We start from the raw sequence: 144179 nt of genomic DNA, 5'->3' as shown, positions 1-144179 counted from the left end.
GCCTCACTGTGTAGCTCTCATTATGGAAACCAAGCTGACCTTCAACTCACAGAGATCCACTTGCCTCTGCCTTTATTGCTTTTTGCTTATGCTGTCTGGTTGCTGATACTGCTGCTGCAATTAGCAATTGCACTTAATGTTACCTGGATCACTCAAGCCATGCTCTTTTGTTTTTTTTAAATGTTGCTTTTTTTTGTTTGTTTTAAATTCTGTGTATATGTATGTCTGAGTATGAGCTTGTGCATATAAGCACACAGCCTACAGAACGTCTTTGGATCCTCTGGAGGAGGAGTTACAGCTGTGAGCTGCCTAACACAGGTTTTGGGAACTGAACCCGGATTCTCTCAGAAAACGTAATAAATGCTCTTAGCCCTGATCCATCTACCCAACTCCCTTTCTTTCGTTTTAAGAGGGTGGTTCTTGAATTTATACAGGAAAGCAAATGTGGCCCCTTGTTTAAGTTGCAGCATGCTGAAATGGTGAGATTTGGGTAAGGAGTATACACAAGTTGTCTTAATTACTCACACAGCTTTTCTCTAAGTTTTGAACTTTCATAATTGAAAAAAAAGGTAGATGGAAAAATGACAGGTTTCTGTATTCAGAACTACTGCTGTTAACTTGGGAAAATGCATCGAGTAACTTCTATGTATGTCATAAATGGATCTCGTTTTGAAAAGCTGGCAGAAGACTCCAAACCCATTGTTATACAAGTGAATCTGGGATACAGAAATGTATGGCAAGGAGTGGGTACTGCAGATGCTAATTTGCATATTTAGGAGGGCCTGGTTCACAACCATCTAAAGTGGATAGTATGACAGGTGAGTATCACTCTACTCAAACGTCTAAATTAACCACCCCTCAGTGTGGCTTTTTCTGTGGACTTGGAAAGACCAACAGTATCCTGAAATATGTAAATGTTGAGCCGTCAAGGTGGAAATCTGAGTGTTCCTCATTCAGTGATTCTCATTCATACAGATAACCTTAACTGTTGATGTCTTTGCCATTGTGCTAGCTTATGCCACCTGTTCCTGCAATCAAGAAACTATTCACAGATAACCAATTTCACGAAATTATCAGAACAGGGAAAGCAACTGTCATCAGCAGCCCATGTTCCTCCGTGTGGACAATTACTGAGGACTTCCTCTTCTCAGAATGTCAATGGCATCAGAAGATTCTCACTAGGAAAAGGGAACAGGAACAATAAGGATGATGAACACGGAAACTTAACGGAGAAGGAAATCTCATAGACCTCAAGAGTTAGCTGCAGAAGGCCTGTGTACCAGTGACTGGCATAGCACACAGACGGAAGCTTACTGGCAGCACAGTGCCATTTACTCCTGAACTGAGATATTTTTCTGCAGATGGGTGTGTCTCCATGTTGTCAAGTGAGCAGCAGAAAAGGAAAAACATTAAGCAAACCATGCTCATTCTGCTTGTATCTTTCTTCAGTTCTTTAGATGTTTTATTTTTCTCTATCATACACTACTACACTACATGTATACCTTTTCGCCATATTCCACAGGGGCTAGCTCTCAAAGTAAAAAACTTAAAATAGTGTGTGTGTGTGTGTGTGTGTGTGTGTGTGATGACTATTCAAGATTGGTGTGTATGTGGTGCTGGGAATAGAATGTAGGGTTCACTTTCATATATTCAGGCCTTGAGCAGTTTCTTTCCATACAAGTATGAATGAGCTAATGAAGGGTTAGCAAGCATGACTAGTGGAGAGACTTGCTATCTGCTCAGTGGGCTTATCTTTTGGAAATTTTGCTTTGGAAGTCAATGACCATATTATGAAGAACCACACAATGCGAGCTGGAATAATGGGAGGACAGGTAGAGAATGACCTTTGGGGCCCGTTTTGGATGCCCTGCCCTTGATGAGTTCCTAGTAGACTACAGCCAGTTCATGTCCTCAGAAGGGTATGCTCAGAAAAGCCAGTAATTCCCCTTCAAGAACACAAACACATAACTACACAAAATAACTAATTGTTGATGTTTTAATCCGCTGCGTTATGGGGTATATTTCATTTAGCAGGAAGCTAGTGTTTAATATAGCAACTGGTACCTATAAATTGAATGTTGCTAGGACACAAATGTTGCCAGTATACTACATGTCATTAGATTAGGACACAAGAGATGTTTAAAGATAGTTTTCTACTCAAGGTTCTTTGTATATGTGGTGCTGGCAATGGAATCTAAGGTCCTGGGCACATTAGGTAGGAGCTGTGCCACTGAAGTGCATCTCCAAGCTTTTAAGTGCAGGTGGGCAGGTGGAAATGCCTTACTGTTCAAGAACACCTGGGAAGGCACACAGGTTTATTAGGCCACATGGGGTTTTCAGGGATTAGAACAAGTTTTCAAGGGCTAACTAGGTCAATTTCATTGAGGGCTGTCTGGTATCAGTAGGTTCCAGGAAGAGAAAGTGCTTCAAAGTATTTAATATTGGCCCCAGTGTGATAAGTCTCACCAGGTAAGAACTGTTGGGGAAAGGAAGTGGTTGGAGGATATTGGTCATAGATTGGTGGATTTGAGGGATGCTGCATCCCCTACTGCACCCTAATTCTTATTCAGACCTAATCTCTAAAGAGACAGAGTTTGAACATTAAGAATATAATTTGTTTGTCATTTTAGACTTAAATAAGGTGATGATGATTGACTATCAAGATGGGACTGACACACATATAGGAAAAAAACATAGCTTGTTCTTTGTCTGTCCTGTAGATAGCCATACACAACTCAAGAAAATGTCTCTCAGCAACTACTAGCCCAAGTGACACCAGAATTTGGACTCCTCAACCTCCAGAAATAGGAAAGATGTTTGTTATTTAAGCCCTTCAGTCTATATTAGTTTTAATCGGTAGGCTGAGACAGGGGCTTTTTATTTGTGAAATGTGATCCACATGGAAATTTCTCGTTGTCTTAAGGATTTGGCCAGATCCTTTTAGGTCAGAAAAACCCCAAAATGTCACAACATTATTAACAAATAGAATGTGAGATACATGACTGTTGGGGGATTGGGAACTCAAAGGAAGAAGCCTGTAGAATTTAGAGACTGCTGAACTTCTAGAACAATAAGAGACATGTATTGAAAGCTGGAAAAAGAACCAGGCCACAGACTATAGAAAAATGAAATTATTGTCACTGTTGGTAACCTAGAAAGTAGACATTATAACCGTGAGGTTGAAAACATCTCTAAAGAGACTCTCAGGCAGAATACTTAGTGTCAACCTGTGTCAGAGATTCTATTGCTGTGATAAAACATCACTACTCAAACTACCTTGGGTAGGAACAGAATTCTTTGGCTTATGCTTCTACAACACAGCCCATCAAAAAGAACTCTGGGTGGAAACTCAAGGCAGGAACTTGAATGTAAAAACTGAAGCAGAAGCTATGGAAGAAGGTGACTTACTGGCTTGCTTCTCTTGGTTGGCTAAACTTTCCTTCTTATGAAGCCCAGAACCAGCTGCTCAGGGGGTGGTATCGCCTACAGTAGACTGGATCTTCTCACATGCATCATTAATCAAGAAAATACCTCCGTAGACTTGACCACAAGGCAATCTTATAAGTAGTGTTTTCTCAATTAATTAAAATTCCCACTTCCAAGATATGTCTAGGTTTGTGTCAAGTTGACCAAGACAACACACCACAACTGGTGTGCTCTGACAAGATTTGAAGAGATATATAGAGAGAAGCTGAAGAGATTGCTGTTCAGTTTTCAAGCTCATTTTGGGGGAGATCTCTCTCGCTTAAGACGTTCCGGTTTATACAATATGACAATTTCTCATTTCCAGTGTCTCCAGCTGGTAGGCATTTTAAAGAAAGACACAATCTTATTTATACTATACAGGGAAAATGAAGTTACCTCTGATTCATCCTCATGGGTTCTCAGAAATGCTACATTAATGTTGTCTAAAGTTGGAGGTTTGCAAACTATAGGCATGTTTAGCCTGCCACTTGTTTTTGAGTAAAGTTTTATTGAAACATTGCCATACACATTTGTTTACATTACATCTATGGCTGTTTTTGCAGTATAATCACAGAGGCCATATGAATCACAGTCATATGTTGCTTGCGCTGTATTCACAGAAAACAGTTGGTGGTCCCATGTTAAAAGCAGGCAACACTAGCTATAGTTTGTTACGAAGAAGATAGGTGAGACCGATATTTAGAGAGGAGTCTAACATTTTACCAGGACTGAGTGAGTGTTACAACAAGAGAGAAATATGGGAAGAGCAAAGTAGGGATAGAAAAGCAGGAAAATGGCTAGAGAGTGGAATGAGGTATCAGAAAGAGATTTGATAGGAAGAACAGAACGAAAAGGAGAAAAGCAACTACCTGATCTTCTGTGGCGTGTGTATGTGGTCATAGTATTTGAACTGTGCAATTTCTGGTTAGAAGTTATAACCTCTTTTTGTCTTGCATATGATCACTGTTAATATGCTACACTTGATGAAAGCATCCATGTCGCTTCATAGAACATTCTCTTTTCCCATATCCAGCCCTCAGAATTCTGCTACTGCTGGTGTTTTTTAAATGTGTAGTGTGCTTCCTGAAAATGTTAATGATCTTAAACTATCTTTGGGCAGTAACAGTCATAGGACATTTCTGGCCAGAGATGCAAGCAGAAATCACTGGTGGGAATTTTCCAGGAAGTCTTTTTAAAAGAGGACAGGCAGGTGGCTCTTTATTTTCTTTTGTCATTTCCCTTGTTCTGTTGGGAACATGAATGCAATTTGCATAATTACTATGGTTATCGGGTTATCATGTAACAGTGAAGATGGACGCAGTGTGTTGAGGATGAGGCAGAAAGTCAAGGTGAATGTAGGTCCATTTGAGAGCTCTTGGATGTTCATGTCAACCTTGGGTGGTCACGCTGTAAATATCCTATGGGCAAACCAAATCGTTTCTGTATGTATACTATAATTTTGTGGGTATATTACACCTAAATGAATCATAATTATTATTACATATCTTGTCTTTGTTTTTTCTATGTACTCTCAGAAGTCAAGGAGGCAGGAACTTAAAACAGCTAGTCACATCAGATCTACACTTAAATCCAGGAAGAGCACGAATGCTTGCATGCCTACTCAGGCTCAACACACTTTCTCCACACTTATCCAAGATCCCCTGCTAAGGCAACGATGACACCCCACGGTAGGAAGACCTTTTACCTCAGTTCATGAAATCAAGGCAAACCCCTGCAGACATGCCCACAGGCCAACCTGATTTAGACAACTCTTCCCTGAAGACTCCCTTGCTAGGTGATTCTAGATTATGCCAAGTTGACAGTAAAGCTAAGTATCACCCCTGCATTCATAAGTAATAAAGAACAAATGCATTCTTCTGATATTTTGACTTTCATGGAGTAAGCTATATAAATTAAATTTAATTACTGGAAAATTATATCAGATTGCTTAAGCTAATGCATCCTAAATTGCCCCTAAATTACACATTCCTTGTAATCTACTACTGGGATAGCTTGAACATTTTTCATATTGGAGTATAGGAAGAAGTATGGTACAATGCAATCAAGAATCCTGCACTTATTTTACATTTATGAAAAATATAAATTGACCAAATGCTATAAGTGCTTACAAACTAATCTTTCCCTCTAGGCCAGTGTTTTTCAACCTTCCTAATGCTGTGACCCTTTAATACAGTTCCTCATGTTGTAATGACCTCCAACCACAAAATTATTTTTATTGCTACTTCATAACTGTAATTTTGCCACTGTTATAAATTATAATGGAAATTTCTGATATGCAAGCTACCTGATATGTGACCCCAAGTGGACGGCAACCCACAGCTTGTGAACCACTGCTCTAGGATGTTTTTTCTACAGCCAGGCAACCTCTAATTCTCTATGGACAGTTCAAGTCAATTGCAATATCCACTATCTACCTCTAGCCTCAAACTCACAGGCTAAGGGCTCAGCTCTACGAACCTTTGTCCTACGTCCGATTCCAGTCACAAGGCTCCGGGGCCACCTGTTAAACTGACTCAGCATCATTTGGAAGTTCCCACAGCTCCCTCATACAGCTTGATAATTTGCTAGAATGAATCAGAGAATGCAAGAAAAATACTTAGCTGTGTTCACTACATTATTAGAAAAGATAAGGAATAGCCAGATAAAGATATGGGGACATAGAAAGTTGGAGTAGATGTACCCTCTTTGACCTTGCTAAAACAAGTGGAAGTGTTTAGCAACCTACATGCTCTCCATGTCTCCTCATTCATGAGCTATTGCAACCACCCTCCACTCTCCCTTTCAGAGTTTAGGAGGTTGTGTGGAGAGTTCTCTACCTGTGAGTGATGAAGAACCCTCCTTAGACAGCCTACCATCTCCAGCCTTTGCTGTCTCACTTAATCTGCCCTGCTCAAAGAAGCCCCTTCTGCATCACAGAAGTCATTCCCAGGACACAAAGAATGTCAAGGGCTTTAGGGATTTTGTGCTAGAAACAAGGGATAAAGCCAAAATATAGTTGTAAAAAATAATTTCTATTTATTCTTGACATATACAGACATATGAAGTCTTTGTATGCACTTCTTCTTGACACCTCTTCTTATATCTGGTGCATAAATATGGCCAAAGTCCTGTGACTATGAAACTCAGAAGCCATGGAGTGAACCTACTGCCAATACTTTGCTTAAAGACATTTATCAACCTGCTTTCTTCTTCTTTTTTTTTTTTTAAACTTTGTGTTTACTTAACTAATGTGATTGACCAAAGGCCAGAAGATGTCATTGGATCCCCTGGGACTAGAGTTAACACTGGTTGTGAGCTGCCATGTGGTTGCTGGGAATTGAACTCAAGACCCCTGGAAGAGCAGCCAGTGCTCTTAACTGCTGAACCATCTCTCCAGCCCAACTTGCTTTCTAACTATGTATCTCTCTTCCCACAGATTAATGGCACTCTCAGAGTTCATCAGAGAAGCATCTTTTGGCATGGGTGGTGGTTAATATAATGTCTCAAAAATGGTCAAAGTGCAAAGAATAGGAGTAGTCAGGAAAGACGGCAAGGCCAGAGAACAGGGGGCACTTGGGCAAACAGTGTTCTTATGATACCTGATTTTCCAACTTTCTTCTTTCCCTTTAGAGACCATAAACATAATAACAGATACACAAAGTTCATATTTCCCCAGCAGTGAGTAACAAGGTTATTAACTTCATAAAATTATGAGCTCAAAAACCTGGAAAAGAACACAGTTTGAAAGCATGGGCATAAGCATTGAGTATAGGTGTTGGAAGTCATGTCTTGTATGCTAAGTGGCATTTCCATCACGTTGTCTACAAAATTCAAGATTTTCGGAGGCAGATGCAAAGATTTCTTTTCTTTAATTTAATTTAATTTTTAAATACATTTTGGATTTTATCCCCTCACCCCATTCCCTCCACCACCCAGGAACCCCCTATCCCATTCCCCCCTCCTGCCTCCACAAGGGTGTGCCCCCACCTACCCCCCACTTCCCCCTCCCCACCTTCAAATTCCTTCCTGCTTGGTGTTCAGCCTTCATGGGACCAAGGATCTCCTCTCCCACCCATGCCTAACAAGGCCATCCTCCCTTAAGTATACAGCTGAAGTAATGGGTACCTTCCTTTGTGCTCTCAGGCTGGTGGTTTAGACCCTGGGGAGCTCTGGTTGGCTGGCACTGTTGCTCTCCTCTTGGGGCCACCAACCCTTTCAGCTCCTTCAGTCCTCTAACTTCTCCATTGGGAACCCTTGATCAGATCAATGGGTAGCTGTGAGCATCCGCCTCTGGATATGTCAGACTCTGGCAGACCTTCGAGGAGACAGGTACATCAGGCTCCTGTCAGCATGCACTTCCTGACATCCATATCAGCATCTATCTTTGATGACTGCACATGGGATGGATTTCAAGGTAGAGTGGTCCAATGGCCCCTCCTTGAATTTCTGTCCCACACTTTGTCACCTTTTTTGCTCCCTTGAGCATTCTGTCACTCCTTCCAAGAAGGACCGAGGCATCCACACTTGGTCTTCCTTCTTCATGAGCTTCATGTGGTCTGTGAGTTGAATCTTGGCTATTTCAAGCTTTTGGGCTAATATCCACATATTAGTGAGTAAATACCATGTGTGTTCTTTTGTGATTGGGTTACCTCACTCAGGATGATATTTTCTAGTTCCATCCATTTACCTAAGAATGTCTCGATTATATTACTTTTAATAGCTAAGTAGTACTCCATTGTGTAAATGTACCACATTTTTTGTATCCATTCCTCTGTTGAGGGACATCTTGGTTCTTTCCAGCTTCTGGCTATTATAAATAAGGCTGCTATGAACATAGTGGAGCATATGTCCTTGTTATATGTTGGAGTATCTTCTGGGTATATGCCCAGGAATGGTCTAGCTGGGTCCACAGATAGTGCTATGTCCAATTTTCTGAGGAACTGCCAGACTGATTTACAGAGTGGTTGTACCAGCTTGTATTCCCACCAACAATGGAGGAGTGTTCCTCTTTCTCCACATCCTCGCCAGCATCTACCATCCACTTGAAATTTTTATCTTAGCCATTCTGACTGGTGTGAGGTGGTATCTCAGGGTTGTTTGATTTGCATTTCCCTGATGACTAAGGATGTTGAGCATTTCTTAAGGTGCTTCTCAACCATTCGAATTTCCTCAGTTGAGAATTCTTTGTTTAGCTCTGTACCCCATTTTTTAATAGGGTTGTTTGGTTGTCTGGAGTCTAATTTCCTGAGTTCTTTGTATATATTGGATATTATCCCTCTATCGGATCTAGGATTGGTAATGATCTTTTCCCAATCTGTTGGTTGCTGTTTTGTCTTATTGACAGTGTCTTTTGCCTTACAGAAGCTTAGATGCAAAGATTTCATATGAAGGAAACCACAAAGACATTTTAACCTGGGTGGGCCCCTCCCCTTTGGAAAAGTGGATTTGTTCAGAAATAGATTCATTAAAATTAGACAATCTCTTTATAAGTACTTCACATCATGGGAGAATGTGCCGCTTTCTGCCTCTTCTGTCTGAAAAGGACATTGGTAGTCTTTGATCATGAGTATTGACAGATTATGGAGATGAGGCTTTCAGTTAAAAAGCAGAGGAAATTTTTCCCTGAAGCAAAAGTCTGAGTCAACTAAGCTAAGGAGTTCTACTTTCTAGAAAAGGCAACCCAGAATTTGGTCAGGCCTTTGACAATGAAAGGTTTTCAGAGAATGACATTATTAAAGCTTCTCCCATAGGGCTGTCCTGATCAGGGCTTGGTTCTGAAATGCTAATATGCACTGACCTACCCACCACTTGGATGTTTTGCCTGGAAATTCAACTCTCTTACTTTGAGCACCTACATAGCAGCTGTTTGGCATAACCTCTAACATGTACTAACCCTTGTAATCAGTTCCCTGATTCATTTGGTGACCCATGACCTCATATAACCTTATCTAACACCCAGGTCATGTAGTCCAGCATAGGGCAACTGCATACTATATTCGTAGCCCAATTATTTCAGGGAGGGACCTAATAGTCCTCTGCAAAATGCTGCCCCCCAAAATCCCAAAAAAACAAAAAACAAAAAACAAAAAACAAAAAACAAAAAACAAAAACAAAACAAAACAAAAAAGAAATGCACTCAGGCACAATGATGTGCAGACAGAGAAGCAAGGCAACACTCAAATTTTAGTGGCTCTTAAAAAGGTTTAATTATGAAAAAAACACATGATTCTGACCCATTTTCTTTTTTAAAGAAAGATACGTTTTTAATACAAAACATTCTTTTCTATCTAAAGTTTTTTTGTTTGTTTGTTTGGGTTTGTTTTTTTGGCAACAGACATTTTAAAACTTATTTCTCAGTGCCTGCATGTACCAAAACTCTTAATCTGTTCTGATCATTTCATTAAAGACATCAGCAAGAAAAATTATCCCCACCCCCAAATACAGACACAAAGCCAGACTATTCATTTATGAAATCACTAACTTTACCTACAAACTGTTGTGCAGACCTAGCCCAGAAAGCAATGCAAAGCACTGGCCAGACACGGGGATGAAACTATTCAAAAAAGACAAAGTTAAGCAGAATTTCAGTGAGAAAAAAATAGACAGATCCATCTGTAAGATGTGAGTATGACATGTCCAGAATAAATGGTCTTAATATTTGCATATGGATTCTAGTCAATCCAAAAAAGAAAGGCAGATGCATGCCTATGTTAAGCATATACTTACATAAATGTGAGAAACGCCATCTGAATTTTTCTTTGCTTCTGTGTAAAATAATTTACACTAGCATTTGCTCTTGAGGAAAAGTAAGGCAAACCGCAAGGCTCACGTAAAAGTGACAGAGACAACTAAAACACAGAAGAAAATGTGCTTTCTAACTTTGCAGCATACTTGCGTAGGTCTCTAAAATGAAGAATGCGTCCAAAATGAAGACTACTGGCTTTGCTAATAATGTCAGTTAAGGAAAGTGAAGTAGTGAGAAGCTAGCAGACATGAGTAAACCTAGAGATAACAACAGGAAAACTGAGTATTTCTCGACAGTCCAAAGGGGCAGAGGAATCATGAAATGCATAGAAAGTAGAACCAGTGTGCACTTGGCTGTTGGGTAGGTTGGTGCTTCCCTGGGCTGATCAAAACACTGCCAATTTGTTTTGGTTTGTTTCCTGCCATCTTAATGGATGGATACCGAGCTGTTGATTGTATCATTGCTCAGTCGGCTGGATTTGGTCATTAAGATGGATGAAACGTTTGGACCAAGTGTTTCATGGTCTGATGATCTTGGTCACCTAAATAACATTAATATCGATTATGGAGAGATCTGAACACCATGCACTCTCTTCTTCTTCAGTACATGTTATTCTAGTGACTATTTTTATGCTATGCCTGTTTTCAAAAGTCTCAGAGAAATAAGCTGCAGCTAAAGAAAGTCTAAAATTAACACAGACTGACAACATAACTATATTAATACACAAATCTGTAAACATATTATAAGTAATAAATTCATGAACACCACCTACCACTGAGATGCTGTTTTTAGAGGTTTGTGGTCCTGACAGATTTTCTCCCATAATCCATGCCTCAAGTATAATTTTGTGTTGAATTTTAAGTGTAAATTGGATTCTAACAACTGTAGAGTACCTGTCTCCATACTGCATCCAGAGTGCTACAAACCCTGTCTTAGCCCTGTCTCATGCCCAGAAGAATGTTCAATAAAGCTGGGAAATAAATCTGGAGCCCTGGACCTGAGGCTTCAAAATTTAACTGCAACTGAGCCACTTTCTTCATGTTTTGTGGCTATTCTTTGCCATCTTTCAGAACCAAACACTGAAATTCCAGGGTAAACCCTGGATTCCTGAGGAGCCCACATCACAGTTCTGCCCTGATGTTGGCCCTGCCTGTGTTTGCATTTGCCCAACTTCTTCTGTCATGATTGTAGCCAATCATCCAGAGACACGCCTCTCTCTATGCCCAGAATGCCAACTTCTACTGCAGTGCATTTGGCTAGCCCCTGGGCCCCACCTGGCACCTGTCACTCCACCCCAGGAACCAGAACCTTGCCCAAACTCGGCCTTCTGTCGGGGATTCTGCAGCATATGGGCACATCCCCTAGAATCATGACTGCCACCTGCCTGGCCCCCAAGGGTTCAGCCACTGCTGTGCCCTGTCCTTCCACATTGGACCTAATGCTCAAGATTGCTTGCACCATGCTTGCACTTTCTCTGTGTCCTTGCCCTTTCCCGAACTATCTCTCCATTTCTACCTCCATGGCTCTTGTCCCACTAGTCCAATATTTCCAATAATAATGTTTCTCATCACTTAGGCCTTGATCTAGCAGAGGAAATATATCAGTAGGGTCAAGAAAACTAGAAATTTTAGCATTGTCTCAATGGTAAATTCAATACTGCTGTGACCCTAAAGGCTTAGCCCTGTAATCCTAAGTAGTCATTTTGACTTTCCATATCTGTCATCTGAACTGTAAGATGAAGGGCGTTAGAGCATGATGTGCCAAACTCCCTTTAGTTATAATCCCTCTTTCACTCTACAAAAAGCCTGAGGCCTTGGCTTAGAAATGTAAAGACATTATAAAGTAAGTATGCATGTAGTTGCTTAAAAATCTACACCACAGTGACTCAAAAGTCAACATCCTCCCTGTTGATTTGATACTACATACTATTCCATTCATGACCTGGGAAGGGAAGTAGGCAGCATGCTGGTGATATGCATCTGAATTCAACTTTATACTCACAGCTATATTAAACTCTAGTTATTTAAAATGCAATTACCCACACAGAGTTACAAAATCAGAAAGATAAATAGAAAAAAAAATTAGAACTTTGATAACAAAAATATCAGTGAATGCATCACAGAAGAAAAATTATTCAAAACAGGTGTTTCCTGGGCCTGGAAAGACTGTAAAAAACATGTCCAAACTATCCAGGGACAACTTTGGTAAAATTCTCTATGGGGTAGGATAAGGTAACTGTCAACACTATGTAGAGATGGTAATCAGAAGAACTGATCGAGTTCTACAGGATGATGGGAGCTGCTTTTGAAATCTTCACTTCTTACACACACACACACACACACACACACACACACACTGAGAGGGGGGACAGAGAGGAAAACATTTAAAAAACATTATTTAGATATGAAGTATACGAGGCTGAGGGTCATCCATTTGATGAGGGTTTATTAACTTCCATGATTATGTCTCAGAGTTACTACATGAATATGTCCCAGGCCTTTTCTTGGTGGTGTCTCAGTTTCTCTATCTAATGGTGAAAACATATGGGCAAATAAACACTATCAATAGCATGCAGTGAGTGCCTATGTGAGAAAGAATAGCAACACAGAAGACCAGGCGACCTGAGGCGAGTGCTCTCCTTACATAGCAGAGTCTGTTCCAGCTGTCATTTGGAAGAACGAGAATTCAACCACTAAACAATGGAGGAACCATTTGGTGAACTCAAGTCAGTGTACATACACAAAGTCACAGAGATAATGAAAGTATAGACATCTTGGAAGAATGCAGAAAATTGGATGTGTAGGGCTGGTATTAGAGAGAGAGAGGTGGGCAAGCTACATTCAGGATGATGTACTTGGGTATTTTTCTGCATTAAAAGAACTTGAAGTAGAGAGCAGGTCTGCTCAAAGGATGATTCTGTCTCTAAGTAGAAGATTGACATGAGAGCCCGCACCAGGCAAAGTAATTAGAAAAGTATTCTTTAAAACATGTTTTACTGCCTTTACTCCCAGTACTTGGGAGGCAGAGGCAGGCGGATTTCTGAGTTTGTGGCCAGCCTGGTCTACAGAGTGAGTTCCAGGACAGCCAGGACTACACAGAGAAACCCTGTCTCAAAAAAACCAATATATATATATATATATATATATATATATATATATATATATATATATATATAAACAAACAAATAAAAACATGTTTTACAATAAGAACTATACGTATTGTCATCTAGAGGATTTCATGACTTACTGAATGGAGGTAGAGAAAAACTAAGAGACTTTTGGGATGTTTCATGCCTGGACAAGTGGGCAGGTGGTGGCCCTATGTAGCAGAACAGGAATTACCGGAAGAGGTGCATATTGTGAGGAGAAGATTCAGGGGGAAGAGAAGATGCTCATTTTGGGAGAATGAATCATAAATATGGAGAACTGCATTTGAAGTAGGATTCCAATAATGTCTGGGCTGAAAATAGAGGCTTGGGAGTCACACACTAAACCGTGGTAGCGGCGGGATCTGTGGGCAATGCTGAGTGTCCAAGCAAGTGGTGGCAGAAAGCGAAACCCGGCAAGAAGGAGAAGGCAGGCAGAGCCGAAAAGCAATTAGAAGCTAGATGTCACCGAGACAGAGATAAAAGGAAACTAAGGAAAATTGAAATAAAGCAAAACTAGTGAGTTTAAAAGCAGCAGAGAACCCTTGAAAGGTAAGAAATGGAAAGGTTCGTGTGTGTGTGTGTGTGTGTGTGTGTGTGTGTGTGTGTGTGTGAGAGAGAGAGAGAGAGAGAGAGAGAGAGAGAGAGAGAGAGAGAGAGAGACTATGAACTTCCCACTGACTTAATTACATTTACTAATATAATGAATGAAAACAGCACAATGAGGTAGAGAACCGGAGTTGAAGGAGAACATTTCATTAGTACAGAGATGGAAGAGGCAACAGCATCGTTCTTAGATGATGAGGCAGAAAAATTCAGTCGAAAGGAAGAAGGTGTTGATGTGAGAGGGAAGAGAAGAGCAAGGGCCCTATGGGATAAAAGGATGCTTTTCCAATTATGGGGAAGAAACTTCTGCCTCCAGTTGGCCAGGTCCTGTGGCTGCTAAACAGGAAGGTGACAAATGAGCAAATGGCTGGAGTCTTTGACTTAATCCATTCACTTCACTTCGCCAGTGGGAACAAGGTCATGGTGTTAGTCGTCTTGTGGAGAAATAAACGAGGGTAGTTTTCTCTCTAGTAAGGTCAAGGATCAGAAAAAAATTGAAATGTGAACTGTTTCGCATAGAAGAAGAAAGCAGACTAGAAAAGCAGAGGCTCCCAGGCACTGCTTTGATGCTGTTTCTAAGGAAAGCTGGGGTAAACAGACAAAGAGGTTAATACGAGAGACAAGAGAGACAGTTGGCGATCCTGGGGAAAGGGGCTGGCTTTGCAGAGGGGCAGGATAATCCTCTTCTCTGGCAAGAAGAGGTAGTGACCATTTCTAGACTTAGTCTCACACTTCATTAATGAAATCTCTAGAGTATCAATGACAAGGTAGAGAAATTTGGACTGGATATTGAGTTAATTGAGCAGACAGATATTTTGTTGGTAATGAGTGGTTTGGCCCTTGTATGGAGAGAATAATCTATTTTTATGGCTATAGATACTGTCCTAACAGATTTTTTTTTAGAATAAAAATTCAACAAACAAACAAACAAGGAAACAAACTAACAAATCCATGTTTTTTTCATCAGATGGGATAACAGTAAGCTAGAAAGGACAGAGATGACAGAGATGTGTGGTGACAGAAGTGGAATCTAAGGAGTTATTGACAAGGTGAACTACTCAGTTGAATTTACAAGATGAAAATAAAAACATGCATATATAGTATTTTACTCGAGTGAAAAAAATCAAACAGATCTTAATAATAGGACTTGAAAAATTTAGGGTTATAGAAAGGACACTTAGGTTTTCAATGTGTCATGTTAAAATATAGAAAGGAGGATGCTGTCCTAGGCATGGTTGTATGAACTTCTGTGAACCAACTGTTTTCAGTAATCTGAAAGCCAGTGTTAAATGCAGTCAATATTAAAATTATAGAAACTTAAAATTAACGGTATATTAAAGTGAGTACTAAATACATTCACTCCTAATTATTTATCTGTGCCCTTTTTGTTAGAAGGTTCTCATTGGACTTTTGAAATGGAGAAATGCTACAAATTGCATCTTATCTCATCCCAGAGAGCCAGTTGTTAGCTATTTATCAGTATATTACTAAATCATTTCACTATTAATCTTGTTGAGGGAACACATGCAGATAGCTGCCTGCTACACCCAGACATACCCAAACACCTACACATATATACATAAACACACCAAGTTTTTCAGTTCTCAGATATATGCGTTGAAATGCAATAAGAAAATTATGATGATGGTTTGTGTACCCTTCCAATCAAATGTTTCTCACTTCAAATATTAATTATGGACACCACATTTTAAAAGTCATAAATTTGGACCAGAGGGGTGTCTCTGTGGTTAAGAGCACTTACTGTTCTTTCAGAGGTTCCAGTTTTGTTTCCTAGCACCCTTGTCAGGCAGTCTAAAACAGCCTGGGGCTCCAGCTTCAGGGTTATCTGGTGCCTCTGTCTTCTGTCTTCTGAGGGCACTTGCACTCATGTGTACATTCCATACTCAGCAACACAAATATACACAATTAGCAATAAAGAAGAGTAGTCAATAAGTTGAATAGTATTGTGGAAAGCAACAGAAAAGGAGCTAAGAGTCACATCCAGTGAGTTCTAAATGTGGTTGGCATAAAGAAGACTCAAGAAGGATACCTTAACTCTATCAAAACATGTGCTGAAGTCATAGATGGAATAGATTTATTCTTGGTCATAGGTCATGCAAACAAGAATCACAGCATAATCACATGGATAGACAAGTATCTCAACAATAACCCAAAGTTAAAGATGAAAGCATCTGGAAGTAACACGTTTTCTTTAGTACAAGACATTTTAACTTTTAATAGCATCAAGTAAGGAGATGTGCCCAGATCCTATAGGTGCTGTCTAACCTGAAATCTTTGAAGTTCAGCAACGTGCAAGTTATACCTATAGGCATGCAGTAGAGACCAATTTCTGTGAAGCTAATTATTTCATGGCTGATTAAGAGGGAGCCCACGTCCTCATTGTCATTCAGGCCATTAAACACATCCACTTTGATGGAAGCCTAGATGATGACAATTTACTAACATTAGGCAGATTCCTCTTATGACCAATGCCAGGAATGAGATAGATAAAACCTAATGAAAGTGTCCTAGATTAAAAAAAAATTGACAGTAAAACATTGGAGAGATTAGCTGGCCGTAGGGAGATAAACAAGGTGACATTTGTGAACTCTAGTTAGAAAATGCTAGTCTCCTAGTGCTTCAAGCAAGCTAAAGAAATTGGATTTGGATTGAAAAGCATAAGCCAAAGCCAATACACCACTTTCTATAACTTGTCATTTCCATGTGCCCTTGAATGATGATGTGGTGGATGGATACGTAGAGGAGCTGCAGACAGCTTTTAGGAATTAATACTTGGTAATTTTGTCTTGGAGATACAGTGGGGTATCTTTGTCAACAAATAATTTTATGAAGCCTGAATGGTTGACATATTTCGATGGAACTCTGAGGACATTTGGGCTTATGACATGAAGGGAAGGGTAAAGACATGTCTCTAAAGACCTTAGATGAACAGAATAGAAAACCAGCAGAACTGTGCAAGAACAGACAGGTAGATACTAGAGTCAGTTTAAAGGAAAGTCAAGTGACCAGTAATAGGAACATTTGCCCCAGTGTCTTAAAATATATGGATGGAGAAGGTCTGTCTGTCTGTCTGTCTGTCTGTCTGTTTTATGAAATCCTATAATCAGAGGAGTGCTTCATATGCTTTCTAGGGAAAGGATTTTATTGTAAGAGAGAAGGGGAGGCTTAGCTTTCAAGTATGAAAGGGTGGAGTCTGCTAAGACCAGATAAGGCAATGTTAAGTTGCAGCGAGGGCAGACATAGAAGAATAAAAAAAATGAAAAAGACTAGGTTACAGAACATAATCCATTCTGGATGAGGTTGGAATCTCATCCAGATGCTTTAAGTCAAGAGAAGCAAAGAATGCAATTATGTAAGTGAAAGTCTTTGTATTGTACAACTACAAATTGTATACTATGTATACTATCCCCCCCCCCCAAACCACTTCAACAATAGAATATTTTACAAAGAGGTGTCAAAATGAATGAGGTATCATTGGGCTGGGTATCATGAGGTCTAGAAAGCAGATAAAGTTGATGAGTTTAGGGATGTGATCTCTAAGCAAGGGTGCCCCTTCCCATTGGAATGGCAGCTGACATTTAATGGAACCCAAATGAGGAGTTGTATTTTTGGAGCCTGATAAGAAGACTGTTGGTGATTATTTCTCCAACATGTGTACATTTGAGAAAGAAGTATAGAATGGGACAAGTTTGGAAAGGGTGAGAGAGATGACCACAACTGTGTAGGAAAAAGGTGTCACTATTAAGACATCTGGGTGTCCTAAAAAAAATCATCACTTGATATTTAGGCCAACCTTTCTGTATCTCCTTTCTGTTTTATTCCTTTTCTCCATTCTCCTCCTCCTCCTCCTCCCCCTCTCCCTCTCACTCCCCCTTCCCCTCTTTCTCCTCCTCCTCCCCCTCCCCCTCTCATTCCCCCTCCCCCTCCCCTCTCCCTCCCCCGTCCTCCTTCTCCTCCTCCCCCTCCTCCTCCTCCCCTCCTCCTCCTCCCCACCTCCTCCTCCTTCTCCTCCTCCTTCTCCTCCTCCTCCTTCTCCTCCTCTTTCCTCTTCTTCTTCTTCTTCTTCTTCTTCTTCTTCTTCTTCTTCTTCTTCCTCTTCCTCTTCCTCTTCCTCTTCCTCTTCCTCTTCCTCTTCCCCTTCCCCTTCCAGACCTGCCTAATGCAATATAAGCTTTACTATGCAAACCTGAGGTGTAAAGTTTGGATCCCCAGAACCCATTCACAAATCTAGAGGGATCAACAGGTATACAAGGTAGAGCAGGTAGCCTACTGTAATCCCAGAGACAAGCACTTCAGGCAACTAGCTAGCTCAAGGTTCAGCAAGAAATCCTACAGATAAATAAATAGAAAGTGATAAATAAAGACACCCCTGAGGTCAACATTGGGCCTCCACGCACATGTCCACACATGTGTACTTATACATGTGCTAACATACAGAGATACTTGCATGCATAAAACACACACACACACACACACACACACACACACACACACACACACACACACTTTATTAATGATTTAATGGCTTTACACCTTATCCAGAAGACAAAAACAGATCAACTGGTAAACTCACACAGTCTGGGCTTTAGAGCTCCTCAGTTGTATGGGACAAGATTCACATTGCTGTGTGTTTGTATAGAACTTGCAATAGTGAAATTTTTAATAGCAATTCACTAAAATTTCTCTCTTCCACTACTCAGTTTTACCCTTTGCAATGTTTTTCCTTATGTCAGTTTTGCACTGAATGATTGCAGACAATTTTGGGAACCAGAAAATTAGGTATTGTCACAGGGTTGCTTGTAGGTTGGGCTTAGTGGGATTGACTAATGTTGCTTCTGGGCACTCCTGTGCACCATCAAGTCATTGCCAGTGTTACTGAAGTAGGAGTAGCTTGAAAGAACACAGAGTGCCAACTCACTGGACATTACAGACAGAAGCAGAGGACCAAATGCTGAGTGATACGTTACAGATACATACATTTTACATCACCTGACACACACGCCTTGGTTGCGATGATAAGCAAAGCTTAGAATGTCTGACTCCTGAGGCTGTTCTTTTGGGAATTAAGCCTACTTCCAGCTGTGTAAAATGTTAAATGGAAGATTCCATTTTCACTAAGATAGATCAAAATGAAAGTTCCTTCTGTTAAGAATTACTCAGATAATGCCATATATACAAACACAATCTGTCATACATATTTTTTCTCATCTAATAGCAATCATTTAAAACAGCATTTCTCAGGATCCATGTGCTTTTGTGTAACTGATAGTGCCCTATACAACAAAGTACATCTGCATGGGCCAGTGAGATGGCTCAGTGGGTAAACGCGTTTGCTGCCAAGCCTGACAATCTGGTTTTGATTCCTTGGATTGACATGGTAGAAGAAAGGAACCAGACTCTCAGAAGTTATCCTCTAACCATGAGCACAGTAGCATGAGCACACACATATAAACACACACACACACACACACACACACACACACACATGCATACACACACATGCACACACACATGTATGCACAAGTAAATTAGTAAATGTGATAAAATATGAAAAGGTTTCTACCTGGAGTAGTCTCATGTATTAAGTCTTTCTGACCCCAATAATAAAAAATTAATAGACTCCGTGGGAGAAAATAAAATAATGTCTTTGTATTCTCTTAAAAATTTTGTTTGGGTTGGGTATAGTGGTACAACAGCTTTAATCCCAGAATTTGAGAGGCAGAGGCAGAAGCAGGTGGATCTCTATGAGTTGAGGGCCAGCCTGGTCTACATAGTGAGTTTCAGGACAGCCAAAGCTCCATAGTGAGACTCTGTCTTGAAAACAATTTTTTTCTTTTATACAGTGAATACCATACAAAAAAGCCATCAGATGATGATTCTTAAAATCTGAAAAACAATACAGAAGTGTATCAGAGAGTTATAAACTATTAAATTTTCATGATTGTCATTATTAACCATTAACCCTCCCCAACAAGCAAAGCTGACTTTTTTTTTTCTAGTTATAAATAATCATTTTATACTTGGCTTTTGCTATTGTGGATTTGGTTTTGTTTTCTTCTGTTTTTGATATAGAGTCTCATGTGTCCCAGGCTGGCCTCAAACTTGCTATGTGGCTGAGAATAACATCTACCTTCACAATAGACTGCAGGTATGTGACACTATGTCCAGCTTATATTGTGGTTTGCATAAAACCCAAGTTTTCATGTATGCTAGGTAATGAACTGAGCTATCTTTCCAGTCCTTTATTTAATTTGTGCTTGTGCATGTACACATGAACATACACCTGCACAGCCAAGCTAGCCAGAGGACAGCATGGAATGCTTATCCTCAGGAGCCATGCACCTTTTTTTGAGACAGATCTTGGGTCTCTCATCTTCCTACAACTCACAGAGATTCAGCTAGAGTGGCTTAAAAACTCCAGGGACTCCCCTCTTTCCACTTCCCCAGAACTGGAATTATACTTACATAAGTCTACAGCACACTTTTTATGTGAGTTCTGGGGATCAAACGCAAATCTTCCTGCTTGTGTGACAAGCACGTTAGTTACTAACTGGCCTATCTATCTAGCCCCCTGTATTTTTATTGTTATCATGTTTAAAAGGCAGGATAAAGTACAGAAGCTTGAGGTCCTATGAATCCCATGTATGTTTTCACTGGAAATACCAAGAACAAATCTTAAAAGCCAAGAGATTGTGCTTGATATTGGTAATGTGCATTTTAGGGAAAGCACAAAGAGGTAAACAGATTCTTACATTACAAATAAATAATGGAAATGAGGCCAGGACAAAGTTCAGTGGTTAGCTCAGTGATGAGACAAAGGGAAGCTGATTTCAGCCTCTAGGGGGGGTGCTGATGATGCAGGCTGAAGTCATCTCCTGGAACCTTTCCACTTAGGCTGCTTGATGCACTCATAGACCACTGAGTTACATCTACTCACCCAGGCAATCATCAGAGTGGCGAGTTCAACCCTAGCTTATGGTCAATGTGCCTTTCCTCTTTTCTTCCCCTGCTACATGGCTCGCTGTCTGAGATTAATTTTGTGGGATATTGGCTGCTCAGTAATTTAGATGTCTTCCAAGATGCACTGGAACAGAACAGGGAATGGAGGGTGTGTTCTGGTAGGATGTAAGGCACATCTGGAAGGGTGGGCAAGCATTCGAAGGTCTTTAAAAAAATCGTACAATTTCTGGCTTCAGAAATCTCATCTGACTGCAACAAGCACAATGAATCCTGGCAGCGAGGCCATACTGTGATGCTATCAGCCTAATTAATATGGTGACATCATATCACAGAGGCAAGCCTCCCTCTGGAACAGATGTAGCCATGTCTTCCTGGAAGACTTTGGCAGGTTCTGTCTGGCAGCAGTATCCTGGGACAGTGATCCAGGTCTAGCTGTTATGTGCCAGCCACTGGGTCAAATCCTAGAAATACATAGATGAATAAGGGCAAGTCCTTGTAAACAAAAGAGATTTATATTTGAATGTGGAGAGCAAAAAGTAAAGCTTGAAATGGTAAAAGAATCAAATGTTCTGCTCTGCTTGGCTGCCATGGGACCTGGAGTAGGCAGAAGGAGCATCTGCAGAGAGTTCAATGAAAGCTCATTGGAGAGGTTTACTACATATCTGATTAATAATCATTCAATTTTTAAGGCTCATATAAGGTGAGCATTTTTTTCCAGAATGGCGTAAGAAATTTAAACAATATCACATGTTTAATAAATGTGTATTTTCTTTGTATTTTAAAGTCTGAGTGAAATAGAAGATGAGGCTGGAACAGGGAAAGAAACTTGGGAATTTGGGTTTGCCTTTTGTTCTTCAGACTATTCTTCAAGAGTGACCTGAAGAGGACTGTGTCAAAATTCTTCAAGTGTACTGAAACACTGTAGATTTGAAAGTTTAGCATATGTGCATGAAGGTCAACTATTTGTTAAAGACATCCAAATAATTCATATTTTAGCAAATTCTTCAGGAGAATCTTATGTGCACTGTAGTGTTGACAGTAACTGACATGACATTCCCAAAGGGTCTTTGAGAAGAAGAATATCACATGACAATTACTTTAAAAATTAATTTCTTTTTAGTATTTAGTTTTTAAAAATAATAATCAATAATATTTATTAATCATTATTAGTAATAAATACAACTATTTATTAATTATATTTTATTAATTAAATGGATAATAATAACTATTATGATTATTTATGTGTGTTTGAATGTATGTCACATGTGTGCATCTAGAAGAAAATGTTAGACCCCAGGAGCCTAGGTTAGACCCAGGGCATAGGTTCTGGGAACCAATTTTGAGTCCTCTGGAGGAGCATGAAGCACTTGTAACAGCTGTGCCATTTCTTTAGCCTCCGTGATTATCATTTTAGATAGAAACATGGAGGTACGATATGAATGGTGGGGATCAGCGGTGGGTAAATATAAAAGTAGCAATGCTAGTTCGAATGTTACTGTAACCATTTTCCTAAGAGATAATGGTTGACTAAGTCAGAGGAATTGAATAAGGGAAAGAAGGGATATTTGTGAAAGAACTTTCAGAGATAAGGAAGAAGACCAGCAGCTTGTGGATACACCATCTCACATAGCAGCCAGAATGAAGAATCTTGTTCCCAGGAACGGTTTCTTCAGGGGTAAGGGTAGGGGGTCTGATTCTTGCAGCTGAAGAATATGATCCTGTTTCTGATGATTACGAGAAAATAGTGAAGGCTCAAGGAGCAGAGCAACAGAGGCAGTGGGACCTCAAAAGACAAAGACATAGGAGAAAGAAGAAAGAGGCTTGAAGCTAGAAGATGCTCAAAGCAACCAAATCCAGATTTTGTTCAAGACTGGAGTTGAGAAAAGAGGAAATGAAGTTTGGGAGTAGCTGCCGTTGTCTTACCTACTCTTACAGAGAAGTACAAAGTTACCTCAAGGGTTTCCTTAGGAAGAGGACTCAAGACATTGACAGCAATCTTTCAAAGTTTTTATTCCTCCAGGGTATATGAGGAGCTAGACAGAACAAATCAACAACCTGAAGCAGCAACTTCTCCCTTGACAACACAGTGACACAGTAGTGCGTGAGAACATGCAAAAGTCTAGCTGTCGGGAAGGGCAGGAGCAGAGTAAGCACCAGTAGTCACGAGACCCTGCACAGTAAGTGAAGAAGATCAGCAAGGTTTTTGTGGACGATGGGAGAGAGGAGTCTCAGGATGCAATTGGAGAAATCATACTTGTTGGGGCTTGAATATGCTTGGCCCAGGGAGTATCACTATTAGGAGATGTGGCCTTGTTGGAGTGGGCGTGGCCTTGTTGAAGGGAGTGAATCACTGTGGGGGTGGGCTTTTAGCTGCTTGAGGAGTCAGTCTTCTCTTCTTTGCCTTCAGAACAAGATGTAGAACTCTCAGCTTGTCCAGTGCCATGCCTGCCTGGACACTGCCATGCTTGATAATAATGGAACCTCTGAGCCTGTAGCCCAGCCCCAATTAAATGTTGTCCCTTATAAGAGTTGCCTTGACCATGGTGTCTCTTCACAGCAATAAAACCTTAACTAAAACAATATTCAAATCATTAACCGAAATATGTAGGTAGGCAGTGTCCTACTAGTGTGGCCCTGCTGAGCAATAGCAGGTGCTGTAAAGATGATAAAGGCTTGAAAAACTAAACCAAGGAGAATATGAAAGCTATGGCAAGGTGGGGAAATTTGTGGTGTTTGAGGTTCCTGGAGCCCTGGATGATGAAATGGTATATATACTTTTAGATCTTAAGAGGGTTGCATTGGTAATTAAAGTTGCTGTTGATCTAAATGGAAGGTATTTTGGTGGCTGAGTGGTCAAAACATATTTCTACAATTTGCATAAATTTGGGGTCTTGGATCTGGAAGAACAAGCTTGATTTTAAGAGCTAGAGTCATCTACATGATTCTTACATGAGAAGTAGACACGCAATTAAATACATCAGCCTCAATAGCTCTTGGACATTAAGATTCTTGGATGGATTCCTATAATATATGTTGATGGATCCCTTTTGGATTGTGTGGATTTTTAATATTATATAAAAATCCCCATTTTACAAAAGAGGCTTTATATTCCCTAGTTTAGCTATAGATATTCACTTATAAAATCTCATTTAAGTATATTTAGCTAGTCAAGTATTTAAATAATGATAAAACCATTGGACTTCTTAATAAAATTTTAAGAATATAAACTCAAGAAAACTTTCTCAAGCATTTAGGAGGGTATTGTTAGCTTCTAGTTTGCCACTCCCCTCTTCATCCCATTACCTCTTTTCTGGATTCTGTCTTTAAGTTCTTGACCTCTGAACAGCTTTCAAGGTTTACTCTTTGACCCTCTACTTTCTACCGCACATTGTAGTTCAGAATTTGATCCAGTAATCATTCATAGCATTCATAGAAGACAGTTCTGAGTCAGGTTTGTTAAAATCTGATTCCATGTGGCATGTGACCATTTCAATACCTCTATAAGATGCATCCAACTCTCTCCATCATCTTGTTTACCCAGTTACCTCCCGTCCCCATTCACATCTGATTGTTTGAATTGTGTTCTCTAGACTCCCTAGGCTCAATCTCCAGGCAATTTTTGTTTCTTTTACTTTCTTCTTCCCCTTGGATATTCTCCTGTGTGGACAGAAAGATACAGAATGGGAAGAATGGGAAGTTGTTCCTCTGCATGGATCTGGGAGGAATGATGGAAAAAAGAAAGAAAAAAATGATGGAAAAAAGAAAAGGAAATAGAAAAAGAAAAAAAAAAAGAAAAAGAAAAAACCTGTCTCTTGTTAAGTGCCTAGTGCGTTCCAGCTGTTACAAACTTTTTCTCTCCATTCCAAATTACACAATATCACTGCAGTCATCCCCCAAAATGCTACCATTTGTGTAGCTCTAATTCTTTGTAGTAAGAGTTGATTGTCTCTCAAAAATCCATGTCTAACTTCTAATTTCTATGACCAGTGATTGTGGCTTTTTTGGAAGGATACCTTTGTCAATATGATTTGAGGATCTCAAGGGAAGATCATTCCAGATTTAGGATGGACCCTAAGTTCTGAACTAACCAAAATGTAAGAGAAAACTGAGTCCTACAGAAAGAAAGGCCATGTGAGGATGGAGGCAGGTAAAGAGGATGCAGCTTCAGACTAAGCGATGGCAAAGGTTGACCCAGCCACCAGAAGCTCAAAAGAGGGTCTAGAATGGATTATTTTTCAATGCCTCCAAAATGAGCCTGCCCTCTGGTACTTTGTTTTAGCTTTTTTGGGCTACAGAAATGTGAGGGGATAAATTTGTGGAAATTTGTTATGGTAGGCTCAGGAAGCCAATGTATCCTCATTGATATTTTAAAAAAAAAATCTATCTTTTAAATGATATAAAAATTTGTATGGGAAACTATGAGATTTTAATAGATGTATACATTGTCTTCTTTGAAGACTTAACCATTCCTTCATTGTGAAAATGGTTATAATTCTTTCCTCTGGCCTTTGAAATGTACAGTAAAGGTTTGTTATCTCGAGTCACTGTACTGTAAGTATATTGCTCCAGCATCACACACACATACATACATACACACACACACACACACACACACACACACACACACACACACCAACCTCTGGTAATCCCCATTGTCCTCTCAGTTTCTATGTGACCAGTATCTATCAGATCCTACATATGAACCAGCATATGTACGGTTGTCTTTCTGTGTCTGGCTTATTTTTAATGATCTCTAGTTTCATCTAGATTGTTGCAAATGGCAGTCTCTCATTCTTTTAAGTCAAATCTTTAAAACATTGTTCAATAGTATCTTTCTCTATTTCTGTTTCTCTCTTCTCTTTCTCTGTTTACACTAATGCTAAGGAACTACTTGGTTTATTATGAACAGAATAATGTTAAGGCAAAGATTAAAGAAATGTGAGTGTGGAACTGGAGTCTACTTTTTCAAACCCCCTCTTCTTCCAGACTCAGGAAATTGACTGATAATTTTATTAACTTGGTAGTCTAAAACTTATAGTTTTCCCATGAAATCTGAAGCTACACAATAGGCTCAGACTGGTGATATGGGAATAAAAAATAGAGTAGTTACCTAGAAAGAGGTATGTAGCTTGGTTGTTGGAAAGGCTTCAGAGTCTTCGGTTTATCTCCTACTGGTTGGATGAACTAGTCAAAAAACCCCTCAATTTCTCTCAGTCTTTGAATCTCATCAAAATGAGTTCCATGCTGTAACCTTGCCACTGAAACCAGACAAAGTGAAAACTCACCGAAGCTGATGAGGAAGCCAGCGCTACAACTGTGGTGTAGCATTCGGTTATGCAGTTCATCCATGCCCATGTCTGATTGATTCCCCCCTTTTTGTGGCTGTAGTCTGCCACATTGTTTTTCAAGTTTCCTCCCATCAACAAAACAGGAAGGAAAACATAACTGGGACGGCTGAGATGGTGGTGTAGAGAAAAGGGAAAGACAATGATCTTATCGCTTGAGCGATAAAACCATTTTAATGGTAAAAGAGATGATTTCTTCTGCCATGCTCCCAGTCTCCTTGGCTGAGCTTTCCTTTCCAGCACCAGAGACGAGAGAGACAGATCCTCATCCTTCACTTCAGTGTCCCCATGAGCAGTCACTTCTCATCCATTCTCTGCCCGCTTCTATCACTTACATCCTTGAAAGCTGCGTTTTTTTTTTTTTTTTTTTTAAAGACTAGCTCTGACAGGGATTACGGCGATGTTAAAAGAATATTAAACCCTGAATGTAAATTTTTTTTAAAAGAAGAAAATCATAAAATATGAAAATTGAGGAACAAACAGGGGTGGGGGACCCAATGGTTTGGTTGTAAATTGGGTCATTCTCAGAGATGCCTATGGATCATTTCTAATCAGCATCCCTGGTGTCACCATCACGGACTCTGGTCATCTTTCTGAGATGGTCCATTTTAGGAGGTATGCACCTCGATCTGTTAAGTACCCATGGCTCTCAGTAGTCCTGAAATAAACATGATAACAAGCTGTCTGCTTGCTGTCAAACAAGCTCATGTCTAGGACGGATAAAGAACAACATGAGCTATTTAATTAGAGACACTTGTCACCACTAACGAACAATAAGGAGTCATCTGGAAAGTTCTTTGAAGTAGTCTCTTAGAGATGTTATCAACATTTCAGAAAAGTTGTTGCCTGTAAAACTATGCCGAGAGTTGCTCCAGTGTGTCCTGTACACACTGCATTCCATCCTAAAACATGTTGGCAGGACTGACATTATTATACCCACTTTACAGATGTAAAGGGCTCTCCAAGTCCACCCAATACCAAATGTCTAAACTTTGTGCAATACAAATTTACAAGTCACATATTTTCCCCCAGATTAAGGAAGGCACTAGAACAAACTGAGGTGGACTTCATGGACTCAAGACAGTTTACTTGTATGAATTGTGCTCAAATTGTAAGACATCACTGTCAGTGTTACAGAAATCTGTCATTCACAGATACTAAGCTTGTTTTTTTTTTTTTTTCAGTAAAATCAGAAGGAACCACAATTGTTAAATACAGTGTGTGCATAAGCAAAAGACCCACTATGTGGTCTTAGATACAGATGTTAATTCCTAGACAATAGTTTATTCCACATTCAAATGCTCAGAATGCTTAAGTGCTATAAGCATGTGTGTGTGAGTGTGTGTGTGTGTGTGTGTGTGTGTGTGCCTGCATGCACACGTGTGTATAGCTAGTGTACTGAAGCATAGATGACATGTTTGGGCATAGCTAAGCGTATCATAGGTGTGTATTTAGGTTATATAAGTAAAATCAGTTAGTTTTGAGAAAACGGAACCTCCAGAATTATCAACTGCACATAAAATCTAATGGCAGCTGTAACTTATGTGCACCTCTAGTCTTCGCATTTTCCTTCTTGTGGTCCTGGGAAAGAGGAGAGTTAGGAAAGAAACAGGAGCATTCCTCAGGCCCCACTTCCCTAAAACACGTTCCATCCAATCTCTCCAACTGTCTGGAATATCCTTCTCTACCCCCACCCCATATCCCTCCCAATGCAGTGCAAAAGTCGGTGGGTAATTGGGTCCAGATTGGAAGTGTTTAAATATTCATGAGGCTGGCAGGGGACTGGGAGGGGGCGACTGTCTAGAAATGGGGGTAGGGGCTACGGGAAGGGAAGTGATTAGTCACTGGAAGCTAGTGAACAATTCTAAGAAAGGGACCCAGGGAGAAGGGAGAGAAAGATTGGGTGGGGAGTGGAGGAAAGAGAGGAGAAGGAGAAGGAAAAGGAGAGAGGAGAGAGGAGAGAGGAGAGAGGAGAGAGGAGAGAGGAGAGAGAGAGAGAGAGAGAGAGAGAGAGAGAGAGAGAGAGAGAGAGAGAGAGAGAGAGAGAGAGAGAGAGAGAGAGATGTGCGTGTGCGGTGAGCAATAGCTGTGGACCTTACAGTTGCTGCTAACTGCCCTGGTGTGTGTGAGGGAGAGCGAGGGAGAGAGAGGGAGAGGGAGGGAGGGAGGGAGGACGAGCGCGCTAGCGCGAGAGAGCGAGTGAGCAAGCGAGCAGAAAAGAGGTGGAGAGGGGGGGAATAGGAAGAGAGGAGGAAAGGAGAGAAGGCAGGAAGAAGGCAGGGGAAGATACCACCATGCTGTGCTGTATGAGAAGAACCAAACAGGTAGAGTTAAAGATTTTTTTTTTTACTTCTTTGCTGTTGTGAGATTACCAGAGTACAGTATTTCCCCGTGAAAGGCAGAAAAAAAAAATTTTTTTTTTTTTAAATACTGCTTCTGCCCTGGCATGGTGTTCTGGTTTCCTTAGCATATGGTAACTGATGGTTGCATCTCAGCTTTATTCTTTTCTGCCTTTCATGTTCTGGTTTTTGGAATGCTGCTACTAATTAGAGTGAGGGTAGAGAAATATGCCGTCTTGGCTAGAAATGTGATTCCCCTCGCCTATTACTAAGTGCTCTCAGCGGCTGGGTCTCTGGTTTTGAGGGTGTGGATGCAGAAAGGGGTGTGGGGACGATGCGGGCTACATCTCCGAGATCAGAAAGCTAGTCTTTATATTATTTGTGAAAAACGTGGTCTGGGGGAATTATGTTCACATTTCAACATCGCTTGTTCTTGTGATTGAAATTTTCTCACATGTGCTGCGGAAGATACCTGATTTCGTGCTCGCATGAGCTTCAAAGGGGCGCAGGTGTATGTGGGAAAACATGTGAAGGTTTTATTTCTTTCTTTAATGAATGAATGAAACTGATTTAGGAGATATTTTTTTATTTTTATTTTTAAAAAGAGCCGAAAGACAACAGGGGTTGGGGGAGAACCGGCTATGCTGAGGGGGAAAATCCCCTTCCTGAGATCAGGAGCGTTGTGCGCCAGCTGGTCCGGGAAGAGGGTGGACCACGCCCCTAGGAGCTTTGAGCTTAGATGGGATGGTAAAGGGGAGCCGAGCCGGTATTACCTGTTGGAAACAGGGGCTTTTCTCTTTCCCCTCTTTCTGTGAGTCTTTCTGGCATTAACAGTGACCAGAGGTGTGTTAATATCCTAGAGGCGAGTGACTCGTGTTCATCAGGATGAGGGACGCTTCCAAGGATGAGGGAGCTAGAATCCCAATCCTCCATCTCCCCTCCCCCACCGCCTAGATTTTTTTTTTTCTGTTTCATTTCAAATTGCTCGCTTATTTTTTGAAAGACGTTTTAGAAACTTAATTGAGGTGAGGGTGGCGAGATGTGAGAAGCTTGGGATCCTGCAGTCATCCACAGTGCAGTAACGTTCCCCAAACGCAGCCTTCAAACATCCCTGGGAGCATGTTGGAGTGGTTTTTAGAGAAGGTTAAGAAAAAAGAATGGGTGTGGGGTTTGAGTGAGTGTGTGTGCCTGTGTGCTAGTGTGCCTATGGTGGGGTGGGGTGGGGTGGGGTGGGGTGGGGTGGGATGGCAGTCATGGTTGTAGGATATTTCTGCAAACTGATTGCCTTAAGGGCGGGGTGCAAGAGAAGGGTATTTGGCATTATTCTTTGCAGGTATTGGAAATTGGACAATTAGTTATACACTTTCTGAATCCAAAGTGGATGGAGGAGGGTACAGAGGAAACAGCCCTTCAGCCTGGCCACATGTAGCCAGCGCCCTGGAAGGAGGGGTGGGGAGCGGGGTGGGGGCTGGAGGAAGGAAGAGAAAAAGAGGTAAAAGCCAAATGTCAAAGTAGTTAGAGGAGAAGCAAGCCCACAATTAACAAACAAACAAATAAATAAATGCAGATCCTTGGTTGTGAAGGGTGAATGGAGAAAAGTCTGTCTAGGCGGGGCAGGGGGTGGGTGTTGCTGGCTGTATTTCTCTAACTGCTCTTGGTTCCAGAAACTGATACTTCCATTGGAACATTTGTAAAACATTTATTCCCATGTCTTCCTTCATTTTAATATATGAATGTAACAGATACAGGTGCCCGGGGGTTAAGCACACCCTCAGAAAGAGGCTGCAGAATGACTGCACTGGCCAGCTGGTAAAATACAATTTAGGAAGGTGGAGCCTTAAGGAAACCAATGCTATTCATTTTAAAGACTTGAATTTTGGGGGAAAAAAAAGTGTGGCTGGCTGACAGCTTGTTTCCACCCTATTTCTGTGCATGGGAGTATCCACACATCTCGTTCAGTGCAGGGAACCAAGCATGCTTTTCAGACAGGGAATTGGGGCTAAAGGAATTCCCTCCCAAAAGAATGAGGACAGCTGCTTCCACTGGCTTCATCTCACTGGCAGCCCTGGAGCACTCACTCTGATGTGCAAAGTGATGAAGATGAAATTATGTGTTTAGGGACTTGTAGGAATTTGCATGTAAATGTGTATGGCACGGACATACTTCCCATGCAACCATTACGCATGTACTCTGTATGGATTTCACATGCCTCCCTGTGGTTTGGCCTCACTGATGCAAAGGAGGAGATGTAACGTATAGAAACGGTCCTTTCTACCCACATATTTTATGAATAGGTTCTTAGGTATGAAACGGTTATGTGCCCCCGTGTAGCAACATTATGTGTCATTTGCATATGTCAGTATTTAAGGTATCATTAAACCAGACAGAAGGAAATGGTGTCTTCAGGGCGTGGGCTCATATTACATTGACTGCCATTCATATAGGTACTTAAGTCTCATGCAGGTTTCCTTCTTGTGAAATGACCCTCTATCATTCCAGTCAGAATCTAGGGGTTTCATTCCTTCTTCTGGGAGGTGTTTATCACTCCAGTTTTTTAACAGGGACTAAAATGAGGGCACAAACCTGCAAAGGTCTAACTCTGCCACACCCATGAAATCCAGCAGCAATGTGGGAGGGGGGACTGGAGGGCCTGCACTTCCTTCCTCTTCCACTTGAGCAGCAGAAGCAGGCAGTCTCAGAAATTTCTAAGTTGTAATACATTGTCAGTGGGTGTGAGGAACACTTAAATGATCTCTAGTAGCCATTACTTAATACTGTACATTACTAAAGCAGGGGAGAGAGAGAGAGAGAGAGAGAGAGAGAGAGAGAGAGAGAGAGAGAGGAGTAGGTAAAGGAGGGTTAAAATAAAAGAATCCTGGAGATTTTTATTGGCTCATGATTTTCAAATATCTTGAGGCTTACTTTAAATAGCTCAATTACCATGCATATTGCAGACGATTAAAAACTTACAAGGTGTGATAGTCTACAGAGAGAAAAAATGTGAGATGTTTCCTTTGTTTAAAAATAATGACTTTAGTTTGTAGCTTCTGTGTTAAAAAATTACCCTGCAAGCAAGCAGACCTGTCCCCACCTCTCCCTCTGCTGGTGTCTACCCCTCCCCATATAAAAAATAATTTTTATCTTTGAGAAACTAGTCATTGGTTTAGAACCCCAGCCTTGCTGATCCCTCCCCCTAACAGCATCTGGAGGTGTGGAAAGGTCCAGCTCTGCTGCTGGGTGGGGACCATTCTTTCTAGTAAGAAATTGGATTCCTGCTCAGTCTCTCTGAGCCACACCCAGTGTCATCCAGGGACGTAGTGAATTGATTCAATAGAGGCCTTCTAGTTAATATAATTGAAGCTGTCCGTTATTTTTTTTTTTTTTAACAATTATGGCATCTGCCATATGTTTCCAAAACATTGAACGGAAAAACTTATTTAAAAGGTTTTTTTCCCCCTTCCCAAATCATCTGGACTTCAGAGAACCTTTCACAGTTTGTGGTGAATTTATAGCAATGTGTTCGTTTCTGATTATTTAAGTTGTACTATGGCACATACACAATGACCCCTGAGCCTTCTTGCTAAGAGAGTCCTCTGCGTGTCACCATGTTCCCTGCCCACTCTGCAAGCCATGCTGAGGCAACTGGAGGAAGAAAACACAGGGTTAATTTTCCTTCTTGCTGAGCTGGTGAAAACTGCAGAAACCTCCTTTGATGTTACAAGTAAAGGGCAAAGTTCCTGCTCACCAACAGGGAGGGTGGCCCAGGGTCTTCTTCTGTCATAGCGAAATTACTAGTGACATGCCTGGGGCAGAATGAATCCACAGATTTCAGAGTTTTACTTGGTCCCATAGGGAAGGATCGAGGGCTTTCAGGCAATCACAGAGCTCTGTATTAACTCATTGTACTCCGCACCCCTCCCCTTCCCAGCACGGGTCCTATTGACTTTAAGATACATCTAAAATCTTCCTCTATGAAACCTCTCTCCGAGTTCATCAAGAGCAGGTACAGCCTTTAACACTTTCATTTCTTGGTTAATTCTGAGAGAGGAAGTGTCACTTGCAAACCAAAGAGGGTAAATTGGGCCAGCATCCTGCCTCTTGGATTTTGAAGTGTAGACAGGTTGTCTCCAGGCAGTTGAAATGAAATCTTTATTAAAAAGTCTCCGAGGAGCACTGTACTGCGAGACCCTAGTTTGTGCCACTTACAGACTCAACCACATTGAATGGTTCACATCACGGAAGAGTTTTAGTTACTTCTTGTCAGAGGACTGAACACCTGAAGGACTGAAGCTGTCCAACCAAAAAACTAAGTAAACTGCCCCACCCCACTTACCTTAAAGGGTGTTATAAGGTTTTCTAACAATCTGGACAGGGCAGCCATTTTTTTTCCCACAACTGCGAGGACAGACTTGGACTGTTTCTATTAGAGATGTTAACTCCTGCTCACACTGAGCGCTCCATCAGCTGGATTCCTGTTCTCTCTTCTGTGTTTCCTCACTGACTCCTGTTCCATTCCCTTGAGAACTTCCAGTTTTAGCTGGTTTCCCTGTGGTCCATGAGTGCATCTCCTCTGTTCTAGAGTCTTCCAACTGCATCCCATCTCTACAGGTTCCATCTCACTTTCCTTTTAGAACAACGTTTCTAAAAGCATCCCATGCCAATGTCTCACTCATCATTCCCCGTTCATCCCAGGCCCATGTCTCACTCATCATTCCCCATTCTACCTCCTTTAAAGAGGCCTCAGTTCTCATGATCCTACGGACACAGGGTACCATTTCAGGTGAACCATTAGCTCTCGTCTTACTTGAAAGCTGTGGCATACTTTCTGTTGCTCTGCCATCTAACTGTCCTTCCTGGATAATTCCCCCAACATCTCTTCTCCTCAGACAGGACCTTTCAAAAACTCTTTTGATGTCTATTGTCACTCCCCTGTCTGAGGACAGTGGCTTTTCATCTGTAATCTTTTTTTTTTTTTTTTTTTTTTTTTTTTTTTGTCACTCCACTCATTGATCCCAGTTCAACACATCCACATTGAGAGCTTCAGTCCTGTCCTGCAATTTCCAGAGGTTCATCTTGACCTCCTGACCTATATAGAAGCTTTTCAGAAAAACTCAAGTGTCTCCTGTGCGTGCTGGATCAGGTGTCTTCTGGTTTGGACCACTCTTGGACTTCCTGCTTAGTTGCTCTGGCAATGCCCATCCAGCCTCGGAGCACTAGAAACCTAGGATGTGTCCCAAACGTGGTCCTTCTTTCCAACTCCCATATTAGGGTACAAATCTTTTGACTCTAGCTAAAAAATTTGAATATATTCTCTGCTTTTCCACACTTACCTACTTATATAAGTAACCTGGCTCAGACTTTTCATTAGCTTTCATCAGGCCAAAAGCAACATATACCTCTATGGACCCCAGTTCCACATTTTCTCTTTTCAGTCTTGGTGCAAACAACAGACAAAGTGTCTTTACCTCATGTAAATCTGGTCACACTAATTTCCTCATTAAAATTCTATAATGTCTCCCTGTTGGTTACAAACTATTAAATAACCCTTCAGCATGCCTGGCATGATCTAGTCTTGGGCCATCCTTAAACCTTCTCCTTTTCATCCCCCACTCTTCTGCTCACTTTATAGTTCTTTCACAGCCTGGAAAATGTTTATTTCCCTTACAACAGTTAGCTCTTTAAATCCATACTTTTATAAATGAACTTCTTCTACTATTTTCATGAGCACATTGCATTTTGAACTTATTACCACTTGTTGTACAACCTAGTGTTCATTTTTTAATGTGTATCTGTGTCCAACTTGTACGCTTCATCAGGCTTACAAGTGAAGAAAATGATAAATTTTACCCTCTTTCTATTCATAATGAATATTATACTAGCAAATAGGTTGATCCTGTGAACTCTGAGCAATCTGCTTGCTGAATAAGTATGGGCCAGAGATTCTAGTCTTGCCTCAAGTTGTGGTGTATTTAAATAAACAAAATCATTAGCAGACTTTAAAGATACTACTGGTGTGAACTTTTACAGTAGAATTCATCATCCTTTTCTGTTGCTACAAATGTACAGACATGGCATACTTCCATTTTTAGTGCAAGCAGGTACAAAGTTAATCCATTTGTTGTCTTCATTTCTCCAAAATGCCATAGCCAGAACTATCTGGAGATGTCATTCCATATTAAACACACCTAACAACCAACAAGCCAGTCCCATCATCCTTAGAGGTGAAGAATCACAGTCTAGCTATGGCTACTAATCCATGCTGCCTTTCTTTGGATCCTGGCGTACTCACGATCCTTACTTTACACTACAACTATCACAAAAGACCCCGTGTCCACCTTCTGCTGCTCTAAGCATGCAGTATTAGTCTCTGCTGGAGCCTATGATCAATAATTAATATTACCTACATTTGAAATTTTTTTCTTTCTCACTGAAGTATCTGAATCTACCAACACACATGATGTGTGGCGTGGAAGGGAGAATGAACAGTAAGTAATCTCTTAAACCTGTGTTAAATATACAGGAATTGGGTCATTTGAATGTTTTTTTAGTTTTGGATAGACTTCAAAGATTTGGATCCTGGTGCAAGCCTATGGCATCCAGTATGGAGAAGATTGCAACCACATATTTCCACGACTTTAAGTGGTGTATTCTAATAGCTTAGTTGAGATATCTTTGAGAAAAGAAGCAAGATAAAACTTGTAGGTAAAATTTGTGTTTTATAGCCAAAGTTGGATGGATGGTGTTCCTCAACCCTGATGCCCTTGTCCTGTATCTTATTAGTGCTCCAAGCATCTCTGGCTTAAGGGTTTCTTTTTCTCCTCCCTTCCAATGCAAATGAAGTGCTGATCAGGTGCTGATTTGGCATTTAATGGATGCCTAGTACAGAGTGGACTCTCAATTGGCATATACTTGACGCATGCAGGGATGGAGGGTTCATCATGATGAGATCCTGGAAGAGATGACTTAACACCAAGAACATTCCTGGGTACCCATTCAGAGCAGACTGGGTATCCCACCCAATGCTATTGGACTTTCCAACAGAGTGGATATGATTGAAGTTACAGTGCTCTGTCTTATTTGCTTAGAGTGACATACTTAAAGTCATTTTGGGTTTAGTGTGGGACTGTGGAATTTCACATTTCCAACCCTTAATTAGTTACAGATCTTGATTTCTTAGATGTTCTTTGTTTAATGTCCTGTTCCATGTCTTTGTAGTGGAATAAATCCCTTCCCTGGGTTCTAGACCTGGCTCTGCCAATTGCTTGTCCTGTGATCTTAGGTAAGTAATTTAATCTCTCTGAGCCTCAGTTTATCCATTTGTATTAATGGGCATAATAAAAGCCTCGAAATCCTGACTCACTTTCTTGACTAGGTTGGTATGAGTCTCAAATAAAGTGATAAAAATAAAAAATATCTGTAAACAATGTCTTTTTGATCCTCCTTAGTGTTCATGGTGCTACACAAACAAAAAGAACCATTGTTATTTGCATATAATATATACACCGTCCATATGCCCCTCCTATTCTCTACTAAATGTTAAAGGCATGGATGGATGAGAGCATAGAAGATCTTTATCATTTACTTTGAAAACCTGAGTGACAGAATTCAGATAAGCACATACTTAAGTTGCCCTTAGCTCCACAATGTCAGGTACTTGAGAAATATTCAGTCTCTCTCTCTCTCTTTCTCTCTCTCTCTCTCTCTCTCTCTCTCTCTCTCCCTCCCTCCCTCCCTCCCTCCCTCCCTCCCTCCCTCCCTCCCTCTCTTCCTCCCTCCCTTCCCCCCTCTCCTTTCTCTCCTTTCATATGCCAATCTCCTCTCCATTTGCTATCTGCTGCTTGCCCCCACATCCTCACTCCACACTTCACATCAAAACTGGCTTCTGAGTATTAGCAGACATGCTGTGCTCACATCCATCACATGAGGGCCCAGCCAGGCAGAAGAGGGTGGAGGGAAGGTGGGGCTTCTCTGGAGCCTGAAAAATGGAGATGCAGCCTGGTTGGAAGCCTAGCAGATTATCACCTGGCACCATTTCCATGGCAGTTTCAGGTCTCCTCGCTGTATCACTAATAAACCTTGATCAAGAGAGCATGGAATCCTGAATCTTTTAAAATTCAACTCTAAATGCTATTAGTAATCTCCATCCCCAGAATCTCTATCAAGGATGGTTCAGTTCTCTTGTGTCCATGGTTAAGAGTGGAAAAGATTACCTGTTTAACATAACAACATTTCTCAAATTTCACACAAAGCAAAGGAATTCTGCAACCCTCCCCCCCCCCCACAGACACTGAGTTTTATATTTGTAGAAAATATTTGGAATTATTCTAAAATATAATAATCAGAACATGTTAGTACAAAAATTCTGTCTATCCTAGAAGCCAAACATCTAACATAAGAAAACCAGCATCACACATTTTACAAAAACTAGTTTTACATAAAGGATCCCATAAAGGCTTGTAATAGAAAGTACGCTAGTGATACTCAGGAATAAACTGATGTTCAAAAAAACATAACTTATTCAATTATATTTATACTTTATTAATGGTTAATATTTTTAATCTCTCTCCCCTGCTCTCTCATTTCTTCTGTTGTTTATGAATTTTTTGATTAGGTGTAAGCACCAGAATCTGGCTTTAAGTGTTTATGAAAATCTGTTTAAAGAAAACTAAAGATACTAGGAATTAAAATAAATAAATAAATAAATAAATAAATAAATAAATAAATAAATAAATAAATCCAAGGCTAAAGCAACCAGGGCAGATACATGATACATGAATCTTAACAACAGAAAAAGCATGAACTCTCCCTTCAGGGTTCTCATTTAAAACAGTCAGTTCCCAGAACCCAGCTTCTCTCATTTTTAATAAAGATAGGGAGAGAAAAGGAATGATAGAGTAATGAGAGAGAGAGAGAGAGAGAGAGAGAGAGAGAGAGAGAGAGAGAGAGAAAATGAGAATTTTGTTGGTCTTGTTTGGATGAGCTACTACCATTTAGACAATTCTTTCTGATTGTAAGAAAGCCTAAAGCACATAGTTTCTGGAAGCCTACACTTGTGGGAGAGAATCAAGGTTGAGAAATAGTCTCTGCATGTATTTCCACATACCTACCATAGCGCAGCTATGTAATGGATCATTGAGTTTCCCTTTGGGATATTTTCAGTTTTACTGCCTCACTTACTCATCCTTGATCCCTTCTGTTGCTGTGATATGATACCCTGACCAAAAACAGATTAGGGAGGAAAGAATTTCCTTTGGCTTATGGGTCCAGAGGCATAGACATAATGATGGGAAGGCACAATAACATCAGGAAAAGCACAGTTACAGCATGGTGATCTGGAGGCTGGCTTATCACTCATTCATCCACACACAAGAAGCAAAGAAAGAGAAGTGAGGAACGCTATAAACCCTTAGATCCCCTGTGATGCACTTCTTCCAGCAAGGCCTCACTTCTTAAAGAGTCTACAACTTCCTCCAACAATAGCACCAACTTGAGAACCAAGCGTTCTTCTATACATGAGTCTATGAGTCTATGGAGGTACATCTCACTCTTACCACCAGAATACTATTAGTATTCTGAATATTATTAGTAGGGCTCTAAAAGGAAGTGGTTATCTCACAGATTGTTGAGTTTATGCACCTGATACAAATTGGAACTGATGCCTGGAGATGATCAACACTAGATTTCTACTGTCTTCTAGAAGCCTACACCTGGTGGGACCAGGGTTCTAAGAGGAATCCAAGCTGTCATATGTTCTTGCTAACTTGGCATGACATAGCTTTGTTCTAACTCTTGGCTTCTAGAATTACTCTATAGAACTGTTCCTGCCCAAGGATTGGGTAATATTGGATGTAAAACAGATTTACTCAATTTATACCAGAAGAGCACTACTCCTTGATATTAGTCATCTCGTTTTGAATGTTCTTGAATTAATTCCAGCAATCATCACTGTATTTATCTATTTTTAGCAGATTGGCACTTTCTAAAATATTGAGCTGTTGTCTCCATATGCACTAGTTTGCTCTAAATGTAGAACATTGGTAATTAGCCTCACATCCATTATTTGTAATCCCTGTTCCAATAGCTATTAAAAATGTTGTTTTTAAATGGAAATTGAAAAAAAAACCCCTAATATCGTCCCATTAATGATTGCTTTAAAAAGCTTGAAGAGGCAATAACAAAAAATAAGTGGAATGAACTTCAGAGCTTAAGCAAACTCAGGAATCAGCTGCCTTTTAAAATGGCATTAGAACATCTTAGCATAACTAGCCTAGGAACTTAGCTTGACTGTATGTTGTCAGAGTGCACATCCTCAGCCCACTCTTACTTCCCTATGGCTTACAACCCAATTCATCAAATTAGACTTGTAAATTTGAGGATGCTAGACCTCATAATAGCTATTCCCAGAAGAAGTGGTAAATAATTCTATTCTAATTCCTGTACTATCTGAAGGAAGGAAGGGAAATTTAAAATATTTCCAATTTTTATTTATTTATCTTGAAGTTCATTTCTTAGACACCTGTGTCTAGTTGTATATTCTTTATTCTTCGGAGCATCTTGCTTTGGTTATCCAGGCTCTTAGTGGGTTGGTTATAACAGAAGAAAAGGAATTGGTGTTGAGAAGGCTGAATACATTTGAGGTGGATGTAACACTTCAAAGTCCCTTCACTTTAAGTAGGAAAAAGTAACATTTTATTTGAGTGAGAAGAAGAAATGGCAATTTATTATAAATATTTCCACTTCATCTTTATATAAAAATGTGGAGAAATTTTCTTCCTAATCACAGTTTTCTGGGACATTTATTTTTAATTTCAAGGTTTAAAAAGTATCTGTGAAGGGAAGAACAATATTGTTCCACTCAAAATGAGCAGTTTAATAACATTGGAAATTGACTGTGTACATATTAAGGTGCGTGCCTGTGTGTGTGTGTGTGTGTGTGTGTGTGAGAGAGAGAGAGACAGAGACAGACAGAGAGACAGAGAGAGACAGAAAGAGACAGAGACAGAGACAAAAAGAGAGACAGAGAGACAGAGGGAGAGAGAGACAGAAATTTGTCTTTATTTCAGAATATGGAATACATATTCTATAGAAAAACTTAGCTTTTTGGACGCTGTCTTACCATCCTTGGTATGAACTTAAACACTAGTTGTCCTTTGCTTCTTCTCGTTCTCATTATCACTGCCTTGGAAAGCCTCTTTTCGTGGTTAAATCTCTTCCAACCCTCCTACCTGAATGGAGAGTTTCTCCACTTGCCATGAGTTCACCTTCTTCCTTGGTTCTCCAAGGCCTCCCCACACCACCACCATCCTTAGCCCTTCGATAGTGTGTGTGAATTCATCCTTGCCACTCACCAGGCAGAGTTTTACATGATTATCATGTGTGTTTATTTGTACATGAATCCCACAACTAGCTTACAAACTCTGAAGTTAAGATATCCAGTGCATCATCTGGTTCAAAACACATTGACTGAAATATTGATTGATATATTTTCTGCTGTAAACTCTGTATTAGACTTGAAGATGTTACACGAGAAAAGCAGAAATCCCAGTAGAGCCTCAGGAAGACAAATGAGACTATGTTGTCTGACCTCTGTAGAATGTTCAAAATTATGAACAATGCCTCCCTCTAGAATCTATTTTCTTGGCCTCCATGGTATACATTTCTGCTGGAATTTTCCTCTGCTTTGTTTGCAAATCCTCTACCCAGCTTCATTCTTTTTTTCTATCAGTCTGCAAACAATTGTTATTACTAAGGTTTTTTGGCATTATTATGACATAATGCAGGGCATATGAATGATCTCATCCGTGGCCACACCTCTCATGTGGATCTGTGAGTCTCAACCTGGAGAATTCCCAGGCTCTCCAGAGGTTACTTTCTAGAGGTTTGCTTATTAACTGTCCCTGGGAAATAAGCCTTGATCTCTTAATTAAACCATTTTCTCTTCTAGCCAGGTAATTCATAAATTGAACACTCCAGCCTTTGCCATTATCAGATGATTGTGGGTACTCCTAGTTTCTCTGAAAATGGCAATAAATAAATTAATGAACAAACAAATGAATGAACAACTAACTAACTAACTAACTAACTAACTAACTAACTAACTAACTAAATTTCTGCCCTCCTTTACTTCATTTTCTATCCCTAAGCTGTTTATATTCAGCCTGTCCTTCTCTGGTAATCTCTTCTGCAGACAATGATGGTAGAAATCAAGAAAAATAGTCTGCCTTTCAGTTTCCCTTCTTCCATTTTCAATAGAATTCTCATTCTTCTTTCAGAAGTGAGAGTTACCATCTTAAAAGTGTCTTTAAAAATGTGTGTCTCTGACAGGTTTCCTCTGCCCCTACAATCAAAACCAAACTCATAATTAGTGAGGCCTTTTACACTGCTACATTCCCAGGTCTTTATTTCTCTGGTTTCTTAGATTCACTCTCCTCTTGGTCACTGAATCTTCTGACTTCCTTTTTAATTTATAAGACACACCAAGAGTGGCTTCTCTCCAAGCTGCTTGCACATATTGATTCCCCAGGCCAAGAATTCTCTTTCCACTCTTTACTGAAAGGGTTATTCTCTTCTGAACAGTGTCTGAGTTACTTTGAAAACACCACACTTCTTCTGTTTTTAAGACTGCTTGAAGTATGAATCAGAAGAAACCATTGTTAACTTTCTTGCCCCTAATTACCTTTTCAAACTCTCTCATTTATATCACAGACTGTATTGCAATTCTGTGGACTCAATGAATGATGTACATTATTTTATCAACCCCTTCTTTCTTCCTAAACACTCTTCCTTTTTTCTGATTAGAGCATCCCTTCTATTCCTCATCTACATGACCCAATTCCAGTTACTCAAGTATGGTTATCCTCCCTCTGTTTCCTGTATGCCACTTTAACATCCAACTCATGGCATTATATGTATACCCACAACTATGTCTTTCCGAAACAGAAATTTCTTTAGAGCAGGAGTCTTGCGCCATTCACTGACCATGTACAGCCTATGACTGGTAGGGTGCCATTAAATAGGAGATGAGTAAACAGCCCATAAAAATGAACAAATATTAGTGTCTAGTGAGGACTTTGGGATGGCAAAGTTTGGTTAGGACTAAGACAAAGGTTGCCAAACTCCCACTGATCAATCACAGAAACTGCCCAATTCTGGCACAGTCCATAATAGGGCACCTAATAGATATCTCACACAGAGCAAAGACCACACAATCCTGGATTTCACCCAAGTAGGGCCAGCTGGCTGCCTCAACAAATAACAGTCATCATTTTGTAGAAGATTTCTTTTATTGTGATCAGAAATACAACAAAACCGACACTACCAACTACTATCTTACTACAGATGTAGTCACTTTAAAATGTACACAGCGTTGCTTTCTCAGTCAATAATTCTGTCTCCTAAACCAAGTCCTGAACATTCTACACATTCATAGCATCTGAACCTCCTAGGTTTTGTACTGCTTCTGCAGGTTCCTTGTTCAATTTGCTGTTTATTCTATGACCTATGGTTATATGCACAACCATAGGTCATATAATAAATAAATATACATAATATTATATATTATAAATATAATCTGCCTACAAGCATCTATCTGATACTGCTGTATTCATTCGCAAATTCAGTAATACAAGTGAAGATACTAATAGATTTCACTGGGGATGAATGGGTAGGGATGGACACACCAATGAGCAGGAAGTTGATGCCTTTCCAATATCCACTACCTCTTATACACAGAGAAAAGATTTCTGGGAAGTGGGATTGAGTTTCATGGACCTCTGATGAGAGGAAATATTTCCTTTTCCTTTGTAAACACAGTTCTGAGAATCACAAAAGATGAATGGCTCATGAACATTAGGAAACCGGGTTTTTTTTTTTTTTTTTTTTTTTTTTTTTTTTAACTAAAAAGCTAACTGACATAGAGAACAAACATTCTTTTTTGTTTCCTTCGATATGAATGGGAAACTTCCCCCCCCCCCAGGAAATGATAATGTAAATTTTAAACCAATAACTATAAAATTAAGAAGCTCCAGACTAACTACTTTTGGAATATATTGCACATGGAAGTCAAATTTGGCAAGGACCAAAAGAATATCATTTTCCTGTTCAGAGAGCAAATGATTACAAGAAAAGCAAGATGAAGCTGATTTAAGCTGAAAAAGCTGTGAGTCACCTTTCTCAGTTGTACATTTTTTATTTTGGTAATTGTGTGGGAGGTGGAGACGATGGATGAGTAGTTTGGGTTGCTGAGAAAGTAGATTAAGGATGCATCCAATGTTGTCAGAATTTATTTGGTGAGGTCTGTTAAAACTGAGACAAGCCAGTGAGAGATAAAACCACAAAGAGCCATTTACAGAAGAAAACAAGCTTTTTGTTTCTTTGTTTTTCCATCTGAGTTATAGACCCCACATGCCTCTGCTTTCAGTCATCACAGATTATGCCTTTAGGTCATTTTCACAGCAGAACCCTGGGATGAAATATGAAACTACCAAATCAAGGCTCTGGATTTCTTAGTTGATGCTTACATTAATTGACATACCACAGGCTCAGGCCACAGTAAGTGCACAATTAGTTACCAAAGTGACGTCCAAGAAATGACCAATAAATCATTTATTTCAATTAAATCACACTTAGGCTGCATTTTGTGGGAAACCCGGAGGAGGGTTTCCCAGTACTCTAGTGCCATTTCTGCACGTTTGTGTCTAAGGAAAGCAGACTGGGAAATGACAATTATTTTTAGCCACCTTTTTTTTTTTTTCAAATAAGCTTATGCTATCTCCTAATGTTAAAACTGATACAGTTTCCTGGCCTGAAATAGTTTTTCCTCCAACCATGTAACAAGATTCTGCTTCCAAACATTCTACAGAAATATCACCATTTTATAAAATCACTTCCAATAGTTTCAAACTCCCTGCTTCTTGCTCCATATGCATTCTCTATAGTGACCTTCATGGCAATTTCTTCTTACTTTCTTTTATCTTTTTCTACACAAAACATATATGACAAAACATATAAAGAGCACACACACACACACACACACACACACACACACACTACCATACTTTACATATGTGAGTGTACAAATTTGTGTACATGTGTCTCTGTGTTTGTGCATGTGTGTGCAATGCATGTGGAGGATAGCAGTCAATGTCTGGTGCCTTTTAAAATTGCATTCCAACTCATTTTTAAAGTTATCAGTAGTTTTTGAATTCTTTGACAAAATCCTGTATGTAAAGAATGAATTCTGGTCATTTTCAATACCATTACCCTCCCTCTTCCTCTGTCTCTCCCACCGAAACCCTTCTTTTCTACAAGATCCATAGGGTTTCTCACTAAACTTAGAACTCATCAATTAGAGGTTGGCCAGTAATCCCTGTGAATTCTTTTGTTCCTCTTCACACACCAGGCTTATAAACATTTGCACTATCATGCCCAGATTTTACATGGATGCCAGGGATCTGAACTCAGCTCTCATGCTTGCATACCAAGGACTTTACTTGCCGAGCCATTTCCCAGTTTTTAGCATTTATATTTTTATATGTAACATAATTATTGTTTCTTTACACATGTCTCAAGCCCTATTTCTATGTTTTCATCCTTTAGACTAGACAGGGCACTGATCGATGCATGTACATACTAGGTCTACTCTAGAAACCAGTTACTAATGTTTTACTAAATCTTTTAAGTATACATTGGCATCCTTATTGTTTGTATAACTAATGCTAATTATTGCCATTGGTTATTAGAACACAAAAGCACTTGTGGATCTGTAGTTATTTGAAATTGCTTTTTAGCCAAGTATAATTTTGACTTACAAGAATTATTGCTCAGAACCCAAACACATTGTATGGCTTAAATATGCTGCTTTGGATTAAGAAAATTTTGGTGGTCCAGTAATCATTTTAAGCAACCCCATCCTGAAGCCCTCTGATGAAGCCAAGAGAATGGAGGTTTTGAAACACTGATGTATGAGTAGTCTTCCTTGGAGATTCCATATTGAGATATTCAGTGCTCAAGGTCCTTCATCTTGGGCCAAACTAGAATTGTTTCCTGTATCAGTCTTAATCCTTTGAAATAGATAAAATAAGATTATGTGAGAGATCTTCGGATGTTTTAAAATTTATATCAGACTTTATGTGGCCCATTAATGAACACGGTTCTTTTACAAATGGTGGCCACAAACTATTCTGTTGCGCTTTGCCTTTTATATATATCTTTATTTCTGAAGTCAATATTTTCCTCACATATCATAAAATATATTCTATTCATTTGGCATAATTCATTAACCTGTCTAACCAGCTTTGGAGGTTTCGGGAGTGAATTTTGTAAGCAAATGACATTCATACGTGTAAAGATTTAAAGAGTAGTATCCCCAAAGATTTCAATGATTAAATGAGTATACACTCACACACCAACACACAGACACACACACCTACCTTAAAACCTGACTGTCATGTAACACACACTTAATTTTAGCTATTGTTTATTTTTGTTGATGTTACTACTGATCTATGTTTTAAAAAATCACATATCTACATATCTTTTGTAGAGTTTCTCAGAAGGCTTTTTGTAGGTTTCTGTATTGAAGGTTGTATATACGTGTATATGTACATATATGTGTTGAGTGGAGTTCGGAGGATACATAATTGGTTACAAAGGAAGAGATATCAAGACTACTGAGTTAAATTCTGTACATTCTCGGCTCTCAACGATCCTAAGGCTAAATGTATTGGTTGTAGGAGTCGGGAAATCAGGCATAATTAACATATTGTACAGGTGTGGTCAACATGAAGAAAGACAGAGGCTGCCTTGCTTAGGCTGGAGAGGCTGGCTACTCCTCAGGAGCAGGACATGGGCAGGACTAGGTCACCCACTTTGAGCTTTCAGTCAATTACGCAGAGAGGCAATGCCAACTACAAGTTATCCTCGGTGATTGTGTCATGCAGGTCCTATGGATGTTTTCCTGATGGGCCCACATCCCATCCAGCTGGTCTCTCCATGATTATGTCCCCCCAGACCACCTTTCCTCGGCCCCTGCATGCTTTGCATCCATTTCTCTGGCCTTCCCATCAATGGCATGAACTGAAGTATTATTCTAACCCAAGCCAGGTTCTGTTGTCTAAGCAAAAATCTCATGAATACAGCACTGTCCAAAAATCAGGCCTAAAGTAATAGTCATTTTTATCTGGTTAATCTTGATAGTGTTGAGGCTTTGGTTCTCTATTTGAAAGGCTTGTTCACAAAATATACTTGAGATTGGTTCCCTTAAGTCCTCGAACTTCTCAGCTGTTCAATCTCATCTAAGAAACTTCTCATCACCTTACATGAAATAGCACACACCATGCAACCCTCATCTGTTCCCTTTCATGCACTTACATCTTTACTTCCAGCCATGGCTTTTGCTCTAGGCACTGATCTATTATATTCTTCTCACCCAAGTAAGAACTGTATGAACTGCATGCAGCTTCTATGACTCCGGGAGTAACGTATATTCGCTGAAACCTACTACAGTGCCTACCATATTTGAGATATTTAAGAAATATACATTTAATGCTGAAATGCATGCATTTAGATTCTGCTGAGATGTAAGAAGAAGCTAAGAAATGCAACCGCTAGAGAATCTATTCTACCTCTCCCCCTGCCATTCCTGATTTCTGTCCCTTCAGCATGACCAACAGCATCTCAGATGTTTCTTTCGGGCTAGTTGTTAGTGTGAGATGTATGATATACTGAATCTCCAAAGAGGATTGAAAAAAAATTTGGTTCTGCTTACCGTTATAAAATGCTTATTTATTTCTTCTTTTACATCTTAATTGTTTAAATATTTGGGGAGGATTTTCCTGCTGTGATAAATTTATACTCATTAAATTGTCAAATGTGACTGTATTATTTATTTATCTATTGCAGGCACTGCTGGGGAGCTGCTTGCTTTTGCCACTGGCATCATATGGCTTTGACTGATTATTGCATTTTCCTGATAGTTTCTGGGCAGGACCATCAGGGTGATAAATGGGTAAAGGTAGGAGGAGGTCAGACTCTGGATGAGGAAGTTTAACAAACCTGAAACAGTAAGTCTGGCACCATGAGACATCCTTAGCACTAAGATAAAGCATCTGCCCATGTCTCGTTTGCATTCTGGCTTAATTGTCAAAGAGTTAACATGGCAACACACACTCAAGATAAACCAAGCAAGATCTTTTAGGAAGAATTTATGTTTCAAAACAAAGAGAAAGATCCTTGTGGTTACTGGCTGTATTGTGATTTCAACTAGAATTGCTTGAACTTTGGGGTTGCTGCTTGAACTTTACAAACTTCTTAGCATCTGTGACTTATAAATGGGGGTAATGTTTTAAAAGTGACCTATACAGGATATTTTTAATGCAATTATCACATCATATTTTATTTACTTATAGTATAGCATCACATGTAAGCGACTTGGCTATTTCACTGCTAAGATTTTTTAAATTGTAAAATCAGTAAAGTAGTATACTATGAATGGGGCATATACACACACACAAAAGCAATGAATGCAGTATATTTTAAAGCACTCAGAGTGATATAGAAGACCTGAAGGATAAAGTGTAGGACTGGAACAATGGCAGGTACAGTTCCTGTGGCTGCAATAATGATGACCTCACATCACTCACTGCCCTGATCTGCTCAAAGCCCCACCTCTATCAAGCCTTTCATTTGAGATGGAAGTCAGGTGGTGGCTCTGCTAATGAGGGGTGTGTTTAGCATGTCTTAGCCCAGCTCACAGTCCTAACGTGGCAAGAAGGGTATAGAAGCTATTTAATCTTTTATCTTTCCTCAGGGAGAGAAATAACTTTAAAGCATATATATGGTAAGCCCAAATACATCCCAGTGTATTAATAGTTCCATCGATCTCTAAGTTAGAAAAGATCTTAAGAGCTATATTATCTGAGAATCATTCATTTATTCATTAGGAAATATTTATTAAGTACCTAGTATAAAGATTGTAGCCTAAAGCCATTCTATCCAAACAGAAAAAGGATCAGAACACTGTCGGACAGCACATACTAAACAGTTAATGCTACTACTGCTGCTGCTGCTGTAACAGTAGTGGCAGTAGTTTTGCTTTTTGAGATAGGGTTTGCTGTGTAGTGCAGGCTAGCTGTGTAAGCCAGGAAAGCATCAAACACGCAAATTCTCCTGCCCCTACCTCTCCCCTGCGGAGATTATAACTTTTGTTTTTATATCTCAGATCTCACTCTCCCTGAACATTCTCTGAGCTGTTGAAAAGATAGAATTAATACAAAGTCATATGTTTATATGTAATATAATTAATAAATATTAACATATAATTGATAATATAAATAATATATGCCACAAATAACATCCCAAAGTCTCTCCATATATCTCAGAATGCTTACCTCTTGTTGGTATTAAAAGAAGCCTCAATAACTTTCTTTAGTTTTATTTGTATAGAAATATCCAAGCTTTAAAGTCAAGTTGAAGTGTTAAAATGAAATTCTCCATGTGAACAATGCTTATAAATATCTCAAGGAAGATATTTCTTGAAGCTTCTCAGCATTGACCTTAGAAAGACTGAAAATGTCATAAATTCTCATAAAATAGAAAATATAATGCACACAAAATTGAAAACTCTAGAATTTAAAGACTTGAGAGATTCATATCGTAGGTGTACAGTAATGGTTAATTTTCATTCATCAGAAATTTTACTTAATAATGATTGGTAAAAGAAAATATAGACTAATTTTCAAACTTTTAAATACACCACCACAAAAGCTCATTGGATTATGCCTTCTTATAGGATTATTCTTAAATCATGACCTAAGAGTCTCCTGTTATTCTATCACTGCCAGGAACCAGAGACTTGGTGCCAAGGCTAAGTCAGCCTTGGATAAACAGATTGTCTGGCCATGGCCACCAATCTGTCCATTGTTTGTGACCTATAAAGATTGTTCCTGCAGGCAGCTCTGCTTGTGTCAACTGTGTGTGCACAGTGGAAACTGCCCAAGCTGTTACTTCCAAGGTCTGTTGTGCTTATACAACTAGTTACTACTGTTCTCTATCCCTCCTCTTCCCTCCTCCTTTTCTTCTGCCTCCTCCTCTTGTTCCTCCTCTCCCTCCTCTTCATCCTCCTCCTCTTCCTTTTCCTCATGTTTTTCTTTGGGTTCAAAAAGGCTTAATGAAGGTGTACCACTTGTTCGGAGGTTAGACTCTAAATACCTCAAGATTATAACATTTTAGCTTCAAAATGCATTTGTTGTGTGGGAAGGACTGAGGTGATCATTACAGGTGGCCAAAGGAAAAGGAAGCCTTTCAGTATTCTATAGTAAGCATAACCTTCTGAAATATTTGCAAGGCTAAAGTTAGAAGGCAGCCATCTCTTATAGACAAAACACAGCTAGGATTAAACCCTAATATAAGAGGCTTCTCAGTTAAGACTCCTTTGTGAGTTGGCACCATATGGTGATACATCAGAAACCTTCTTACTCTGTTTTACACATTAACAACCAGCTTGTGTTCTCTAAACCACTGTCATGGATCAGAGTCTATTAGATGACTTGAAGTGCATTTTGATGGGGCAGTGGGTTAAAATCTCCATTACTATGGGTGGAGGATGCTGTCCTGTGAATGATCATGCTGCACCTTAAGCCTCACTTGTTGAAATTCTAACCCTTGATGTGATGATCAAGTACTGTTTATAAACCAGAAAGCAAATCTCCAAACACTACTTCTTCCAGCTCTGTGATCCTGGACACCCCAGCCTCCAGAACTCAGAAACAAAATTCTGTTGTTTATAAGCAATCTGGTTTCTGTTATTTTTGTTATAGCAGCATAGACTCAGAGAGGAGAAAGACTGATATTTACAAAGGGTTGATGTGTACAAAATGAGAGTAACAATTGAGAAAACAGCAAAACAGGATTGTTAGTTAAAGCAGAACTTCTTAACATTATTTTCCACTCATAATCTTTTTCCTCTAGAAAATTTTTACATAACCCCAGCATATAGGTATGTAAAATGAGTATACAAATAAAGCATTTACTGATAACACACTATAAATATATTTAAAACTATTTTATGCATATTACTTTATCACTTATTAAAGACAAAAGCAAATTTTTCTATTAATAAGATGACCATTAATGCTCATTTATTTTATATAAATAGTTGAATCTTGGGTGATTATTCAATACTGTAAGGATACAAAGTGTGTTTAGCACTTTTCAGTGATGATCAATATTTTGATAATTTTCAGTAATGATCAATTTTTTAATTGCCAGTGCTGAAAATGCCAGTTCACACCTATACAGCATGATGCCAGTTCACACCTATATAGCACGGTTGAAGGAGGCCACAGCTCATTTCAGGGATCATCGGAAATTCTGTCTCAATTCCAAGCCCAAGCCCATTGCATCACTTTTTATGAAACTCAAGTCAGCAAATCAAGCAGCAGTGCTTAAAGTCAAGTATTCTAAAATAATACAATCCCCAAATACACTAATTCAATACTTTTATGATGAGGAAAATAGGACAGTAGGAAAATGTCAAACTTTGTTTTCTGTAATTAAATCTATGTATTCTGTAAGAGCAGGGAACCATAGATAGATAGATAGATAGATAGATAGATAAATAGATAGATAGATAGATAGATTAGAGATATGTATATATAACATAGATATGTGTGTATGTATGTTATATATAAAATATATATAACATGTTTATATTTATTATATATTATACATATATAATATGCTTATATGAATATAACATTTTACATTGTTATATATTTATATTATATGTGTTATACATAAATGTAAAGCTAATTGGAGCTAATGTGTATAAATATTTATATATATATTAAATACTTTGCAATTCATAATATACAACCAACTCTAGTAATTCTAGCTGAGGTGCTTTAGTCAGTGTGTAGTGTGATACAATGTGCAGTGGCGTGTGTTTAAAGCAAGGCTCCCATAAAGTCACAGAGTGCAATGTTGGTAAGAGACTGCTAGACATCTTGAATTTGTTACGCATTTGATTTTGAATTACTAACTTGGAGTTGGTGAATGCTCAACCCTGCCCCTTACTATCACTCCTTTCTAAATTCCCACTTTACAATGGTAGGGTCTAACCCAAAGTTCAAGCAGTTCACATTTTAAGAAAAGCAGCACTGTGAGAACCCAGTGAGGACTCATACCTTGGAGAAGGCAAGGAATGCCAGGAGCTCTAAAGAGAAGACAACTGGGAAGTAGCTCCAGAAGCAGAGAAGTGTATGCAATGGCAGGAAGGACGTACTCTCACAGAGCTTTAAGGGGAACATCCTGCAAACTGTGAAGAGAGTTGGGTAGTGAGGGCTACACCATAGAAATGCATGTGTAGGATGTAACTTAACCAAAAGCACTTCACTTTGTGTTATATAGGAAGAAATCTGTGCTTTCAGCTATGGGCTGTCATAAGAAGTACTTGACATAGCTTGTACATGCCAGATTGCACCAGAGAGCAGGAAGCCATGTTCAGAGTTTATTTTAAAACACACATATATGAGGAAATGACACCTTCAACTACAATTTTCAAACTGGAAATCTAAATGGAAATCTAGTTGGGGAACTTTGGGGGGAAATGAGCCATTTTCAGTGCTTAGGCAGAGTAAAGTCTGTGCTAACCTAAGTAGTCTGTGACTTTTGACCTGCCTGACCAGGTGATATAGTGGACAGGAGCTAGAGCTTTCCTTACTTTAAGCAATTACCATGGGGCCATTTGAAGATCTGGTTTTCAGCTTCTTCCATTTTTTTTATTAGTTCTTGAGTTTTGATACAAAATACATTGATCATATTAATACATTAATCTCACCCCTCAACTTGGTTCACATCCATTCTCTTTCCTCTCCCTGCCTATCTTTGTTGAAACCTATCAAATTCAATTTGTGCTGCCAATATACTGTTGGGTGTGTAACCAACTGCTGGAGTGTGGTAGACTCCTCAGGGGCTGTACCCTTAAAGGAAACTGAACTTCTCTCTCCCCCAGTAGCCATCATTTTTCCTTAGCTTCTTGGGTATGAGTAGGACTTCATGCCTACTCCCCATATCCATGCTGAGATTTTGTCTGGCTTCAATTTGCACAGGCTTTATGCACGCTGTCACAGCCACTATGAGCTCATGTATGCAATTTCCCTGTTGCGTCTAGAAGTCAACATTTTCTTGAGGTCAGCCTTTGCCTCTGGCCCTTACAATATTTCCACCCACTTTTCCACAATAATCCCTGAGCCTTGGGAGAAGGGGTATGAGTTAGTAGTGTCCCAATTGGGGTTAAATATTTCAAAGTCTCTTATTCTCTGTATCTTGACCAACTGAGGTTATCTGTATTAATTGCCATCTACTGAAAAAGAAGCTTCTCTGATTATGGTGAGAGATGCACTTACGTATGTGTCTATCCATAACTGGTTAGGAGTTGGCTTAACACTCTGCCCATTAAGCAGAGTAATCATAGGTCTTCCCTAGGGCCTCTGACCTGTCTAGCTTTGGGTGCCAGGTATGGGATTTATCTCACAGAGTGGGTCTTAAACCTAATCAGAAAGTTATTTATTACTACCATGACATTGTTGCCACAATTGTACAAGTAAGCATCCCTTGATGGATTCACAGCTGGGTAAGATTAAGGATAACTTTCATCCATCGTGTAGTATGCATAGGACATATGAAAACTAGCCAGTAGGGATGAAGCTTCCAGCTTGATTTCTCCATGTACTTTGACTCAAGGATGTAGTATGTTCAGCAATAGGTTCTTACTCTTAGGTTCCATCAGGGAGATAAGAGCAAAGACAATAAAAGACTTATAAAGTGGCAGGGGGTTGGTGGCAGCTACAGGATCTCACTGGCTAACAACTCCAAAAGAGGTAACCCATTCCTGTTATTGGGCTTTTTAAAAAATTAGTCTACTATCTTACTATAGGGTAACTCTACTTAAACTCTTTATAATCTCTCTCTCTCTCTCTCTCTCTCTCTCTCTCTCTCTCTCTCTCTCCCTCCCTCCCTCCCTCTCCCTCTCCCTCCCCCCTCCCTTTCTCTCCCTCCCCCCTCACACACACACCACACACACACACACACACACACAGAGAGAGAGAGAGAGAGAGAGAGAGAGAGAGAGAGAGAGAGAGACAGAGACAGAGACAGACACAGAGACAGAGACAGAGACAAAGAGAGGAAAGCTTCTGCAGTGGTAGGCTTTGAGGTGGCTTTTACAAAAGTTTTGCTGTTAGTTTTCCCTCCCTGTACTTTCTTTTTGTAGGTTTTTAGCCACTATTTCTGCACCCTAACCCTCCTTGCTGCTCCCAACTTCTTTAATGTGCTCCTCTGGGGATTCTGTATCAGCCTTTGAGACTGGAACTCACGTAGATGGGGCTAGTTGTTCTCTAGCCTTGAGGACTATCTAGCTTTATCTCTTTAAACCCACTGAACATTTAAATCAAGACAATTCTCCTTATTTTCTATTCGAGGGATAGAAAATTACCACGATTTCTACTTTAGATTTGTAGAATGGAAATATTTTTGGTAGACCCAATAAACTTGAAAGGAAAAGTTGACTCAACAAAGAATACTTAAAACAAACCAAAACCAAACAATAAGAACAAATAAAAACTAAACCCAACTTTTCCAGTATGTTCAGCATAAATGAAAACAAAAGAAATATTTACTTGAAGATACTAAGCTGGAGGCAGGGGTGACACAGTGCAAACTACTCCATGAGTGACTGAGAGATTTCCTAAGTCCAGTTGACAGAGTCCTACAAACAATCTGGGAGAAAGACTTAGTTGCTTCCCCAATCAATGGGAGAAATACTTCATTGAAAGAAACAGAAAGAGGAGTCAATAAAAGAACTGGCATGTGGAATCAGAGACACCACTGAGCAGAAAGCTGTATGTGATAATGATCAGCATTTAAACTAAGGTGATCAAGGAGACTGAGGGTGGAGAACGGGATGCTGGCTATAAAGGAGGGGAACTGTGGTAGCCCCTGAGTGGACAGTGCAGTAAGCGGTGGGGTGAAGGACAGATTCAGAAGAAATGCATGCACTTGGATAGGATGCATGTTGGAAAACTCGCTGCTCATTCAGCTGTGGTCCCCATAACATACCGCAGACTGAATGACTGATGTACAGTAGACATTTATTTCTCACTGTTTGGGCTTCTGGGGATCCTAAAATCAAGACACCAGTGAATCATAAGTCTAGTGAGGGCCTTATGCTTTTCTGTCAGCATGCTGTTGTGTTCTCACATGGCAGAGGACAAAGAAGAATAAACTCATTCAATTTTTTTTATACAAGAATGTTAATCCCATTCCTGAAAGCTGGAATCTCAAGACTTGATTATTTCCTAATGGCTCCCACCCATTAATACTCCATAGGAGGTTCGATTTCAACATGAAACCACAGTCCAATCACAGATGGATGGAGGAAGATGAGTGAGACTATAGCAAGAGTTTTGCTCTAAACTCACTCTATCTGAGTGCATAAAAACCAGTCCCCTTTGCCAAGAGACTTCAGAAAGAGGCAAATAGATCCAGAACTGCAATATAATTTATTGGAGACTTTCAGACAGAAAGATGGCCTTGGGAGACAGCAAGAAGAGGTAGATGCTTATGATTTGTATTGGAAATAGGAGACTTATATAGTTGGGACAAGAGTGACTTCATTCAAGCTGGACTATATCTGAGTTACTTCAAGCTAACATCCAAAAGATGGCATATTCTTGTCACTGACAGATCTGGGGTGATTTTAACATTGCACAAGGTACTGCAAATGTCTTGTTTATAGTATGCTGGGAAACTCTCTCTCTCTCTCTCTCTCTCTCTCTCTCTCTCTCTCTCTCTCTCTCTCTCTGTGTGTGTGTGTGTGTGTGTGTGTGTGTGTGTGTGTGTTTATTATCTAGGATTATCATGGGCAATCATTGTTTAAATGATAAGATATGTCATGCAGAGTCCATTCAAGGATGCTATTTTTCCGAGCTGGGGACTGATGTGTATTAGAGGAGAGGGGAGTGGGAACCCTGAAAGACTGAGGAAGAAAGTCAGTGTAGCATGAAAGTGATAGGGTAAAATACTTAGATTTCCAGATGAGAAACTTGAAATAAAAAAAAAATAAACAGAGAGGACTAAGGAGGGCTCAGACTTGGTGTGTATAATCTGGGATCTCACCACAAGTCTGAGCCTCACTAGTTTTACATCGATGAACTTTCATGAGTGTGTTCAGAGTCAAACAAGGAAACAAAACCTTCAAGTGAACTTACTGAGTGTGAGTGAGTTAAGCAGCACATCCCCATGTATTCTATGGGTGACTTGAGGTGACATCCTCTGAATAAACCCTTAGAAGTGACCTTTGAAGGACAGACTTCATACATATTTCCTTCACAACACTTAAGCAGCAAACATCTAGGAGTAGATTTTGGTGGGAGGTGGAGGCATTTGAAAGCTTTGACTGAGTTGGGAACATAACAGGAAGAAATGTGGCCCTCAGCCTACGGTTACTTTCCTCTTCACATCTCTCACAGTGGCTCAAGATCAGAACTCCTCTGAGTATGCATTGGCATGTGTTCTAAGATAGGTCCATCATATCTGAGAAATCTTAGTGTTCGTCCTTAACCAAAGCAAGAACCTCAATACTGATCAAGCACATACATGAAGCCCATGATGCACATGCTTTTCTATTCAATTACCTCTGCCTGTTAAGAACTTACGTCAGGTAGACATCTGAAGTCCTGTTCTTTCTGCAGCCTCCCAGAATCTATCATCTTTTTCCAAACCCCATCTTTTCCTTTGAATCCCCTTCTTTATTTCTTCCAGCTTCAGTGATGGTTTTATGAAAGCTCTTAATCACGCATTTATATTAACTGTGCACCATACTTAATTCTGAAGGCTTCTGCTTTGTGTCACTCACTTTCATTTTATTTGTGTCATACCTAAATGATGTCTACTTTTAATACATCTTTCCCTTCCCAACTCATATCTATTGTTCAAGAAATAATTTTTAAAAAGACACATTTCAACTAAGGTACTAATAGTTTGCCATTATCTCTCTCCTTTTGGTAAGTTCTGAAAAGATTGACCTGTCATGAGAAGTTAGTAGATACAAAGATTTAATATTGGTTTGGATCACATTCTTGAGATCAAGTGGCAGCTAGTAAATTGATAGGAGTAGTTCTCTAAGTTTTTGTTGATACAAGTTCCTACGTAATTTTATACATTTTTGTCCTGTGTTTGGCTCTTCAACATCTCTCAAAAAGACAGTTGCCAGCCAAATAAGCCACAAGGTAAATTGAAGTGTCTTGTCAGGTAAGCTATATTTGCAGGGTGAGACAGGCTGAGATGAAAAACTGTGAGTGGGTTCTTCTACCTCATCTGGGAGAACACTGAACACCAGGGAGCATCCGTTTTTCTTACATGTGGCTTTTTAAACAAAATGTGGAACAGCATTTCAGTCTCAAAGAAGGCTAGAAAAATTGAGGACTGGCTTCTGCTCCCTCACTGTATTTTCTATCATTAGTTCACTAAATGTAACCTCTGCCTCTCCAATGCTGTGTCTACCTGACCTGTGTTTTCAGTTTCTCAGCACTAAAGGGTTGGGAAGGACTTGACTGTCTAACTCAAAACTCTGATTCAGAGATCCCTTGCCTTGTTCCTAATCTTGGTTGTAAGTTAGGTTTTCCAATCTTGCCTCTGGGCTATATCTTTGATGTTCCCGCTCTGTATTGACCCTGGAGTGTGGGTAATTTCATTCAAATATAACTATTGCTATCTGGGCAAAAGTAACATTTTTGCCTTGTTTGCAATTAATTGCTTTTCCCATGAAAAGCAGACCCACTACTGACTTTTAAATAGTCTTTGAACTTTTAAAAATGTGTGGCAAAAATGTTTTCTAAAATATATGAACCACCGTTAGAGAAGGAATAGTGGCTGTCTTCTCTCCCTGTTTATTCTTCTTATACCAAACCCACTATGTATAGGTCCTTAGGCATGGCTGCACTGATATGTCCTTTTTCAGTTAAGGCTAGAATATGCAGTCTAATGGATTATCATAGGTCAGTAGTGTTATGTCTTGGTATATAGTCTTACACATCTCACTTATTCATTGTATTTATTTTAACTTATCAACTGATCCTTATGTGAGTAAAGCAGAATTCACTGGTGCTTAGAGTAAAGTACTAAGTAAGTAATTCAAGCATTGACTAGTGTGTTCATTTTCAGAATGGTCTTAAGCAAGTCTCTCTCTCTCTCTCACACACACACACACACACCACGTACAAAACAAACAAACAACAACCACAACAACAACAAAAAAAACCCTCTATTTAACCGGCTGCAGGAGATGGAACAGCTAAGTACATGAGTTTAACTGGAAAGTTCTTTTCTGGAGAAAGACACTTAGGCAGTATAAACTATCTTCAGTAAAGAGCCTGGCTTTTTCCTGGAAGATCCTAGGAAATGATGAGCGAGCCCAACACTACTGCACCCTTCTTCCCTTACAGCTTGGCTTTTAAAAGCTCTATTTTACTTGAACACTATGTTTCTGAGTCAAAAGAGTGCTTCAACAAAATCTGCTTTCCTGGAGGGCAAAACCAATCTTACCCAGAAAGGGTTTCAGACAGGGAGATACTGCTGAACACTGACAAAAGATATTTTTCCCCTCCAGCAGAAATTGCTCAAATGGCTTGAGAAAGAAACACAATATGATGTTTATCTCTGTTTACAGATGTTTAAGCAATGCCCCCTTCTCAGGGTCATGTGACTACAAACAGCATCATGGTAATTATATCTGCTGCTGCAAAGAACAGATGTGTAAATTGGTGGTTTCTTGGGGGGGGGGGTGGATAATGCCAAGTTCACTTTCCAGAAATGGACACAGTGGAGTGCAGCTGTGACACACTGCTTGGAGTTCTCTTTGGTGCTGGAATAGTTAGAAAATATGAAAATTCAGTGAGACGTTCAGCAGGAAAGTCTGGGGAGACCTAGGAAATGGTTCTAGTGATTTGATGAATGTTTTATTCATCAGATTTTAAATTTCTCTGCTGTTGTCGGACAAACCTCAATATTCAAAAGAGATGGCAACCATCTTTGTTTCTAGAGTTTTTCAAGCAAGAGGTACTCTCTCCACTGGGTAGAGAGTAGGATGAGGAGCCTCTCAAGTCCCATGGACCTTTGAGCAAGTGCAGTTTAGATGTAAACAAGACTTCAGTGAGGTCTGATTGTATCAGAATAATCAAACTTTTGGCCTGTGAACACCAGATTATTTTTTTCATATACCACTGAAGGGTCTGGCAGGGATCCTGAAAACTGGAGTCTGAGAGCTCATTTCATATACCTCTAACCCCTTAGAGAAATAAATCAGATGACAGTGTTCCTACCATTGAATTTATTGTCTCTGTAGCAATTTGCTTTCCCCAGGATGCATGTTGACAATGAATATACCGTAGTCAAGATTATCCTGAATATCAAAAGAACATCATTCAGATTGGTGTAGTAAAACAACTTCCAAAAAAAAAAAAAAAATGTCTGCTACCACAGATTACATTGCCATCATCCCCACCTCCTTCACTCTGCATAAATTTCATTTTGCTCTTAAATGATGACAAGCGGTGTGTCTGGGATGTTGCACTAGGATCTAGCATTTGCCTAAAGGGTGAAACATATCCTGGGTGGGAGCTATCTGTACTTTTCTACGTACTGTAATTTTGTAGAAAACTAATAGGTAGCCTATAACTTAGTAGATTTGATAAAACAGTGCATGTTAATTTGCATTTATATTGGATATTATATTCAAGGAAATTATGCAACAGGAGCTTTCCTCCTGGGGCAGGAAAGCATAATCTGCTCTTTTCAGGACAGACTCTTCAGCTTTTATGAGCCCATAGCCACTACACAGAAGCACCAAACCAAGTCTCTATGATTGAAATGTAGCAGAGGAACCAGCTTGTCTGCTAATCTGTATCTTTCAGGCCCAGAATGGAAGGATAATAAATTGAGACTTGCCTAATGCCTTAGGCTAAAGCATGCCTTTGACACTAATGATCTAATTCACTTATCTACTTTGTCCCAAATTTAGCTTTCTCATTCAATGTGGCCCTGGGAACTCAGAGGGGCTGGGAGAACACGAGGAGGTAAAGAGGTCTAACTGGCTTCGGCTCCATCACTGACTAACTCTCTAAGCTTGTTTCCCTGGCTGTGAGATAACATGGCATTATGATTTTTTTTAAATTGGAATTTAGAGTAGGGATTATTGGCCATTTTGTGGAAATAGCCACCTCGGGGTGTCCATTGGAAACAATGGAGTAAAATAGAAAACTCTTACTTGATCAATATAGCCATTTTCAGTGTATTCAAAGAAAATATTTTCAGACAGAAGTGTGGTTCAGTTCGCAGCCAGTCCTCATTGTAATCTATGGATCACTTACTGAAGTCAGTCAAAACATGCATCTGAGTACTTCTGAGCAGAGTCCTCAGCAGCCTTAGAGGTAGAGTGAATGAATCTTTTTTTTTTTATAGTCATATTAGTTTGCAGACATATACAATGAAATTACAAACACTTGATGTAACTGGAAAAGCGTTTTTGTTGCTAATCTGAAATCTGGTTGGCTCAAAATCGTTTAATCTATTTAAGCTTGAACTTTGTAACAAGGTCATCTTCCATTTTCCAGAAAGCAAAGGTTATCGTTGTAGAGCAGCCTCTTGGTGAGCAGCTTCTTAGAAAAGACAATTGTTAAGTTTGAAACTTAAAACTCCTTCCACACTATAATAACACAAGGTTATGTAAAAATTTCTTCACCTGTCTGTAAAACTTCAAGTTGACCCAAAATGGAGAGCCATATATCTCTTGTGGAAACAGGAGAAAATAACATTGCTGGGTTATGGAAATGAAGCCATTTTAAAATCAATTTTATTGTGTTTTATTAGCATAGATGAATTATACACAATAATGATTTCCACTATTATGACGTTTTCATGCATGTACATAATGTATTTTGCTTATCCTCACCTCTTCCTCCTTTCCTGTGTCCTTTCCTTTGTCCCTCTTCCATGCCTGCTAATCTCTTTCCAACTAGTTTCTCTTACACTATTGACTGTCCCTGTGTATATTTGTGTTTGTGTGTTCGCTTACACAAGTACATCAGTTAGTTTCATTCAGGTTGTTTACTGGATCTTGGGTACCTTACCAATGGCTACATCACCAAAGAAAATCTCTCTCAATCAATCTCTCTCTCTCTCTCTCTCTCTCTCTCTCTCTCTCTCTCTCTCTCTCTAACCCACCATTAATTTCTTACAAATCATCAGTTAGAGGCATACCCCCATAAGTGTTTCTCCTAATCATAACAGGGTCTTGTCCAGGGAATCATAGCGACAGAGCATTCAAGAGTGCAAAAGCCATGTCCTACTGGAAGTCAGAATCCTTTATTTATACCTGATTTCATTGGAGAAGGGATGTATGCATAAAAGCCGCATGCATACACTACTCCTCTCTGAGCTATGTGTTATGCTGGTCAGTTCAGTAGTGAGAAGGAAAAATCACAGAACTATGATTACTTGGAACCTTTGTGTCAGAATAAGATTCTCAAGAGCACTGCAGTGGGAGAAAGTAGCTAAACAGGATTTCAAAGGGATCTTCTTGCTTCCTGGTTAAATGGTAGAAGGAACTGTGGGTGAGGAGAATGGATAAAGACAAAAGACAAATTAGTAGGCACCTGAGAGGGAGATGCGTTGAAACCTAAGTGTAGAAGAGGAGAGTTGTTTAGGCCTAAGGATACAGTTGTCATATGGTCATCTTCAGGCTGAAGAAAGGAACATTGGGTAAAGGGTTTTTCAGCTACCCACACTTACTACTGAGTGCCTAATCTGATCCAGAACAGCCAGGGCACTGGTCAGTTCCCTGTGAGGAAGAGAGAAGAATCCAAATCACTTACTGGGCTCAGTCACTGTTTCCATAAGTGTTCAGTGTTCATAGAGTGTTCCCTAAGGCCCAAAGACCATACAAGGAACTGATATGAAAATGATAACATGGGGCAGCCGAGAAAGAGAAAGGGAGATACTGGTGGGTACTAGGATGACCCAAAATGCTAGATCATCTGTTAGAGTTAATGGCCTTCCTGTGTGGTGAAGTTCGGGCTTAGTCCATTTTTACCTGCCTCAGAGTCAGCCCCAGGGAAAACTGAACGTCCTCTGTCTAGTCGTCTTTCTCCAGTATACCTCAAGAGCAAGCTTGGATCTCCTGGCATCAAGCCCCTCTTTTTCTCCCAGCATGCACCAGTCCTCAGGCTTTCCTTCCTGTACTTGCCTTCTGCCATGCCTTAGAATGTTATCTGGGTTAGGTGACTGCTCTCAGACAGTTGTCAGCAAATTCATTACTCCTATCACTTACAGTTAGGTGTTTCTTATGTTGTGATCTTTTTTCTTTTCCATAATTCAGCCTATTAACAGTGAACCTTTTCTGGAGGTAGAGATGTAAGTAACGGGCAGCACTGAGCTTAGAAAAGCTGTTGGACACTCAGACAAGAAATCAACTAAGCACACTGCCTGATGGTTTGACTTCAGGGACACCCTGAAGCTCACCCTCTTACCCCTGACATACAAAATATGTATAAAGTAAGGAACTGACAAGACCTTAGACTTTGCGGAGCAGAGCAGGGGAGTGAAACTAGCTTGCTTTTTCCCTAAGCAACGCTGGTATTGACTGGCCACAGTTTCCGCTCTCCCTTGGACACACTGAATTTTGGCTTCCTTTCCGTGCTTTTGTTTCTCTGGACCGCTCCCTACATTTTGACATCTGTTTCCTTTGGTCATCCCTACTTTGCACTTCATTTTCTGTCTTCCGCGATGGATCGGGCTCCTTCCTGATGATCTCATCGCTTTGTTTCTCAGAGCTCCTCTCCCAGTGGCTTTCAGAGCCCCCACCTCTCAGCTAGCAGGGGTGGGGGTGGGGAGGAGCTGAGGGCGTGGCTTGGGTCTCCTAGATCCTACGGACGCCAGAGTGTGGCACAGAGTGCTTACTCGGATGCCCCACCCACACAGCCCCAGTGTCGCCCAGAGGTGCGGACTCAACTTCTGCAACTAGTGGAGCCCCTCCTCCAAGTCCGCAAACATCGAGAGGCTATTGCTCTCTCAAAGCGCTAGAGAATTCTTGTTTGGGGACTAATTACTTCTTCTATGGATTTGGTTTGAAGAACAAAAGCTTGATCCTATGTCCTAGACCTAGGACACCTACGTTTCACAGAACAGTGAGGGCCAAGGAGAGGGGTTCCTTTCTTAGTCTTATCAGTCGGCTTGCTCCTCCTGCTTTTGCATACAAAGACCAGGGTGATGGCAAGGTTACACAGCCGGTGAGAAAGAATGTGAAAAGCTAGCTGGGTCAATTGGAAGCCTGTCTCCAAGTTTTTTTTTTCTTTCTTTTTCTTTTTCTTTTTTCCTGACTTGGGAGGCTGCAAAGGGCACATTAGCATCCACCTGGCTGTGTTCATCATTTCCTTCAGCGGTATAAGGGGAGACCATAGCAGAGGGCTGGATGGTTTCTTTGCATCAGCAGGATCAGACATTTGCAAGCCAAGTAGGAACCATGGAGGATGTGACAAGAGAGAGCTAGCTAAGGCAAAACCAGGGACTTCATTGGAAAACAGTGACCCTTCGAAATTATTCCTATTCTTTTAAAGATTTTTTTTTTTTTTTAGGTTTCTTGATTAACTGCACTTTTCTTTTTTTTTTCTTTTTTTCAAACTTGGGTGGACAGTAAATGAAGCAGGTGGAAAGAAGTGAAATTACCGTACACGTAGCGAAATTCAGATATTGTGAGATTTCCCCTTAGCTTGGAAACACCCGGCACCAGCTTGGTTCTTTCATTCAATAACATGAATGAATTTCGGACACTGGCAATAGGATGGGGCTGTGTCATGGGCTTATATGACGTCACACTCACAAATGGAAGAACCGTGAATAACCTGATAGCTAGCTTCCACTGGTCCCAGTCTAGGAGGGGACAGCTATGAAAGGACCCGGGATCATGCAGAAATTACTGTGCACAAAGATGACGCTGTGCTGGCCAACACACACACACACACACACACACACACACACACACATCTATATCTATATCTATATCTATATCTATATCTATATCTATATCTATATCTATATCTATATCTATCTATGTATATTTGCATATCTTCTTTATTTTTAGCAATCTGACTTTCTTCCTCCAACCAGCTTGTGATCACATTCTTCACGTACACTCACATGACTTTTTGCATGGTAGCTAAGGCATTCCTTTAGAATCCTTTCCTTCCTTATCGAATAGGCTTTGGGGAAGCTGTGACTTTCTGCTGACTAATGAATGGTGTAGTACCAGCCTTTGGGAAGAGCTGGTATCAGCATGTTATCGGCTGGCATTTACAGGATGATAGTGTCTATTTGACACTGAAATTATTCATTTGCTGGTTCACAGGTACTGTAGTAAAGGCACCCTCCACTGCAGACATCAGACCACAGCTGCCTTTATTCCCTTTTCGGCTTGGTGATCTACTGGAAGTGGCATTTTTTTTTTTTTTTTTTTTTTGCTTATGTTGATGCATATAAACAATTAAGTATATTTAATTGTGATAAAGTCAGTGACAGTAGAGGCCAAAGTCCAGGGAGGTGACCCCATCCATACTAGATTCTAGAATTAGATTATAAATCTCAGATGCTTCATTTTCTAGGGAAATAGAAAATCAGAAAAAAAAATGTATATAATCATTTGCTGATAGAACTTTGATGCTTGGGATGTTTGACTCATCAGATAGGCAGACTGGATTCATTGAAGTATAAAGACTTTCACAAGTCTCAGGCAGGTTGGAAGGGTCAAGTAGACAGCCCTGGACACCTGACAACTCTTCTCCTCTTCCTCCTCTTCCTTCTCCTCCTCCTCCCCCTCCTCCTTCTTCTTCTCTTCTTCTTCCTACTCTCCCTCCTCCTTTCCTTTTCCCCTCCTCCTCCCTCTCCTCCTCTCCCCTCCTCTTCTCCCTTCTTCTCCCCCTCCTCTTCCCCCTCCTCTTCTTCCTTCTTCTCCCCCTGCTCTTTCCTCTCCTCTTCTCCCTCCTCTTCCCCCTCCTCCTCTCCCTCCTTCTCTACCTTCTTCCTCCTCCTTCCCCTCCTCCTCTACCTTCTTCTTCCTTCCCCTTCTTCCTAACCTTCTTCCTCCTCCTCACCTTCTTCCTTCTCCTCCCCCTTATCGTCCTTCTCCTCTTCCCTTCCTCTTCCCCTTTTCCCTCCTTTTATATTCTTCATTTCTCTGAATGCAATAGACAGTCAATCCTTTAAAACACCTTTCCATGTAGTGTGCTATTATACACAGAAGGAACTGTAGATTTCAGAGAGCAGGTAGTGTGGGTGATATGGCCAGTACTGTTCACATTAATGTGCCTAGTTTTGTTAGGGTGTAAATCCTGATGCAGTAAGCCTGGGCCAGGCTAGTCTGCCTCGAGAATGGCCAGTGCCAGTTGTTTCCAAAGCGCAGAGGCTGCTGGTCTTTGAGGTCCTAGAGCTAGCCTACCTTTCCTCTTTGCTTTTCCTTCGCACAGATGCAGCAGCCCTGGGAGATTTAAGGAACCTTTTATGGTCCTGTTGCCAGGTCACAGCTCACTTTGCTAATATGGATGCCTTTCACTGCCTGTCCTCAGCCAGGCTGGAGATTGTTAGAAGTCATCTCTAGAGGCAGGTGTCTTGGGCGAAAGGGTGTGATCTTTTATCTAGTGACTTAGCACCATTTAACTTGGTTTCACAAACCTTTCACACATAAGCAATTTGCTCAGCTATGATGGCAAAAGGCAAGTCTTTTTCTGTGGCATGCGGGGTCCTCCAGCTGTCGCTCATTTCTTCCCTCCCGGGAAGGCAGCTGCTGTGCTGCTAGCTCGCAGGCCTGGCCCTTCCGCTGGGGCTCTGCCAGTGTTTCCGTGCGTTTCCCCACCGTTCACTCTTCTCCGTACTTCCCCGCATTACCTCATGTTATTTACTACACGTCCAGGGGCCGTTGTGCATGACGTAAGAAATAACTGGGCAAAGGCTCTCCTAAGGCAGGCAGACTTCAGTGTTGCCCATTTCTCAGTTCTCTGAAGCTTGCTTACCTCCAAAGGGCCTTTGCCATAGCCCTGTACCTTGTCCCGGGGGCTCACTTTCACTATTTCTTAACATAACATACTCTCAGAATATAAATCCTAGATCATAACCTGAGTGTGCAACAGTCAGAAGAGCTGATCTCCAGAGTCAGGCAGCTAAGGCAGCCACGGCCCAGCTCTTCCACTCATTAAATGCAGAACTTCCATAAGCATTAATTTTCTCATTTGTAAAATAACATTACTTAACTCATATATTATAATTATAGTAATGTCTACTTCCTACATAGAAGAATTTTCATGTAAAACCTTAGCTCAGGGACTGATGAAGTGATCAGTGAATGCTAACTTCTATTATCCATACCATTATTATGACAGTTTTTCTTCCTTGCAAGAATTTATAGGATCGTAGAGTATTGAGAAAGTACGTGAATAGCTTAACACAAAACAAATACAGCTAGAGATATTATGGGAATTTAAGGTAATATTAATATTACCTTAATTAATTAATATTAATAATATTAAGGGAATTGAGGTAAGTTAATAGCCTATTCTGGAAGTTGGAAAACTGGTGTGCAACCTTACAATAGCTTTTTCAGTTTTAAGTGGTTGAAAGAAACCTAATGGATTAAACACATGTTGTGACTCCTTGGTATTATCTAGAATGCACACATTCCCAATTCATAAATAATTTTATTAGAATACAAGCATGCTCATTTTAGGCATTGTTCATAGGCTATGTCACGCTATTGTTACAGAGCAGTTGAGATAGAGACAATATGGTTCAGAATATGTATATGTAATTTTTGCAGAATAGATATGCTAACTCCTGGTCATATAACTGCAGCGAAGCAAGAAATTTCTCCAGCCAAGGAGCTGGGGATTGGGATAGCTCACAGGGGATGAGAAGATCTTTGGTGGACATGTAAGATAGCAGTCTCAAGAAGGGGTCTATCTATGAAGCATTGTCAGTGAGCAAATGGATCTTGACTAGACTGGGGCATATGAAGAATGGGAGGGTTTCTTTGACTGAAGCTCAGCTCTCACTTAGAAGAAAAGGTTGAACTCAAATTCCAAAGCAATGTATATCTTCTTAGCTTGATAAATAATGCACATACTTAAAAACATTTTTGAGGGTGGGGGAGAAGCATACTATGACAAAGACACTGCTCTGGTTTAATCTAGTTTAACTTGATATGATGAGTGGAAGACAGACTAAGTAAGAGAGATTCTTACGTTGAGTTTTATATTGAGTGTTATAGTGACAGCACCCAGTGTCAGTTTTAAAGCTTAGAATATGGAAACAGTGCGCCCAGGCAGTTTCAGGTATTTGCTCAATGGAAAAACAACAATAAGAATCTCCATTCAGATTTCCCTTGCACTTTCACCTCCAACTTCCACCTCCAGCTAGCCCCATTGGTTTTCTGATTCGACACAATGATTCAAAATGCATGCTCTATGTTTTTTGTGCCACCTCTATTTCAGGTCACTGTCACTCTATTGAGACTGTTAGAAGCTCAGAGCGACTTTGGTTCACTAGGTTCTGTGTGTTTGGTTTGGGGAAATTGTAAATAAATGGACAGTCTCAGACAGAGTTACTGAAGAACCCTGGAAATCTTTAATCACTCCTCTCTGTTTTCACCCTGAGACACATGAACAGAGGAATATAGCTTATGATGACTAGAACAGAATTTGAGGAAGAGTGGCAGCATCCTATGTAATGGAACAAAGATGTTAAGAAGAGGCTCTGGCTTTCCACGAGCTTGTTTGCTCCCTGTCTGGAACTCTTTTCTTTCAAGACAGAGAGTTTCCCTGTGTAATCTTGGCTGCACAGGAACTCTTGTCTATAGATCAGGCTGGCCTTGAACTCACAGAAATCTGCCTGCCTTTGCCTTCTGAGTGCTCGTGTTAACAGCAAGCACCACCATGCCTGGCTCTGGCAAAGTAACTTTTCTTAACATAAGTATTTCAGAACCAGACAATACCTCCCTGTTTTTACCCGGTTTACCTTAATTGTTTTGCTTAAAGAATGAGTTATAAAATCTTTGGGAGAGCCACAAGAATTAATTCAGAAGTTATAAATTTTACTTAAGATTTTAAAAACATACAGGAGATGATCACCTCTTCCTAGGTAGTTGGCTTTGAAGCGTGAAATGTTTTTTTCTTGTAGGATCACAAAGTGGGTGGGGCTATAATGGCTTTTCACCACAATGAACAACCACTAAAACAGGTAAAGCATTCATGCCTTTAAGGAATTAGATCACATAATATGATAACATTGAGAATGTAATCTGAGCGGATTCCGTGTATTCACTATCTGGCTCACTACAATTGTGAGGACAAAAGAAGTAGTTGGTGCAAGGGAAAAGCTGTATTTAATTCAGATACGTGGACTGGAATTAAATCCTCAGACTCAGGAATAAATCACAGAACCCATTCTTTACTGTCTTTTCTTCTATAAGAATTCACAAGGGCAACTCTACTTCATCTGTTTACTTTCCTCATTTAATTAAATAGCCACATTTTCTGATCTTAGCCGCCCGTCCCTTCTTCCCTTTTCTCTCAGAATTGCTTCCTCTGCTGTCTGATAATTTCTCTCTCCTGCTTTCAAAATTAATAGGAAAGCTTGTCTCAGGGCTGCTTTCAACATTTCCTGTGTGAATCTTTCCCATCAAAATCTTTGAGAGGAAAAGCAGGTTACATCATCAGTGGGGTGATGAGGTGATGGCACCACGGCCCCTGCTTTGAAAAACCCATTTCTATTTTCTTTCTATTGGAGCAAGATTTTGAAAGTGGGGACAAAATTGGGGTGACAGCTCTGATGATTCTTTTAGGAACTGCCCAGCGTTGCCAGACACTAGCTTCGACAAAGACCTATTCTAAATTGTACTGCTCCCCTCACCCCACCTCTGTTTATGAGTCTGCCTAGGAGATTTGAGGGGTCCAGAGATGAGAGGTGTCCCGTTCTCACTTTGGTTTCTCAACTTCTTTGCTTTCTGGAGATATTTCATGTACAGGCATCTTTCAAGTATTTTGTTTCTAATCATAGGTCTGCTACTTGCTCGCTATGTGATTCTGAACACATTAGTTAGTGCCCTATGTCATACTCCCTTCATTTTCTCTTACAAAATCATATTTTCTATTACAGCAGTGGTGCTAGAGTTGCATTAGTTATTATATAAAATATATTTAATAAACATGTTTGGCATATATATGTGAATAAATAACAAACATAATAAAGTGTTTAGAAAAATATCCAAGACATAAAATTATGTAATTTTTGATTTGTTCTTAGCATTACACATATGATCATCACTTCCAGTACTAGCTTTTGATGGGGACACATACTGTTTTAAAGAGCACATAATCTTGAGACTTCTTATCCACTGAGCCGTGAAGGAATGAAAATATAAAAAATTTATCAGATAGCTCACCCATTTTCTGGTGTCTGCAAAATAACAAATTTCACTTTGTTTGTATTGTCCTGTTCCATGTTTCTATTTTATAGGTACTGCATATTTCCAGACATGAAGCTGATATTAGAATTGCTACATACTTGATGATACTTTCTGTGTATTGTTAAATAATTACATGACTCTGATAGGTGTATAAAATATAAGAGATTATATGTGTGTAAGATCCACCCTACTCACCATGGAGCTTCTTTCCTATTTATTTCCTTATTTTGGAATAGTGACAGCACATTTACTGACTCTACCTCACTGGGATTCTTTGAGAAATAATATTAGTACGTTTAAAATGAGTCACGTACCAAATTAAATCATCGTTTTTTTCCTTTTTGAAATTGTATTTCCAGTTTCTTTTTCACCTCCCAACAAATAAATTTCATGATAACATGAACTCTGGTGATAGAAAACATGTACTCTTTCTAGATTAGGTACATGACATTCAGGTATTATTAATTTACCCATGAGGATGTGTTGAATGAAGTCAAAAAAATCTGAAATTAAAATGAGTCTTTCTCTCAGGGAAAAACATTCACAAACTAACCCCTCACAAAACGTTCAGCATTTGCATTTATAACTTTTATCAAAAGCAAAAAGGAAAGGGGGGAGCATGGGACAGGGGCTTTCTAGGGAGGGGAAATGGGATGGCATCTTAAATGTAAATAAAATATTAAAAAAAACTTTTATCAGCTACAGTTATTACCAGTCATAAATGCACAGAGTAGCTCTCAGAACCAGCTCAGGCTGGCTCTGTTATTCAGACGTTATTCAGATGTATAAGGGATATAAGTAGATCAGTTATACATATAACAAATATATATATATATATATATATATATATATATATATATATATATATATAATAACATTAAAAAATAGCAAAATGGGAATTTTTGTGTGGTAACAGATAAAGGTCATATATTTTTTAAATGACTAGATTTCATCATTTCTGCTGGAAATGCATAGATTTAGGCGATGAGTAAAGTTCGAGAGGAAGGAGATGGAAGCAGTTAGTGTGTGTCAGGTGGGAAACGAGTAGAACCTGTTACTTAACCTTGACAAGGTAAACACAGCTCTCTTTTCCCAGGGATAGAAAAAGAAAGGAACTGCATCTTGTGGCATTTGTACACAGTTTACTGGTCATACTTTTGAATAGCTCTGCATATATAGCTCTGCAGTATAGGAGAGTTGAGGAACGCCCCTAATCTCCATCTCTGGATGGAAATATAAGCCTAGTGATAAATAGCATATAATAGCCAAACCATTTTTGATATTTATCTTATTGACAGGTTGTATCTCAGTCTCTTGATGAGGTAACATTGCTCTGAGAGGGGCGATAGTAATGATAATATCAGTGATTTTTTAAAAAAAATTTATTTGTTTGCTTTTAGAGGCAGGGTATCATGTAGCCTAGGGTGACTTTCAACTCACTGTGAAGCTGAGATTGTTTTAGAACTCCTGATTTCCCTGCCTCAGACATGCTGAGATAAGAGGCATATACCACCATATCTGGTAAACATGAGTGATTATAATGAGAGGAATTGTAGAAGTTAGCCATTTTGAGCACATACAATGTGTCAGGGACTGTATTAAATGCCTTCCATACATGAAGTCATTCAATCATTATGATACATAAACGGAGTCTTGTTAGTCCTCCACGTCACCTGATACTGGCCTGCCCAATGAATGTAGTAAGCTGGTAAGACTGTGTGAGAGCAGGATTTCAGACCTGTATTTGTTAGTCATGGTCTATGCCCTAAAATAACCAAGGAGTATTGACTTCCTATATTTTATTTTAAAAAGCACTGGACCACTTAGGACTAAGAATGGACTGTATCATTTAGAATCTGGGCCACACATCCGTCTTTGGCTTTCTGAATATTTTGATTATGAATCAGGCAATAGGGCATGCTCCTCACATCGTCATGACAAAGACTGAATTGAAATATTACAATATACTGTCCTCCCATTACACAGGAAGGGGAATTGAGGAAAAGGTCTGCTGGAGAGTGGCTTGATGAACATCTCCAGCAGACCTACTCAGCCGGCTGAGTGCTTCAAGTTTCTACACTCTGTGTTGAGCAACACAAAGTGTTATGAGTCACTTAACAACCATCAGTGGTCGTATCCCAAGGATTAAGGATGGATATAGTGACACTACTTTAACTGCTGTCAGAAGGATTCACTTCTAGTGGTGGTCCTGGGCATGTCTGGGCTACTCATCCAGTTTTTCCCCATATGTATTGGCTGACTTCTCTTCTTTCTTATATCCCAGTTGTCACCGGATATATTAGTTACTTTTCTGTCACTGTGACAAAATAACATGACCAAGTCAACTTACAGAAGAAAGAGTTTCTTTTAAGTTATGGCTCCAGAAATATAAGGATCTATCATGGTGGGGAAGCATGACTGCACATAGCAGGCATGGCAGCGGGAACCAGAAGCTGAGAGATCATACTTTCACCAGCAAGCATACAACAAAGAGTGAACTAGAAATAGCATGAAGTTATACCTTCAAAGTGATGTACTGCCTCCAACAAGGTTCCACACCTAAGCTTCTTTCCCCAAACAGTGCCACCTACTGGAACACTTATTTAGATGTGTGAGTCTATGGAGACATACATTTTTCTTTCACACCACAGCAATAGAAATTTTATGGTCCCTCTATGATTTGTCTGTAATGTCAGACTTTTAGGAGGCCTGTTGAGAGTTCTTGTCTCTTCCATCTCAGTGACCCCCCTCCCCCAAAGGAATATGAGTGGTCTCTGGGAGAGCAGAGCCTAATTGTGCCTGTCAGTGACTTTGATCCTTGATTCAATCAGGCAACCCATCCCCATGTCTGCCACATCCAAACTATTTCTGTAAGAGTTTAGTTAGCTTCTGTCTAGCATGTACCCTAGGAAATGACTAGCATAAATACATGCCTTGTCTTATGCCTAGGTTCTTTCCAACTCCAGTTTAGAAGGGCATGTCTTACTGATTCTACAGAAGTGGCAATATGCTGTACCCTTCTTTAAGGAAGAACATACATTTTCTCACTCCTGCACTGACAGGAATTCCAGGATCCCTCTTTGCTCACACATTTTCTTGGGGAACTGCTCAGTCATGAAAGTGTCTCAGCTGCCCCATAACTAATAAAAGACTTTTACTGAACCTTAAATTGAAATTGAGTCAAGTTATGATAGTTGTTTGGAAAGGCTTAAAAGTTTCATTGCTTCTTCTGATCTTTTGGTTTCCTTTTACCTTGGGGGGTGTGGGGGGAGAAGAATCTTCAAATCAAGTAAGCACTGTGTAGAACGAAACTTGTGGATCTCAGCTGTGACTATCCTCTTCTACATTCTCCCAGAAAGATGCGAATACTTTCATGTAAAGAACTAAAGTAGGTTCACCCATCTCTCTTTTTCATTGAGACACATTTCAGTCTATTTCTGGATCCTTAACTACATTTAAAGCATGTGAAGAGCCACTAGTATAAACTTCCTTGATACTTAAATTTTTTTTCCTCTAAAGTATGTTGACAAACTACCAACTATGATCACAAGGAGAATAAAACTTCACTAAACTAAGCAATTAATATAAATAGAATGGGTCATAACTAATTGCTAAATTTCATATTTATATATTAATAGTTTACTCTCATTATTTTATAGGCCACATCAACACTTTTCATACACATGACCACTCTCTTGTGATAGAGGAAACATTGTTTATTACATCTCTTACCCTTTGATGATGTTTCTTAAAAATAACTTTTGCTAGATCAAATTGGTTATGTTCCCATGATAATTGTAAAAACCTTAAATTCACTGAGGTATCCCAGAACAATGAATGTTATTTTTAGTTCTGAGCCTTAGGCACCCATGAAACATATTGTATCCATCTTTTGACTAGTGTGAGTGCTTAGCATAGACACTCGGTGTGGAGTGATAGTCTTAACATGATGTTTCATGAAGAATCAAATACACCAAATGTCAAGCATTCTAAGTTTATAATGCAATGATCTTGGACTTGGGGGATGGGTATACTAGGTGAAAGGAACTGAGTCCAAAGATAGATTGAGCTACTGACTTAAGCACACAATGGATAATAAAAGAAGAGTTTTTTTTGGTTGTTTGTCCAGATTGATCTCTGGTTCTGCAATTTAGTGACCTTAATTCTGGTTGGAAACTGAAAGCAGTGGAAATGCCTTGTGACTTGGCAGAGGTTGGGTATGGGTGGGGAAGTTCTCTGGGACCTCCCTGATTATGAAAATGAAATGGAAGATGGAATGCTTTTCTGAATAGGTATGTCTACTTTCCACTTATAATTATAATAAATTATTATTAACAATTTATTGTTTGTATGTGTGTGCTCCAACACACATGGTGAAGTGTGGATGTGGAGGTTAGGGGACAGCTTTGGGGAGCCACTTCTTACTTTCTACTTTGGGGATCCAGGGTATCTCTTGTTCATAGTGAGATATCTCATACTTGGCACCAAGGTTTTTATTTAATAACCAGTGTCTTCTAGGGAAAACACTGTCTACCCACACAGGAGTCCAAACATCATTTTTTAAAATGTCATATTTTTGATTAGGTTACAAAGCAGCGGGCTTCCATAGTGTTTTTTTTTTTTTTCACATCCTCAGTTGTGATTAACTTACTAAATTGTCTTTTTCCTCTTTTAATATTTATGTTCTTAATGGGACTCTAGCTTTTCTGAATCACTGGAGGGCCTCTTGTGCATGTTTGCCTAATCCGAAATAACTGGTTTGTTTATTCTTAGAAGGAGTAGCATTTGGATTGAAGAAGCATTTGGCATTGATGTCCAAGTGCAGATGTCCTATCATATAAGATAGTGTCTCATTCAGAAAATCCACAGTAGAGTACAGTAAATAGCATCTTGGCTCTACTCTGTGCTCCATTCACAACTGTTAATTTTACAGGGTTATGATTTCATCTCTGAGCAGAGGGCTCCTGGCAGGGACAGATGCGCTGGTGCCCCAGATTGTGCTGTGTGTGTCCCAGTAGGAGCCATCAAGAGCAGCAGGATGACAGGAAGGAGATGGTGCCTCCAATAGAGAAGCCATTATAGCATGGCCCAGGGAGGAGGCAGGGAAGAGGAGGATGGGTGCCTTCAAAGAGATCATCATGTATCTTTCCTTCTGTTTAGAATCGTATGCCTGGTAAACTAAGGGAAAAGAAAAAGTTGCCTTGAATCTTACAGAGAATATTGTCAATCTTGATTTTAGATATCATTTTAAAATATATCTTGGGGTATCCACTAGCATGCTGACAGACCTAAGCACTGACAGATCGGGATATCTGTCCAAGGAATATCAAATAGGACCATATCATGATTAGCTGGATCTGGGTCACTAGGCTAGGCTGGTATGACAGGTGGAAAAACACACTGTGTGTTGAGTCTGTGGCTTACTTCCTAGTCTAGAGCAAAAGGCAAAGCAAAAGCCAAGGCCAGATTTGGACCAAGCATTGGACATAGTACACAATAGATACTTTTATTAATTTTTTGAGAGCAAGTGCCTGTACTACTTACTGCTATAATTCATAGCATGTGGAACAGGACTCACAAATATGAGCACAAGGTATATGCTCAAAACCTAGTCATTGTGCATAGCCATTGTGCTCATGATCACACTGCAGCTTTGGTCTCCAAGGAGGAGGGCCTATGAGACTCTACTCCTTCCTGTGGGTCTATGGGATATTAACAGTCCCTGGGAGAGGAGGGCGGCAGCTTCTTCTCTCCTAGGTTGCCTATGCTCCAGGAAATAATGTCCCACATATGTTCATGCAAATCAGTGGGTCACACACAGAAAGAAGAAGTGAAATCAGAAAGATGGCTTGTTGGGGGGAGGTGTCTGGGCAAGAGAAGGTGGGGGCAGGTGACAGAGGGTATCAGAGGTTGTGTGCAAGCATGTAAAATTCAGTATGTGAATGAACACAGCTGTCAAGGAAGAAAAAATGTATATGAGGAAAGGATAAAGAAAGAGAGAGACCATTAATAGCTAGACAGGATACCAGGGTAAGCATCGGTGTGGTACAGAGTTTTGTTTACGTGCCTATTCATTTCTTTCCATGACTGTACTTTTGTTCCCACCCTTTGATTGAATTTCCCAATAGAAAAGGGTCATATGTAGCACATGAAAGTCTGTAAATGTTATTACCAAAAGGTAAAATAGTTTATATTCTAATTTCATGCCTACAGTACTAGGATGCTTTATTTATGATAATAAAAACTAATTTTAGGTTTAAATGACTTTGGGGCTATAATTGTGACTTAGTAAATACAGGCAATTTTTAAAACAATCAAAACAATTTTTCCTCACCTTTTAAAACTCAGTGATAATGACTACGTTCTATGTTCCAATTCTGAAGTCCTGGTGTGCGTATTTGATGGTGGTAGACCACACATGGAGATAGTTAAATAGTTGGTGCCCAGCATCATGAATCATCATATTCTGGCTTCCTCAAAGCCCTGAAATCCATTTACATTTTGCATAAAACCCTGATGAGATTTACTATTGAACTATTTAGCATGCTTCTTTTCTTGAGTACATTAAGTTTCTGATCATGTTTGGAAGCTTAAAAAAGAGAAATGCATAGGTTGTTGCATAATATTTCTTAAATCGTTAAGCTTAAGAGTCCTCAGAAATCCTAAGGGCCTAGTATCTTTGAGAGCTCTTTCATAAAAACCTAAGGCAAATGTGATTTGAATCATTGATGTGCATCTAAAACAAGGCCTGTTTGATTGGTTTGTAGAACAACGTTGACTTGAAAAAGGAAATACATAATTTTTGTTTGTTTGTTTGTTTGTTTGGTTGGTTGGTTTGTATTGTTTAAAGTAGGGTAGTGTTTTATATTATAGCCTAGGCTAGCCTGAAACTCACTGTGTAGACCAGGCTGGCCTTGAATTTGCCCTTAATCACCTTAATTCCCTTTCTTGAGTCCTGGAATTACAGGGCTTCTCCAGCATATCTTTGAATGCCTGGGATTCTTAGGGGTCAAGTGGTAGCATTTGGGTAGTGACCTAGTGACCTACGTCTATAATCCCTGCACAGGGCCGCTGAGAAGGAAGGAGCCATCCTTCAGGCCAGGGAAGGTGATAACTCAAAACTGTATCTCTAAGAGGAATGACTGGTAAAGTGTCTCTGAAGATTGATTCGAATTTTTCTTCCCCATCGCCTCCCCCCCCCCCAAAAGGGCTTAGCATATAATGAATCACTAAGAGTTATCCATCCATTGAATTTTCTTTTTTGTCCCTCTTTTCTCCATAAAGGTTGAAAAGAATGATGAGGACCAAAAGATTGAACAAGATGGAGTCAAACCGGAAGATAAGGCTCACAAGGCTGCGACCAAAATTCAGGCTAGCTTCCGTGGACACATAACAAGGAAAAAGCTCAAAGGCGAGAAGAAGGGTGATGCACCAGCTGCTGAGGCCGAGGCCAAGGAGAAGGATGATGCTCCCGTTGCTGATGGCGTGGAGAAGAAGGAGGGAGATGGCTCTGCTACTACCGATGCAGCCCCAGCCACCAGCCCCAAGGCTGAGGAGCCCAGCAAGGCAGGAGATGCACCTTCTGAGGAGAAGAAGGGCGAGGGGGATGCGGCCCCCTCAGAGGAAAAGGCCGGCTCAGCTGAGACAGAAAGTGCTGCTAAAGCTACCACTGATAACTCGCCGTCCTCCAAGGCCGAAGATGGCCCAGCCAAGGAGGAGCCTAAACAAGCCGATGTGCCTGCTGCTGTCACTGATGCTGCTGCCACCACCCCTGCCGCAGAGGATGCTGCCACCAAGGCAGCTCAGCCTCCAACGGAGACTGCAGAAAGCAGCCAAGCTGAGGAAGAGAAAGGTGAGTACCACGGGCGGGCGGGCGGGATGCACCCGGGATGTTAAGCCTACAGCCAGACCACCTGCACTGTCCAGAGGGAACTGTCTAGACAGTGTGGACTGAACATCACAAAAATTATGGTGAATCCCCCCCCCCCCCCCAAATCTACAAGCCCGAGAGAAAACTGAGAAAGAATTACATGGCAGCTAGTACTGGAGAATCAGACAATTATCTTAATTGGATTGATATAAACAGTCAAGCTTGGTAATCCCGGCTAAAAGAAAATGTGCTGTATGCTGATAGACTTAGTTTAATAAGTAATTACTGAGACTACATTTATTTCATGGATGGGAATTAGCTAATGTGATTATTTGGCTCTAGGAAGAGCCTCCAATAAATACAGCCAACTCTTTATTGATTATCTAGTGTGTGAATTGCCAGCAACAAAAATATAATCTCAACCCTCCTTTCCCTATGCTTCTGGGCATTCCACCCACCACCAATTGGCACGTGGCATCTGCTTATATGTAGAGAATGTTTATATATGTTTGTAACTGGAGACTGTTAGCTGTGACACTAATTGGGGTCAGACACAATTAGGGAAATAAGTCTGTTGATGGTGCCAAAAACAAAACAAAACAAGAAAACAAAAGAAAATCTCTGTAAATTATCATTTTATTATCAAAGACACCACTCTCTCATATGCATAAATAATTGAGAGTTGACTATGAATATGAAAAGGTACTGGATCCTCTTCAGTTTGGAGCTATAACTTGGAAGTTGGAGTGTTTTTGTTATGATGGCCCAAAGAGCCTGCACAGAATTAGAAAAAAAAAATTCCTATGAGTAATACAAATCTGATAGACTTCCATCCCTGGAAGGTGGCTCTGCCTCTCACCCCAGCATATCTAGGGTGGAGAAAATCAGTATCTCCAAGGGCTTTCCCTAGTCTGGTGTGATTAAGAATACATTTTATGTTGCCTTAATCACTGTGACAATTACACTAGAAAAACAATTTAAGGGAAGAAAGAATGATCTTGTCCCCAGCTTCTGATGTTTTAGTCTATGATGGGCTTTCTCTGTTGCCATAGGCCTATGATCATGCCAAATATCATGGCAACAAGAGTGTATACAGAGCACAGTTTTGCACCTAATGGTAGCTAGGAAGAAAGAGATGGGGGTGAATATAGGTAGATGGATGGATGGATAGAGATGGGAAGGGAGAGGGAGGGGGAGAGAGAGACAGAGATGGAAGAGGAGAGGGAGAGAGGGATGGAGAGAGATGGGGGATATAGATGAATGAATAGATAAATGGGGACAGAGGGAGAGGGAGGCAGAGAGGGGGAAGGGATGGAGGAGAGAGGAAGAAAAAGAAAGAGAGATTAATTTTAAGATACACACTTCAAATGTACACACAACTAGACCACACCTTCCTTAACCCCAGCACCAGTTAAAGTCTATTCAGAGTTAATCAATGAAATAAATTGTTTTATTGAGTAGGACAAAGACTTCTGACTCTAACTCTCTCTGAAATCTCCCTCACAGACGCACTCTGAGTCGAGTCGTGCTTTACTGATCCAGGTGACTCTCATTAAATTCCATTGTGCCTTTCAACTCCAAAGTTCTTTAGAGATAGTTACTTCTGTGACAGTTTACCTGGGTTAGTTTGCCCCTTTAGAACTTTATAGATTTATCCCAAAGACTAAGGGTCAAAATTTGGGCTAGACCACTATCTTGGTAAAGTTCATGAGACTGGATCTGAACAGTAATCCAGAAAATAATCGGATTGATAAAGCAATTATCGAACCTTTGCCTAGATACTAAAACATGGCAGATGATTATTCTATGTTTTCAGTTATGTTTTCATTTAAATCTCTAGAGTATAACAACCAATTGCTATAATTGTTATAGTTACCAGGCCACTCTCACATTCCAGCGTCAAATAAATCCTGCTTCTTTCTACCAGTGACTTATTTTAGATCTTTGTTGTAGCTTCATACCTGCCCTAGAGGCCTGAACCTACAGTTAAGACAATGATGTCATTTTCCAGGTAATAGCAAGCTATGTGACTAGGACATTGGTTTATGTTTATTCAACAAAATTGTCTTGATTCCTTTTCTTTAGGCTTAAAGTTCAAGGCTCAGGTAAGAAGTCTGGGAACCGCGTTGAAGCTATCTATAATGTCATTCTGTAACTCTGGGAAGTCAATCATGCTTTTAAGCGTTTGACATGTTTGACATTGCTTAGATCATATTTTTTAAACTGGGATTTTTAAACTGTGGAGAATAGACATAAAGACACAATATAATTTTAGTATATATACTCATTGTCTGGTTTGATAGAATTTGGTGAGCCAGTGAAAAATTTTCTCTACATATTATATATGATATATATTAATAAATAGATTATATATTAATATAATAATAAAATGTTGTATATTAATATATTTAAGGATAGGCAAAGAATTCCATTTTTTAAATTTTATACTTTATCATTCTAAATGACTGATTATGCTGTTTTATGTGGTAAGTATCCAATAAATGTCACATGTTGGAAAAATAAAAATTGACCAGATTTAATTTATAGATAACACTTTTTAAACCTGTCTATATAGTCCTCTTGCAACTTTGCAGATTCTAATAGTTTATTTGATTTAAAATGTGTCTAATCACTGAAAGTAAATGGAGATCTTAGTCTGTCATATGAAAATAGAGATCATAGCTTTTCAAATTCTAGATGAAAAGTGTCTGAACTCATGAGACTGTATACGGTGCATTGAAAGGATATTGGGTGGGCATGCAGGTGATGCTCAATGTGAAGGTAATCCAAGAGGTAGTGGATGATGCATTTTGATTCATCAGGCCATATGTTTGAAACAGGAATTTCTGAAGCTTAGAGAATAGACACAAATAACATGGTATAATTTTAGGTAAATTTTTTTTTTAGCTTTGGATTGATACTTTCATCTCAATTAGATTCTGAATTTGCAGCCTTGTAGTTTTCTGGACTGAATTCTATCAGTCTGGCTTGTTCAGTGTGACGAGCACTGAACAGCCTCATGGAATCACAGAAACTAAAGGTGACAAGAAGATCTACCATATCATATCAGGCCCAAATTCCCAGAGTCTCTGCCTTATGTTCCCCTTCCCCCTTCTCACCGAGTTCCATTCTAACCCTGGTTAAATAACAGTATTTTCAGATGAACTGTCCAACTTGGGAGTGGGGAGCTCCCATGCTTGCTTTAAGATCCTGAGGCTGCATGAAGAGATAAGCTACAATGTACCAGGCAGGGGCCAAGTAAGTCCTAGGAGATAATTTAAGAAAATAAGACAACAGTTTTCAAAGCAACTCTACTCATTGCTTTAAAAATACAGAAATTATTTGTAAACGAGGAATAGATTTTTACCTATAACATTTATCTATTTATGGCTTTGTTATTGGTGAGTACCTCTTGCACAGATACCGATTTTTTTACTTGTTCTCCTCAGCTGCCCAACTAGGTATCCCTGTTTCTGTTTGCACACACGCAACTCTCAGTGTGCCTGTGACCAAACGGTTTCAGTGAGTTTCTGATTCTTTTGTAGAAAGATGATTCTTTTATAGGAAGCAACCTATAGAAGCACCTATAGGACATTCCTCCTTCATTGATGAGGGGAGAACTTTTAAGCCCCCTTTAATGATATTGTCCTTGGTATTTCACACTGAGCAGGCAGCATGGACACTGGCTTTCAGTGATGGAGTTCTCTGCTTCTGTCCCTCATTCCCGTATTGCTGATGGATTTTCCTCAAAGATGACCCTAAAACATCTTCTGTTACAGTGTTAGCAATGTCACCTAAGTATTCTGGGTGTTGATTTGGTTATATTTCATTTATTTGTTTTAACTTAAAAATTACCTTCACATATTTGGGAAGAAGAGGCAGGGGGTTACCACATGGATGTGGAGGACCAGGGACAACTTGCCAGAACCAGTTCTCTCATTCCACCATGTGGATGTTGGCTATCAAATTCAGATTATCAGGCTTGGTGGCAGGTAACTTTATATGCTGAGCCATCTTGCCTGTGCTACATTTTATTGCTATAGTCTCATTACATCTTTCAAGCTAAGATTATCAACACAGATCAGGGAAACAGGGAGGTTTACAATTGTTTTGCAATTCTTGAAGAGAAAAAAAAACTAACTTGTTATCTTTGTACCTCTGTATATCTTTCATTTATATCTTTCCTTTCTCTTTCCCCTTTGTAATTCCATTCTTACTTCCTTTACTCCCTTCTATTTTGAATAACTTCTGGTGTCATAGAAGTCTGTGTCACACAAATATATTTCCTTTTAATATCAGGGCATTCTCATTTTTTAAAGAAAGTATGAAGAAATCCAGAGAGTGGTATTTAAATTAATCACATTAATAATCTCAACTTAATCATGCAAATAGGCATGGAATACTTCTATTTGCAATATACTTTAGGGCAAAAACAGACAAACAAACAAACAAACAATGTTTCCTTGGCCCAGATGCAATTTAACCTATGATATTAAAAAGCTTTGTATCATGCATATATAACTAGCTAAGTTATAAGCAAACATACTAGATGAACATTGATAATTTCTAAAATAATTATGCAGAAAAAAATCCAGTGTACATTTTCAGATTTAGAAAACTTCTTTATGTTTCTCACTCTTTTTAGTCCCATCCAACTCTGTAGCTCTCAAAAGGACAAACCAGTTTTGCCAAGCTGTGTGTTAGAGTGGGGTTTCTGTGGGTGTTCATGATTGCTTGGCAGGATGCCTCAGAAAAGATTTAGATTTGAAATGTGGCTTTAACCACTTCCCAGATTTATATACAACTCATAAAAACTGAAATTTCGAGTTGTTTAAGTCTATAAATGTTGTTTATAAAACATGGGTACCCTGTCAGTTTACTCAGTGGAACACTGCTTAAATATGGTTGATTATTAAGGTTTTATGGACCACTTTTATATAGCTAGAGTAATCATTTTTATTGGTTTTACTTGACAACAATCCAGCCACATTTGTTAATATTTTCCTTTCTATTTTTACAGTCTGAAGGCAAAGTAAAAATGTATTTTGCCCACAGACACAGACACTGACAAAGGGGAGGTGTCAAACTGATAAATTTCTAACATTTTACCTTTAGGTAGCCTTGCAGTTTTTAAAGCTAAAATGCTTGATCTTGTTTCATTTCTTTTTCTCAGTGGTTGTGCTAATCTCATATTGTTCTTTTAAAGTCCCAACCAGGAAATGTCTGACGCATGCTCTGTTCTACATACCTATGAGGCAGGCAGGGGAAAGTAAACCTGAATGAGGAGATGGAAGGTCTGTTTACAATGGTACGCAACACTTAATAGGCAATTTATTAAGAGCCATAGTTCCTATGAGAAATGCTGCATGGTAAGTATGCCATTGAACAACTGTAACCATCCTATGGCCTATGTTAGTACCATGTCCTTCTCCACTTTATGTGAGAGAAGTTTGAGGTTCAGAGACTGAGTGAGATACTTAAGTATGTTTGATAACTAGGAAGCCTCAAACCAGAAAGCTCAAGCCTTACATGCTGAATCCTTACACACACCCAGGTAGGTAATGTTCTGGAGAAAACAGAGAAAGATGCTCGAGGACCCAAGTACTTTGGCTAACATAAGAGTATTTGCTGATTTGTATAGTTGTGTGCTCCATGGTATTGGGAATTATCAGTAATCACCCTTACAAGGAAGCATCCAGTAACACTCATAATCCTGCCCAATTCCCTCTTAGTACTATCACCCGAGAATGATGAGATATGTTAAAGTAATTTTGATCCTGAAGTTCTTATCCAATGGGCCTCAAGTGCCCCTTTGTAAGAAAAATATGAGCTACAAGGATCAGTTGAAACTGTTCAGAATAGAAATATTGCAGGTATTATCAGATATGTCAAGAAGAAAAGTGAAAAGTACAAATAGAAGACTGGAGGTCTCTGTTGGTTGCAGGTCACTTGGCTCACAATTAGCATGTGCCTCTCCCTAAATTTGGCTTTTGTGAGTCAGAGCCTTGTTAGACACCTGTTTAGACTGCATCCCTCTCTTCAGCAAGTGTGTTTATAAAGAAGCCACTGCCTGCATACTACCTAGGGCCATATTGCTAAAGAACTTTCTAGAAAACAGGAATTGGAGTGTAATTTCTATTTCTGTAGTTGACAAATGAAGCCGAGTAAAGAGAAGATAAAGAAATAAATTTCAAAATCAAGAAACATACTGTTGAGGCCTTTTGTGCCTTCTTTCATTAGTCATACATGGCTATCACTTCATAAAGAAGCTACCAAGCAGAAAGGCATTCATGTGAGTGCCTTAATTTAAAAATTGCCATATTATATTTGGCACTAAAAATAGAATATTTCTTGAAATAAAGAATGGTTTCAGCTATAAGCGGCCATTTGTATTTCTTTTATTATGTATATGTGTGTACACACATGCCCTCAAACTCAGAAGTATGAAAGAATGAAACATGAGCATAACACGGGGGGCCTGTTTAGCTAACCATGGAGAGAATGCAGAGTCTGATGGAGAAGAAAGCACTGAGAGCTCCTCACTCTGTTCCCACAGCCATAGCTCCATTGCATGTTCAACCCTTCCGAGATCCAAATATGAATGGAAGGGCAGAAGGAAACAGAGGAGCAGTTTCAAGCTCTGAGAACTGTATCCTTAATGATGGCTCAAGATGAGGTGGCTTAGAGCACAAATAAAGGTATAGAAAACACATGAAGGCATGCCTAACTTTTGTCATGCTTCTAAATCCAATTTAAGTTTTATATGTAGAGAAATTGAGTGATTTAGGCAATGCAAACTCATTCTAATTCATATAACAAAAAAGCTTTGCACCTTTGCCATCTTCAAAATACCAGATATTGATTTCACAGCAATACATCTTGGCTTTTTAAGCAAATATTTTGGGGCTTGCTTAAGAGCAGATTTACAGGTTGTCTGGTTAAGGGTGATGGGTGACATCATGTCCCAAATAGATCCATCTTATTGACTATGCTTAGTGCAATTTCACTATGCTCTTAGTGTAATAGACTCCATACCACCTCAATTTATGAGACTTGAGTTCTTAATCAGATTTCATTGATAATTCAGGCTAGCTGTTCTGGACTTTATACTTAGTTTTAGTGACAGTAAAGTATGTTTAACTAGGTTTTCTCTGCCCTCCAAAAGACAAATGGTATACCAAAGATTCACCTGTGATTTGTTGGCAAATGGCCTCTTCCCCAAGCATGGCCACTTTTTTGATGTTACTTATTTTCTTGTCTCCTGAAAAGTAGATTTGGAAGGATAAGTTTGAGAAGAGAGAGGATTGGATAGAAAATAATGAATCTAGGAGGCCATTTCTGAGAGACTTTTTGGTCATACTTGAGGCCCAACAAATAACAAAGGATCAAAGGGCACTTTTAACTCTATATTATACTAGAAATTGGAAACAAAGACTTGAAAATGGTGTTTCCCTATATGGTTAGACCTCTTTTAGTCCTCCTAACCCAGACTCTGTAACAGAAAATTATAACTATGTTGACTATACTTCTGTTGTCAATATTTCACTTTCCTCCCAGACATAATTCATTATTTATGTAATTTTATGTCTGCTTTATTTAATTAAGTAATTATAGTGGTTTTTATTGTCAGACTGATTGGATTTATAATCACAAGTAAATTGGTGAGGTATACATTTGGGTGTATCTCTGAGGTTGGCTCCAGAGGATCAATTACTGGGAGGAAGAGACAATCCTGATCGTGGGGCCTGGAAAGAATAGAAGGGACAAACTGGGGAAAAGATCCACATGTTCAGGCATTCCCTTCTCTCTGCTTCCTGTCTACCTTGAAGCAACTACTCTGCTACACACTTCAATTGTCATGAAGTATAACCAAGTGTGGGGGTCACAATGACTATGGAATGAGCCATCAGACACTATGAACCGAAAGAAGCCTCCTTTCCACTTCAGAGTTGTTTGTGTTGGGTACTTTGGTTACAACAAAGATAGTAATAACACAGTCAGTAAAAAGTTAAGCAATTGCAGTAGCTTGAAGACTTGAACTCTTTCTTAAATAAAGGATACATTCAACAGACATCTGATGGGTTTAGGAAAGTTTTGCCAGCAGATAAGCCATATTATATGCAAAGATGAGATATAATTTTCTTCATATTCCTTAGACAATGATATTCTATGTAACAGGCCATTTAACCATTGGCGAAAGTGGCTAACAGTCTTAAGCATTTGCAATTAGGACATATCTAACATCTGCGGGAAAGATAATACATAAGTTAGATGTGTTTGCTCAACAATTCTCAAACCTGTTTTCAGTTTTCAAGCCACACATTCTGTGGTTTGTCTCTCTTGTACCATTCTATTTTGGAGGAAAAGTCAATATATTCACAGAGGAAAAACACCCAAGGAAGGAGATTTGCTCTTTCTGATAAATGATGCTCAGAATAGGGGTTCCTCATGGGGCACATGAACAGTGAAACCATTTCTGAAGGATAGCCTTTCTTACCCTAATACAAGTTGATAGAGTTTTTTTTTATTTATTTTATGTATGTGAGTATACTGTCACTCTCTTCAGACACACCAGAAGAAGGTCCAATTACAGATGATTGTGAGCCACAATGTGGTTACTGAGAATTGAACTCAGGACCTATAGAAGAGCAGTGTTCTTAACCTCTGAGTCATCTCTCTAATCCCGATAAACTCTCTTTCTAATCAGGAAGAGAAACCAAAAGGTATTCTTTTAAAATCACTCCATATTGATGCTTAATGAATATGTGTTTCAGAAAAATTGGAAATGAACATTTTTATAGTCATCAAAAATATTCTTTAGACCAATGAATAAACCACACACTTTCTTTGTTCTTTAGCTCATAAAAAGTGGTCCAGGAACACCAACCAGCTCTCCTCGTCCTCCTCATCCTCCTTGTCCTCCTCATCCTCCTCTTCCTTCTCCTTCACCTCCTCCTTCTTCTTCTCCTCCTCCTTCACCTCCTCCTTCTACCCCCTTTCCTCCTCCTCCTCCTTTTCCTCTTCCTCCTCTTCTTCCTCCTAATCTTCATCTTTCTTTCTTCCACTGGAATCTATAATAGAAAGGCAACTCAGAACTAAGACTATTTAAGTAATTTCTAAATTAAAACTATTCTTTCTGATATTGGTCTCTGTATGGGTGTGTGGATGTGATGGCAGTGCCTGTGGATGTACAGGGATTTTCCGGGGATTGAGTTAGTGGCTGTTGTCAGCTGACAGTTGTGCTGGGAACTGAACTTAGGTTCTCTGCAAGAGCAATATATGCTTTCCACCATGAAGATATCTTTGTAGCCTTACAAAATATAAAGCATATAAAGATGAAATTTTTGTTTAGCCTAATTAGAGGAACCTTCCCAGGAGGTCTTGATACAAGAGTTGCTTCACCTGTCTCAAAGGACAATATATTCCTAATCAAAAGATACATAGATTATATAGATATAGATATATGATATAGATATGTGGTATATAAATATGATATAGATAGATATAAATATAGATTTTTAAATCACACCTCAGAGGCCCTACTTTTCATTCATATTATTACAAAAATGCAAGTATTTAAATTCAAGTCAAGGTCCAGCAGTGGGTAGTTAAAATTAACCCACAGTGGGAAAGCCAATTATTGAACTTCATCTATGCTAATGCTTTGGCTGGAGCAGGTAGGCAGTGCAGATTTGGTGAATGAATTAGGAATGAATGAATGGTACTATTCAGGGGAAAGTCCCAAGTTGATACATGAGCCGGGTTTGTAATCTCCAAACTTGGCACAGGCCAACTGTTAGGTTGTTTGATCATGAACTTATCTTTTCATAAAGCAAAAATGTTGGACAGAGGATCACAAAATCATTAGTAAAAAGATCTTGGTGAATGTCATCTCATGACGTGTTACTGATGTATATGCACAGTCTAAATAGCAAAGTGAGATGGACGCTCCTTTATATAGAACATCCATGGTGTCATGAACCTTTCTGGTAATTTGGAAGCGGGATAAGAAGCTCCCTAGAAAGTGTTGTCTTTATTTGGGGCCATGTGTCCTCTCTGTGGTGGCCAGAATTCAAAGCAGCTAGGGCTTCCTAGACCAAGGGGGACGTTTTACGTTATGTTTAGAAACATATTGTGAACTGGAGGAAAACCAGGGCTGCTCTGTTCTGCAGCAGGTGATTAATTTCATCCCAGCTCCAGGAGTGACCTGTGGGTGACTCTTACCAGTGTGTGACAGGCACATTCAGAGAAGGATTCATCTGCCAGGTTTCTTGGCTCTGTTCCTTCTCTGATATGTCTAAGTAGTCTTTGCAATACGAGTGAGAACCCACTGAGCCTTCTGCTGCCCCACTGTAGGATGAATGGCTTATGCCTGGACCAAGAGCGCTGCTGTGACAGAGGTGAGGAAACAGCCTTTTCCACCCTTGCTGCCTATTCTCTCCTTCTTGATCCTTTAATACTGATAGAATTAATTAAAGGAGCATTAGAAAAGGACCTCACAGCTCTTGAAGGGGCAAGCTCATTCACTCCAGTCGAATGGACACTTGGTAATGTACTACTCTCTTCACAGTATGTTGATGGTGGTCTGGGTAGGACGTCAGTGCAATTGTTAAGTTACAGGTCACGTTTGAAAAGCTGAGGAGAGATGTACATTTTTTTTTTAAACATTAAGTTAAAGAAGGTTTCATTTGTTATGTCAGAATACCATTTAATAAACAGAGAAGAATGTTTCTTATAGCTGGATTAAGCTATAATTATGTGCCTCTCAGTATGAGAATCTTTTCTACAGATTTCATTTGAAGGATGGGTTGGAATGAGAGCTTCTGAAGTTTTAAGGTATACCAGGATAATAGTTTTCTATATTTTCTCTATTCATTTTAGGCATGCTTAGTCACTTGTCTATGGGCGCATTAAGAACACAAGTATATATTATAGTATATAAAAGGAAAAGGAGGTGAAACAGAATGAAAGAAAGCAAGGATAAATGAACAGAAAGCACCTGAAGAAATGGCTCAGTTAGGAAATTGCTCTCAATGTAAGTGTGAGGATTCTTGTTCATATCCTTAGCACCAAGTGAAAAAACACTTAGGGGCTTGTGCCTATAATCCTAGTACTGGTAAGGTAGAGACAGGGGGATACTTGGAGCTCACTATCCAGCCAGTCTTGCCAAATGGTGAGCTTCAGGTTCAGTGAGAGTCCCTGTCTCAAAACTTCAGGTGGAGATCAACAGAGGAAGACACTTGCCGTTGACATGTGGCCTCTATAGGCACATGCACATGCATGTGCACAGATGCAAACCCTCCTCCTACCTCATTCACAAAGGAACCCAAGGAAGCTAAAGTATTCATGATGTTATTAGCCATAGCTGTAGTTACATGTTGATAAGTTTGGCTTCCCAAAGCACAAAACTCAACTTTTTAGAATTTGCCTAGTTTCAGTTGTCTAAATACACCTGTTAGAGCCTATTTCAGGCAACCGATGTTGTCACTGCCTAAGAAGTTGGGAAAAGATGTCAGAGAGCTCCAGCATAGGTTTATATCAGCATATTTTTAACAAGCTAATTAATTTTACTTTGGATAACTCTAAAGTACTACAATAGCAATTATCAAGTCTTGATGCTTCCGTGTTGAAGCACATAAAAATCCATGTGTAAAACCATATGCTTCTGTATATGTGACATCATGGGCACCTGCTGTAACATTTGCGGGTATCTGTTGAGCATGGTGCACTTGTTAAAATGATTAAAGATAAAGGCAATACTTAGAACTGCACCTAGTATTAACTAGAAAAGTTATGCTTATAAATGGATTGATATATTCTCTTCTGAAGTGTGAGCCAAGTGTGGCACAAGGGTTCAGCAGGCGGTGGCATGTGTCCAAGCCCAATGGCTTGCACTCAAGTTCCAGGGCCCACATGGTGGAAGGAGAAAACCAGTTCCTGCAAACTGTCCTTTGAACCTCAAGATCCATAGGGTGGCATGTGCGTGCCATCCTCTGCCTCCTCCAGATGAATGTATGTAATAATTTTTAAAATTCTAATATTTTGAATGAATATTTTGTAAGGCTTTTTATTTTAAAGGCAAATTTAGGGTCCAGGCTGAATTATAATCACAACACGCACGCTTCCATTTCCTTTCACTAATTTTAATGCCAGGAAGAATATTATGCAATAAACAAAGGAGGAGCAAGATTAGTGAACAATTTTAAGAGCAGTTTTTTTTTTTTTTTTTTCCACAAATTGCTAGCCTGGACACCAAGTAGCAGCACTGTGATTGAAGATCATGGGGGAAATGGAGTCGTTTGAGGAGTTAGAAGCTCTTTGCTTGTGTCTCTGTCCCTCTTGTCCAAGAGGGTCATTTTTCAGCTTGAAACTACACGTTGAAAACACAAATGCAAGGAGACTCTTGGCTACTGTCTGTTTGTGGGACCAGAAAAATTGGCCACATCCTTTGATCCCAACGCTCACCATGAGTATGGATAACCATAGTCGTGCTGATGCTGTAGATTATGTACAGTAGTTACAGGGTTGGCAGAAAATGTATCTATTTTAAAGCCTTCCTTTTTATTCATTGGTCTAGGTCACCCCTAAACATTGTTAGATAAGGTGAAGTTCCAACAATATTATAAACATACATATATATTTAATAAATGTTATAGAAATACTCGATTCTCTAAAACCTTGTGTTAAATGCTAAACCAGTGCATGAGTATGTTGCTGGAGTCCTAGAATCCAGTGGAGAAACACTTCAGAGGGGTAAGTTTTGGGAACTGGGATGTTTTGCAGAGTCAGACGTCAAGGGTCAGGGGTCAGAGGCCAGGGACTTCACCAGTGTACAGTCTCCTGTGCTACACCCCTGTCCTCAACTATTTCTTGATATTGATAAAATATGGAAATTTTAACCAATAGTAACTAACAATTCCTAACCTAAACATAAGGCCACTTTCCAAAGACCTTGGCTTTTGGTATGACTAAGTTCAACCAAAAATTCAGAACTCATTCTTTTCATGGACTCACTCATTGTCTTAGTTAGGGTTTTACTGCTGTGAAGAGACACCATGACACCATAAGTCAACTCTTATAAGGACAACATTTAATTGGGGCTGGCTTAAAGGTTCAGAGGGCCAGTTTATTATCATCAAGGCGGGAACATGACAGCATCCAAGCAGGCATGGTGCAGGAGGAGCTGAGAGTTCTACATCTTCATCTGAAGGCTGCTAGCACAATACTGGTTTTCAGGCAGCTAGGATGAGGGTCTTAAAGCCCACACCCACAGTAACACACTTACTCCAACAAGGTCGCACCTCCTAATAGTGCCAGTCCCTGGGCCAAGCATATACAAAACCATCACATCCTTTGTGCACTTGATTCAAAGTGTGTGTTTTTCAAACAGGTTTTCTTGCTAGAGACACTATAGAAATTATTTATATTTCAAGAATTTGCTTATCCTGTAAATCATAAGCCATTGGACTTTAGGTGACTCGTTGAACATTACTAGTCAAAGCACAGTAAAATGACAATATCTATGGCTGCCAAGATTTTTGGAAAAGCAAACTGAGGAACAGGAGTGTATTTTCCATTCCAACTTGCAACAGAATGGTACAAAGAAAGAATTTTTTCAGATGTTATCCTACTTAAAAAAATTTATCTGTGTAATTTTAAAACATTCACAAAATTTAGATTTATAGACATTGAAGTCTTCGAATAGGTTTTAAACTTCAGAAAGAAAGAAAACTCATAACCTGTGTTTCTTTCACTGTTAACCCCAGCAAATGATAGTTGTTTGCATGTCTGCCTAAAGGGATGGCCCCAAAGGGAAACATTTGTGAACTATGGCGCCAAGTCCTAGTCAACTCCAGGGACTGACATCCTAAATATAATATTAGTGAGTCACATCACATGACAAACCCCAGCTGTGTAAAGGAGTAGCTTCAATAATTACAGGTTTTGGCTCTGAGGTGCTTTAGCTTCTGATAATTGCTTTTTTAACTTTTGCTTTTATTATACATTTTTATGTATTTATTTGTGTTCGTCTGTGTGTGTCCATGAGGCGGGAGGTAGGTGGGAGGATACACCCGTGGAGGACAGAAGAACCTCCTTGTACCATTTGGGTCTCGAGAATTGAACTCAGGTTCTCAGACCAGGCAGCAAGTGCCTTTAACCCACTGAGCCTCCTTGTTGACCTAAACTTCTTTTGCTTTTTTCAGTAGATTGTTCTGAAGCCCACTCATCCAAAGCTCCATATTTATACTTGTCTAAATCTGTACCCTTCAGAAATTCTTCCCACACTTATCTTGGCAGCTGGAATGAGTTTGAAATGATTCCCTTTGCCTACATGACTTCGCTTAGTCTGGCTTCTGCTTATCTCTCTGATCTGTGTCCTTTGATCCTCACTACCCCCTTCCATGTTCTCTAGCCACACACTTTCTAAATATCTCCAATGAGTTTAGCTTATGTCTGTTAGTGGCTTTTGCACTTGCTTTCTCTGGGCTGGGTTGCCTCTAACCATTCAAGTCTAGGTTTGAGTGTGACTTGCATGGGGAGGACTTCCCTGATCCCCTGACCTTTGATCTGAGTAACAGCATACCTGTCATCCTCATCCATCTACCGTATGCATCTGTTAGTTTATCTAGAGCAGTGGTTCTCAACCTTCCTAATGTTACACAGTTCCTCATGTTGTCGTGACCCCCAATGGTAAACTTACTTGGTTGCTACTTTATAACTGTAATTTTGCTACTATTAGGAATTGCGCAGTAAGTACCCGATAGTCAGGCTGATATGTGACCCCCCTAAAGAGGTCACTACCCACAGGTTGAGAACTACTAGTCTAGAGCATCTTTATGCCTAATATGAGTGTATTTACCTCTCTTTGAGATCTTAATTTTTTTCTCTATCACTAGACAGTGACAACATCCTTTCCCACAATATTCAGCATCTTGGTGCTGACCCACACTTAGGAGGCTCTCAATAGACATCTACTGATTGACTAATAACATTATTCTACTACATGGAGTGATTTCTTTTCATAAATAGCTTGCACAGAAATGGATCACTTCAGTTTTCAAATTTGAAAGCCTCAACCCCTTTTTAAAAGACATTTTTAGCTAAAGTATCTATAACACTTATAGCCCACTCCTTTAAGTGTTAAAGTGTTAAAATCATCTGTTTCCTTCCTATGACCTATTTCTGAATGTTCTCTCTCTCTCTCTCTCTCTCTCTCTCTCTCTCTCTCTCTCTCTCTCTCTCCTGAATTCTTTTTTTTTAATTTTTATTGGTTATTTTATTTATTTATATTTCAAATGTTCAAATGTTATCCCCATTCCCAGCTTTCCCCTGCTTCTATGAGAGTGCTCCCTCACCCACTCACCCACTGTCTGAATTCTTTAGCATCAGATTTCAGGAAACCCCAGTTCAACCAAGAGTCACTAACTATTTGATTCCAGGCAGGAAGAGAAAAGAGGAGGTAAGCTTTAATGTCACCCAAGTTTAAACTTAAGCTGCTTCCAAATTTAATACATTGCAGATTCCAAGTCAAGTTTTAGAAACAAATTTACCTAGGATACCTCATTAAGTATCCTACCTTAGGTAGGACTGGGCAGGCCTGGGTTCAACTCTACGCTATTCTGGCTGTGTACCTTTAATGATATGTCCAATCCCCAGACTACTACATGGCATTTACAAAGCGGTGCATTTTAAATGATGTAAAGGACTCATTTTATAGAAGAAAGTATGTTATGCAATAGTTGTTGCATCAGTAGACAAAGCATTGCAGCAGCTGTAGGGTTAGGCAAATCTCATCTTTGACTGTGACACAGGAGGGAGAGTATGGGTCTTGAAATTGAATTCAAAGCACAAACATGGTCTCTAAGGAGCTCAGTCAATAGCTCAGTATGGGTTTCATCATTGAGAAACGGTCTCAGGGAAGAACCCAGTTGGCATTAAATGGTTTGTTTGCATATAAAATACCTACAATATGTTTCCTTGAACATATAGAAGGTATTTAATAGAAACCAACCTTTTTTGTTCTGTTTTTTTTTTTATATGAAGTTATTGGAAAATTTATTTTTTTCTGCCTTAGTACCAACCTCCTGACATTATAGAGGAAATTAATATATAAATATAACTTAATTTATTGTGGCCAGCTAGAGAGACACATAATGATATACCACATCTTCTGGGAGTCAGAGGCTATTCTATTTGGCCTACTTTGTAGCTCAGCAACATTACCAGGTACTTACATTATCAGTAATGATTGAGCCTGGAAGTTAGCCAAGGCCACCAGGTAGTGATGGTAGGATTAATTTAGACTTCCTGTAATTGGTCCCTCAGAAACTGCAATCTAGGGATTTGATAGTAAGAGTTGGAAACTCCTAAGAGAAATGGGCAATGTACTCTTTCTAGGTAAGTACAAGTATAATGATTTCAACTTAGATTTTAACCTTACAGGCCTACACATACAGGGAAAATTAGACATCACCTTGACCTAGGCATGGAGGGTTTTAAGAGAGTCTTTTCATCTCCTGAAATGGTCTGTAACATGTTTTACTGTGTGTGCATATGGATGATAGTTTGGTCTTTCATCAGATATTCAGCTGGGACCAGTTCTCAAAACCGTTCAACCCACTGTACTTCAGCAATCCCCAGGACAGGCTGTGCATGTGTGTATTCTAATGAAAAGTGACGTGTCTTGTAGGATCACCTTGAACAGTCACATAATGAGTTAGGCTCAGAGGAGGGAGAAAAGGTACGTTTCATTGTCCAGATAATTTTCATTTGTTAGTGGGTGTAATTTATACAGGAGCTCTAAGCACCAGGAAGAATACCGGTGTATACAAGTGAAAAGAAAAATGCTGTCATTCAATGTACAATCTGGTTGGAAGGAAACTACGGCCTTTAAAAGGAGCAAGCAAGGAAACAACAAGCAAACAAAACTAAGTCCAGGCCCCAGAGCATGTAAAAGTATATGGTTGGCTGAAAACTAGAATCTAACTGCAGAGGGTAAGTTCAGATGCCACCGAGGTGGGTGGTATCTGAATGAAGGAAATGAATGCACTTAGGCAACCTTAGTATAGCACCAGGGAGGGGAAAGGGGAATAGACCTTAAAATGTTCAGACCTGAAGTAATTGGGGGGTTTTAACCTAAATAATGGCAGATGTGTTTACTACATTAAAATAGCATGACAACTGATGTCATAGTGTTTTATGGAGTCAAAGGTCTTAGATATAAGATAAGGCCCATTATCTACTCGCAAAATCCATTTCACAGTGTCATATTAACTTTAGTTTATCCTTAGTTTATCCACTCGCATGAATTCATGACTTCAGTAAACAATATTTCTAGCCTTACAAAGAACTTAAAAATAAAATTAACTTCAGAAAGGCTTCGAAGCAGGACCTTGCTACCTTAAATCATTCCAGCACCATCTATGGACTGTGTGCTTTGCTTGGAGTCATTTCCGGGAGTCCTGGCTCAGCTGCAGGCCTCACGGTTGGGAACAGTATTACTCTGTTGCCCTCTGCTGGGCAGAAATGGGAAGTTCACCAAGAAACAATGGTGCTCGGGCCTTTTCAATGCAGGGACTGTTGGTGATACTGAAGTCTCAGGGCAGGATTTCATTGAATGCTGTTCACAAGCCTCCCAGTCAGGTACACGTTGGCATTATGCCTGTATTCATTAACTAAAAAAAAGTAATTGGATTTTTTTTTCTTGCAAGGATGTAAAGCTAATTTTAAAAGTAGTTCAGAAAAATAGTCCCGCTTTTTCTTTGGCTTCAGTCCTGGGGGATCCTTTCAACACAACACTGTGTGTGCTACATCGTGGGTGGTGAACATCTTGCCACCAGAATAAACTAGGGTGGAGCTCCGAAATCATTTTAAAATTCTGTTCGATTATTATTATTATTTAAATGATGAGGAAAGTGCATTGATATTCACGACTGATTTTTTTTTTTTTATCTCAAATAATCGAGTTAATGCCATTGTGTTAAATTAGATTTAGAGTGTCCTCTTTGGTCTTCCTTTGGTTTCCTGCTCAGCTGAGTTTTTTTTTTTTTTTTTTTTTTTTTTTTTTTTTTTTTTTTTTTCCTGCTAGAGGTGAAAAATCATTCACTGTAATTAAGAAAGGGATGGGGCGGGTGCTAAGAAAGAAAGAAAAAGGTGCTATAAATTGTCACGTGTGCAAATTGGTGACAAACTTCTAAAAGGAAACGATAGGAGCTGAGTGAGGTAAGAAAGAGAGACAGTACATTCTAATGCTCCATTTTGTTTTTTATTTTGAAGGATCAATAATATGTACATGATGCTCTGCCTCCGGTTTCCATAACAACCCGCCTCATTGAAAGACCGCAGGCTCCGCAAATCTCCAATTATCAGCCTTCCAGGGCTTATTAATGTAGCCGAGGATCCCAGTGAGGCAGGCAGCTCATTGTTGGCACGTGCCTGGTGGCCTGGCAAGAGGGTGGGAGCAGAGTGAAGTGGAGCTGTGTAGCAAGCCAGCAGCCATTTGTCCCCTGTCGCTTCTGGGGGATGCAGCCACCCAGGAGACTTGAGTACATCTTCTGAAGCCCCCCTGGGCTATACTGATGTGGCAGGCAGCTGAGACTGCCCTTTCAGCTCCACACAACCGTCATCCTCCTGAAGTAAATCTACATGAATATAGTACACACTCCATTTGTCTATTGAACCCCTGTAATTTATTGAAGATTCTTCACAAAAAACAATCGTGACTCTCAGTGCTGTCCCAAGTCTTAATTAAAATGTGAAAGCAACCTAACGCATATCTGATTGCTTCTAGTTTGTCAGTCTTTGGTCTGACACTCATTTATTATGTCCTTACATAAGGTCATTGGAAGAGCAATGGACTTGGTGGGAATACCTTTAATCCTGGCACTCCAGAGGTAGAGGTGGGAGAACTCTGAGTTCAAAGCCAGCCTGGTCTACAGGGAGAGTTCCAGGATAGCCAGGACTACCCAGAACCCCTGTCTCAAAAAAAAAAAAAAAAAAAAAAAAAAAAAAAAAAAAAAAAAAGACCCTCAGAAAACCAGTTTTAAAAAAAGATCCAGCAAATATAACACTGATGAAAAATATAGATTATATATGCTTTTGTTCTAGAGTAATTGTTAAATTCTATATATGTAGTATCTTCTTAAGCCATAGTCACTCTATGCTTAGGCTCTTATTCCTTTTCATAGATACAGAGTGAATGACAGAACTTCATGTATGTGGATGGATCAGAGTCTCAGTCTCTCTCCTCTATATAATCCTCATGTTGATACTTTTATTTTCCTATAAAATAAAGTCAGATTGGAATAAAAAGAACCAACCGAGCTATGCAATCTAATGTGATTAAGGAAATGGTTATCCTAATCTTTGATTAAGAATTGCTATCTATGTTATTATTGGAGTTCCAATTGGGGGAAGTTTAGATATAATAAAACCCATGAAACATTAGAAACAGAGTAATTGCAGTCATAAAATATGTCAGGAGCATTATACAGATATCAATTTTTATTGTAACGCTGAAGTGCTAGTTGATAAAGACTTCAGTTTGACAGAACGCCAGATGAACTGACTTTGTAGCACAGAAGTGTCTGCCTTAACATTTTGAATAGTCCTTTACATAAACCACCACTGAAATTTAACATGATCAGAAAAGAAATCTTTTGGGGTCTTTGAAAACTAAAGAAGTTTGAGGGAGTCATTAACTATTCAGAATCACGAGACTGCTTTGAAACACCTGAACATTACATTAAGCAGAAGATGGAACGTGGCCCACCCTTGTAGCAGCTCAATCTGCAACTGCCACAACGTGCTATGCGACCAGATCAGCATTGGCAGAATTTTCACAATAATTACTCAAATAATAATATTTGTGAATTTGGACTCCAGGACTTGGAATATAATTTGATAAGAGTTATCTTTTCCAGGATAAAGTGACTGGTGCATTTATTACTTAGCTATTTTTGTGTCTCACACACTAAACAATTCTACGAGGAAGGGTTTGTGGCTGAGGAAGCTGAGGTGTAAGGAGGTTACATGAGGTGCTTAAGGTATCACGTTTAGGAAGTGACAGATTCCAGATTCATACTTATGCCCTATGACTCTTGAGTCTTTCTTTCTCACAAGGGTTGCCTATACTCAGACACAAATTTCCTTGTTTATGTCTTTCTCTCTCTTTAAATTCCCAATGTCCATATCCATCTTCCCAGCTTCAACTTAAAGAACCTTGTCTAAAAATCACAAATGTCTTCCATAGTGGGAAATGCAATAGTCAATTCAGAGTTCTCAGCTTTGCCTAGCATTTGATGGTTAACGGTCTCTTTCTAATCTTTGAGATTCTTTCACCACTGGTCTTTCATTATGTCTTAGTTTCCTTTCTGTTGCTGTGATAAGATAACCAAAAGTTGCTTAGAGAATGAGAAGGTTTAGTTCATCTTACAAACTGTGGTTCATCACTGGGTTCATCACTGAGAGAAGCAATGACCAGAATCAGGCAAGGACCTGGAGGCAGGAACTAAAGCAGAGACCCTAAAGGAACATGGTTTTCTCCCAGGCTCACATCCGGGTACCTTTCTCATACCTTCCTTATATCTTATGTCTGTCCAAGGGTGGCACTGGCCATGCTGGGTCCTCTTCCATCAAGTGACACTCAAGAAAATACTGCACAGATATGGCTAGAGGTTAGTCTGACACAGCTATTCCCTCAATTGAGGTTTCCTCCTCCCAGAAGTCTCTGCTTTGTGCCAAAGTTATCAAAAGCTCACGGGGCACATAGTACTTTACTTAGCCTTATCCCTCAACCCCAGATTCAATCATTTTCTTTCTTCTGACTTCGAAATCTTGTGTCACCTCAAAGTTTGGTTCTTTGATATCTTACTTTCCATCCACTGTATGTTTTTGACGATCAACTGTGTTAGTTACTGTTGCACAGCTGAAGTCAAAACATCTAATAAAACCATTCCTAGAGAGAAAAGACTGGCTTCAGGGGTGTCAATTCATAGCTCCTTGGCCCTGCGGGGCTTAGGCAAAACACTATAATAATGGTAGTATGTGATGGGGGAGCTTCTTCATGGTACAGAGAAGGCAGAGTTCTATCCTAAGAAGAGTGGTAGAGCAAGATATAGCTGCCAAAGACAAGGACTCATAGGTACTTCTTCTATCTATGATAGAAGCTGAACCACCCGATCTTGCTCAGGTATTCACTGGTGCTATCTATTCAGGACTGTAATGAGTGTGTGTATGGTAGCATTTCATGACACTCCTTTTACACTCTTTCTACCTCCCTTGTCCACAATGCTTTCTGGGTTCATGGAATGGCATAGACAGCCAGTATAGGGTTGAACTGCACTTAAAGCTGTATAATATGTCATAGATCTCAATGGTTTATTTGCAATATAAGGTCCATGACAACAAGGTCTTCTCTGTTCTAGTACTGCTTTGTACATTGCTGTATCCCTAGCAAGTAGAACATGGAGCAAGATAATAGCAGGTATTTGTTTCATTTTATGACTAAAGAAGTCATCTACATGACAATATGGCGGGCATTTCTTTTGGTTGTTATCACTTAAAGGAAAACAAAGTAGCCAGAGTAGTTCTAAAAGGCAAGGGAGACATGGTCACTTTTCTTTAGAAGCTTTAGTCCCTTTTTACCACTAAGGTACTTCTCTTTACCTGGATAGATGTTCCCCCAACTTCCTTTGCTTCTGTAGACTCTTTGATAATTCATATCATCCAGGTATGGCACCAAAGTGCTTGCTCTTGTTTCACAGTCTCACTCTGCATGGAAGAGCAGCCATAGGTCAGGCACATTGCCTCTTCCTCCTAAGGCAATGGATATATAAAGGTCAGAGAACGATTTTCACCAATCTAAATGTTTGGGTTTGAATGTAAAATGTCTTATACAGCTCATGTGCTTGAACAGTTGGTCTCAAGCTGGTGAAAGGTTGTGGAATCTTTAGGAGGTGGAGCCTTTCTAGACTTGATTCATGGCAATGGGGCATGAGATTTTATTGCTCATTTCCATTTCCTATTCACTCTCTGCTTCTCGATTATGGACACAAGGTGACCATGTCCCCACACAATTCTATCCCATGTCTTCTTCAATGTGGTGGACTCTCTCATTTCAGATTGTAAGCCAGAACAAATTATTTCTCCCCTAATTTGCTTCTTGTCAGATGTGTGGTCACAGCAGCAAGAAAAGTAAGTAATGCATTTTTTTTTTTTTTATCTCAACCACTGGGGATTCTACTCTGACTGAAAATAGATGGTAAAACTCACATTTGCATTGCCGCGAGCGATCTTTCTCTCATGTTGAATCAGCAAATCAAAGTCATGGAAGATTTTGTGTCTTATAAAGCTTCTGTGGATTAAAATTTTCTATGCCATAAATTATGATTAACTCAGCATTTACCCAACAGTGGTTCTGTTTTAGTATGTTGAATTTTCTTACATGCTGATTATAGCCCAATGTAATTTAAATATTTCTTGAAAGGGTGTATAGCCTATGGAATATATATATGAATATATACACATATATGCATATATGCATATACACATATATACACATATATATGCATATATATGTGTGTATATATATTCATATATAAAGATTAAACTAAAGCAGCATGCGATCATGCACATAGCAATTTGTAAGCATGCACATACACATGTGCACACACATAAACACATATGCATTCAGGACACTCTTTTGGCTTTGAGTGATGTCTTAGTTACTCTAAGAATGATTTGAGTTCACAGTTCAGATAGCTTTATAATGGCTCAGAAGTTATGGCAAGGCAGCTCCATTCTTGACAACTGGAGCATATGGCCTAGACTGTCCATATCCTGTGGGCCAGTAAACAAAGGGAGCAGAAGAGGTACTATAGGCCAGCCCTCCATATCTGTCAAAATCTTGTTGACAGTGACCTACTTTTTCCAACAAGGTCTTGCCTCCTGAAGATTTTGCAGCTTCCTAAAGTATTACTACCATCTGAGGAATAACTATTCAAGATGTACTGCTATGAGGGATGTTTCAGATTCAAAACATAAGCGTTGATCATAAACTAAAGATTAAGTTTCATGTTATCTGTTAGCACAACCTGATTAAAAAAAAAAAAAAAACACCTGTGACCTAGAAAACACCAGGAAACTCAGTGGGTCTTCCTTTATATTTGGATGGTGCTTAGGAAAGGTGCCTGTAAAGAGATGCAATGCTGAGACCAACAATAAGCCTAGTCTCTATGAGTTGGGGTGAACTTTGATAAGAAAGGACTGTGGGGCACATTTATGTATGGCTGCATTTAGAGAGTGACAATTAGGAACATAGCCAGGGTGTGAACTGGGAACAGAGTGGGTGATGGCAGAGGCAAGGGGTGAGACTTCAGTGCAACCTGAAAATCCCAATCCATAAAGAAGCTGTGTCAGAAAGGACCAGGGGGCCAGCAAGGGACTGTAAAGCTCCCGAATCTGTGGATTAAGAATTTCTGATGGTGGGAGACTGAGTGTGAATCAGAGAACAAAATACAGTTGTGTGGTTAATGATTTTGTCTTAAACCGGTAACCTATCATTCCTTAGTCAATTCTCAGCATAGCCACCTCTTACTCAAACTGCTGCCCAACCCTTACATACAACATGGGTAAGTGGGAAAAATACAAGTGTGTGTGTGTGTGTGTGTGTGTGTGTGTGTGTGTAGAATTGTGATTAACTGTCACTGCAGAGTACTTGGACATGCAGCAGCCATTCTTGGGGATTTCCTACTCCCAAGAATTGGGTTGACGATTCTCCATTGAGACTGTTGACTGTGTTAAGTATTGGCTCACTAAAGTACTTTGGCACTGGCAGGAGGTTGATGGGAATGTAATGATTCCAGCTCAGCTATTTGTGTCAGCAACCTGTGTCCTGACACCTGCTGGGTACAGCACATTTATAGCTTGTCATCATGAGTAAAGTGTTTGAGAGAAACTGGAACAGGCTTAGTGCTACCCTTTCACAAAGTATTTTTGTTTTCTCTTATTGTGTCCCGTGTTATTGTAACACCCTGTATCTATTCCATCTATCCCAACCTTTCCCTGCCTCCCCTACCACCAAGCTCCCACCCAGATCTCCAGAGAATCACTGCTACTCAATCCATCAGCCAAAGTTAGTGGGTTCCCATGGCAACCAGGCAGCTGGTGTCTAGACACTCAGAGAGAAGCTTTGCAATTGAACTGCAAATCTAGATTGTAACACACCCCCTCCTCACTCCCCCCTCCTCTTTCTTCCCATTTCCCTTTATTTACAACAGGCATTAGTGCCAACACTGGATGAGGTTTCCTTTTGACAGACCATTAAAGGAAGGAGGGGGAAGAGAGAGAGAGAGCGGGTGAGAAGCCCAAGCGTACTGTCTTGTCATGTCAGTTCAGTAAGAGGACAACCGAGCTGACAGACTCTGATTGCGCTTGCTCTTTTTTTTCTCACGAAGAATTTTATTTAATTAAAATATTTTAAATTAGAAAACAGTGCCACTAGTCCACTGGGAGTCGTAAGCATCTTTAAAAGCCAATAAAAGCATTTTCAGGGTAAGGCTACAGCTGATACTCTGGGGTGAGGCAGAATTTTTCACCGGCACCAGGCAATCAATATAATTTCTCTTTCTATGTGGCTCGGGGGAATTACTGTCTTTGGTATTATAGGAAAATACAAGAAAGGGCTTTAAGTGACACCTCATATCTATAAAAGTCAGGTTGAAATCTTTATTTCTCTTGAGGAAGAGAAAAGCTGTCCTTAACAACTGGGGTCTAGTCTGGTTTTTATCTTTTTGTAGAGTTCTCCTGTGTATATAAACATTTTACAGAGCACAAAAATTAGACAAAGGTACTTTTTATAAGACAACTATGATCACATCTGAACACAGTCTAAGTATAAACATTGTCCAAATTGCAAAACAGACAGCTATGTCCTTAGCCTGGTAGGATAAACAATTGGGTTTTTGTACATGATATTCATTGAGGTGTCCAGTCATAAAACTACCCATCCTTGACATGATTCCGAAGCTGAGCAGTGTTCTGTTTCCTTGCATTCATCTCCAGCTCCCCAAACACAAATTTAAATCATTTCTGATTCTTCTGCGATGCCTCTGCATGTTTTCATGGCTGCAACCTGTCAATAAACCCTGAAACTCCTGGCAGTCTTTGGATAGAAAATGTTGATGCTCCATCAAATTTCTTTGTTCCCTTGAATGAAATGTATTTTCTCATATAAAATGTATTTTATATTCCACAGGTTTTAAAATATATACTATACTTCACTGAATTTCGAGATGACCTTCTAAAATCTTATTTAAAAAAAAAAAATCACCTAACTTAGAAAACAAAATTAGGGCTGGAGAAATGGCTCTGTGGGTAAAAAGAAATTGAAGACCTGAGGTCAGATTTTCTAAATCAAGTTGGACAGAGTGTGTGTCCATAATAACTGAGCTCCTGTGACAGATGAGATACAGAATAACAGACGCTCTAGCAACTTGCATGACAGGTAGTCTGGTGTATGTAGTAGCAAATAATGAGGAACCCAGTCTCAAACCAAGTGGAAGGTAAGAACTGACATCAGAGGCTGCTCTATGGCTTCATATGAACACTGTGAAATGTGTATGTTTACTTCTTCACCTATCTCTCCCTCCTTCCCTCCCTTCCTCCCTCTTTCCTCCCTCTCCTTCTTCTCCCTCCTCCCTCCCTCCCTCCTTCCCTCCCTTCTCTCTCTCTCTCTCTCTCTCTCTCAGTACATTTTCATTTTGTTCTGGAGACAAATTATGTCCCAAGTTTCAGATTAATAAGTTTCAAATAATTAGAGCATCAGTCACTTCTCTTTTTTTAATCATCTATCAGCTTTAAGTGAGAATTTTAGCCAGTTGAGAGAAGAAAGGCACACTAAGACGTGATTTCATTAGTTCAGATGTCACTGTGGTCTCCAACAACTTCTGCAATCAGCTGAATGTACTGTCATGTATCCATGTAATTCTCATCAATGAAGTTAGCATATGTCTTTCAGGCTGTGTTCTGTCCCTGGCTTTGGAATATTCTTCCTCTTAGGTTAAGGTAGTTGAAAGATCTCTGATCACAATTATCCCAATAGTGAGTCAACTTGTGTCAATCAATAGTTTGGAAACCATTACATTAACTAGGCTTTTGGTTAGTTTGTATTACTTCACAACGTCATTCATCTGTCTCTTTCTGAAATCCCAGCTGATCTGAGATTCATGTCCAGTCTTACTGCCATCTACCATCACAGAGCTGGAAATAACATTTCTTCATAGGCACAGGATGAGAGGAACTCTATTGCTTACTGAGTGGTTTCCATAATTTATGGCTGATCTATCTGAGCTGGCCTCATCCTAATTACTGTGTTCCAGAACACTCCATTGCTTATTTACTGGCTATTGGACTCTCCCCACAACCATGTACTTCAGATATTTTGTTCATCTTCCACCCATTACCTGGCTTCACGCTCAAACAGAAGCTGTGTGGCTGATAGCTATTCCTTTCAAATCTGACATTCTTGTGCATCAACTTTTTCAGTATAGTTGTATTTTTTTAACCTCATGTTTATGGCCTCAGTTGGGGAGATGTGTCAGGTAATGAAGAATGAAGATATGGGTATATATAGTGAAAGAGAACTTAGATAGGTCACCAAGATATGAGAAGTCCAGTTTCATTATATTTAGAAAAAGAATAGCCAGGTAATGATAAAGACTGTTCAGTATACTTTAAAATATGGTACTGAAGGCAGCATGGGAGTTAAAGATATAGGAATATATTTGGCCAAAGATTCTGGAATTTGGCAAATGTGACAGAAAGATAAAGTTTTGTGATAAAAGAAATCAATATGCTTACAAGATTGTTTAAAGATTGGAATATGGAGATAAGGTCAATGAGATGGCACAGCAAGAAAAGGCACTTGTCACCAAACCTGATGACCTGACATGGAAAAAGAAGAGACCTGACTCCAGCACCTAGTCTTCTGAGTTTTACCTGCATACATTGGCATGTATGTTTGTACACATCCACAATAAAAAAATATGTAATTAAATAGATGTGATAGAATTCTTTTCACAGCTCACTTTAAGGTCATTAGAAAAGCAAATCTTTGAAACAGTGAGCAAATATGATTTGCAGAGTTAAATCTTGGGTGATAGGCAAGTTAAGGATCAAGGAAGGGAAGTCTGGCTCTACAGGGGCAGAAATAAACTCATAACCAAGTCATAATTAAAGATACAAAAAGATACCAGTAGCCTAAGTGATGATTTTTAGTAAGTTATAGCAGTTGGAATCCCACCACCAGGATCATAGTATCTTGGTTTTCTTTAAGTGTGTTACAGGCAGAAACAAACTGGCTATTGTTGAAGTGAGCTACAGTTGGCCTTGCTTTGAAATAAAAGGAATTTCATTTAGTTGAGCGGGATTTCTTTTTCAGGTGTCCAGCTCATTTCAAAGGGACCGACAGTTCCAGTCGCAGCTAAACACGATATAGACAAGGGATGCTGATTTAGAGGTTCCGAGTGTCCTGTCCAGGCTTGTCGGTAGTTTAGGCAAAGCGGAATAGGTCAATGTTTGCCATTGTTACAGGTATACCAGGGTGGCATCCTGGAGCCATACAAGAGTCCTGATTGTGAGAGCTACAAATTATATAAGAGGATCTTTGTGATAAGCCACTTCCTGGAGTACAAAAGGATAAGAGGTGTTCAGGAAGCCAAACGTTGGGCGAGTTTCGAAACTATTGCTGGTTTCTCCATCACAGATCGCAGATAAAGGTCAATAGTCGAAGAAAAATTCAAACAGTCAAAGGTCCAGAACAATGGAAGCATGGTAATGAGGGTAACTGAGGTTTAGAGTTTAGAAAGCAACTGATTTGTTTAGTTTTGGTGAACTCAAGGAGGGCACAGGTAGAAAAATAAAGGAGGGGTGAAGGAAAGATGTACAATTAATGTTATTTCCTCACATAAAATTTGTTTCTTGGAAATGAAAGGAATAAATAGGTTAATACATACCACCAGAAAAGAGTTTACCCCTGGAGTTTTACAAAAAGCATTAGATAGAAAAGAGATTACTAGTTTATTTGTTATATGTTCTTCCAGCAGACAGACTACATAAAGCTTAATGATGGTAGATTTCTGAGGAATATTGGGGATAATTTACACTCAGAGTTGTGGAAGTAGAGATTGTCTGTATCTGAAGGTGTCATTGTGGATACTTGCACCAGGTGTACCAGGGTCACCAAGGCTCCTTTTAACACTACAGTGTTGTTGCTACATATCCTGACCAATTTCAAATAATTTTAAAAGATGTATTTGAAAAAGGATAATAGGTTGCTTCTATATACACTATGAGAATGGCTTTATTGGAGAGTAAACATTGGATAGAGAAGCAGAGAAGGGTGGCATTCTTCCTTGTTTGTTTGATTTGATTTGGTTTGGTTGCTTTGGTTTGGTGTGGTTTTCTTTCTTGTTTTGGCAGGGTCTCACTCTGTGGCCCAAGCCGATCACCAACTCCTGGAAGTCCTCCTCATTAGCCTCCCTACTTCCAGAATTATAGGTGTGAGCCACCATGCTCAGCTTGAGGGATAAATTTTCAAATTGCACTTTAAATAATGAACCTAATGATTCTGCCCTAGATAACATTCAGACTCCAGGAATCTTTATTCTTTTGCTGATTATTCTCCTAATGTCCCCAAGTAGCCAAAGCTGTAATATTCTGTCACTACATATAAGAGATTGGAGATTGGGACTAAAAAGAAAAAAATCACTACAAATACTAATATTATTTTTCCAATACAATTCTGGTTGTGTTCCAGTGAAAGCCATTGATTCCTAACGCAATTCTTTTACTCAAAGGCAGCACCATAATTTGACAAGCCCCAGGAAACCACAGCACACAATGAGTACAGAATGAATTGTCCCAGTCAGAGGTGGGGATTGCATCTATTTACCCACGTGTAAGCTTATAATACAAATGCCTTTTATGGGTTTTGCTTGTTACAATAATGTTTTTTAAATTAACTTCAAAATTGGGTTAAACCTTCACAGTTGGTTTTGTAATGTTCTGCTAGCACTGGAATCTGGAGGGGGTGGTTGATAAAGGAATGGTATTCACTTTTATTTCCTCTTTTGCAGGACATAAAAATTATCTCTTATTGATTCATAGCTATGACAGCATTTGTAATAATTTTAACCACTTCTAGACTTTGACCATTCAGTAACTCATTATTTAATTTATAACATGTATCATAATCCGTAGTTACTTTTCAGCCTAATGAACTCATTTAGAGGTCCTGAATTTTTTTCCTTCTCTATGTAGGATTTCCACTTTGCCTCCTACCAACTGAGCACAACACTGAAATTTTATAAAGCGGTAATTCTCAGTACTGGGTCTGTGAGCCTCCAGAGAGTGGAAGATTACTTTTGATAGATCTTAAAGCAAGATTATATTGAATTGTCTTGTAGGTCACAAAAGAAAATAGGAACGGAGGCAGAGAAAGATGGAAGCAATAGAGATATATAGTGCATTTAGGACTAAGGGGAGAGGTATAAAATAAAATCGGCATTAAAGTCCACTCATCCCCAGGATGGAGAGTGCTATGGTCTCCTGGAAGGATCCCTGCGTTCTGCTCTGTACTGTGACTTCAGGCAAAGCACAGAGCCTCTATCTTCCATTGTTCTCTCAGAGAGGGAGGAGCTGAGATTTGATCATCCAAAGGCTCCCCCAGCTTTCTCTGATTACATGAACAATTTACTGTAATTTTATGAATCATCACAAGCCAAGTCTGTGATAATATATACAGACTTAGGATTTTTTGTCCTGAATTATGTAGTTCAAGCCATTTGCATTGATAAAATTAGCAAGACAACTGCCAAGTTGCTAGTTTGCTGGGTGCTGTGTAGACACAGCCATAAGGGAAAATTACACAACAAGGATAAATAAGTGTCTGCCTAAGCTCAAGTTCTACCCAAACATATCACGGCGAATCATGGCAAGGGCCTAGCTGAGGGTGCTCCACTGTGCAGCTCTCTCATGGTTTACATCTCACTTACACAATGGGTGTTTACCAACAGGACGGGCTTTCAGGCGTCTGTATCATGATTGGTGTCACTCTCCTAAAACTGGAGACATGCCCAGTTTTAATTTCTGAATGTCAGCCCTGGAATCAGATAACCAAATCATATAATCTGATATCAGACTGTAGGATCTAGCAAAGCCTGAGGTGTTTTTGTTTGTTTTATTCTTTTATAAATGAATGTTGGAGCTATCAACTTTGTAGTAGGTGATGTTAAAATATGTATGTGAAAACATTATTGAGAATCAGTGTATGATCTCTTAAATAAAAATCAATATCACCTAAAAGATAGCTCATTAATTTTTTCAAAGTCTGGTGTGACACAAGTCACAGGAGGAGGCTTTGAGGTCAGTTCCAGCTCAAGGGCTTCTGGGCCCTACCTTTGAAATGCATGACGTTTTCAGGAATAGGGACTAATCTTCTACCTCTAGGAGTCAAGCTAGGCCAATAGCCTGTGATGTTTTAGCAGTTCCCTGAGTCTTAACTATTCAAAAAGGGGTTTCTCTGGAGGAGGAGTAGATGGAGGAAGGGGAGGTGAGGGAAAAGGGGGGAAACTACAATTGGGATGTATAAGTGAATGAATGAATGAATGAATGAACGAACGAACAAATAAATAATAAATAAAGTGGAAGCAGGGTTTTATGCCTGTTGCTGGGGCTTTTGTTAGGTGGTCTTTGGCTCTTGGAGGAAGCATTGTCAGCTCAGATGGGAAGTTTTCATTAACTTATTTATGTAAATTTATATGCAGACCTATAGATTTTATTAGGTACATAGTTAATAGTATGATTTCTTAGGACATTTTTAGACACCCTTACTGTTATTATCTCAAAAGATAAAGGAAACTGCAAAAAAAAAAAGACACACAAATCTCTAGATAAGGTTTGGGATGGCTCACTTCAGTGAGCCATACAAAGCTTATACATAGTTCAATAAGTAAAAAATTCTGGTAAAAAAAAAAAAGCCAAGAGAATATATGGATAAAAATGGCCCAGAAGCTTGCTTCTCCTGTTAAAATTCTCCTAAGCTTACTAAGTATTAAACCCTAATAAATAATACCAAATACGTAATGTCAACCTGGTTTGTTTTGGCGTTTTCATTTTCTGGTTCTTGTGAGAAAAAAGTAGGCTTTTACTGTGTCTCACGGTTTGAGGATACGATCTGCTGTGATGGGCAGTGCACATCTGTGTGTGCATACCTGTGTTTGTTTGTTAGTTTGTCTTAATTGTAACTTCTTCCAAAATGTGTCAGGGAGAAGTGTAGAAAATCTTTTCCAGGTTGAGGCGGGGAGAAAATGAAATGTCAGTTTCTGTCTTGTTTGACAAAAGTTTCTAGAAGTATGGAAGTATGCTTTTTTTTTTTTTTTTTTTTTTTTTTTTTTTTTTTTTTTTTAAGCCTGGGGCATCATTTGAGAAGGCAGTTATTTCCTAGCCTGACTGTGTTCAGACTCTGGCGAGGTTTCTTATGTGGAAGGTAAAGAGATGATGGAGTGTTGTGCATGAGTGAAAAGTATGACCGCCTCAGAGATGTCCTCTCTGGGGTCCTCAGCTCAGGCCCCTCCCCACATAACCACGAGACTTCCTGGAAATCAAAAATAGTTTTTCATGACAGATCTGTGAAATCTCACTCTGTATAATTCTTTTTAAAACTTCAACAATGAATTATTAAAATATAGAATTCTATAAATGTGGCTAAGTAAAGGGAGATTTTTTTCTTCCTTAACATTGTCTATGATAACCTGAAAATTCTAAAAAAAAAAAAAAAAAAAAAAAAAAAATAGAAAAAAAAATCACCATTCCCCATGTAACTTGTCCATTGGATGTAAGTTTCACTACCCAGCTCAGGATCAGTAGCAGCTCAGTTCATGCTCATTCAATATGCACTCATGTTTCCTACACACAGAGCTAGGCAGCCCCAGATCGGCCATTGCCATTGAAATCAACCAGTGTGAAGCTTCGGGAGGAAGTAGATTTCCTTTGTATGTAAGCTGAGGATTCAGCAGAGATATTGTATAGTCCACCCACGAGCCTTCGCTCTTATCCTGCCAACCTCTGACTTTCTGTATGCTGCCCTGCCAATTTGACCAGTGCTTCATCTTTGCCTTTAAAATCATTTCTGGACTTCAGCCCCAATGTCAAAGCTTTTTCTTGTTTTTCAAAGAACTTTTTCTCTCTCATATAAATATGCATATACATATATATATATATATACACACATATATGTATATATAATATAAGATATAATAAGATATATAGTATATATAAAATATAATATATGATATATTATAGATATGATATAATATATCTCTCTATATGTTATGTATATGATATATTATACATAATATATAAGATATATATGATATATCTTATAAATAGCATCGATGATGATGATAGATAAAGAGATAGATAGATAGATAGATAGATAGATAGATAGATAGATAGATAGACAGACAGACAGACAGATGGATAGACAGTCATTCTTTAAGTATGAGCCTTACAGGACACGGACTTTTCTTTAGTTTTTGCTCAAATATTTGAAAGTTCCTCTAAAGTTGGATGAGCTCTTACTAGCAGGGAAGAGGAAAAAGTCAACTCCTTTATTATGCATCCATGTGAGCCAAGAAGCGACACTCTTGTTAGGTTTTTGTTTCTTCATTTTATGATTTCATGTTCAGTTTTCTTCATTACTGTTAATTTATTATTACTACTTTATTAAAATATAAAAAACAAGGAATATATATATATAGAGAGAGAGAGAGAAAGAGAGAGAGAGAGAGAATTGTTTTGTGTCAAGCTTCTAAATGCATTACTTGACATATAGCAAACAACCTTCTCTTCCAAAACCAGTAGTTGATTTAAACATGAAGTATGTTGTGAAGGACTTCAGATCAACACATTTAGTTCTTATAATAACCTCCTGAGAGAGGTGCCAACATCACTGCTAATTATAGATAAAGAAAAGGAAGCTATGGGAGGTTAAGTAAGTTACCAAAAGCCATAGTAAAATGTCATGGGGGGTGGGATTTAATGCTGTGTAGTTCTAGGACTAGAATTTCCTTATGAAAAGAGTGATTAATTCTCCCTAGAGTAGTTTAGAAGTGGGAAATATCAGTTGAATGTGGTCTTAAGAGTTGGTGAGCATATATTCAAATGACTTAACTTTGAGTATTTTGTGTATACATTGAATAAATTGCAAGTCACAGGTAGCATCAGTTACAATGTACAGAATACCTCTGACAGACACAGGTAAGTGTGCACAGATGTAGAGTACATCTGAATGCCCAAATAAGAAAAAGGGTAGCATTGAGAAAGATTGTAATTGTTTGTCAGCACTGGGAGGAGGCGGGACGTTACCTTTTGATGATTGTGTAGACTATACATATAGTTTAAGAGGTTTCCAGAGAGTTGGCGAGGTGGCAAGGTACTTAAGAGCACTGGATGTTCATCTAAAGATTCTGAGTTCAGTTCCCAGCAGTCACATGGTGGCTCACAACCATCTATAATGTGATCTGATGCCCTCTTCTGGCATGCAGATGTACATGCAGATAGAGCACTCATATTCATAAAATAAATAAATAGATTTTTTTTAAAAAGGTTTCTGGAGCAAGTTGACCCACTTTGACTTTTGTCTTTAATCTTTGGATCACTTTCCCTTTCAAACAAAAACACCAGCTTTCTTTTTACTAGTTGAAAATCTGTATTCCCTTTTAGCTTCTAGAGCAGTGAATTCCCTTGGTTAATAGTCTTCCTTTTCTGGGTGTCTGCTTTTCTGTACAATGCTGTTCACAGTACACATATTCTTTCAGCCAGAGATGTAGAAGTAGTGTGGAGGCTCTCATTTTATCTAGAAAAGTAGAGGAGGGGAAAAAAGATGTTTGGCCTTAGAAGGAGAATGTTATTTAAAAACTCCACAAGTTAGACTAAAGCCAAAGAAATTAAACTCCTAGTTGGTTAACTACTCAGCAGACTTCACATGGTCCCCTTTATAGTTTGTAAAGTATTTCACAATACATATCATAACTTCCACATAATCTGCAATGAGATGGGGCAGGCACAAATGCCCATATCGTTATCTCTAGATTGGGAAACTGAAGCAAAGAAAGGAAATCTAATTTGCCTGAACTTGAATGACTAGTTGGTGGAAGAGTCAGGGTAAATGGGAGAGTTGCTTAGTCCTGAAACTCACAGGGCAGGCGAGAGCTTGGTAATGGTGTATTTTGGGTATCATTAAGACCCTGTGGCAGCTGCCTTTGACATTTCTTCTTAATTAAATTCTTATTTGTTACTCTTTGAAAAATGTAAGTGCATAACAGATTATTTTCTCTTTCAAAGGCTCAGAAAACAAGGGACAAGGGTGGAAGTGTAATTTAGTTCATTATCCTGACATCAAAAATTATGTGTACGCGCTCGGCATTTTAATACAATTTAAAATATGAAACAAAGTGAATGACAAAGGAAAATATGGATCCCAGGGACAACCAAAAGCCAGCCCAGGCTCCAATTTAACATCTGGTGTGCAGCTCAAGGAAAAGATGGTCTGAGTCACAAAAGGGCCATACGCGAGTACACTACTAAACACTCCTCATTGCTTCCCTTTGAGCTTTGGAGGTAACGATGCTTAATATTCAAGAAAGATGAAACTAAAAGGGAAAAGGGGAGTGCACCCAGCCCAATGGTGATTGGTAGAGTAATTGTGGGCATGGCCCCAGGATGATAGCAGCTTCTAGTTAATCAATGTTGACAAGGCTGGGGAGAGCTGGGCAGGTCCCAAGAGGTAATGTTTTACTCGGAAATCCACTCAACCTAATTTCAGTAATGTAGGGCTGTGGAGGGACCTGGAGAAAAGCCAAGAAACGGGGCCATTAGAGCTCCATGTGGGCGACGGCAGCTGGGAACACCGCCATCCTTCTTACAACCGGGCTGCCTGGCTGGGCACGCAAGCAGCCGCTGCTGCATATGCTCCTGGTGTTTGCTCATCAACAGAAGGAAGGCACAGACATGTTATTCTTACTCACCCTTTCGAGGAAATGAATGAAACCCATCAAAAGCAAGAACCTTCTTCAAGCAAGGATAGGAGAGTCAGGTTGACATACATCTTGACTGACCATGGTGAAATTGTTCACTCCAACCTCTTTTGTAGTTTTGTCTATGGTTATGACTACCATTACACTGTACAAATGGATACAGGGATATTTAACATATTTACTGTTCTTTTCATGTGACTTTGAGTGGTTTAAAGAATGGTAGCCCTAGAGTTAGGGGTGTAGCTAATTGGCAGAGCACTTGCCTAGCATGCCTAGTAAGTACACAGCTCTGGGTTCAATAACGAATGAGCAATGGGAAAAGAGTGGTATAGGGAGGGAATGGTATCATGGGTCACAAGTGTGGGAAACTTGGAAGTTCTTCCTTTTTTAATGTATGAGATTCTGTAAGAACATTCAACTTGACAAATTTAAGGAATTTGACTCAAGAGAAATGATGGTGAACTCTTAACTAACTTCTTGTTCTTGTTCTTGTTCTCCTCCTCCTCCCCCCTCTCTCTCCCCTCCTCCTGCAATGAGCAAGTATCATTCTACAAACTGCTAACATATACATTCCCGGAAGATAGATATTCTCAATTTGAGTTTCACTGTAATCACTCCTAATCTCTTCCTAACTCATAGACCAGAACATAGCTCAGTCCCAGCTCAGTCCCTTTCATTTGGTGCATTAATGAATGGATGACCACATTTTTGTTCATTTTCAAGTGTCTTTCAGCTTTGAAGCATAAATAATATATGACTTTATTGTCTATGGTATTGACTTACTCTTTTAAGTTAACACATAAATAAATGATAAAATTAAGAGGCTTCCTGAAAGCATCATGATTTCTAAGAGGTCTTTGAGTTGAAAAGAGCAAGGTTTTGTAAATTCTAAAATGCTGAGGGGCAAGTTGCAGCTATTTGTTAAATATTAAAATCATCTAAGTTATCTCAATATCCTTTTTATAACTGGGTAGCCTTCACATTACTTAGACTATGGCATAAGAAGAGAGTAGAATCAAATGTTTTTTAACTTCCTAGCTTAAGCTTCTCCTGTAAATATAACTGTTTAATCTGGAAAATATGGCCATGTTTTATTTGAAAGTTCTCTCAATCTCATACTTAAGAACACCTGAATATGTTTTTCTTCTTCTTAATGCAAGCCACTAAAACACATCACCAGTCCTCATGAGAGGACCAGATTTGGGGAACTAATTTTGGTATGATCACAATCAACTTGGAGACATATCATCCAGTCACATGATACACCCCTGTATCCCCCAACCCCCAAATAAATGTATACATTGTCAAAGTATTCCAGCTTGGTTGATATAAAAAAATATACTGTAAACTGGATGGCATTTAAGTGACAGATTTACTTCTCACTGTTTTGGCATATGGTAAATCCAAAATCAGGCTTACAAATAGCTTACTTTGTCAAGTGAAGGCCTGATACCTTAAAGAGCTGACTTCACTGTGTCTGCCCATGGTAGAGGGCAATAGTGAATGTTCAGTGGTCAATTTTTAAAAAGTCCTCTGTCAAATCATGGATGGTCCATCCTCAGGATCTAATCAGGGCTAAAGGCTCTTCTTCTTAATTCTCTTAATAGCAACACCTAGGATCAAGATTTACACATACAAATTTGGGGCAATTCAAACATCCAAACCATAGGTGCTGTGATTTTTTTCCCTATAATATGTTATCCAAAATATCAATATTAATATTATTTTTCATGCTTAATACGATTAAAAGTGGCATCCAGAGACAAAAATTGCTAAGGAAAATTGTGCTCTACTCTTTAACTTACATGACTTCTGCTTTACATCAGTATCCCACGTCAGACTCATTTGTCAGCTCTGAGCCCTGATACCTTTTCTCCCTTGTTGGATGTCTCTTGGCACTAATTATGTAACTTTAGTCTTTTAACTTCTTCAGCCTCTTAAGTAACAACTGTCACAGAGGGAGGGTGATGAGGAATGTGGTTATTTATGCAAATCGGACTGTGGTAATTGGCGTGACCAGCTGGCCTCAGCCATTCATGACTATCACACTTCCCACCACGATCAAAGTTTTTTTTTCCTCAAAATCCCAAAGATTACATATTAACTCATCTCTAGCATTTGCAAATTACATAATTAGCACCAGAATGTGCCAAGGCCAGCTTCCATATTACCAAACACCCATGAGGTTCTCCCCACCATTTTGAGCCAATTTTTGCAAGTACTACAGCACTGAATATCTATGGATTTGTGTTACAGTTCCCATTGAGTTAATCCGTCCTGGTTCAGGTAAGGTGAGAGCAGAGGAAGTGATATCAAGAAGGCTTGAATGGGCTCTATGACAGGCTGCAGTGAGCTGCCCCTTACCATCCATGTGTACAACTTATATAAATGATTTAATCTTTTGCTTCAGATGCTCTAAATGTAACCTAAGGTGGTTAAAGAAACTGTGAGGATAGACATGACACAGTACAAGTCTACTTAAAACTGTTGAGTATCAACAGCAGCTTAGAAGTGTTGGTTGAGGCAACACACCTTAACCAAGGGCCAGTACTGCCATAATTTACAGTTACTTCCAGAAGAAAATGCAAAATTGTAGATCTACAACTGAAGGGCCAAAGTGATTCGCTCTCTGTAAGACTTGTTTATGGTTGGCATCAGTGAGGGTGAAGCACAGTCATAACACGGAGAAGCTCTTTCCTTCATGTATGTTCAAATGGACCTACTGTAAATGACAGAGATTCTAACAAATTCTTTTCTGTCTGATGTTAAAAGCCTTCACAGGATGCATTTAGTGTCTGTAAAAGTGGATCCTGTTAAAGTAGGTAATACTCATGTCTGACTACAGTTTCTCTCATTATTATGTAGGGTTTTCTTTAGCAATATTATGGGTTCTTCTTAGTTGACTTCACATGGAGTCCATCCGCCCTGATTGGAATAAGATGAGAGACTGGTACTTTGTAGTATTTCTTCCTTCCGATCGTTATTTTTCTTTGCATAATTTCTTGGAGGCCTAGAAAAACTTCACCAGACCCCCTGATTTTATACATTTTACTTTCATGACATAGTTAGCTCTTTATTTCTAACAAATAAACAAACAAACAAAAAAAACCCAACCTTTCTGCTCAATATTCAGACAGGAAAAATCACTTATATTTCAAGCAAACTAAGATATACACAGTTTTAACTTTATGTATTCCTCTGAATTAAGTTTCAGCTAACTAAGATTCGGATGAATCCCATCAATTTTTATTTTCTGGTGTTTACATTTTAGAGCCTTAAAAAACAAAAAAAAATCTTAGTTTTTTAGGGAACACAAAGCTTCTAGACTCTGGCTACTAATTTTCTAGTGCTCAAGTGGTAGATGAAGTATTTTCCTGACTTCTGATGCTCAGGTTTGTTCTGCTGATGTTAAACAAGTAGAAGAGGCGTGCTCTAGTCCCGACTTGGCTGTCAGCAAACCATATGAGTTAGGGAACAACTCTTCCTGCACTTCAACTTCTTCATTTATGAAATCAAGATACTTAATCGATGTTTCACACAGAACTTATTGAGAGCTTTCCCTGTATTACATCTGTGTTGGACACCAGGGATTCAAAACAGAGAAAATGTAGGGACAAAAATAGGTATTTTTATCTAGACAAGGCATTATTAAAGTTGTTATGTTAAAGGTCCCCATGACTGATCACACTCTGTAGCTGTAAATATTTCTTTCTGTTAGATAAATGTAATGAAAGATTTCAACTATGGTGGGATATTGATTATTGTTTTCACTGTCTCCTCAACACTAGATGTGTTTGCCATACTACAGATGTATATTATGTCAATTATGTAAATATATATATGAATATATACATATAGTTTGAATCAAGGAAAAATTATAGGTCATAAAACTTTCTTAATAAAGAACTTTCAGCAATGATTAGCTTTGTACTCATCTTTCTCCTAGGCCTAAGCAAAGGATGACAGGGGAAACTGTTCAAACTGAAGAAAATTTAACCTGATTCCACCTCAAGAAAGGCCAGAAGTATAGCTGCTTTTCAAAGTCATCAGAATCTTTGTTTTCTTAGAATTTCCTCTTTTGATAATTGTACAAGAAAAAAATCTTTTTTATTTTGCCCAGCATACAACCCCCTTTTCTTTTGAGTTTCATAGCTCCCTCTAATCACATGTACCATAGTTTTATTTCAATAGGATAGATTTGAAGTCTTCTCCTGCTTTAACATCTGATCCATCTATATGCTACTGGGTCATTTGAATCTTGCTTCTATAATTTTAAAAGGGCTCTAAAACTGCTTCTTGGAGCCAATAAAGATATTAAACCACCTTTTGGGTACTTTTAATATCCAGAGGTTTGAGCTGGGCTGGGCACCACATGAATCCTCTAATAGAATTCCAGATTGCTATATAAGAATCTCAGTGACTTAGGTGAGGAAGCCACCTTCTAGAAAAGATTACACCAGAAGTCCTCAGGGAATACTGGCACAGGTAATATTATGGTGACAAGATTGTGTTCACTTGATCCAAAAACTTGGATTGAGTCAACGTTCCTCAAAAGTTATAGTTGTCCGTTAGAAATCTGTACCCTTAAAGGACCTTTCTGAGTAGCCGCTGTGCTGCAGGTAACTCACACTGAATGATTGACCCTTGCGAAATCTGTAAGACTTTAAAACTTTGAGCAGGAATGAGCCATTATAAGGTAGCAACATTATTCCTCAGACTACTTACATTAGTGACCAGATGAGGCTTGATTATAGAAACCATGTGTATTTTGGAAAATATATATATATTCATGAAGAAGGATTTCCAAAGTTATGTTTGATAGTGGTGGTCTTACCGAAATGTATTCCATTTTAAGTGAACCTCAGTCTATGTGTGAGCGACTTGAAAGACACATCCATTTTTACAACTTATAATGGCCTGCTAAATGAACTCCATTTCCCTAATCTCTGCATCTCCTCCCAATTCCAATTTATTTTATTATTTAATATTGCTAGTTTAATCTTCTGGAAGCATACTTTTTTTTTTTTTGCTTTAGTGTTTTCAAAACATACACATTGCCTTCTAATTAAATACAAATCTGCAGGGTTAGTAAGACTAACCTGACTCTAGTTTTCCTGTCTGAGAAAAACTGGAAGAGAGCAAGTATTAAGAGAAGGAAAAGCAATAATCAAAGCTACGTTTTAAAGAACATAGGTACCTTTGACACCAGAAAGCACATAAAAACACAAATGCTAGCACATCACGACTGGTGCTTTTGTCCTTAAGTTGGCTTATAAATTGACTCATGATTGGCGAGCTAGGACCTTCAAGAATTTTCACACTTGCCTATCTGATACGAGTGATCCCCTGAACCTTTATGTGGAACATCTGCTTTCATTCTGGGATCCTGGCTGCCATTCATGCTAGACAGTAGGTGCCCATGTGACCAGCCCCCAGTGCATATTAGTCTTGTAGGATTGAGTGGGCATCCCTAATAGATGCCACCTTCCATGTGTTCTCACAGTTCATGGCTGCAAAGACTAAGAATGTCATACCATCATAGGGAGTAAATTCATGGCTCCTTTCGTCTGTTCTCCCCCCACTTTTTTTTTTTTTTTTTGCCTCCCACAGTTCCTATCCCCTCTCCTTATGTTGTTTTGTGTCATTCCACTATCATAAATTATAACCATGTTTGCTGAGTCTACAAGTTCTATCTGAAAAATCACTGAACTTAGGGGTGGTGTTGGTTTGGGGCATAAGATATCTGATTAGTTGATACCAAGTAATTTTAGGGAAAATGGATTTTGTTTAGACAGGCTGGTATGTTAGTAAAATGTCTTGTGGTATATAAGCTGTTTGCTGAATTCTCAAGGGAAAGTTTTTAAGTTGGGGGAATCAACCTTCATAAAGACATAAAGCAAAACAATACCAGTGTCACAGGTCTGCGTATTCCCTTGAAATGTACTGTACTTAGCTGCAAGAGCCTGTAAACCACCTCAGTGCTTTAAAGCGGTCAGTTATTTATCTCCCTCAACGAGAAGTCTGTTGGAAAAGTGTTTAAGTGTGGTATACCCCATGCAATGATGAATTTTCTTTCTGTCCCACCATATTTAGTACACAGATTGTGTCTTCATGGTCATAAACTAGGTGCCACGTTTCCAGATGTTATTTGCTGCTCACTATGTTGGGGAAAGGAGAGCAAAAATGACAAGACCCACTCTACCATCCCAAGGGAGATCGCCTTCCTCTTAATTAAACCGCAGTTATTAGTGGCCTCCCTTTGTTCTAACGGGGGGGGGGGGGAGTGGTCAAAATTCACATATTTTCCTTTCTAAATTTTACATTACCAAAAATAAATGGTTAGGTGAATCAGAATGGATGCTCAATGAACCATAGGAATTATTTGCTACAATTATTTCGACACTAAGCAACAGGAAAACAAGGTTAATGCAGAGCCTCAATGGAGATAGGGTCAAGATGGACAACCTGTGCTCAATCCCAGGTACTCACATGGTGACTCCTTTCTGCAAGTTGTCCTCTGACCTAAAACACACACACACACACACACACACACACACACACACACACACACACACACGGGTCAGGGTGGGCATGGACGCACACACTAAAGAATGTAGTATATACGGAGTGACAAATTGCCCTTTACTTTCTTAGGTGTTGCTGAGCAGCGTCCTAGAATAAAGGCTCATGATCTAGGAAATTGTATTACAGGTTATTAATCATCACATCACTGTAATCCCTTATGCAATGCTTTGGAAAGTAGCAATGCCTTGTACCATTGAACAGACTCCAGAGACCAAATACTAACCTTCTTCCTCTCCCATCTTGTTTTCCTCCTCAGAAGCTGTAGATGAAGCCAAACCTAAGGAAAGTGCCCGACAGGATGAGGGTAAAGAAGACCCCGAGGCTGACCAAGAACATGCCTGAACTTTAAGAAACGGCTTTCCACGTTGCCCCCACCTGAACCCTGTCTCTCCTGCCCTTCTCCACTCTGAAGTTTCCTCTCCTGTCCTGCTCACGCGTGTGAGCCTGTCCTCTCCTACCTATGAACCCTCTCTCTCTGTGTGGCAAACATTTAAAAAGAAAAAAAAAGCAGGAAAGATCCCAAGTCCAACAGTGTGGCTTAAATATTTGTTTCTTGGTGTTGTTATGGCGAGTTTTTGGTAATGATGATGCAGTCATCTTGGGAAATTCTTGCACTGTACCCCGGTTTTTTGATCTGGTGCGTGTGGCCCCGTGGGAGTCCACTTTCCTCTCTATTTCTCTCTGTTCCAAGTGTGTGTGTGCAATGTTCCGTTCTGAGGAGTCCAAAATATTAAGTGAAATCAAAAACCATTTCTGTTTCCTCATTTTCAATGTGATGGAATGAACAAAAAGGTTAAAAAAATTCAAAAAACCCGGTTTGTTTTAAAAATAAATAAATAAAGCAAATGTGCCAATTAGCGTAACTTAAGGCTGTGAGGCTCCTTTTTCAATCTGAATATTAATAAATCATGAGAGTAATCAAGTTTGGTGTCTCTGTGTTTCCTTCCACATCCCTTCGGCCGCTTTCTTCCAATACATCGGGCTCTTCATCTTTTTTCCTAATCTCTTTCGCTGCTGCCAACAGCTCTGGGGAGGGAAGCACAGGCCCTGGCCAAGACCAATGGCTGCAATCCGGATGGGATAGTTGGGTACCACAATAGCTTGCTGGAGATGCTGTGACAAAGAACCACAGTCAGTGTCAGTTAAGCAACAGGCATTTATCATCTCACAGTAGTGAAAATGAGAGGTCTGAACTCGGGATATCGGCCTTGCTGATTTTTTCTGAGGCCAATAAAAATATGGTGCGCTGCAGGCTTCTTGCTGTGGTTGATTCTGGATGGCTACCTTTCTCCTACACCTCTTCATATATTCCCTCTATGCACCTCTTTGTGTCCAAGTTTTTCTCCCTTTATGATGCTGGTCATATTGCATTAAATCTACCCTAATAACCTCATTCTGACTTGATTGTGAAGATTCTATTGTCAAATCACATCCTCCTCTGAGGTAGCAGAGGTTAGGGCTTCAACATAGAAATTTGAGGAAGAGGTACACAAAATTCAAGTCTAAAGTTTCCTCTTAACGAAACAAGTGTTTCTATGATTGAGAACAAATTTGGTTTATTGGATGGAAAGTGCTTTAGGTTTCACTAGGTTAAATATCATAAAGATGTCCACATCTCTCAGAAACTCTAAGGCTTTTGTTTAGATGATTTGTTTTAACCTGAATATTCTACCTTCTTTTCCCCCTCAGATTATGAATGTCTATCTCCCCACAAGGATGGCAAATAACTATTGCACCAGCTAATACTGATACGTAATGAAAGGTATACCTTAATGCAGTTCAGTTGTTAAAAGTCCTTGCTTACTAAGCATGAGGACCAGACTTTAATCCCCCCTTTAAAAAACCCAAGCAAGATGGGACTTGTTTGTGATTTCAGTTCTGGTGAGGTAAAGATAAGTGTGTCTCCGGGGCTCACTAGCTGGCCAGTGAGAAAGTAAGCAAGCAGATAGGCAGTCAGGAAAGAAAGAAGGAAAGAAGGAAGGGAGGAAGGAAGGGAAGAAGGAAGAAGGGAGGGAGGGAGGGAGGAAGGAAGGATAGAAGGAAAGAGAAAGATAAAGAATAACTCTTAATAGATTAGTCATTTTCAAATTTCCTTTTAGCTTTAATTTTCTAAACCACTTAAGTTACCTGATGCAAATTCATGCATGGCCATGTCCTGCAATAGCCATGAGATTCTTTCCAGAGTAGACACAGCCAGAGAATTCCTTTCTGCTCCGTATGCTTATCTACACACAGAATGTCTACAAAGATCTCAAAGTGATAATGATTATGGATTTAAAAAATCATTTGAAGAGATCCAACCTACACCTTGGCAATTCCTATAAGCTCCAGGCAGTGGCTACTTGCTTTAAAGAACCCGAATGCCACATGGGCCTTGAGTCCCAATTTCACCAAAGGAGGTCTTCACTTGGTTACTGGAAGTAAGTGTAATTTCCGTTGGGTGAATGTATTAGGAAGTAAAAGACCATAAACCATCCTGCCACATATTAAAACAAATTGCATGCTTGACTTTACTCTGCAGTTGAAATACTTTGTGTGAAAGACGTTGAAACAAGAGCTTGGAGTGCAAGCATTATGTTACTGAAGCATCCATCATCCAACAAAGTAAAATATGAGGAAAGGCCATGCTTAAATTGGATACATCTCTCACAGTGTGACCAGGAAGCTACTTATTGCTTTAGGAATTTTCTTCTATCTCACTTTATTTCCCAGGAGGATCAGTGCTTTAATCCACCCCTCACCCTGAGTCTGAACTTCAGATCAACATTGCTATGACTTCAGACACAGAGTTTGTTTATGTATTCTAAATGTGTGCCATCAAATCCACTGCAATCATAGGTGTTTCTGGAAACCCATATTAACATACACTATTTAGTGGTTTTCATCTTTCTGTTAGAATTGTAATTTTATTTTTCTTATGGCTATCTATTTATATTTCACTCATAAGATATCAGTTTCTTAATAGAATTTTAAAAGTGAGGAAAACATATTAGAGAGTCTGACTTGTCTTATCACTTATGACATATGTCTTGAAGACAAAGGCTGAACATTGATACAAAAATATTGACTCAAATGTACACACATCACACTCTAAATCAGGGTGACAAAGTCATGGACCATTGAGGATACAATCTAAAGCAGCATAAGCTGTTTACACTACAATATCTACTTTATATGACTTTGAAAAATAAAAACTGAATTGAGAATAAGTTGAAAAATCCTCAGCAAAGGCAGGTGATCCTTTGGAAGAAAAAGACAATCACAGGACACCAGACCCAAAGTCCTCTTCCTAGTACAACCATGGCTTTCTCTTCGGGAAATAAGTTTTTTGATCAAATTGCATCACTTGGCTCTACAATGGAATGTAGATTTCCCAGCAGTGATATACCACTATCTGACCCTTGTTGGAAGGGCAAAGAGCTTTCTAAAATAAAGCTCTTCAGCTCCATAGTCATACTCCCACTTTGCTGCCTTTCCAACGTATTCAACATTCTTTACCCAGTGATTAGATCAAAAGTCTGATTTCGTGTGGTGTCCCACAGAACAGGATGAGCATACAACTTACATAGGCTACTCAGACCAACCCTGCACGTCCTTTGGCCATATGAGGCAATCTAGGCTGACTTCTACAGTTATCTCTCCCTCTGCCCAACTCCTCAAACAGATGAGGCTTGGTTAACTAAATTTCTCTTTAAACATTCCACCTTACAGGCACTTGGAAATCTCAAAAAAAAAAATGAAAGAAAGAAAGAAAGAAAGAAAGAAAGAAAGAAAGAAAAGAAAAAAGAGAGAAAGAAAGAAAAACTATTGTTCTCAACACTGGCAGCCCTGTGAAAGCTGGTGCACAATAGAAAAACCAACTGCAGGAATGATTTCCACACATCATCATTAGGCTCACCACAAGTTCCATTAACCTTTTTAAAAACCTTGTTATGTACCATCTGTTGTCATGGAAACATAGCTTCTATTCACCTGGCTATAAAAATAACTTAATTGGTGACCTTTCTAGTGAAATGTCAGTTAATGAGGATAGTATTATAAATGTGGGCTTTTTCAATTTCAAATGGAACTCTTGCTTAACTGTATTCCCTACATGGTTAAAGCCCTTGACTTTTATATATTTATCCCCATTGGACTGCAACTCTATCTTGTCTAACGGAAAAAGAATCATAGTCACCAGGAATGTGGGCAAAATTATAGCTATGAGAATGGTAAGTATTAAGGCAACCAGGGTATTTTCAATGTATGTTTTCCAGCAGTTACCTGGTTTGTTTTTTTAAAGGTATGTGCAGTAGATGGTAATTACAGCAAGTATTATGTCCCAGACAGTACTACTATATATATATATATATATATATATATATATATATATATATATATAACAATAATTACAATATCTCTAGATGGGAAGAAATGCTATTGCATAATACAGAAGACAAGATGTGGAAACAAATAGTATTCTTCTAAAATATTTTTTTCCTTTTGAGATATAATCTCCTGTATACTAGGCTGGCCTTGAACTTGCTACTTATCAAAGGATGACCTTAAATTTATGATCCTCCTTCCTCAACTTCCCAAATGCTACTACACATATGCCGGGTCTTTGTGTATCCTAGGGAAGCACTGGTGAAATCACTCGTGCACTTTATTCCATGTGGATAGGGTCCTTATAAACATTGAGGAGTAGAGTGGGATCCAGGGGTAAATGCTCCTCATTCCACATAGTCTAAGATGTTAGGGATGCTGTATGTGCATGGGGAAGGACTTTAGCCCTATGTGACTGATTGTCATGGCCCTCTCAGTGGGGTGTCATAATTACATGTTCCAGAACAAGTAGAACTTGGTGAGGAGCTGCCCCCATGCCTGCTATCTCAATTCTGTGAGTCCCAGGATTTTGGCCTGCTCAACCTTTCCAGTTCTTCTGTTTGGTAGCATGATCCACTTACCACTTGCTCCCCCATGTATGTATATATGCATATATGTACATATGCATACAAACACACACATACTCATACACATCTACATATATTCCACAGTTTACCATACCATGTTAAATGATGTTGACATTTAGAGATCTAGCCTTAATATTGTGAATCTATTTATCTGCCTTTGCCAGTGTGGGTGTAAGTGCATTTCTCTCTCTCTCTCTCTCTCTCTCTCTCTCTCTCTCTCTCTCTCTCTCTCTCTCTCTCTGTGTGTGTGTGTGTGTGTGTGTGCGTACGTACACATAGATGCTACTTTTCTTTTTGCTGTGACAGAATAGTTGTCAGGGGACATTTTTTGTTGTTGGTGGTGGGTTTTCTGTTGTTTTGATCTCAGTTCAAAGGGTGCCACACCATGGCAGGGAAGACATGGAGGCTAGACTGAGATGCTTCCTAGAGATTTAGTTTTCAATGCAACCTATCTTATCACAACTTAGCAACAGCTAACCTATAACCCTCAAGGCTGCCCCCTAGTGACCTACATCAACCAGCGAGATACCATCAAAGGCTCCAAATTCTCCCCTAAAAGTACCACCAGCTGGGAAGGGACATTTCAGGGTCATAAAGCATATAACATCCACTTACATGTTTATCTATTTCTTTGTATATGGAGACATCTGCTCACATCTATGACAACAGCCTAAACTGTACATTTGTTTTGTAAGCTGATTTAGGTATTCTATGGGAAATTATAAGACACCTTTAATTATGCAAGTGTATATTTACAACAATATATTTTAGTTACTGCACTATATTTTTGATATCTAATAAGAGGGTTTGCTAGATTGGATTGATAAAAATGCTAAAAGTTCAGTCAAAGGACATGAATTCTTAAGGTTTTTTTTTTTTTTTTGTTTTTTAATGTAGCTTACCATATTAAAAATGGGGGCTTTAAGTTAGTGAGTACCGTTGTGGTTTCTTTTTTTTTTTTTTTTTTTAATTCAGCTATTATTCTTTTTATTTTTTTTTTTATTTTTTTATTCACTTTACATCACTGCTAGCCTCCAGGTCAGCCCCTCTCAAAATACACCCCCATCCCCTTCCCCTTCTCCTCTGAGTGGCTCTCTGTGAGGCTAGGTACTTCCTCTCCCACTGAGGCCAAACAAGGCAGCCCTGCTAGAAGAACATATCCCACTACAGGAAACAGCTTTTGGAATAGCTCCTGTTCCAATTGTTCAAGACCCAATGAAGACCAAGCTGCACATCTTCTACATATCCGTGAGAAGGCCTAGGTCCAGCCCATGCATGTTTTTTGGTTGATGGTTCAGACTCTGAGAGCCCCAAGGGTCCAGTTTAGTTAATTCTGTTGTTCTTCCTGTGGAGCTCCTATTCTCTTAGGAGCTGCAATCCTTCCCTCAACTCTTCCATAAGAGTCCCCAAGCCCCATCAAATGTTTGGCTGTGGATGCCTGCATCTGTCTGAGTCAGCTGCTGGGTGGAGCCTCTCAGAGAACAGCCATGCTGGACTCATAACATTGGGGGTATGGAGCCTGGGGAGGCTGCCTCCTGTGTCTAGGGAGTGTAGCAACAGGGACACCAACACATCCACAAAACTTTCAACCCAAAACATATTTTTTCTACAAGAAATGCAGGGATTAGTGATAAAGCAGAGATTGAGGGAACAGCCACCCAATATCTGGTAGCAACTTGAGATTCATCCCATGGAGAAACATCAACTTGAGATTCATCCCATGGAGAAACATCAGTCCCTGACACTATTAATGATACTTTGTTATGCTTGCAGACAGTAGTCTAGCATTGCTGTTACAGGTTTTATTGAAGGCCAAGGCAAGATAACAAATGTCCAACCAACCACACAATTATCAAAGAATTGTCCCTTATTTAGGACTCAGTGGGAGAGTAATAAAGGCTCTACAATCAGAACCTGAACTCTCTATAACACTTTATGTTGTTCAGTCTATTGTCCCACCTTTATGGGCCCCACAAGTTTGCCTGCTTGTGCACATGTGAGTGATTTACTTTGCCAGGCTGAGAAAGGGAACAAATGCAGTGGGGGAGGGGAGACTGACCCCACTATATAATAATGCAGAGTCATAAAAAACAACCAACCGCTGGGGATTGGTTTTAGTGCTTTGTCTTATTTTGGATCCCAAAGAACCGCACTTTCAGACTCAAGGGTCCCTGCCCCAAACTGGCTTCAATTGATAATAAAGAGTTGACATACAGTCACTGGCTAGGCAGAAGGATGGAGGTAGGACTTTTAGATTACTCAGGTGACTAGCCAGGGGAAGAGAGGAGTAAAGGAGAATCACCATAACAGGGAAGGAAGGAGAAAGATGAAACTTAAAGATCCACTGGCATGTAAGAATCTGGGAAAGTGGCCCTAGAGGCCACTTCCCCATTGAGTCAGGGGTGGCAGAGATGGAATATAGATATTAAAAGTTGTTATCTCAGGAATATCAAAGGGGAGTGAATAGCCTCGGGAAAATTTAGAAGTGCCCAGCCATTGAACTAGTCAAGGCATATCAAAATAAGCTGGCCAGTGTCAGAGAGCTCTTGGGTAGGTGTTCTCATGAGACCCGCTGGGAGCCAAAGCAATTAACTAATTTACCGTTACGACCAACAATGACCTATTTTTGTTTTTAAAAGTTTCTTTTAATTTTATGGACAGTTTTGTGTTATCTTGATGAGGACATGACGCTCAAATAATGTATGTTCACTAATTTTGATGACAAACTATAAATTTTGTACTTGATTCATCATCTTTAGATTTATTTTTAATTTATGTATGATGTACATGTATGTGTGTGGCAGGGATAAATGTGTGTACTGGTGCCTACAGAAGCCAGAGTTATCCAATCTCCCTGAAGTTATATGTGGTTGTGAGATACCTGACATAGGTGTTGGGAACTGACCTCAGATCCTCTACAAGAGCAATATGTGCTCTTAACCACTGAGCCATCTCTCTAGTCCTCTCTCTTTCACCTTGTTTCTCCTTAATCTCAATCCTCTTTTCCCCCCAAAAATGATAGAATTATTCGTTTCCTTACAGTATGGTTTGGCTATGGTTTGAGTTTCCCCGGGGTTTATGGTCCATTATGTATAGAAGGGGATAGCTTCTGTATTTGATACTGCTGGGAAACAATGGGCTTTCCAGACGTTGGAGTTCAGTCAATATCCACAGGTTCATTGTGGACATGAGTTAATTCCTTTGGAAATACCCTTGATATTGCTCATGTTAGTTCTGACCAGCGTGTTATTAGGCAAAGAACAAGCTTGTCCAACCCAGCTTATCCAACTCTTGGTTTCAAATGTAATCATTTATTTGCTACAACACAGGCTCCTGCTGTTGCTGTCTGGATCATGGGGCAATGTAACCAAGGGACCCTCACTGTAAAGTCTGATTGTGTCACTTGGGGTTTCTGCCTTGAAAATTGTGAACTAAATAAATCTCCCATCCTAGTAACTTGTTTCTATTTTGTGATGGAGATGAAAAGATGACTAAAAAAATTAAAAAGACAGAGTTATAGTCTTGTATTTATTAGGCTGCTGAGGCTATGTGAAGCCCTAGTGATAGGCTTCAGAGTGGGTGAGACTATCTGGACATGGGAATTGAATGCCTAATTTTTCTAAAGATTTAATAGGATAACTCTAAGAAGTTTCCCTGCTTTCCAAGGAAGATATTACTATGAAAGGGAGGCTTACGTCTCCTTGTAATTCGTATGCTGAAATCTAATACCAGCTAGGATACTGTTTAGAGGAGGGGCTTTGGGAAGGTAATTACATCATGGCGTTGGAGACTTTCTGGTAGGATCAATAGCAATTGTTAAACCATTGTTAAAGAGCTCTCCACCATTGGTGGCTTCTGGTGGTGGTGGGGGAGTACACAGGGTTGAGGGGAGTGGGGGTCTCAATGATTTAGTTTTCTTTAAGGAACTGGCCACTGAGAGTTCAATCATGCTCTAGTGAGTATATGGGCAACTCAAATTGGGCTTAGTTTTCTTTTGTTGTTGTTTTCTTTTCTTTTTCTTTATTTTTTGGGAGGGTCACAAGAATGGGGTGGGCATACCTGGGAAGACTGGGAAGAGGCTGTGCTCAGGGTTCATGATGTGAATTTCTCAAATAATCAATAAATATATTATGAAAATAAACAAAAAATGTTTCTCTCTCTCTCTCTCTCTCTCTCTCTCTCTCTCTCTCTCTCTCTCCCCCTCCACCTCCGTAAGCTTGCTTGGATTGTATGTGTGTCACATACTACTTAAAATATCTTTGATTATATATAAGCCTATTCTTGCTTGTTCCAACCCCAGTATCTAGAACATGTCCTTACCTACCCCATACAGGTCAATAGTTACTTTAAAGATTCAATACACTGACTAATATCAGATCCGCCAGGAAGGAATACTTGACAATAACAGCTAAGGTTGTAAGTGAATAAATACCAGTTACCTGTTTTCTATCCCCAGACTTATAGTGCAAATCACAAGAGACATTTTCTGCTTAGAGAAATGGGATATTGAATGTGATCTATTTTTGAAATTATAGGTGTCTTCTTCAAGAGCCAACATGAATTTACATCAGAACAGCATATGGTTTGAAAGTAATTATACATCTTAACGAACAGGAATCCATCCCTATTAGCAAACTTATGTTGAGCAAATATTTTTAAATATTTGCTGTAGATATGCACGGCTGTGATACAACAGAGTGGGTGTTTAGCAAATTAAAATTAGTATAGTTTTATTGCCTACAGAAGAAAGAATTACCCTATAAACATATAAATACATAGATATGTTGCTCATATATAGTGGCACATGTATAGATTTGCATATTTATATATGTATATAGGAAAACATATATGATGAAAAATACAAAAGAATAAAAATAAACAAAACAAAATTAAAAGATAACATTGATGTTCTAAATTAATAGCTGTAACACAGAGTCAATTGTCACTTGTATCCATCATGAATCAAAGGGAGACAAAATCCATAATTTTACCAGGATAGCTCTTAAAATGGGAGTCAATTCTTTCATCATATTCCCAAATATGAGAATGTCATATTGCTGCTTCTCAGCTCTTTTTGCATTTTGCCCAGTAGTCTTAGGAATCCCTCAGCTGGAATGTCATGCTGTGTGCTATAAAATCCAAGTTTCTACCTACTACTCCCAAGCCATGATCAGGCCAGCTCAGAAGTGGTCACCTCTTAACTAGGAAGCTGTTACGGTAAGATCGGGTTTGCACCTCCTTATAATTTATAGGCTGAAGCCTAATACCATTGTGATATTATTTGGAGAATGGATAAATTATTTTCCAAAATTTATATTTGATTTGGCTATGTGTATATCTGTGGTTGGAGGGGAATATAGACATGAGTTCAGGTACCCCCAGAAGCCAGAGGTGTTGGATAACATGGTTATAGGCCTCTTGAGTCAGGTGTTGGGAACCAAACTGGAGTTCTCTGGTAGAGCAGTTTGCACCCTTCACCAATAAGCCATCTCTCCATCCTCTGTATGATCAAATTAAATGCTTACTCTATGGGATACTAGAAGGTACTACAGTTACAATAAGAAATGGCTTGATTCCACAATATGTGCTGCTCAGTTGTATAATCCTAGACATGGGAGGTAACCAAATAAATAAGGTGTAAAGTAATGACAGTGAAAGGTTATGGTGGCTCCTTCAAGGGAATAAAGAGTAATGGGCAGGGGCCCATGTAGCTAGTAAGAGCAGCCTCCCCAACCTAGAAAGGAAAAGTAAGGAGAACATAGTTGCCAAGTGATACAGGAAAATGATGCTCCAACCCTAGAGTCCTAAAGGTATAAAAGAGCCTGCTTTGACTGGAAATGTGAGGGAGTAGAAGATAATGTCTAGAGATGAACACAAAGGATATGTGGCTTTCTTTACAGAGGAGGCTAGAGAAAACATTGGGGGCGTGTGTAAAAAAAATTGCAAGATCCAAAAAGACTTTGGAATAGTGCATAGTCTGTGCTATTCATGGGATCAGCCATAAAAATTTATCTAGAATAGTACAGGTAATATGAAGGGGAAAATTGCAAGCATGTGGAGGCAGTCTTTAATTGGGAAAATGAAAGTAGGACTATGTAGTAGGAGAGAGAAGGAGAAATAAATAACATTAAAGATGCTTGAGAAAAACATAGGGAATCATTAGTCTATACTTATCAAAGTTACATGTAATGCATACAGGTGTATGTATTTACATATATACATATTTAAATGAAATTCACTGACTTAGAGTGATGATATGCCATATAAAGGCCATAGACCAGTGGTACCTCACCTTTCTAATTGTGGTGGTTTGAATAAACATGACCTGAGAGGTCTATAAGGCATGGCACTAATAGGCTGTATGGCCTTTTTTGAGGAGGTGTGTCACTGGGGGGGGTGGGCTTTGAGGTATCAGAAACTCAAGCAAGGCCTAGTGTCTCATTCACTTCCTACTGCCTGCCAGTTCAGATATAGAACTCTCAGCTCCTTCTCCAGCACCATGCCTGCCTGTATACTACCATGATGATAATGGACTGACCCTCTAAACTGTGAGCCAGCCTCAATTAAATGCTTTACTTTAAAAGAGTTGCTGTAGTTATTGATCAGAGCAATAAGCCCTAAGACAGACAGACATTGGAACCAGGGACTTGGGTATTGGTGATAGGTCTGGCCATGCTTTTTTTTTTTTTTTTTGGAGGAATACGGACTTTGGGACAAAAACTCCAGTATGCATGAGAAATTGCCTTTCAAGTTGATAACCTATCAAGTCCAGAGATTTCTGAAGTGATACAGGTTATTGCTGTTGCCCTTTGGTTGGCTGCCAGAAGCTGAAGGTGAGTCCTTGATGCCGAAGACACCATGCTCTTTAGACATAGACTGCAAAGGGCTTGAGCTAGAACTGACCCAAAAGCCTCCTCACTGAGAAGTAGCTTTTCACAGTACCAGAGGTGATATGCAAGCTTCTAAGGAGGAAAGCAATCAATAGTCCTACCTATTTGTGATGAGGTCTTAGTCACTGGTCTTTTACTGTGAAGAGACACCATGACTAAGGTAACTCTTATGAAAGAAAGCATCTAATTGAGGGCTGACTTATAGTTTCAGAGTTTAGTTTCATGGCAAGAAACATGGCAGCTGGAGTAGTAACTAAACATTCTACATCCTGATTCATAGGCAGAGGGAAGGAGGAGACCTGGCATGAGTTTTTGAAACCTGTAAGTCTACCCTCAGTAGACACTTTCTCCTTGGCCACACCTACTCCAATAAGGGCACACCTCCTAATCCTTTCAAACAGTTCCACTTCCTGGTTACTAGGAATTAAAATATATATGCCTATGGGGGGTGCCATTCTTATTCAAACCACCACAGATACCTATCAACCACAATAATGATCAGGATGACAAGATATCCCTAAAAGTGCAATAGTGTTACTTGTATCTTGACAGTAACCTTCAGCTATCTAATTAGATTCATAGTTTGTTTAACAAGAGGAAATAATGTTTAGTACTATAAATGTAGCCAACTACACCTGCCTAGAAAGACCTTAGAAGAGAACTGATTATCACTCCTTTCCTAGATCAGCATAACTACTAGCTACATTCCCAGTACTGATCCTAATACCTACAGGTAAGTGTAGCTCTCACCTCTTACCAAAGAAGCTTTTCTTGCCAGGCCTGGTCTACAAAGTGAATTCCAGGACACCCAAGGCTACACAGAGAAACTCTGTCTTGAAAAACAAAACAAAACAAAACAAAACAAAACAAAACAAAACAAAACAAAAACCAAACAAAACAAAAGAAAAAAAGAGAAGCTTTTCTTTCCCAGCAGGAGACCAGACCATTACAGAAAACCATAACTAGTCAAAATGCAGATAACAACTGACCGTAGGCTGTGCACCCCAAATGATTCATCTACAACATAGCTCTTAGAAGAGAGAATCAGAAAGATTGTTAGAGTCAAAGGATCAAGAAGTCTGCTATGAGATTGTGCCTTCTAGTTATGATAGAGAAGTAATACTTGTGAAACATCAAAACCATGCTGACTAAATAAGATCTCCTGAATAATTCAAAAACAAGTTGACATCTCAGCATAGGGTGAAATATTATAGGACCTTTCTCCTAGATGAAGATCTATAAGAAATTAACAACTAGTGAAAGAGAAAACTCCCCAAGAATGAGATTATAATTGGTTATCTCATACCAGTGGTGAGACATAGAAATATATATATGCAGGTGACACTGAGAGACCTCAACAGATTGTGTTTGTATGTTTATTTGTGTGCATGTGTGTATACATAAATATGTAATTACACATATAATATTGTATAGCTATATACAGAATTATATGATATTATATTCATATTATATTATTTATATGTGTACATAAATATAAATGACCAACCATGGTTAAAATAAAAAAGGCCATGAAATCTGAAAGGAGTGTTAGTGGGGTGGAGTTGACATGTGAAGGATAGGAGGGAGGTGAGGGAGGAGGGAAATGCTGTAATCGTATTTTAATTTAATTTAAAATCTTTAAGAAAGACAAGGAGTTGGGGGCACATGGGGAAATGGGAGGTAGATGCATCTAGGAGGAGTTAGAAGAAAGACAGGGGATGGCCAAAATACACTGTATGAAATTCTCAAGGAACTAATAAAATACTATATTAAAAAGACTTATCTAGAATAGATTTCAAAGGGCTCATAAACTTGGATTTTTATGTGAAACTTGTCATTTCCTTTTCAGGTATAACTAAGAAATCAATAGTGCTAGCGATCTCGGTGACTGTCCTCAAAAGTAATCAAGCATTATCATTTCATATTACAGTTGCAGATAGCACAACATGATATGTATGCTGTTTAAAATTACAATAGTTACAAGATCTACTGTTGTATCTCTTCCGTTGATGGGCTAAGGCAGAAGCACATTGGTAAGTATTTCATCACGGTAACTACTTCACACACACACACACACACACACACACACACACAAAACGTGTTGTATCTACGTGCATATTGCCTTCTATTTTAAAAGAATGGTCTGGGAATAGTACACACACTCCCTCAAGTGTAAAAGAATCTATACTTTAAAAGGTTGAGAGCATAGTGTTAGAGATAGTTCAGAGGCTGTGTTTGTGGCTTTCATAGAACATTGGCACAATGAGTGAAGGGTTTGAGGATAGACACTTGAGTTAGGAGCCTCGTTGTATTTAGATGCGAGGTATTGTGAACCAATGGATGAACTGAGATGAAAGCTGTGCAGAACGGTGGGGAAAATGGGGGAATGAGTATGGAACCAGGGGGCTCCAAATCCTAAAGGGTTAAAATGTAGTCTTCATAAGGTGATTGTCTTTGCAGAAGAAGAGGAAGCCACTTGAGTACTCCACGAAGAGAGGCAGAGAAGTTTTACTCATCTTGTACAAAGAAGCTCATTGCATAAAGAAGACTGAAAGAGAAACAGAAAGAAGTCTGAAGCCATCTATGTGAGGATACTGGAGGCTCTCACAGGAGACATTGGTGGAGAGGGAAGGAAGAAATTAAATATAATGTGATGTCTGGCATTTCGTGTCAGTTTGGCTCAGTCTCAATGCACAGTAATTGTTCATTATTTTTCTGGGTGCTTCGATGAGAGTGCCTTAGATGAGATTAATATTTAAATCAGTGGACCTTTTGCGAAGCAGAATGCTCTCTGCTATGATCTTTAGATGGGCTTTGTCACCCAGTGTGTTGACAGGTTAGTCTTCAATGTAGCCATTTCAAAGTGCTGAGACCTTAAGAAATGGATCCAGGTTTGGAGAGACGGCTCCATAGGTTAAGTGCTCACCATCCGATCATGAGGACTTGAGTTCAGAGAAATGTCAAACACTTCAGTGCACACCTATAATCCTAGGACTTCAGAAAATAGAGATAAGCTGTTGTCTAAGGCTTCCTAGACAGCCAGTCTAGTTGAATTAGTAAGATCTAGGTTTAGATATAATACTCTTAATACTAAGTGATACTCAAGAAACTCTCAAAGTACTCACATGGAAAGCAATTGAAGAAGACTCTCAACATAGATCTCTGGCTTACACACACACACAGAGAGAGAGAGAGAGAGAGAGAGAGAGAGAGAGAGAGAGAGAGAGAGAGAGAGAGAGAGAGAGAGAGAAGCTAAGGATTTTTCTTATCTTTAGGCTGTCTTTTTCTTAATTATTAATGCTGTATTTAAACTCTCTGTCTTCTTGTATTTTCTAAGCAGGTAACAGAAGCCAAGGATACTATTTACTCCTTTTGGATTGCTCTGACTGAAATACTTGACAAACTGGCTTATAGGAACTTACTTAGGCTCAGGATTTCTGAGGATTTTTATCCACCATGGTGAAGAAGGCATGAAAATACATGGTGGTTCTGGTGCTGGAAACATAAGGCAGCAGCCTATTCACATAGGAACAGACAAGAAGCAAGCAAGTTACACTCTAAACATTCCTATTTCTACCTGAGATTTCACTAGACTAGATTTTAAATTTCTAATTTTAACTATGTGTATGCCTGTGTATCTGTGTTTTGGGTGTGTGCATAAGTGTGTCTACAGAGGCCAGAAGAAGGCACTAGATGCTGTAGAGATGGAATTAATAGTTATGATATTAATTATGGAAATAATGATTATGAGCCTACCGAGTGATGGGAATCAAACTTGGGATGTCTGTAAGAGTTGTGCATGCTCTGAACTGCTAAGTCATATCTCTAGCCCCTTGGATAGTTTGTAGTGTTCATACTTCTACCAATATTCTCATGATCACTACTGAGGTAACATCTAAGAAGACTGAGGCTTTTCCATCTTTTCCTTTAAGTTGTTACCAGAACTGCCCCTTGTCATCCATGTATTTACTAGCATGTAATTTGAAGTTCTTGCAGTCGATCCACCCTGGAACTCCAAATCTACTTCAGGCTATCTGGTTTTTTATAACAACACCCAATTTTTGGTACTAGTTTCTTTTTTGTTCATTTGTATTGATGTAGCAAAATACTTTAGACTGGATAATTTGTAATCAGCATAAAATTATTACAGTTCAGAGAGAAGGAAAATTCAGAAGTAGTAATCAGAAGAAAAGAAAATGTAGCTTTTATTTTATTTTTAAAGAAAAAATTTCAACAGAGAAATAGTGATCATTTCACAAGAGCTATAATCAGCTTTCTTGGAATATAATCTACATACAGTTAACTGTACTGAACTGTTCAATAAGCACAGCCATTATCATGATTCTGATAGGACATTTCTTTTCCCCCCAATAGGTTCATTAAGATTTTGGTTTGTAACCAACTTACTCCTATAGATTCCCAGACAACTAGGAAGACTCTTTATATCTAAATTTGAATTGTCTTTTGTAGATTTTGCTTTCCAGAAATGGAGAAGTATAATATGTTCTGTTTTGCAATTGGTTTTTTTAAGCACTTTCTTTGAGATTCATGTTGTCTAATATACTAGTTATTCTCATTTTTCTATTGGTGATGGCGTTCTTTATCATACAGGAATTCATTAAAATCTGTTTATCTATTTATCTGTTGTTGGGTTGGGAACTATTTTCAGGTTGAGACAATTCTGAATAAATTCTTACCAATGATTGTGTACAAATCTCTATGTTGGCACATTGTTATGTTTTCTGTGAGTAAGAATGAAGATCATAGAGTTGAGTAAGTATTTAATAGTAAAGGCAGTGTCAAACTGTTTCCCAAACAGAAAGTACTCTTTTGCTTTCATATCAATAATAGAGGAGAATTTTACTTGATCCAGACTCCCCCTCTTCAGCCCCTAATGTATCTTTTCATAACTTTAGATATTTTAGTAGATGCAGGGAAGTTTATCGATTTTATTTTAATCTGCTTGTCATTGGTGATTAATTATAAAAATCCTAGGAATATATTTCAAGAAAAACATACCAGCTAATTTTAAAGCTCCTGTGGGAGTGCAAGGGACCTAAAACATACAGAATGTTTTGAGAAAATGGCAGGTTTTACTATCTAATGTTAGAATTTATTACAAACTAGAGTAATTAAGATGGAGTGGTATTGTGGTATATCAATGAGTCAAAACAGTGTGTTTAGAAGCAGCCTCATAGTTATATGCCCAATTGATTTTTGCTAAAGGGCTAAGCTAAGTCAATGGGAAAAGCATAATTGTTTCAATAAATGTTGCTAAAGTAATTGGATATCCATAGGGGGAAAAAACTTTTAACACTTGCATCACACTATATACAAAATGTAATTCCAATTGAATCATGCATTAAACGGAAATAATAAAACTATAGTACCTTTAAATATTAGGGGAAAATCTTTGAAAACTTGGGAGAAAGGTTTCTTACACAGAACACAAAATCATGATTTACAAAAGAGAAATGAATAAAATTAATTTCATCACAAACTTCAAATAGAAAGCTAGTAGAATGTCCAAGATATTTAATATTTAAACATTTTCAAAGGTGAATCTTATTTTAGAATTGTTAACATATGAATAGTCACCGTTTAGAAATTTAGGAGATATGTGCATATATTACATTCTCCACATTTATGTGTATTATATTAGCTCTACATAATGGGTAGATAGATGACATATATACATATATAATATATACATATGTATTATATATACACACATATATATGATAGATACATAGATAGATACATAAGTAGATACATAAATAGATACATGGATAGATGATAGAAAGATAACAACTGATTACTGTAGGTAGGCAGGGATTCTCCTCTCTACTCTCCAAATCTCTGATGTTCTGATATGTAGTTTCTCCACATATCTTTCTCAGACACAGTTCGGTCATTTTCTTTGAGGGTTCAGAATTGGCATTGGTTCTCATTGTTCAAAAGTCTTAACCCTTGTGTCAGCTTTCCTTTGATGAAACAAATACCTGAGATAAACAACCTGAAAGAAGGAGAGTTCTTCTTGTCTCCTGCTTTCAAGATGGTCAGCCCATGCTCAGTTGGCTGCATTACTTTGGGGCAGATGATCATAGTAGGTGATGATGCACAGCCGAGCAAAACTGTTCGCTTTACCACTGCAGTCAAAGAGAGACAGGAAAAGGCCCAGGCTCCCATTCAACAGCACATCTCCAACAACTGGATCTCCTTCACTAAGCCTACTTCTTAAAGGTTCCAAATTATCCCAACAGCCCCCCAAGCTGGAAATCAAGCCTTTAATGTATGAACACTTGGGGGAATGTGGCACATCTGAACTAAAGGCCATCTTCTATTGAAAGGGGGTTTCAAATAACCTCAGTCTAGAGCACAGGTTTATTGTAACCACTCAATGGTATAAATACAATTGGTAGAAAGCAGAAATAACTACAATGCCATTTGTCAAATGATACTGTTGGTCACTATGTCTTTGACCTCTTGCTAAGTCTTTCTTAATATCCTTAGACCTTAACTCAGAACACTCTCAAGCTGTAAACAGTAATAGTTCCAGATAATTTCTAATTGTGTGATCACCAGTTCACACAGAAATCTGCCTGCCTCTGCCTCCCAAGTGCTGAGATTAAAGACGTGTGCCACCACTGTCCAGAGAGAATTATTTATTTTATGTATATGAGTAGTACATTGTAGTTATCCTCAGACACACCAGAAGAGGGCATCAAGTCCCATTGCAGACGGTTGTGAACCCCCATGTGTGTTTACATTATAATTTTAAAAAATTATAATTTAAAAAATATATTGTTTTCCCATAGACAGATTAGGTTCTCAGTTCTGCTCCCCCTTTAGGCATCTATTTTTTTAGAAATCAAATTGGCTCTTTTAGAAAATGAAAACAGAGGACTGGAGAGATGGCTTAGTGGTTAAGAGCACTGACTGCTCTTACAGAGGTTCTGAGTTCAATTCTCAGCAACCACATGGGGGTTCACAACCATCTGTAACGGGATCCAATGCCCTCTTCTGGTCTGTCTGAGGATAACTACAATGTACTATTCATATACATATAATAAATAATTCTTGCCGGGCAGTCGTGGTGCTCCTCTTTAATTCCAGCACTTGGGAGGCATGGGCAGGCAGATTTCTGAATTTGAGTCCAGCCTGGTCTACAGAATAAGTTCCAGGACAGCCAGGGCTACACAGAGAAACCCTGTCTCAAAAAAAAAAAAAAGAAAATGAAAATAGACTTAAAGAACAAACAACAACAAAAACATAACACAAAAAACGCCAGCCAAATCTCTCTTCTTGCATTTCTCTAAGGAGTAGAAAAAAGGGAACATCCGGAAGTTCCTTCTCCTGGTATTCTATGTTCAGTCTTATCTTCAGAAATAATCATGCCCCTTCTTTCTTGCTTGCCAGCACCAGGCAAAGATGAAGCTTCTAGTTGTAAACGCTGGATAAGAAAAAATATTGCCTTGATCCTCTGGACTGAGCTCTTTGGCTCCTGAGGAAGGAGCCAGGGCAGATTTGGGGATGGGATCAGGTTACTTAAGGCTCAGTCAAGCTACCACCTGGATCCACTGGTCAAAGAAAAGACAGAAGAGATTGGCCGCCTTCAGGGTGGTATGGAATCTAAATCTTAGTCGAGAACAAAGAAGTAATTTCAGGCAGAAATCTAAATCTTAGACTAGAACAAGGAAGTGGGCTTCAGACATGAAAATGACTTTGGGCTAGGACAGAGAAGTAGGCTCAGATATTTTGGTCATCCTGATAAGCTCTTAGAAACAGTGATATTGAGAGTATTCAGGGAACTTTGTTTATTGCCTTGCTTGTTCTTTGACTATTTGTGTTTACTGTCTTGGTTGTTCCTTGACAATTTGCATTTATTATATTGCTAGTCCCTCAACCTAGAACTGACCTTAATACTTGCATGTAATTAAGACGGTATTAAAGCAAAAAGGAGGAGGGGAGATGGGATGGGGGTTTCTAGGGAGGGGAAATGGGGAAAGGGGATGACATCTGAAATGTAAATAAATAAAATATTCAATAAAAAAAAAAAGACAGTAGCAGTAACTTGCAGCATGGAAATATTATAGTAACAGGAAGAGTGTATGCACCACACATGTGTCAGGCCCAGGAAAGGCAACTTAATGCCTGGGGAGTGTCTGAAAGGCTTCTCCATGGAGGTGACATTTTCGTGGGAGCCTTTGAAAGATGAGCCAATATTTGCCATGCAGAAATCAATTCAGTCTAAGTAGTAATAAATGGAGCTTAAAGAGGCAAACAGCCAAGCTGTTTATCTATGTCATGTATCCCTGAAAACACACACACTCATCCATCTTCTTTGCAGCTGGCATCCTAGATGTCGTAGACTTAACTCGGCGCCATTTCCCCTCTCTCCCTCCACACCACCCGCCAGTCTATCACCAGATTCTGATAAACTCTTCTCTGTGTTCCTTCTGGGGAGTCTACCACATGACCATATCCTAAAATGAAAGGAAGGAAGGCATGAGAGGGGAAGGGGTTCACCTAAGGGAGTCCACAAAGACTCAGGACACTGGAATATTAAGAGCATAGTAAAACAATCGTAACTCTTAGGAAGCTTATGACTTACTTAGGAGTAGAGAACACTTGATATAGCTATAAAGCAGTGGTTTGAGGGGTGTTCAGATTATAATTTGTAGACATAAGTTAAGGGGCTGTAAAGGGACCAAGTGTGGGTGAAGCTAACTCTAGTAGACTAATTGGTAAAAGTCTCCCTTAGCATATGAGGCCTAAAAGCAGATAATTGAAGCATTACATTTGAAATTGTTTTCACTGAGCTAGAAATGGTATATTATGCACCCCAATGAGCTTACACTTACCCACATTTTTTAGGCCTCAGTCCAAAGAGCCCAGTGTCTGAGAGAAATCACTGCTTTTCCATCTCTTTGTTCACTGCTCCCATGTGCACCTCACCCTGGCATTTCACTTTTGCCTTAACACATCATAATATAATGATCACCCATTTCATTTTCTGCCTCTCCTACTATGACCCAAACATAAAGGCCATGAAGAATTTTGTTTTTATTCAAGCAGCATCTAGGACTATGGCTGAGAATTAAATAGGCATACAAAAATACAATATTTCCATGACTTAAAATTCTACTGAGAATCCTGGAGAATGCGGATTAACCGATTCTAAAACAGCCTGGTGCAGTCTCTGCCTTCAGAGAGACTATACAAGACAGTTCTCATCCATGAACTATAGATTCTGCTCCACCACGACCACAATCATGTAGAGATACCCAGTTGAATTGTTAGAAAAAAAAAAAAAGTAGATCTGGAACTTAAAAGTCATTTTTATATTTTGTGAAGGTATATTAACAAAGACAAAGCACAGACGCTCATTTTGTGGCCACACCAGAGAACAGAAGACATTGCCTGTGACACACCAACTGACTTAACTGGTCCTGACAGTGTGCAAAGTCCCCTATAAAGGCTTCTACCCTGCCTGATGCATGTGCAGTTTTAAAAGCCCCATTTCCCCAAGGGCCATTAGGAGAAAAATTTGATCCACTGCAAGATCTGTGTTGGTTGGGTAAGCCTATTGGCTGACTGATGCTAACCATGGCAAGCCTGGTCGCTGACCTGACTGATGGGGCAGGCACTTCCCATAGCTGTAGTTCCGGAGGGGGGAGGGGAGTATGAGAAGAGGTTTTCAGCAAAGGCAGGGACACGTGAAAGATGAACACATAACACTACTACGGCATGTTTCCTAAGTGACTGATTTGTGCTCTGACAGGTCAGTGCACCACATCTGCAATGAGAGCTGCAGATTCACCCACGCAAGAAACTAGACACCAGCCGGGATTCTTGGTCTAGACAGGTCCTTCCTAACTTCATCCATTATACCGATTCGCAGCCTCTGCCTTCCATGGTGTTAGGAGGTTGGAGGCCAGAAAAGAACTGCCTAACAGTGGTGGCTGGGGAGGAAGTTTGAGATTTCTTTGTGGTGAGGAGCATTTTATTTTGTGTGTGTGTGTGTGTGTGTGTGTGTGTGTGTGTGTGTGTGTCTGCTTTGTGCTGAAATTACCTCAGTACCTCTGAGCTTTTCATTATTCAGCCTCTTCCTCCATTTAGTGAAGAGTTTTGAGGTCTAATGCAGTCCCTTGGCTTTTGGCTTTGAAATATTCATGGGTCTTTAGCAGTTCCTTTCATACTCTCCCTCTCTCCCATTAGGGAGGAAACCTAGAAGGTAACAGAATGGAGGAGCGAACGCAGCAGCTATGCAGGGTGTTTATTTCTAGCTTGCGGCACGCTCGTCTCCCATGGAGCATGTCTGCTTTCTCTTGACCTGAACAAAGGAAATGTACAAAGGGAGAGGTCTGAGAAAAGGGAATTCACCATCTTTTTCTCAGTTTGTGTTTTCCTGCTCTTTTAGATGAGAGTCCAAAAGCTCAAAAGGAAAATAAGAAATTGCTCCGCGGAGGGACTTGGGGATGGACAGGTACTGAGGTGGTAGTGCTAACTACCCTCACAGTTTTCAAAACAGCACCTTCTCATGGCTGCCTCTGAGGCCCAATTCCACCTGCATAGTTCTCCTCATTCCCTGCCGTGTGTGACCAGCTGTTTCTTCTCAACCACGTAGCGGCAACAATCTCATAGTAACACACCAGACCCTGAGCAAGTCTGAAAAAAAATAAGCTTGTGGGTAATTTGGGTTCTGACTCACTAAAATGAAAACTGTGGTATGCATATATAAATGCACAGTAAAAAAAAAATCTCATATAAATAGAATAGTATCTACATATTACCTATGCATACATCTGTTACTGATAAAGTTATATATGATGGTAATTCTATGTAAATATTTATCATATACTTTGTTGCTTAGAAGATAATTGCAGGAATTGAATGAACATCTATACCCAAAAAGAATAGATTTTCTTTTTTTATTTATATATATTTTTTTACCTGTGTTGGTGCTTTACCTTCATGTATGTCTGTGTGAAGGTGTCGGGTCCCTTGGAGCTGGAGTTACAGACAGTAGTGAGCTGCCATGTAGGTGCTGGGAATTGAACTTGGGAGCCCTGGAAGAGCAGCCAGTGCTTTTAACCACTGAGCTCCACATTTTCTTTTCTAAATATTTTTGCTCTGAGGTCATTTGAACTCACCAGTGTGAAACCCGTGTATATGGGCCTTATCTACTTTATTCCTTTAATCCTGAAGAATATGAGGTAATGAGGTAGAGGAGCACACAATGGCATGGGGAGTTATTATACCTTGTCCAAGGTTACTTAGCTAATGGCAGAAATGGAAACCAGACTCAGCAAATCTGCCTTCACTCCATCATTGTATGTAGCTTCTCACACTATGTTCTCGGCCATACATGACAGCTAATCATGGCTCATTCTTCTAATAATCTTCCAGTCTCTAGAGAAAATAAAGCCTCATACCAGACTTCTTATCTATGACACAAGTACCCCAAATACTCAGGGTTTTATTATTAACTCAGTGAAGACAAGTGGGCACCTAGAAAAAGGAACTGACTCCCTGTAGGGGGATAATGTCAAATTATTACAGAATTACTGAGCAAAAAGATGTCAAATAAACACAAAAGGTAGTTAAAGTGTTTTCCACCATTTTCTGTAACACAGTTTCTAAGGTAGAAAAATGAAAATTGACATTAAGTTTTAAAACGAGTGCTGATTTGACCTGAAAATCCATTTTGCTCAGTTGCCCTGCTATGATGAAGGGACAGTTCTGTCTGGCCAAATAAAAATAGACCTTTTTCTCTTTCAGCTCTGTTGGAAATGTTCGAGGCTCTTGCTTCAACCACTGGGAACTGTGAAGCAAGATGGGAAGTGGCTCACCCAATGAAATAGGTCGGGACAGGATCAGAATCATAACTCCCACCCTTCGTCCATGTCATCAAAGTTAACTTTTGTTGCAGGGACTTCACACAACACAGCTCTACAAAAATTATCCTTGCATGTGCAAAGGTTTGGTAATCTTCCTTTCAACTACAATTAACTAGCTCACCAGGCAATTTCTTCCCAAAAGTTAGAGGAAAATAATCTCCAGTTTTCTCTGCCTGGAGTCTGGATAGGGCTGAAAGGAAGCATTGAGCATCAACTGTGTGTACCCTGCTGTGTCAGAATCTGATAAAATAAATCAGGATTAGAGTCTAAAGACAGCTGTGAGATCTAAATGAAACCATTTCTTGAATGCTATCCTCTTTCATAAAACAGATTCGTCTCACATAATCAGCACATTTACACTGCTAATATACGCTCACTGCCAAACTGTAATGACCTCCTTGTCTGCTGCTCATTTAGGTTAAAGCATTTATCTGCAAAGTGTACCTGAATCCTGTTTGTATACATCATTAGCAAGTATTTTCCCATCCTCTAGGCCCCCTCCAGCCTTTTGCTTCTAGGAATATGTAGATAATGCTACATTACATTATTGTGAAGATGACATGAGATAATTCACGTTCAAATGTTTCTTCTTTTTTTAATGTACATCTCAATGTGGTAGCAAGCTTATTGCAAAAAGTAAAATAAAAATAAATGGCTCCAGTCCTTGACTCATCCTCATACCCCCCAAGCACCCACTTAGAAATTCAGTCTCTTTCCCAATCTGAGAATCTGAGAACTGGCTTTGTACTTACTTTGTCTGATCAAGTGTGGTGATAAAGACAGCACTTCTTTCAGGGATTTGCTTTCTCTATTGTTCGGTTGCCTTCACTATGGGTCATCTGGACTTGTTGGTTAAAGGAATGCAGGAGAAACATGGCAAAAATATTCAAGGTTGAAATGAACCACAGACTTGTTTGTCAACAGCCAGTCAACCTCCAGTTTGTGAGAGAGTAGGGCCAGCTTGCACATAGACAGCATCTGTCTGACTACACCTGGATAAGTAAAACCCATTGAGAGCAGAAGGATTTCACACACAATTCTGAACAATGATAAATGGACTTTGTTTGAAAATATTAAAGACTGAGTAATTGTGAACAGAAGATCTTACCAATGGAGCTGCAAGTTCTGCAATGCCATAATATGCCAACCTGTAACCTGAGTTTCTCTTTAATTATTACATTTATTTATTTGTTCTGTATATGCCCATATGCATGCATGTTTGAGGGTAACGTACTGTGATGAATATGTAAAGGCCAGAGAAATGAACAAATTCTGGGTGTTGACTTTCTCCTTCCGCCATGGAGGTTCCAGGGATCAAACTCAGGTGGTCATGTTTGGAGGCAAGGGCTGCTATTTGTTGAGCCATTGTGAGACCAAAACAGGAATAAGAACAATACACCTTGCAAGTTAATGAGAGACTAAAACAGGAGAAATATACCTTGCAGGTTAAGGGCTCTGTTTGCAGTTAGGATAGTTAAGCATAAGTCCCTGTCTGTCCTGTGTCTGTTTCACACATGTGCACCAGATGTGCTTGATCACAACTGGGCTGGAGGTACAAGGTCAGGAGATATGTCAGAATGGATACTTGCCCCTGATTGGGACTGAGCAGATACATGGTGGCCTTGTGGTTTTGGCTTTTTAAACCCTTGAAAAATGTGACTCATTGCCATATCCTGGGAACCCTGGAATAAACCTGGGCTGAGTCCATCCTTCTGGCCAGTATTTAACTAGAGTTTGGTTCAAATTTGGCTCAAAATTATGGAGTTGGTTTTTCTCACATGAATTCCAGGATTAGCATCATATCACCAATTTGGATACTTTACAAATGCCTGTTTCTTGAATCTGTCTCAGACGTAAATGCTTAATTCATATTTAGAATTTGCATAGTTAATGAGCATTTCAAGTGAATCTTAACTACCAATAAAAAACAGGGCTCCTAAATATTCTACCTTAAATTTTAAAGTACTTGCCATGGCGGGTGAGTTCAAGTCCATCTAGTTGGGACCATGGAACCTGGATGCATTATATTTTTGGGGTAAACATGAACAAACATGTGGTAAGTTTTTTCTTTGCCATTGAAATGAGAAATTCAAGCCAGATTAAAGTATTTAGATACAAGTTTATTGGGAAGCTGCTCTCATGTGGGTTTATTGGTTCTAAGGACCAGGCCAGGGAAGTTGACATAGGGAGGGAGACAGAAGGGATGGAAAAGAGAGAGAGAGAGAGAACACAAGCTGCAAGCTTGCAGTAAGAGACTAAGAGAGGTGGAGAGAAGAAAAAGAAGGAAGAGACCAAAATGTCTAGATTATATAGGAAAAAGTCTCTGAGGGAGAGCAAGGTATGCCAAGTAGTGACTGAGGAATGCTGGGAGAACCTGGAGGCTAGGTCCACTGTGATGTGTTAAATATCCACCTCAGCTGTCTGTCCTGGGTCTGAATCCCAACAACATGTATTCAAACCAGATAGGTCACTGTAAACTGACATTTCCAGAAAACAAAACAAAACATAAAATGAGACACTTCTTTAAAGACTCTACAAGGTGATTAACTGATAAGAACTCTGACTGTGGAGTTTCAGTGTTGCAGGCCCAGAGCCAAAATTACCTTGTGCTATCTATCTTTAGTCCCTTTAATAATAATTCATTGTATACCTTTCTGCCCAGCTTAACACTCTGCTATCAGGTAAAGCCTTTGGTCTA

The 144179-nt window shown here is 39.4% G+C and overlaps 1 protein-coding gene across 1 annotated transcript; it reads left to right on the top strand.

The window, feature by feature from the left end:
* Positions 1-28451: 28451 nt before the first annotated feature.
* On the top strand, positions 28452-118658 carry Gap43 (growth associated protein 43). The gene is made up of 3 exons (XM_034515362.2): positions 28452-28611; positions 75470-76037; positions 117993-118658. Exons 1-3 carry the CDS (start codon positions 28582-28584, stop codon positions 118076-118078), a joined length of 684 nt encoding a protein of 227 aa, XP_034371253.1. The 5' UTR covers positions 28452-28581; the 3' UTR covers positions 118079-118658.
* Positions 118659-144179: the final 25521 nt, after the last annotated feature.

The sequence above is a fragment of the Arvicanthis niloticus genome, chromosome 12 (assembly GCF_011762505.2).
Source record: "Arvicanthis niloticus isolate mArvNil1 chromosome 12, mArvNil1.pat.X, whole genome shotgun sequence".
In the NCBI taxonomy this organism is placed as follows: Eukaryota; Metazoa; Chordata; class Mammalia; order Rodentia; family Muridae; genus Arvicanthis; species Arvicanthis niloticus.
The sequence above is the reverse complement of the archived record's forward strand: the minus strand, read 5'-3'. Positions and strand labels throughout refer to the sequence as shown.

Bases quoted from the DNA above. Each gene is read 5' to 3' on its own strand.
- Gap43 (XM_034515362.2), top strand. From the start codon at position 28,582: ATGCTGTGCTGTATGAGAAGAACCAAACAG. The intron at 28,612-75,469 runs GTAGAGTTAAAG...TTCTCCATAAAG, and splicing joins GTATGAGAAGAACCAAACAG to GTTGAAAAGAATGATGAGGA. The intron at 76,038-117,992 runs GTGAGTACCACG...TTTCCTCCTCAG, and splicing joins CCAAGCTGAGGAAGAGAAAG to AAGCTGTAGATGAAGCCAAA.